Source organism: Pyxicephalus adspersus, chromosome 9, assembly GCF_032062135.1.
Source record: "Pyxicephalus adspersus chromosome 9, UCB_Pads_2.0, whole genome shotgun sequence".
NCBI lineage: Eukaryota > Metazoa > Chordata > Amphibia > Anura > Pyxicephalidae > Pyxicephalus > Pyxicephalus adspersus.
Genome location: NC_092866.1, coordinates 56,385,312 through 56,529,490, shown reverse-complemented (window position 1 = coordinate 56,529,490; position 144,179 = coordinate 56,385,312). Strand labels below are relative to the sequence as shown.

Genomic DNA, 144,179 nt, shown 5'->3' with positions numbered 1-144,179 from the left:
AAGCAAAGAAATTGGGAGGCTTCTGCATTGTTCCTGTTGTGTCTTTAGGAAAAGAAGTGAGGGGAAACTCTCTAGCAGGACATAGACCTAAAAAAGCCCTAATAGCCTGATGTGGGGTTTATTTTTTTCTGCCCTATTCAAATTAAAATAAAAGACAATTGACTTGATGTTGCTAGAATAAGCAGTATAGCCAGGAAATATAATAGAGGTGATATTGTCTATAGGTGCCAATGTTATTTTGCTATTAGAAAAAATAAACCCTTGCACTGATTAATGGGCCTTGAGGGCTGCAGCTGGAAAAAAGCAACAATACCCTCTTCGATTTCGCCAGTTGCTTACATTGGGCTAATTGTCACATCTGTTCATCCTTCATTACTCACACACTAATACCATAATGGCTGCAAAACACAAATATAGAAGATCCAGGATGATCTCAGCGCTGGCTGGGGAAGACTTGGGAGACAGTCCCTGGGCCACTCATTATGTGCTTTGTGATTCATACATTTTATGGGGAAGTGGCTCCTGATAATAAAACTCCTGGCTGTGAAACATAAATATTGAACATAAGATCATGCCAGAAAAGTGTTTGAACTTGTGACATTGGTGAGTTACTTTACTACTTTACCAATAAACAACGCTACTGCTACTACACCCGTCATTGTGATAAGATCTGTGAAAAAGAACAGCAGGTTTCATCTTGTAAAACCACATTAGAGTGTAAAGGGTTCAGATTTGGGAATGGGGTTTATGACTTTGTTCCATATGTCTGGACAGGCTCCTATGGGGTAATATTTCCTTTTAACTACAAGCCAGGTGAAAACAATACATACATGAAATACGGTGAATGTTGTACATATTTTTGAGAATGAATTTTTAATTCTTTCCCATCATTCCTCTGTTTTAACAACTTTATAGGAGCAGTCATTTTCCCTTTTCTTAGAATTTCAGAGTTTCAGCTCAGAATTTGTGCTAAATTTGGAACTTGGAAATACCAGATGTTCATACTTTACTTTGGTTCCATCTTGGACTTTGTGTATTTCAGCTTTTCTCTTTTAAGGAACCCTTAACATATTTTTTAGGTGTTGGGGAGCTTAAGTTATAAGAAATGGGTGTGAAGAATTCTATTTGCATTGGTTGCTAGAAGGAAGAATTCCTCCTTACATTTGTGGTCAGTATGCCACCTGCCAACAGATAAATGGGTCTTGGTTTTTATGCAGATGGGGCAAAAATGAAAGTTGTCCCCTTGCTGGATTGGCTGAAAGTCCAACTAATTAAAAAAACAGTCCCCCTCCTTTTTTTAAACTAGAAATTTAAATAGGCTTTGGACCTTCTTGGATAAGAAATGGGTTAGCCAGTGTGTGTGCCCCTTTCATACCCCTCCACAGGTCCCCAGCAGTTATGGGAACATTTTAACCCCAAAAACGACCAAATTCTGACTTTTTCTTTGATATTGCCATCCATTGTCATTTCAGGTGCAACTTTTACACAATTGCCTCCGGACAGCACAGAGGAGTATCAGTTCAGGTTGCACCCTCTGTGCAGACAATATATAAAATATAAAAGACCTTCCTATCACCGCTCCAACTAAGGCAGGGCCCAGAGGCCAAAATGACCCTCTGGAAGGATGTCCCAAGAAATGATCAACTTACCATAGCTCAGACCACCACGATTGTACATTAGAGACATAATACATAATGCACAGGGGTAATGGTCAGGGGTCAGTACTATGTAACACCCACAGAGTGCAGGGGTCAGTAATATAAAATGCACAGTGTTTAGGGGTCAGAAGTATGTAACACGAAGAGTGCAGGAGTCAGTAGTATGTAACAGTAGTATGTAATGCCTCTGGCATTCTCACAAAAGTTTCCTCGAACCATCGGAAGATCGAGGAAATTATAACAAAAGGATTCACATGGGATTCACAGGATTCCCTGGGAATCCTCCTGTTTGTGATCCCCGGGGCACTAGAGGTTAATTAACCTCTAGTGCCGGGGATCCCACACTGTTAAAAAAATCAAAGAGATTTTTTTTTGTAATTTAAAATTCGACCTCGATCGGTGAGTTTACACTGGCCATTCTCGCTTAAAATTTTGGTAAGCGAGAATGGCCGAATTCGCCGCAAGATCGAGTTTTAAAAACTCGCTCATCCCTAGTCAGTAATATATAATGCACCAAGTGCAGGATTCAGTAGTATATAGCATGCAGAGTGCAAGGGTCAGTGATACATAAAGCACAGTGTGCAGGGGTCAGTATTATGTAAAACCCAAAGTGCAGGGGTCAGTACCGATAATTCACAATGTGCAGGGGCCAGAAGTATGTAACACACAGAATGCAGGAGTCAGTAATACATAATGCACAGTGGGCAGGAGTCAGGGTGGTTAGAATTAGCATAAAATGCAGGGGTTACAGATGTGTAATGCAAAGTGCAGAGGTCAGTAGAGTACATGGGTCAGCAGAGTGCAGGGGTCAGTAATGCATAATGCACAGTGTGCAGTGGTCAGTAGTATTTAACACATGCAGAGTGCAGGGGTCAGTAAAATATAATGCACAGTGGGCAGGAGTCAGGGTAGGTAGTATGTAGCATAAAGCGCAGAAGAGGAATGAAAAGTGCAGAGGTCAGTAGAATGCAGGGGTCAGTAGAGTGCAGGGGTCAGAAGAGTGCAGGGGTCAGTAGAGTGCAGGGGTCAGTAGAGTGCAGGGGTCAGAAGAGTGAAATACAAAATGCAGAGGTCAGACATAAAAACACAGAGTACAGGGGTCAGTGGTGTGTAATATAGATTGTGTGTGTGTGTGTGTGTGTGTGTGTGGGGGGGGCAGTATTATGTAATATCTCCATTTACAAGAAAAATACCCCCTACTGCAAACATCTGCCCACTCAAGCATAAGGGAAGATCAGGTCCTACATATCATGTGACTCATCAGACTCTCAGCTCTAATGCCCATTTCTGTCATATTTGATCTCTGAAGCCAGTAGATGAGGACAGGAGATGGGTAGACGGCTTAGTAGTAAAGGGGGTAAAATATTAAAAAATTTTGGGTGGTCCTAGATACCCAGCACCAGCAACTCCCATACTTCTAATAGAGAGGCAACATGGGCCCCATCAGATTGGGATTGACCCATTGCCGACACTTTTACATGCAAAGCAAAAACACCAGAGGAGGTGGTCGGAGGTATTTGGGTCCAAAAGAAGGACAGTTGGGAGCTATGGAGTTACCGGGTAATATTTCACAGAAATCTGCTGATTTTGAAATCCAGGTTGGATAATAATTTGCTGGAGACTGTATCGGAGATTTTGTGGATTGGGTTGTACTTTAGTTTGGTTGCTATTGACCCAGCCCCACCAATGAAGTCTGTACTTTGATGTATGATGCCGTAGAAGCCGTGGCCGGCACACCTTCAGCCAAAATGGTTCCATATTCCGAAAACCTCCTAACGTCACAGCCCCCATTATCTCATCAGACATCCTAAGACCCTCAGGGCATTTGTGCTGGAAATTAAGGGGCCCCAAAGTGCCTTTGTGCTCCATCTGAGCGAGGTGAACCGCAGCAAACAATTTCTGTGTGGTTAACAAATTCTGGAAGCTATCAACCCCCCCACCTCTCCCGAAAACCACCCATCCAACCACACCTTCCCCAGGGGCCAGGGGCCAGTTAATAGTAGAGCTTCTGGTCTCGGAATTGGAGAATTGAACGTTATTGTTCCATACAGCAGAGCAGGAAAGTTCCTAAAATATGACAACATAATGACCGGAGAGGAACGGGGAATCCGGTTACATGCTGGAGGTTTTTAAAAAAGCCAAAAGGTTATTTTTGTGTCTGGCAGAGCTGCATGTTGGGTTTACTTTCCAGGGCATTAAAAAGGCCGATTGGCCCCTGCAATAGAAATATTCAATGGAAGAATGAAAAACATTGGTGCCAAGTAATGACATGAGAGTTAGGAGAGGGAAGCTTGGTGTACAGCGGTGGCTCTTCACCGGCCCATGCGTCTTCCCTTCCCTTTGTTGTGCTGTTTTTGTAGTTTTTTAACTCTTTTGCTATATTAAGAAGACCGACAGCCCCCCCGCGTGATTTCATAGACAGGTGCTCTTTATGGAGACACCAGGGATTACTAAAACCCCTGAATTCCAAGGCAATCCTTAACAGATCTGCTCGGCCACATGAAATAAGATCCGACAATCATGAAGTGGGAAATGCTCCGAGCAGAGTGGTTCCAGGTTGGAATTGTAATGCCCTCAAGAATTTTTGGATGGTTTTCAGATGAGTCTGAGGCACCTGAGGAGCGATGATGTCTTCTCTGCCGCACAGAAGTGATCGAGAGGTTTTACAGCTGAATCACTTATATTAAACAGCAGCTGCAGATGTTTGCTGCTTATTACTACCTGGCCCATGGCATAAAGGGGGTAAATAAGCCTAATCATCCCCCGATCATTGTCTGAATTAAATCTTTTCCATTCTCATTATATATCTCATGTGATCTTTACATCATCATTGGTTCTCTGCACTTCTATATGCAATGCAAGCAGATCATGGCTACAGGGAGGGTCCTGAGTACAGCAGACTGCTCCAGGTAATGGCTACATGTGCTGAGCCTTCGTGATTGACAGAACTGAAAGCCAATGAATTAAAGGGGCGTGGCTAGGTACAGCCAGGCCAGGGAGGGATGGGCCAGATGGTGCTGGATGTCAACCAACCAGGAGATGAGGTTGGCGTCTGTTTGACTTGCTGCAGCATAGGAGAGGAGTTGGTACAACTGTGCAAGACTGTAGGGGAGGCTGGAGGGCAAATTTAATGAAGAAAAGGCTAGAGGGCAGATTTAATGCAGGGAAAGTTGAAGGGGAGATTTAGAAAAAGTAAAACTTTAATAAAGGATAAGACTAGGGGCAGATTTTATGAAGAGATAGATGGAGGGCAGAATTTTTGGAGTGGAAGCTGGAGGTCAGATATAATGAAGAGAATGCTGGAGGGCAGATATAAAGCTTACACTAGGGTAGTAAGTGGGTAATAACTCTCACTTTTTTTTAACACTCTGCTTGTCAATCATCAGTTATCTGGTTAAAAAATAAAACTGTTACATTTTGCAACCAAACATCAGCCAATCCCAATGATTTCTACAATCCTTCCAGTTCATGTACGCCGGCCCGGTTGTGTTTGGCACAGTGCGGTGAATAGTTTTGCAGTTATTCCCTCGCTCTGTATTCATCATTACAGATGTGTGTTGGAGCTGTGAATCCCTCAAGTAGCGGCTGCCCTGTACAACTTCCAGCTCTCTGGAATCATCCTCCCAGCTGTGATCTCAGGAAACCGCACCGACCGGCTGCTTTCAAGTTCATTTTCCATTTAGAAGGATTTGGGCTGCTTGTAGGAAAATAAGGAAAAATTCCAGACTGGCGGTGAAATACACGGGGCACATTCACATAGGTGAATGTTATAGAGGTCTGTCTGGGGCAGCTGATGTGGCCCCCAATTCATTGACTGATGGGTGGAATCATTGCAGTGCTCGGGGATCTCCATTAATATTAATAATAAAATATTAAACAGTCTTTATATAGCGCTAACATATTACACAGCGCTGTACATTAAATAGGGGTTGAAAAGGACACACAGATACAGACAGTGTCACAGGAGGAGAGGACCCTGACCCGAAGAGCTTACAGTCTAAGAGGTGGGGGAAGCAGCAAATAACAGGAGGGGGAGGAACTATGTGCTCCTTTGTGGAGTTTAGATCTCCCCTGTCATTCTTGCAGGCTGGATGGTGTTCTGCATAGCGCCACCTTCAGGAGATTGTGTACATAACTTTCCTCCTGACCACAAAACCTATTGTGCCTATAAGAGAACCTGTCATTGGACAATATATTTCCATGTGAATCTTCCTATAGGTTTATATGTGTATTTATTGTATGCTATCCATCCAGAAGCCCTGAGACTGTCAGTGGGTGCCCCCTTCTTCATTATTATGGCTGTCTCTCCATTGTCATTCAAGTGACATATAGTTTATAGTATAATATATAGTATTACCCTTTGCTCCTCCCCCATTAGTTACATCACAGGCCATGTAAAGAGGGGAGGGACAAAGGAGCTGGGCCAGCTTAGACAGTAGTAGGCATTGTGGTCTATGACATAAAATAAAGAGGGGGGGGGGGGTCCATGCTAGTTAACCGACTAATACTGGTGTTGTCTCATTTTTATAAGTATATTGTCACATTGGAAGCAACTTTAAAAAATGCAGAAAGAAAAATGCGGATATGGGCATTTAAATGTCTGCAACTTGTCCTAGCCCGCTCCCTTCAAGCTATCAAATGGGGATCATCGGATGAAAGGACCACCCATTGGTGCACTTTAAGCACCTCCCACTCTGAAAACACAACTGCACGACCATGACAGCACGGAAAGTTCTGATTGGTTCACATGCCAGGTGAAATCTCCCATAAAGGGAACACTTGATCCAATGACAACCTTTAACAACATTTCTTTGTTCCATTCCCCCACCCTATAGCCTTCCTACAAACTACAACATCTAAACCTGATCACTGAATTACAAGAGACTGCGGAAATGCTCCACCTGCCTGCAGCAGACTAATGACATCATCCCACCCTGCGCAGGAGCTTCAGGTGGCTTTTTAATGGCGTCAATTTGAAAATGGTGGTGCGTATGGCGATGCGTCCATATAGATTTCGGCGACTGATGGCTGGCTTTTGGCATTTCTCTTTTTTTGTCACTGCCATAAATTAGTAATCTTTAATTAGTTTTTGGTGCGATGGCGTCACTGATGAAGAATGTTATTGCAAACACATGTATTGGTCGCAGAGCGTTTTTCCAGACTTCTTGCCAGGTCAGGATGGGGGCTGAGTGCTATTATTACCGAGACGTCCTCCTTGCACTCACATGTGAGTCCTGTGCCGTGTCAGTACCTGGGCTGCACGCCCGCCCCCTCCACCGTCTGTGCTTTCCCCGGGTCGTTTCTCCCTCCCAACCCGCTTCTCCTAAAACTCGCCAGCCTTTGCTTGGGATTCCCCACAGCCACCGAGGAGTTAAGTCGGCGGAGTTTTTTGGGGGTGACGTAGCCTGGAAGACCCCCGGTGGAAGCGTTACTTGACGATGTCATCGCCTGGACGGTGGGAAACGTGAAACTCTGGAGGAATGGCAAAGCTGGGATTCTGATCGGATAGACGGAACGCCGGGATGGATACAACAGGGACTTTGTTGCTGTGGACCAGTCTGCTGCTGTCCTACCTGTACGCCTTCCATATCACCACCTACAGCAGGGGATCGAGTGAGTACGGCTGTGCCGCAGGAACACCCTCCGACGCCAAACTTACATTTCTTTATTTATTCTTATTTCAGGGGCAAACCCTCAAAGTTATATTTCCCAAAAATGATTCTCTTCTAAAAAAACACAATTTCTGCATGCAGAGAGCTGATACTACGGGCTCTGATGTGTGATTGGTCAAGAAGCAGCCAGAAACTTTTTGCACAGGCGTTTATTAGGCACCTGGGGACCAATGCCTGTACAAAAAGAGATTCCAACCGCCCCTAATCATTCCAGGATCAGGGGCGGGGATGCTGTACCCTCGCTTTTTTCGGAACCCTTGTATATGGTGCACGCTGGCCATTGATAGCCTTCCCTATTACCGTGCCCTTCTTGTTTAACGACTACACCCCTGTCCAGGATCCCAAAACAAGCTGAATGGCTTAAAAATTGTAGTATATTGCAGGTGCCATATTTGTTTTCAAGTTTTGTCAACATTTTCTGCATTGTACATTTACATGTACATTTTGCATGCAGTACTTTTTTCTGCCACTAGATGTCCCCAGTTTTTTGCTCAGATACTTACTCTGAGCCCAGGCTATTTTTGCTCTGCCTCCTCTGTGTAGAGCAAGGAATGTTCAGCAAATCAATGGGCTCACAGCTGAGCTTTCAATGGCAATCAGTGTTGTTAAGGTACACAGCAGGCAGCTTTTCTATGGTGGTTGTTAAAGTCAGAATTGTGTTACAAAGTGTGTAAACCCTAACAATGAACTTTTATTATTGGCTCACTTTTAGTCTTTTAAATATACGATAGAAATGTTTTGGTGTATGGGTTTGATAACTGTTGATCCTGCCAGAAAAGCTTGTAAACTGATCACTACCACTGTTTCTGATTACTTATATCAGTCACATTATTTCTAGTTATCTGTGAACTACAGAACACCTCCCCAGCCTGGAATATTGTAACTTTGTAGCTGCTCACAAGTCCGCAGCAGGGGCTGACCTGTGTCACACATGCCAATACTGCCAATACCCATGCAGATGCCAGGATTTAGGTGACTGTGCCATCTTTGAGTCCAGGAAAGTGATGGTGACCTCGCATGATTCTGGTATTCCGGAGAGAGAAGCTGATGGATGTGAGGACAGGGGATTGAGAGAAAAGTCACAAATTGATGCTCTGCCTTTATGAAACCTTAATGGGTATCAGCTATACTTGCTGTCCTTGTACAGCAGAGCCGTAGTGAAATAGGAAGAAGCAACTCAAACAGCCAATCATAGGTGCTACAGTGCTAGAAGTATGCTGATAGTAGAAGGGTGCGGAGAGGCAAGCTCATCAATCTGCTGCTTCTCCTTTCACTGTACAGTCACAGAATTTGTGAGAGAGCTCAGTATGGTTGCAATTTCTCCCAGATAGTTAGAATCTCATTGGTTAATTTTGCCTGTCATTCCCAGCCTGATGAATGAGGAGGAAACCCACTAATGTATTTCAGTTATGTTTGCCCCCTCCACACAGACAAAACATTGCTGAGGTTTATAAGGGTGGGGGTGGGGGGTCAGTGTTGGGGGGTGGGGGGGTCTAACACAGCCAAATCCTGGGAATGTCATCACCCAGCAGAAAGTTTCCGCTGCTCAGAGCCTGCGAGGGCTGTGTCTGCTTAATGCTGCTATGTGGAAGGGGAGTGGGTGAATTATATTCACCCTTTTAAAAACCAGTTTACATTTTACTGTCCCGCTTTGGAAGTGGAGGACGGGTTGGGTGACAACGGGGGTCACCAGTGTTTATTTTAAGCGTCCTGATCGACATTTTTTATACCAGCGCTCAGCGACCACAATGAAAGTCAATGAGGAGTTCACCATCACTTTGGTGGTGATCATGGCTGGAAGTGGTGATTGGTTACTCCAAGTGAACGGAGCTTCTGACGGCCAATCAGGGTCATGAGAGTTCCGATTGGTTCGTATAAATCTATCGAAAAGGTTTTTTATAGCGATATTGCACCAATATAATGGGGGGGAGGGGAGGTTCACCACTGCTTATTTTCATTGTCATTTATTTAGTTTATTGTCATTGTCGTTTAGTTTATTGTCATTTCAAAATTAATTTTCAGCCCTGCCAGAAATGTCCTTGTCAAGACAACTTCCTGTTATACAGTGACAACCCCCTGTCCTAGTCTCTCAATTATGCTACAGCGTTGTCACCCTTGCATAGAGCTTCTGATGTGTGATTTCAATACTCATTACACATGATTGGTCTGCTGTTGTCACCAATGGGACATGTCATGCAGTCATGTGGACAGGAAGTGGCTGCAAAGGACTGCAGGAGATTAGCAGCACACTTTGAATGCTAAGCCAGAGTGTTGTCACCCTACAACAGGAAGTGCCTGAACCAAGCTGTTATGGCAGGATTACTAGTTATCAAAACGGGATTTAAAACTTGTAAAAATGACAAAGCTTTTATGTGATTTTAGTGATTGATATATCTGATTTTTCCTATTTATTAGAAGCTGATAGTAAAAAGGAGTAAATCTTACAAAGACAGGGAGCCAATCAAGTGTTCTGCATGATAGGAGCATGTAGATTGAAGGAGAAAGCAGAGTGGTCAGCAGGATGACTGCATCAGTCCCCTGCTGCTCATTTACAGTCCAATCAGCAGGCTGGGATTAGAGAGAAAACACCAGCTTATTCTTTACCTGTAACTGGTGCCCAGCTCTGCTGTGTAAATACCAGGAGTGGATGGATTCCAATCATTAGATCTTAAAAAAATAAACACTAGAAGCATAAAATAATTTGATATATGCAGAGCCTCTTATAATGTCTCGGTCTTTGTATTTCCAGAGTACACGGTGATCAATGAGAATTGCCCCGGGGCTGAGTGGAATATTATGTGTCGGGATTGCTGTGAATACGACCAGGTGGAATGTACATGCCCCGGGGGCAATCAGAAGGTGGGGTACAGCATCCCCTGCTGCCGCAACGAGGAAAATGAGTGTGACTCCTGCCTTATACATCCAGGTAATGCCACTAGGGGGTGGGACAAGCATCAGACTGCTATGATGTCAGAGGAACATCATAACCCCTGGCCACCAATCAGAGCTTTAGCTTTGCCCTTGGAACCCCTAGGCCGGCAATGGTCCCATCTATGGAGTGTTGGGTTGGCACCATGACATATAGAGTAGATGGGGATGGAGAGAATGGGGGTTCAGAATGGACCTTTGCTCCTTTTTGAAGCTGCTTCAAGAAACATTCTAGATTTGGACCCAAAGGTTCTGGATCAGCTCTGGAGCTGAGCTTTGTAGAGCTGAAGGTTGGTTTGGACTGTAAGACCTAAACTGACCTGAGAAGCGAAAATTGATCAAGGAACCCCTAACAACCTCTAGGGGAACCTTCTGCTTTCACAGATGGTTGAGAAATTCTGATTTAGACCTTGGAAGACCCCAACTGGGTCTCACCTGCTAAAAGGGGCTCCATGGATTCGAGAGACAATATTGGCCATCATGAAGACCGGCCAACTGAACTCATTTCCTGCCTTGTGAGCTCATTGTGTAATATACAAACCATATTGGCCACCACCGATTGAAGGCTATGGGTAGTGGAATGGCATTTGGTTTGTTGAACCTGGTAATGGGGAAGCCTAACAAGGAGCCAACTCTACTTCTCATCACCTTAGAAGAAGCTCAGAAGATTATGTAGGGTTCAAAATGGTACCACTAAATGATCAGCGCTTAGAGTGGGACAGTTCATTTGCATGCCAATATGGTGCCAATGGTGATGTTGGTTAACGTCACCCTAGCACCATACTAGCACACAAATGAAGAACTATAAAGAAATATAGTTCTAAGAATAGAACTAAAAAGAAAAAGTTCAGACCAGGAAAAACATGGAGGTCAACTAGCAGCAAAACTAGCTTACACGGAGGCCCGCCAACTGGGTGTATTTATAGCCCCATGGAACAAGCCCAGTTGGTTTATGTAGATTCATGGAATCCATTGGGACTCTGCAGATGTTCATTCTCAGGAAGTTCCTGGGCTCCTCCCAAGGCTTGTTCTTCCTTTGGAATTGGTAAACTCAGGTCTAACCCTTTACAGCCTAATTGTTTCCTCCTCGATGCATGCTCCTGTAATCCAAAACACAAAATTGTGCACTAGGGTCCTCTGAAGAGTAAGGACCTCACGTCTCCGATTCCCCAAGGTTTGCAAGGTTCCTGATAGGAGACAAGCTTACTAGGACCCACCTAGGCAGGTGCCCATCAACATGGACCAGCCAAAGTCCTACAAGTACTGGGGTGGGAGCTTTCCAAAACAGAGACTCCACCAACTACGGGAGAGCAACCAACCACAAAGCAGAGAAGCTCTTTAAACTTCAGGGCAGCCTCAAAGGTTCTAACACCCCAGGTGCCGCCATGTAGTCCCCTTCTATAGGAGATGAACAAAGTGGCTTCAGCATTCCCACCCTAATAGCCAGACTTTAGCCTTCTCCATCCTATCAGGGGGTATTGGGACTGCCAGATACCCCAGGGGAGTCTCTGGTCTCCTTCTTCCTTTGGGAGAGCTAAACCCAGCTCTAACCCCTTACAGAATGATCCCTCATCATATCAAGTAGAATACCATACAACAACCATTCCCCCATTTCAGGACAGAGTGGTAAGAACTGATAAGAACAGATCCTACATGAGATCCTAGCCAAAAGGCCGAGACCCAATGCCGATGAATGCCAGACCGCCATTTCCGGTGCTGGACCAATATGAAGTCAAGAAAAGTTTGATATATTTTCTCCAAGTAAAGTATAATATTTTCTCTTTATTATGGCCAATAAAGAGTAGACAACATATAGACCAATGGAGACATCACCTGAAGTTCCTAATCTCTGTCTCATTTCTATCCCAGGTTGCTCTATATTCGAGAACTGCAAGTCGTGTCACAATGGATCATGGGGAGGAACATTGGACGACTTCTATGTGAAGGGCAAGTACTGCGCCGAGTGCCGCATTGGATGGTATGGAGGAGATTGTATGAGTAAGTAACCTTCAGTCTAAGTCATCAACTAAGTGAAGCAGGAATAAGATCATAGCCCTGGAACCTGCATAATAAAATCAAAAGCACCGTGCTACCGACCCAAATTCTATCCTCATCAGAGTTCTATGAAACTAAGTGTAGATTGGTTTTACAATTTCCTATATTTTGTCATTAGGTGTGACTATTCCCAAAATGCCTTGCAGCCTCCTTTTTTCCATAAACCAGAAGAAGAGCACACGGTGCCTATGATGGGTCCAGTTGGGAAGCCCCAACCTACATAACTGTACATAACTGTTCACACTGAATGGCACCTTCAGCCATGGCATCTCCCCTCCCAAAAATGGCTCACCCAGTGCATTCTGGGAACACGGGAGCCTCCTCCATGCATTGGCAAAACCCTGCCATTAGTCAGTGGACCCCAGGCAATGCACCATTGTAGTCAGTTAAGGGTCCCATGGGCTATGCTGCCACTCTGTTCATAAAAACCAAGAGTACCAGTCACCATCTGATGGCTCCTGGTGTCTAATACTAAGGTAGGCATAATGAGTACCACGCACAGGTCCACAATGGGGTAGCCTGGTCTACTATATGTGAATAATAAATTAACAATTCAGGAGGATCAGCTGTGCACCAACATCAAGGCTTAAATCTTTCACACAGTTTTACCTACTTAAGGATTTGACCTGACTTTTCCAAGCACAGAACAGCATGAAGGAGAAGCAGAAGAATGGCTGGCTCATCTGTCTGCTCTCTCTTCCTGATAGGATTTTTGCATATAGCACACCGGCCAGTGCTGCTACTATCCAGAGATCAATTTTAGTTTTCCATTTAGGACCTGCAGTAATTATTCTGCAAGGACCTGAACCACTTATAGGATCTGTGATGTACCCATGGAAGCAGCAGCTATTGAAGTATTCCTCGGGGTCCTCTCTATATGGGGCTCTATGCTCTGGCATACATTATGGTTGGCAGTTAATTAGACTCCCCACCACCTCGGTGGCACAGAAGGATTTTTTAATTGCTGTGCTTTCCATCTCCTAATTAAGCCTGATAGGATTGCTGAGTAGTCTGTGCCGGAGAAGGGCTGGCGTAGGATGAGACGTGTCTCCGGGAGGTTTGTGTGCCCGTCTGTTCCTGCTGGCATGTTCTGAACTTGCTGCTAAATAGGATGTCAGCGTTCCATCCGACACACAAAAGCACAAGCTATCAAAGTTCAAAAAAAAAGAAAAATTTATAAAACAGTGAATGTGATATTCACTAAACATTCACTGGTGGCTTATTATTCCCACATGCAAAATTTGGTTCTTGTCACAATACTGCACAAAAAATTATTTATAGATTAGTTTTGTTTGTTTTGTTTGCAGGACACCAGATTTTATTTTTATCTGTTTTTATTTTTCATAAAGAAGTAAATAGTTATGGAGCAGTGTGGAAGTGGCAGTCTCTTTGCAAAGATCCAACACGCCCCTGAGGAGTCAGGCTGAAGCTGTCCAATGAGCAGGCAGCATGAGCTTTGTTAATTGGGCATCTATAGGTCTGATTCAGAAAGGGGTGTGTCTGACCTCTGCAGAGAGACAACTGATAGGGTGTCTCTCTGCACAGGGTGGAGTTTTGCAGCATGCTGGCAGGGGACAGGCTTTTCTGCTCAGGCTGTGGCTGCTTTCTACAGAAAATAAATTATTTTCAACCCTTAGGGCCATTTCAGACAGCGGCAAGCTGCAGAATTCTGTCCCAAACAGTCCCAACCTCTCCTATTCAGGTGAATAGGGGAAGTTGGGAATCATTTTCTGCCTGTGGCTGTGGCAGATTGAGGTGCGGTTACCAAAAGCAACATGTTGCAGTAAGCTGAGATCGAATGTAGTTGTGTTGTGATTGTTACTAGAGGACCAAGGATTGTCCATAATCCCGTGTAGTGCAATGGACCCCCCACACACACACCAAACCACACACAGCTGCTCCTATTCAACCCTACGGGAGTAGTTGGGAACCATTTGAGTGCACATTTGCACTCACATGCATCCATGTTTCACTGGTTTGCAATGCAGTTCTTGGACACATTTAGCTTCTGAACAACCCCTGAGGAGCCGGTTGCTTCCATTAATTTATATGGAGAGGTGTTCCAACCAAAATATGCTGAAGTTCAATGGTATTGTTGTGAGGTTGCAGTTAAACACACACATAACCGCATCCAACTGGTTCTTTTAAACCGTATGGGAGCAGTTGGGAACCAATTAGTGCACATTTTTGCACACAATTGCATTCATGTAGTGCCTCCTGGACATAACATGTAACTTCTGCCCGCCCCTAAAGAGCCAGTTGCTTTCAGTAACTTATATGGGGGCAGTTGGGAATAATTTTTACACACATTTTCACACAAATGCATTTATGTTGTGGTGCTTTGCAGTGCAGTTCCTGAACACATCATTTGGCTTCTGACCGCCCCTGAGGAGCCAGTTTCCTCCACTGGTTTATATGGGGAGCTGCTCTATCCAAAGTGAGCTGCAGTTGAATAAGGTTGCTTTGAGGTTGCAGACACACACATTTAACTACACCTAAATGCTTCTTGCAACCTTATGGGAGTTGTTGGATCCACCAGAAATGCATTCATGTAGCACAGCTCCTGGACGCGACATGTAACTTAAGCCCGCCCCTGAGCAACTAGATGCTTTCATTGATGGGGACATGGGACACTATGGGGACATGTTCCAATCACAGTGAGCTGAGGTTGAACAGGGTTGTGTTGCACTTGTTACTAGAGGATTGGAGATGGTTTAGAATCCCTTGCAGCGCAGTGAACCCCCAACACACAACTGCATGGTAACCGATATCAAACACTATGACTATGACATAAACTGCTCCGGGGCACACATAGGAGCAACTAACCACGTGGCACTGGCCGCAGATCTGAAGAGGTCAGGGAGCGCTTAATGGCGTTTTTAAAAAGCGATTGCAGAATAGGTAAGAAGTCTGGAAGCGGTGCGGGCTGCTGATCGCATTGAGATGCTGCATAAAGCTGCACGCTGTACACAGAATTCCCTCCAATTCATTTCGATGATAAGCAGGACCCTGGGGGACAGGTGGACATCGACAAACCAGAGCGGTCAAAAAACGCCCAAATAGACGTAGGCTTTAATGTCCTCAATCTTTATGACGCATGAGAATGCCATTGGGCTTTTCTTGTTTATTATGCTGTTGTTTTTATTTTATGTTTTTTATTATTATTTCTTTTTTATTCATTTATTATATACATAAAAAAACAAATAGTTTTTTATTCGTCAAATATAACCGCACAGCCTTTTTTTCCCGGTTATTTCCCTAGAAATGCGAGCCGTGTCACTGGGAATGATCCAGGAATTTGCCACTTAAGCTTATTTTGGGTTTTTTCTGATATTTATAGCAAACCTTCCCTGAACCGGCGCATTAACCTCTCGTTCCTCATCCCTGAGGGATTAAGAAAGACGAAGCCAATCGAGACGTCTTGTCTGAATCCCTCTTGGTAGTGGTACCCGTTGCCATGGCAGCTGCCAAAAAGAAAAAAAATCTCAGCAACAGCAGCTTTTCCATTTAATGAGTTGTAGGTGATGAGAATAGCCGAGGACGGGGAGACCCTTCAACCCTCACTAGGCTGGAAAACCGACCTGTAACGTTCATGCTCAGATAATGAGTCCGACTTCAAGGAAACCCTATTGGTAAAATCTCAAAAAAGCTTCAAGGTTTAAATCCTGCCATGATGGTCCTTGATTAGGTACTTCCTGTTTGAGGGTGGCAACAGTTTCATAATTTTGTTCTTGTGTTGCCACCCTGTGACAAGTGCTAATGAAGAATACATGTTGGCCTGCATACATCTCAGTTTTAGTTCCATGATCATGCTGTTGGTCCGACCACTTCCAGTCCCTACTTTTTGGTGACCCTACAAAAATAATTAGGAAAGTGCTTCTGAGTACCCCTACCTAGACCCTGGCCCCTGAAATGCTCAGCTGATTTGCATTGTTGTCATCTGTAGGGAAAGGAGAGAAGTGATGACATAATGATGGTTCAATGAAGCTGTAATCCTGCAAACTATGAAGAGTGGTGTCACCCTGCTGCTGTATATTATAATATGTGAACCATGAGAGAGCCAGGCATTGTGCTCCAAGGAGGGGGGAGGTTATGGAAAAACCATAAATGAGCCAGGAATGTTTAATGTTAGCTAGGAGGAGACTGAATCCAATTGTCTTCTGTATTCCATAGGATGCGGGGAGGTCATCCAAGCGGCCCGTGGGGAGATTATGATGGAGAGTTACCCATTCAATGCCCACTGTGAATGGAGCATCCAAGTGACTCCTGGATATACAATAGAACTCAGGTAAAGCTAACCTGTCCACCCCAGTCTGCAAAATATATTCATAGTCAACTGGATTGCTTCATTTCATTTTCTTTCTTTTGATTTCCTTTCCTGTTTCCTTTCCCATTTCCTCATTCCTGATTCCTTTCTCATTTCCTTTTCTTTTTCCACTTTCATTTTTACTCCCTTTCCTTTTTCTTTTTTTTCCCTTTCATTTTCTTTTCTTTTTTCTTTCCTTTCCTATTATTTCTCTTTCCTTTTCTGAATTTTCCTTTTCCTTTCCTATCTTTTTGCTTCCTTTCATTCTCCTTTCCTTTCTTTCTTTTTCTTTTCTTTTCCATTCATTTCTTTTCATTTCCTTTTCCTTTATTTTACCTTTCCTTTTCTTTTTTTCTCTTCCCTTCCCTTCTCTTTCATTTTTTTTTAAATTCCTTTCCTGATTCCTTTCCCATTTCCTCTATCCTGATTGCTTTCTCATTTCTTTTTCTTTTTCCAGTTTCTTTTTTTGTCCCTTTCCCTTAACGTTCCTTTTCCTTTCTTTTCCCTTTCATTTTCTTTTCCTGTTTCATTCCTTTCCTATTTTTCCCTTTCCTTCTCAATTTCCTTTTCCCTTACCTTCCCTCTTCCTTTCTCTTCTCTTCTCTTTCCTATCCTTTCCTTTTCTAAACCTTTCCTTTCTTTTTCTTTTATTTTTCTTTCCTTTTCCCTTCTCTTCCCTTCCCTTTTCATTTCTTATCTTTTACCTTACATTCTATTCCTTTAATTTCCTTTCTTTTCTTTTCCGTTTCTTTTTTTCTCTTCCCTTCCCTTCTCTTTCCTTTTCCTATCTTTTCTTTTCTTTCCTTTTCCCTTCCATTTCCTCTTTCCCTTTTCCTTTCCCTACATTTCATTCTCTTCCCTTTTCTTACCCCGGCTCTTAGGCCACAGATGGCTTCTTTGTCTATCTGCCCGATCCAAAAACATTCTTGAGTTGACAGTGTTGCCTCTGCTGTACTGAAATCCCCAGCAATGTTGTCAGCCCTGAAGTGGAAATAATGAAAGCAGAGGCACAAAGTGCAATCCCTGTACAACATAGGAGCAGCCATGTGTTCCCATCTACATAGTTCAAGTCTATCTATGAAATTGTTTTTATAGCAGTAAAACACTTTGACAACATGATTTACTGTCATTTCAATATTTTACTGATAGGTGCACTAAAAAGGAAAATAAACTTGGTGGATAATCCAACAGCAACTCCTAAATGATCAGGAAGTACAGATGTATAGACAGCTGACATTATATGCAAATTATGACTTTTTCTGTAAAAGTCATTCTTATCCTTGCCTCTCCTTTCTCCTACGTCTGTCTATTTTTTAGTGAAACCTATATTACCTATATAGGATTGTATTACTTTTTTGTATTTGTATAGTGCCAACATAATACAGAGCGTTGTACAGAGTCATAGTCAATGCTTAGTATTTCACCCGGCATTTTGCTTTATATATTCCTTTTTTACATTAACATATTTTTGGTATTTTTATTCGGTAAGAATGGCCTGAGTTTATGGTTTATCTTAGGTTTAAGTTCTGTAAGCATTGGGTGCCATATGAAACCAAAAACTAGCTGCAGATTCTCAGGGTGACCACTAGAGGGCACACCTAACTAATAGAAATTCCCTTGTCTGGACAATTATACAAAATGTAACATTGTATCTCTGCACTGCTAATAGAGGTCAGGTATAGGCTGGGATATATGTCAGGTTATATGACAGATCTGTATTCATGTCTAAATATCATTTATGCAATGTCAAAATATATCTAAAATAGATATTTACAATTCCATGTACTATAAAATAGATCAGTAGTCACCAACTGGTGGTCTGCAAGAACATTTTGGTGGTTCACAGAAAAATGTGGACATTATTTGCAATTTGTATGTTTTATTATAATAAAGCAAAAATAATATTCTAATAAATTCTTATATTCTAAATGACAATTTTGGCCTTTATATTGCACTAAATTCACGAACTACTATAGACAGAAAAACAAGGGAGGCGCAGCTTGGCGTCAGTGTAGTATTAAGTTGTATGAGGCAACCATTGCCGAGCCGTACGCTTCAGTATAGTTTCCACCATTACAACAGTCACCCCGCTCCGCGATTACCGATTCTCATCTGATTGTTTTATTTTAGTTATTTCTCAGATGCTCTTTTGGGTAAGTATGACCTTTACTGTGTATTTTCTTTACCTGTTATATTTATTGGCATCAAATAGTTTGACTTTGATAACTTTCATTTCTTGTTTGATCTTAGATTTGAATGGAATAAGTCATAATGAGTGAGAAAATAATATTTTGCATTTCTTTAGTAATACCAAAGATAATGCAACTAATAGATTGTAAACTCTTCGGGGCAGGGTCTTCTTCTCCTGTATCACTGTCTGTATTAGTCTGTAATTTGCAACCCCTATTTAATGTACAGCACTGCGTAATATGTTGGCGCTATATAAATCCTGTTTAATAAAAATAATAATGATATTAGTAACAATAGTAATACTTCACTTATCCGTGAGCTGGTCAATGAGTCCTTGTCAGCACCATTAGGAAGATCACCATTTTACAAATATATTTATCTTTAAAAAAAAATCATATTAATGGTCTGCGGGATTTAAAATTATGAATAAAGTGGTCCATGAGGTCCGAAAGGTTGGCAAATGCTAAACTAGATGACTTACTTATATGCAAAAGTGAGCTTCTAAACTGAAACCGTGAAGTCATTATTGACTTTCATGACTGTATGCGCTATGGCAGTCTTTGTAGACCTTTTTACCACGGGGGAACCCTGGAATAATTTTCATGTTTCTTAGGGACCCCCTGCTAGAATTTCTATATCCACAGCTCACAGTACATTAGCATGGCGGTCATTGGGAAGAATTCCTCCTACATTGCTGACCATTGGGAATAATGTCACCCGTGGCATCACTTAAACTGATCTTAGTTGCTCATTGCTTAAGGAACCCCTACCAAACTCGGGAGAAACCCTAAGGCTCCATTGAACCCAGGTTGGGAAACGCTGCTTTACATTCTATACGTACCTTTATTTTTAAACTAAGCAGCAACCAGCAAGAAAAGACAGAGTAGGTTCGGACCTGTGGAGGAAACAGGAGTTCAGAACAACTAATTGCACTTACAGAACAACCAATCGCAGATTTGATATTGGGCGACTGAACCATTCACTACCACCCCCATCCATCCTCTATTGGGCTGCCGCGCTATATGAAGCATCCCCATTAAGGCACGAGTTCACCGGCATGAGGAAGAGGTAACAGCACCGCAACCTCACTGCCAGTCTGAACATAGCCATAATAAACTGCTGAATATAATCCCAATGGTGCCAAATCCAGAATGGGAGTAAACCCAGGCCGATATAAAAGGCACCAAGTAATGCAGGTATGTTATAATCCATTCAATATTTAATGTATTTTTAATTAGCGTTGGCCTCTATGAAAGTGGAAAATGCTGCAGGTCACACTGAAGATCATTGGTGATTGGTACTTTTGCAAAGGGTAATAGCAACTAAAAAATAAGTTCATCATTTACTGTATTTAAGCAAATGGAGCATTTAATCACCAAGTGATGTGTTATAAAGGCTGATCAGTCATTGATCCCCTGAAAAGAAAAAAAAATGCCTTTTGGATTTAGGTAGTGGGTGAAAGATGCACCCAGGCAAGCAAATTATAAGCAAAATGAACTTCATATTTAACAAACCAAAAGAAAGCAAGTAAGAGAACTTCATTAGTAGAGTTTATATACTCTGTAAAAATGATTCTCCGAACTGAAATTGAAGAGGGAGTGGTGGGGGGATCAAAGCACCTCCGGGTCTCATTATCTAACAAATCTCCTTCACAAAGATTACTGTGATTACAAATCCCATTTGGTACAATTCATTATGCTCATTGGGAGTTTATTTAAAAAGGAGAAGCATAGAACCAATCCTCCAACCCTCTAATTACTTATTAATAGAGCCAGGTAGGAGTAGTCATTAGCACAGACACATAGAGGAACTTTAATGTAAATAAAACCCTCCTTATAGTTTATTGAGTGAATGGACTAGATTAGTCTATCTCAACCTTTTTTTATCATAGGGGAACCCATAGCTTTCAGGTCATGGGGAACCCTGGATATAATTACTATATCCACCGCTCACAGTATATAAGTGTGGTGGTCATTGCTGGCTATTTGGAAGAATATTCTGCAGCACTACAGACTCACAAATGCAATGCCTAATCCACAGAGCCACAGTGGCCCCTCCACAATGCAGCCTCAATTTACAATAAAATGAATAGGCTGCTATGCACAAAAACCATAATATACTGTCCTTTTTATTAAAACACTTTTGTGAGAACAGATCCATAAACTGAACATGTGCCTAAAGCAAAGCCACTGCATACATGCCTTGCTCTGCCCCATGGCTCACTGACTTACATAGGGCTCTTCTTCCATACCTGGAGTGATTTACATGATCCACATGTCTAAACATATTTCCTAATTACTATTTTTCTATATGATAGCTGAAGGAAGTGGTAGGGAAGTCGATGATGCTGGTTGAGCTTCCATTAAAATGTACCTTATGTTTTACACAACATGGAGAAGCTATAACAATGCAAAAACCTTTAGCTTATAAGGAGGGGTTCTTCAGGTTTTTACCCTGCTACCCTGGACACTGCCAATGTAGCATAGGTATGAAGGTTGATTATAGCCAGACCTTCCATATACATTCTATAAAGATTCTTCTTGTTGGAACTTTAGAACTTTGGAAATGGTTTACAGACAACTCATACCATGTGACCATACAGGGGAAACAGTCTGGGGAAAATGGGTCCAGCCACCATTCTCTATGGAGAGAGATAGGAGTATCATTGATAAGCCATCAATTTTAATAATTGTTTGCATAGTCTCCTGACAGCACTTGGAAGCCCAGAAGAACTTTATCATCATAGAATTACACTCTGAAGATCTGTGTCTCCAGACTTGGCATCAACACATATGCTCTTCCATGCCATGGCTCTAATAAGTCCATTGGTAGAGCCCAGCACTCTATACAAGGAAGAGCCAAAACTACAACTCTATAAAGCATCTGCTTGTCCTCACATTAAAGAACCTGCAGGAAAACATTTATGAGAAGCCAACATCTTTCCTAACCTGCTAGGAAAATATGGTCAACTGGGTTATGTGACCACATGGTCATGTAACTGTAGTGGAAATCACCCAATACTCATCCATGGTTTATGACATTTTGCAGAGCACATGGATAAGGTCAGTCATTAAAAGTAAGAGGAACCTGTACCACCTGTTACACCAAAGCTCAGTAAAGGAGGCAGCTCCAGAACCAACAATGGGTTCAAGGAAATATTGGGCCTGACTTAAAATTTAGCTTTCCAAGACTAGAGAAGATAAACTATATTGGAAGAACCTAGGTGATTCAGCAAACTTGGAGTGGAGTTCCTAAAATCAATTGTTAATCAATTGCTATTAGTTGGCAAATATTTTCAGTCCTGGGCCAGATCTATTCCAGGCTGGATCGCCCAGGTTCTCCCATGATAGTATCTTCAGACTCATTGTATTGTGGTATTGATGTATGGTAATACATGTAATGATAGTACACAAATACCTCTTTGTATTTCAAGCTTTTGGATTTTAGATTTTTTTTGTCCAGTGATTGATCCAGGGTTGGCCAAACCATACAAAATTATTTTCAAGTCCATAGAAGGACAAGGGTGGACCAGGGACAATCAGGTTGGGATGGAAGGGGCTGGATGATGCTGAATGTCCTCCTGCCATGGAATGATGGGGGATCTGACTTGCTGTAGCTTCTAAAGCACAATCAAAAAAATCAAAGCAAGTCTAACCTCTAGCAAGTTGTAAACCTGTGCAAGACTGAAGGGAAGGTTTGAGTTTTGTTCCATAAAAACACCATGTGCCTCCAATTTTACCCTGTAAATTTTACCAAAATTTTCCCATAAATTACATGGCAGTCTTCCTCTCTGTCTGGAGGGTTCTTAATCGGGGGTATCTATACCCCTTGGGGTATAGGAACCAAATGCTGGGGGTATGGGACTCGATCTCTGGGCACTGGTATTTGTTTTATTTAATGTATTCATTTATACTTGGATAGTACGTGAATGAAACGCGATAGAATCTTCGAGAACATGAACTTGTATTTAATTAAACACGTATGTATTTACTACGACTTTAATTTTAAATTTAAACTTTCGACAGTCAAGTAAAGGTGGTATGGGACCATATTGGACAAACCATTGAGGGTCTGGAGTCATCAAAAGGTTAAGAACCCCTGGTTTACAAAGAGTTAACCAGATCCCAGTCGGGGAGTACGCTTCATTAAAACTACATGGTCTCATTAGTGCACGCACCGTCACGCCGCTATTAATTAGACGTCTCCCAAAGAGCTCCACTAATGATGACCACAATGAATTATTGAACATCCCCTTCGGCTGCAGAATCATCCTTTAATATGTGGCATATTGGGACAAGATTAATAACGCGTTGGGACCAGGCAGGGAGATACGAAATGAAAGATGGAGGAAGGAGACATGTCCTCGGGTCGCTGACACACACAGGCTCTCTTTTATTAAAATAACAATATTATCTTCATTAAGATTCACTGAGCTCTTCTTATTCACTCAGAGGGGAGCCAAATCCATTGGAACTATGAGATTGCATTATTGGTCATTTATTTCTTTATATTTGAGTATTGGGGATGAATTAGGGATATATTAGATGGATGGGGAGGTTGTGGTGCAGATATGCCATCATCACACCCATGCCTATGGTTGAAACCAATGCCCAAGCATGCCTATGGTTGAAACCCTACATGTAGCACTTCCAATCAAGATATTTTCCTGCTTGCTTTAAATATGCTCGCAGAAGTGGACAGCAGAGTAATCCTTTTATCAGTGTGCTGTTCTATCATTATCCAATCACAGATTGGGGTGGAACCTGACCTGGCCATATTGAGCTATTTCAGTCACAGCTGTAAAGGTCAAAATGTATCCATTAGGGTGAACCAATTTGCTCTTTTTGGTCTGTTTAATATTGTAAATGTGTTGTTATATCTGTTTGATAGATAATGACTTCCTGCGCTCTTTAGGAGGGACTATGGAGGTAAACAGAGGGCTGTACTCCTTGTAATCAATTAGAAATAAAAATATACATGGCTGACACCACGTGCTTAGGAATTCACAGCTGTGTTGTCATGCCAAAAAAGAAGATTGGATCACAATGTATTTCTGGCACTTTTTCTTGATTAAATGATCAGAATGATTAAATAGATAAAACATGACAAATCTGCATGCATTGTTATACATATTGCTTTATACATATACTCTAAATATCTATTATCTATCACTGATCTCTCCCTCGGTCAGGATTGCAATGCTAAGTCTGGAGTTTGATTACATGTGCCAGTACGATTACTTAGAAATCCGGGACGGCGACAATGTGGATGCCCAGATCATTAAGCGTTTCTGCGGTAATGAGCGACCGCTACCCATCCGCAGCTCAGGGAATGCACTTCATCTTCTCTTCAGATCAGACGGCTCCAAAAACTTTGATGGCTTCTATGCTACATTCCAAGAGGTTACAGGTAATTTTATAAAGTTTTTAATGAGCATTCTGGACACACGAAAAAAAAAAATTCTGTTCTTATTTATACCATGTACATCCATGTATAAAACTTCTGCCCTTTGTAATTTATGCAGATTTATTTATGAAAAACAAGCAGATTTCAAAGCAATCAACAAGTAAAAAACTAACTCTAAGCTAGGGGCCATTTATTAAGGTGCACAGATTGCAGGGAGGTTCAAGACATGAACTACCCCTGACCACCATCCAATGGTAATGCTGTCTGCTGTATACTACAGGTTCCCATCTAATGTCTACTTTGCAAACAATGCAATAAACTATGGTCAGGTTCAATTGGTTTGACTTGAGTAGGTTTTGTAAACTTCCAAGAATGAATTGAACAGTAAAAAGCTGCATCTGACTTCCTCTGACTGCATTTCAGATTCATGCTCATTCCTAATGAAGGTATTCAGTATCATTGTGCGTATTTGCAAGAGTGCTAAGTGCCATATTTTGATGTGACCATATTTTCAGTCCTGAAAATAAAGGTCTTTATCAATATAACACCTTTAAGGTCTGAGATTTATTAATAACATGATATGTAATGTGTAAATTACTTACAAATAAATGAATAAGTGGGAGGAATGATGCAAAGCTTCCCTCCTTTATACTCCCACAGAGTGCATTAATTAATAAATATAAACTGAAGAAGAAATAAAAAGATCAGATCATTTGGTGCAAGTGCCACCAGCAGTATCTACTCAACACAATTCTGGGTAAGTTAGTTTCCGGGTCCCTGGCATGCTCCGAGGTTCCATATGCTTGCCCCTATATCCCTATAAGACACAATAGTGACTGGGGCTGTAACCACATCCCATAGCAAGATCGCACCCTGACATTAACCTCATAATGGGTGTGAGGATTTTGATCTTGAACAAAACAAAGATTTGGGGAATAAGCAATGATCAGATGGAAATAAAAAGTTATCTTTTGTAGATTTTTGTTAACTATTAAAATGGTGACATGGTAATTTAATGCTTAAAAAAAACATCATCAAAACAAAATGAATAAATTAACATTTTTGTATCTTTTAGTCTGTTCCCCTTCTCCATGTTTTCATGATGGAACGTGTATTGTGGAGAAAACTGGATCTTATAAATGTGCTTGTTTAGCTGGGTATACTGGAAGACATTGTGAAAATGGTAAGTACCTTCTAGATTCTTAAGAACATAAAGTCAGATATACTTCTGGTCCTTAGTTTTTATACAGCGAGATATAGAAGATAGATCACCTTGGATCATTAGAGAAAGGTTTGGATGCAATGATTGATTATATGAATGGTGAGGTGGATTTAATAAAGCTTTCCAAGAATGGAGAAGATAGAATATCATGGGAGAAGATGGATAATCAAGCAAACCAGAAAGGATCTGGTCCAGTATTGAAAACATTTGCCAACTAATAGCAAATGATTTTTAAGAAATCCATCCCAGGTTTGCTGGATCACCCAGCTTCTCCCATGATAGTCTATCTTCTCCAGTCTCGGAGGAATTTAATAAATCATGCCCACTGTGTTAATGACTGTGAGCGTTGTATCCCTCGGTATAATAAAAGATTGTCATCCATCATCATGATTTACAGCACAGTTTATGAGAATTAGAAGAACAGGAGTGACACACAAACAACTGAGAATCCAATATTTATCTATGGTATATTTAAAAAAAAAAAAAAAAAAACATATATTGAATTTTTGGGGAGGATAAAGATCTCCTTCAAAAGGGGGCCAAAATTAGACTACGATACTAGACTAAAAAAGGATATAAGGCTCTGAGGGAAAGCAGGCTTTACCAGATGGTGAAGGAAAGTGAACTCTGGAAATGTGTTGGTTGGTTTCTTTGGGATATACTCCAATGAAGTACAATGGACCTGCCAATGGAGTCATCACATGCTATCCTATGGATTAGACTCCATACTAAGAAAGAAATCCTACTATAACTTTAGCACCAACTTCCCATTTCTTCTCAACGATGCATTTGTTCATTCCTTCATCATTCTAGAGCACGCCTGTCAAACTCATACACAGTGGGCCAAAATTAAAAACTTAAGACAACGTCGCGGGCCAACCTCGAAATCTATTGAAAAATTTGAAGATGCTTATAAAATCCCCTTGCTCTAAACTTGAAGCCCCTGTAACTCCAAAAGCCTCCTGGCACTTCCCACGTGTAGCTGAGGGGGAGTGCTGGAAATGCCAGATGTGGTCAATGCAGGGCTAAACGTATGAGTGGCCCACTGCTGGAATTCCCTCTTCATTGAAATAGCACTGCTACTACAATTCCCTGCATTACTTGCATCTATAAAACAGTCCAATGTGGGGCCACGCATAAGCAGAGCACGCTGGTCTATAGACGCGAGTGATGCCGGTAATTGTAGTATCGGGGCTAGTTCAATACTATGATGGGCCAGCTGCAATTCATATTTAGGATTCCTTTGGGGGCCAAGAAAAGGGATGTTGCGGGCCAGAGCTTGACACCCCTTTTCTAGAGGATACAGTGATACATTTTTGGCATAGTGTACTGTGTACTTTTTGGCACTTTTCAAGTCTTTAGATCTAGGTCTACATTTTTATGATTATGATATCCAACATTTTGTACAAAACCATTGCAGGTCCTGTGCTAAAGGAATGGTGCATTGACTTGTGCTAGTTCAATAGCATCTGGTTCTATTTATATCCTTCTTGGTCCTCCTTCTGTTCCCATTTCCATGAAGAAGGAAGAAGAGAGAAGAAATACCACTCTGACACTCTAATTCCTTCTACATGCACAGAATTACCTAAGTAACCCACACTGGATATGTTTTCCAACAGCCACATCCTCATGCCATGGTGAATATTAATTGCTTTGCCCCTCTGGGTTTTTTTAAAGGTGCAAGTTTGCCAAAAGCACCTAATACCCCTTAGATTCAGAAACCAAATGCCATTCAGAGAATTTGTCATCTCTCACCTTCTGGAAAAGCTGTGTAGGATTAAATGTGACAACTTTTGCAAACTTACCAGATAAATACAAATCATCTTTGCATTGTGTTGAGACATTAGGAGTTAAGAAACATTTTCTTATCTTCTCCATTACTGTGGTTTGTCATAAGTAAGCCCTATGAGCGCAGTAAAACCTTGTTGACTAGTAGCAAAGCTCAGACACCGCTAACCCCCAAGAGAGTCAATGAGGTTCTTCTCCCCCTTCAGCTCTGAATTCCATTATGTATTCTGTAGGACAGCAAAATCCGGTGACTTGTTTACACAATGCTAGTGATGGATGGCTGTGTCACAATAAATATACCGACAATCTGATGGCGTTGGGAGGGTAGGATGAAGGTTTCGTGTGATTTGTCTTTCTGGCAAGATGCTGAAAAACATATGGGAATAGCAGGGATCCAAGGAAATAAGATTGATAGTGTTACAGATATACTCTGAAGTATGCTCAGCTACAAAATGTCATTCCCTACAGCAGACCTGAGACTCCCCAACTGCGGAATGGCCGCAAGTCTATACCTGCACTGGGGCCATTATTTTATATCTGCACTGGAAGTTACAAGCTTAAAGGGTCAGTCCAACCAAACAGATGTGTCTGTGTTCAGTAGATGGTGGAAAGGTAGCCTATGATTTGGAATAACTTAATATTTATATATGATCCATTGGGATCACCCATCTATTGGGATAACCTATGATAACCCACTATTCTGTCAAATGGGACCCTGAAGAACGAGGGGTCTTTGAGATCTCTAAAGCTGAGTTCCTGGCTCTGCAAACACTTTGTACCCACAATGAGAGGCTCCTACTTTCCCAAAGGGTTTCATATGTATTTTATGTGATGGACAATGTACCAAGATGAGCTAGAACATAAAAAGATGGGCAGAAACACCCAAAACTCCCAGGTTGACAGGAACAGAGTAAGGAAAATGTCTTTGTTGGATTATCTAAGATGTAAAATGGATGTTTTGTGACAAATAAGGGCCATGGGCTCTCTGAACCTTTTCCATTCTGCCAATTGGGACCTTGGAGAAGGTAGAGGGCTTGAGCAATTGAAACAAAAGCAAGGTTCATTTTGTCTCCTCATCTGATGAGGCTGGAAATTAAGGAGATCCTCATGGTTGGATACCACTTGGATATTACAAACCAGCACATGAGCATACAGAAACAGCAAGGGAGGGTCCACAAAGACTGTAGCTCAAGTAAGACAAAAACCATTCAATCTAGCAGTTTGTGAAGAATGCTTTTCCTGGATCCCAACTGCACAGTTTTTTGGTTATGTCTGGCACTTTGGGTGTCTACGTGGCAGAGAATTTGATTGCCAATGCTGACTTTGGGTGTCTAAGTGATAAGAAATTACACGGAAGATTAGAGGGCTAAATAGATTCAAATCAATTGCATTACTTTGTTCGACTTGGTCTTGGGACACCTTTGTGATAGCCCATGGGTCTGATGGACCAATTAGGGCACATGTGTAAAGATGTCTGTATATAGTCCACCAATTTGGTTGAAGGCTTGAAAAATACTGTAGAAGACATTAAGAAACTGGTGATTATTGCTATTACCCAATATAAAAAAAAAATAAATAAATCCTACTCCAGCCACAGGCTTCCTGGATTCAATGGCCACATAACAAGTATTGGCGGGCCACTGGTGAACCTCAGCAAACCTGGTTGAGGAGCAAGTCATAGTTTTCAATGAAGCTCTGAGAAACTCCATTATTGATGTCGCAGATCCCCGCAAAATCAGGGGATAAGTATTCCCTTCAGTGTCACCCACCTTGCAGACCCTGCTGCCAGCACCATCCCTGTTTCTGGATCCAGCTCTCTGCACACTTCCTGGTCCAGGTCATGTGATTTTTGGGTCAGCTGATCCCTTGTCTCAGAGGACTAGGGCGTTCCACAGATGGACTCCCTCTGCTGGCACACATGTGAACAACACCTGAGGCTATCTCATCACCAGCACTCCCCCTGCTGGTGGGGTTGGTATCTGGGGCTCCAGTTCCTGCGTTTCTACTGCTCCAGTTCCTGCGTTATCCGTGTACCGACCTTGGCTTTTTTCCTCACTACCCTTGTTTGCTGCCTGACCTTTGGCTCGTTTGGATACTCTTTTGGATTTCCCTCTGGCACTACGTTTTGGTTCCTGCTTGTTAGCAGTCACTTGACTTGGCGGGCACGGGGGCCACAACCTGGCAGTAGCTTGCCGCACAACATCCTCACCTCTAGAGGCTCTGGAGACCAAGACCAAGCTACTGCTTAGACCCTGCGCCCCGTGCACGTCTCCACCCACTGGGTAGATGACACAGTGGTTCCACCACTTGACCCTGTGGAGCTGTGACAATTGATGGTGGAGGTTTTCAGTGATCTCAACCCAAAGCCTCTATAAAAACCTCCTTCAATGTTCTACTTCATTGATTCCAACAAGATGAAAACCTCTCCGTTGTATATCAAATCCTTCCTTCTGATGGTGCTAGTTGTCTTTTTCTACTACATCAGAAATGCCTTCATTATTGTATTTCACTACTGGAACTACACAATATATATATATTATATATCCAAAAGACCTTTTTAAACCAACTTAGGTATCAGACCTCAGTGGCCCATTGCTGAAATGCTTTTTACAGCTCAATCGTTGGGCCTAATTTACCGCCGTGGAATGACAAAGGGGACAGACGGGATGGTGATTGACTTCCTGCACAATTTACCAGGACAGGGAGGAAAGTGTGTCACATTGTTAATGATCAGAGTACATGAAAATTTCATGGTCGTTCTGTTCATTAATTCCACCATCCAGATGGGTTCTGTCACTCCTTTCCTGGCTCATTATAATTGAATTTTTGATATGAGCGTTTTTCATGATTTGGAGATTTTTCTGATGGTGCAGATCGGTTACCGGTGACACGGATGTCACTTGCGGATTAACCTGAAGTCTCTGCTCGCTGTACATTATATTGGAGTATTTTCAGAGCTCTGGAAGGATATCATCCACAAGAGTGAGTATGGATGTTCTGAATATAGATACATTCTGCTTATAGGCAGCTGCAGGTTGAGATTTTAGTGTTTCGGCCATTTGGGATTCTAAGAGAACCAAAAATGAGTGGATTGTGATTCCTGTTTGATGCATTTATCTTCTTTGAAGATTCTTTTATAAGTAGTTTATAACAGTTTATATTTATTGTGATTGGAAATCAGAGCATTTTTTAGGTGTACTGTTGCATATACTATAGTTAATCCTGTAGATTCAACTCTTTTACATGTTCCTCTCCTTTACAAATCTCAATAGCTATTGCTCAAATAAAGGATGTAGAAAACCCAGAAGAACAATGTAATATATTGCAGCTTACCAATTCTTAGATGTTGTGGCCGCATTCATTTTCTTTATTTGAGGATGAACACATTTTGTGGAAGAAGAAAAAACGATCTTGTTAATCTTGCTAGAATGGTGCCAGTGTCTGCTGTTGTAACTTCTTCAGCTAAACCAATAACACCAAAAATGTAATTCCTCTTCTGTAAACTACTAACCCCCCACCCACCAGATGAAGATATATTTAAAGTTCAGAAATTATAACAACCCTTGTTTCTTTTACACAGTGAATAAAAAAGTAATAAAGTAAAAAAAAAGAAAAAATGAACACCAGTGCAGACTTGTGATTTAGAAATTTTACATTTTAGATATGCTTTAACAAACAAGTGAGAAAATCATAGCAGAGACCCCTCACCTAATAGAAGCCTTCTTCTAAAGTTTATGTCAAACAAAGTGATTATCAAGGCATACAGCTTCATGTTGTGTCATAAGAAAACTCATGGTGCTCAGGGGATCCTTTGCCATTTTATTTCATTGTAATTTCATTGACTTGTGTGTATATATATATATATATATATATATATATTATTAATATTATTAAACAGGAGAGAGATAGGATGAATATTTGGATATAATTTAGATATTTATATATATAACACAGGCAACACCAGTTTATGCTGTAGTATAAGACACTTTAAAAATAACAATCCTGACCCCATCCCACATTTAAATAGTTCCAGGGTTAATACACATGGGAAAAGCACATTACATGTGTGCATCATTGTACTTTTTTTAGTCTGACCTATTTCTGCGAAGCATCTGATGCTATATAACAGAACCATGCAGAAATGTACTGTAAATACATTAAAATCCACATACATTGTGTGCTTGTGGGGTGATAGAAAATGTGGGCATTGTGGGAATTTTAATTCAGTTGCATGCTGAGAGCCAAACTGTTCTCATATGTCATATGTATGAGAATATGAAAAACACAAAGAACATTCTTGAAGATGGAAAGGGTTTATATTCTAAAATATTAAAAAAAAATGTTAAATCTACTAAAAGGGTAAATACATTTAAAAACATTTCAGCTTTAGTTGAATTAAAAGTGAATTCCAGACAGATATAAAAGATACAAGTTTTTGCAACTCTTGACGGTTGTCATCTAAAAGACAAGTATGGGATATATTAATATACTAAAAGTTTTTGTGAATAGAATTATTTGACTTCATCTGGTATTGTAGTTTTATATTTCCTTTGTTCTGATTTAGTCATAGAAGATAAAAGCTGTGTGGATCCAGGACCTCCAGTGAACGGTTATAGGACGGTATCAGAACAGGAGTTTCATAGGACTGGGAATAAAGTGGCAATAGGTTCCACCATCCATTACTTCTGTAACAATTCCCATGTCCTTAGTGGAAACCAGGAGAGAAAATGTCTGGAAACAGGGCAGTGGTCTGGGAAACAACCCATCTGCATCAAAGGTAAGAGAAAATATCACATTAATAAAATAAAATACCCTTTGGGGAGTTTTTTATTAAGGTCAGTAATTCACAGCAACCAATAAGATTTCAGCTTATTCAAGTCAACTGAATTTATAAATATCAACTATCTCCCAGCATAATGGTCCATATTGGGGATGCTTTTATAAATGTCTGTCCTTTGAGAGCCATCAGTCAGTACGTTCTATGAGTCCCAGCTGTCACTTTGGGCTCTGGTATCTACTGGTCATTGGAAGTGGTTCCCATTCATACGATCACTTTGTCAGCTTTGACCAAGTCACGGCTACAACAACAGCTGATCAATATTTGTGAACACAGCTAAGACCTTCACAGACATTGAGATATTTATTATCAAGTCATCTCTGAACCACAATCCCAGTTTAGAATGTAGAGGGTGACCCTGGATGATGTCTGATCAAGGATGTCTCCATCCTTTCCAAGTGAAAAACAGATGAATGATTTGTCAGTAGCAATTTAAAGATCTGTGAGGGATAATAATTCTCTTTAAGGTTTACAGGTGAATACACTAAATATAAAAATATATATCTAATCCAAGATTCCAGAATATTTTTAGAAGTTTTTATAGGCATTCTGTTGGGTGATACCAAATGATGAAAAAGGCTTGGAGATTATCTTCTCCTGATTGGTGAGGAGTTTGAAAACAGGGGGAATAAGATAATGGGGACTGTTGGGTAGTTAGTTTTCTTTTTGTATATTGTGATGTTGCTTGTAAGGTAATCATAGAATATTAAGGAGGTAAAAGCTAATGTAGACATTTTAATCACCAGGAGCTTAACTAGGCATTAGTGGGTCACCAGTAACAGTCCTACCAAACTCCTTGGATGGGGAGAAAAAATATAGAGTAACATATAGAGTAACATACACTCCTACTGAAAGCTCTCATGTTGTTCCCAGTTACAGCTTTGGTAGTCCTACAACCCTGCTGGAGTGTGAGAATAAGTGGATGGGACCAAATGTCCCCCTACCACCACATCAATGCCCAAAGCCTTCTTGGCTGCTTCTCCTCCATCTCTAATTGTCCATGGTAGGCTGAAAGAACCACGTTCTATGTCTCCAATCTCCAGGAGGACCTTCTCTTGTAGAAAGGAGACATTGACCAAGTGAGGGCAATAGCAGATGATTGCCAATGCTGACTGGCCCCATCTTGAATCATTTGAGGTATCTTGATGCACCCTGTTCCCTTGATAAATGATAGGCAGTGCATGATGAGACTATATTATGTTACTTTTCCAGCAGTTCCATTGTGTAAACTGGGAGTTTAGGCTTAGCTAACAAAAGAGAAATACTTGAAATATGGAGACTGACCACCTGCAGCACCAGGAATTATAAGCCAGGTAAAAATACTACAAGTAGACAGGCTGCATTGGTCTTTTGAGGAGACGAGTGTTCCTCTACAAAAGTGTGAGCTCAGGTCATCAGAGATCAGAAAGGATGATCCCACTAGAGAGCAGAGAAGGTGAAGCCCTGTCACCCAAGTGCAAAATTCAAAATACACAGGGATCACAAGTCCTGGCAAAAGGTCAAGGTGCTAAGAGAACCTGTCACCTGCTAGGTCACCAATGACATGGACACCATTGGGATGCACTGGGCTCGGTATTCAACCAGTGGATGGCATTTCCCTGTGTGGAGTAAACTTTAAGAACCAGAACGTACTTACATGTTCATAGCTTGATATTCAGACACGCTGCCCTCTAAACTGGCACAGAACAGGTTAAGGACCACTCTTGTCTATCCCATGCTCTGGCTCTTTTATCCGGATTAAACATACACAGACAAATTGGAAGTGGATATTTTCAGTGTAATTCCATCTTCTTTTCAGGGTAATTGCTGAATATAATCAGAAAAATATGTTAAAGGCTTTCTGCTCTGCCCTCTTCCCTCCCATCATGAGATTAGAGCTGCATTAAATGCATTGGTGGGCAGACATTGTAGAATAGAAGCTAAAGAAAAACAACTGATAATATGAAAATATATATACTTACCTAGCAATAAAGTCACACATTCTAATTTTTCCTTGGACCACATTTAGCTTTGATTATATTGCACATTTTTTCAATAATCCTATACAACGTCATAACATTTATTTCTGTCCAGAATTGCCTTATATTTTTTTGGAAAGATTTTGTATAGATGGTGGGGGAATCATATCTCTACATAGTCTTCTCTAGCAGATCCCAAAGCTCCGGTCAAAGCAGATCCAATTTATGTGGGGAAATGTTCCCTTAACTTCTTTAACAATATGAGCCCGATGAATTTGGAAATTGTCATCTTTGAATATGCCTGTGCCATAAGGGAGGAAAATATTCATTGATGGAAAAACCTGGCCATTCAGGGAGTCCACTGAGTCAGCTTTTTGGCATATAGTGTACCTAGACCTGAACAATTAAGACAACTCCAGATCATATCACTGCTCCCACAGACACCAAAAATCATAAACCTGCCCCCCAGGCACCCCAGGTAATAGGACTGCCTGTACATGCACCCCAAATCACAACACTGCCCCCACTAACACCCTGCATTTTAACGGGTACCCAAGATCATAATATTATCCCCACAGGCTTGGGGACTTTTTTAGCCAAGCAGTGTATTATTCTTCAGAATTTTACACGTTTCTGTTCTGTATATATTGGTGCTATAGTGAACTATTTCAGATCAGGAGGTTAGTAGAAGGTCCGTCTTGTAGTACAAATAGGAAGCAATGCATTTGAGATGGTGAGGATGTGAAACACTGAGAAGGAACTACAGGCTTAAATATGGCAAAATATATTAAAACTGTCCAATAAAAGATGCTGGTAAATCTAAGAACTGTTTTGCCAGACTAAAAAAAACATTCACAGTTTTTTTTTCTTTTGTGCACGTTGCACCTTATTCACCTCTTATACCCCACCTCCTTTAACCCCCTTTGTTTTTGCTAATCAAAAGCCAAAGATATAGCATTCTTTGACATGTTTCATGTGGGTGTTGTAGGTGCTTTGTTACTTTTATTTGTGACAAGTTTAAAAAATGTGAATCTCAGTCTATAGAGTATTTCAGCCATAAAGCAAAGGGTGTGGGATTGAAACTGATCCAAGGACATACTGCAAATGGAAAATATTGTATATGCTGGAAGATTACAGTTGTCTGAAAACGTATTTTTTTACCCTTTTCCTTCTTTAGCTTGCCGTGAGCCGAAGATCCCAGATTTGGTGCGCCAGAAAGTGCTTCCCTCCCAGGTCCAGTCACGGTAAGCTCTCCCTGTCTCAAGGCCATCTTGTAAGCCATTTAGAGCTCTTCACCGAACATAAAATACATTAGTTGTATCTTAAAAGAGGATTGTGCATGTTCTCGGTAATCCGGGAGTATGTCATCCATTGTGTGTCTTGGTTTATATATCATGCCATATGTAATCCATCTTTACCGTATGATACAGTGTAAAGCTGCCAGGGATCGCTATAAATCACTAGCGGATTATTCTAGCACATAATGAAAAAATAAGAACATATGACTTAACGACTTCATTGTTACTTTACATAAATTATTAAACATAATTAATAAGTCAACTTCAGCCAAGAACTTCCTATTTGCAAAAACATCACTTTTTGCCTGAAAATAAGCGAGTTGATAATATTGTGCTAATAATGTTGAGAATAGAGTGCTATAGAGAAATTATAATAATCATCCAGCACTATTAACATCAAATCTCCATTTTCTGCCCTTGGATCCACAGAACCAGATTTATGGTAAGGCACAACAGATAATTACCAAGACCCCCACTTTCTCCAGGTCCTCGGAGCCCAAAAGTACCTGGTAGCACGTGATTAAGGGATAGGTGAGAAGGTGAAGCTTTGGGAGGTGTAGGGGACAATAAAGTTAACCTGGAAAGAAAACACAGGGTCACAACACTGCCCCAATATACAGCATTGGTGCCTTCTGGATATGGGTAGGTTCTGGAGCACATCTGGGCTCTGAGAAAGACCCGCCAGACTCACACCATTCATGTACCTTGTAATTACAAGAATATATATGAAGTCACTGCTATGCTTCTATGACACTGATGTGTTTCACTCTCTGGCAGGATTATCATATACAGTGGTACCTTGTTATAAATCCTTAATCCAGGTCAGTTCCTTGGATTTATACTAAACAAAATTTTCCCATAGGAAATAAAGTGAAAATGATTATTCCATTCCCATGAAAAAAATCCTATTGTTATTGGCATATTAAACATTGATGGGGCTTTATAAAATAATTTAAACACTGCATATTACTGAAATACATATATACAAAAGCAATTAGATGAAATAAATGAAAATATAACCTCACTTTACCTTACTCAGAAGAGTTGAGTGCCTACCAGGATGGTGCTGAGAGGAGATGTTATGTAGTTCACAGAGAGTTATAGCGCGGGTTGTTCACTGAATGGTAGCAACTGCCGTACTGACACTCGTGGGCAGTTGTGGCTTTGTCTCCAGAGAGGTAAATAAGGGTAGCACACGGTGTTATGACTCATTTTGACCCATACAAGTTCTAGCACAAAGGTTGTATACCAAGCAAAATTTTTCGTGTTAAAACAGAATTTATACCAAGTTGGGCTTATTCCAAAGCGGACATATACCGAGGTACCACTGTAATTCTATGGCTAAGAACACCTGAGGGTGAAATGCATAAGAGTGGGAGGACTGCAGCAAGGATTTTGCATGTCATTGTCAGGAACCCTAAAGTTTTATTACAACTGACATCATCAGTGTGCATCTGGTGGGTTTTTCTTAGGGTGATTCCTTTGCCCTGCCCTGCATAACATGTAAATTAATCCTGTCTGTCTGTTGGGATCATTATGGAAAAAACATTATTTCCATAAGCTCTGAGATATGTTGGAGGTCTCTGGTGCCATGTATGATCATAGAAGGTCGGCAAAGTTACAGTTATGATAATTGGAGTTTTGATCTACTTGTTGTTCTGGTTGATGGTTCTAATGTTGGTTCTCTCATTGCAATCAGGGAGACTCCATTACATCAGTTATACTCCGGTTCATTCACCAAGGAAAAGGGTGATATCTACCCAACCAAGAAACCGGCTCTTCCACCCGGAGAACTTCCTAAGGGTTACCACCATCTTCACACACAGCTGCAATACGAGTGTGCATCTCAATTTTACAAGCGAACAGGGAGCAGTAGGAGGACCTGTCTGAAGACTGGAAAGTGGAGTGGACGAGCACCAACTTGTATCCCTAGTATGTGCCTTCTAATATCATGGAATTTTGCCTTGTTAAAATTGAGGAAGGCTCTCGCATATCTGATCAAACATTTGGATGGTGGGTGGAGGTGGAGAGGTCCCTATAATGACTTTGGATCCAATTTGCTCTCAAACTCATTCACACTCCAAATCCTCCATATATGTATACATTGTATGGGAAATCCAACAAGAGCTGGATGACATAAAAGCTTGACATTGAGTCGAATGAGGTATTCTCCAGCAGCTACTAAGAAATAAAAAGCTTTGGTGGAGTAATGTGTTAATTCAGATCTGCTAGTTGTATGGGATTGGGAATTAGCCTAAATCAAGACTGGAAGCCCAAGTTGCTTTAACTGAGCTTGCAATAGTCAGGTTGTCTTTCAAACAACTGTTGGGTGATTCAGCTTAGTCTTATCAAGCCAATGTATGTCACGGAGGTGGGTGGTTGACCTCTGAAGTCCTCGTTGATGACTTTTTACATTGACGACTAAATAGAACCATTCAATCACAGCAACCCCCTAAGGAACATTAGGGGAGCTTCAGACTAAACTTGTTATAATTACCACACCGATATACAAACAGAATTGCCAGTTGTTGAAAGGTGATTGGATGGCGCAAGTTACCTTTTTGTAGCTATAAACATGTGCTGACTAAGGTTGGAAATTTTCTCCAAAATTATAGATGGCGGACTGAATCGGTGTTCCCAGCTGTCAATCAAACACTCTTACTTAATCAAGTATTGCTGATGGTGACTTGCAGTTCAGGGTAGGACAAACCGGTCCCAGCCACTGCCGCGTTTGGTTCCCCCTGCCCACTATTCTGCCATCTTCTCCTGTAAAACCATTCTTATCAGGACCGAGGAATAAGGCACATGACACATGAGTGGGGGTAACACTAAAAAGGATAAATGAGGCTGCAAAGTGTTGCCATTCCTAATAAAAAAAAAGGAAGTCAACAGTTATTTTAATTTCTCTTCCTGTATCCAAGAAAATTCAAAGAAACAAATGAATACAAATTTAATTTAGAAATTTAGAGCCTATGAAGCGCTCGGGCCTTTAATGGGAAAACGCCAAAAATGGTGTCTCTTCCACTCAAATCTTCTATCTAATTCTTTTTTTTATCTTTCTCTACAGTTTGTGGAAAAACAGGGAATTTTACTGTCTCGCGGATATCTGAAATGCGTTGGCCATGGCAAGCTGCCCTTTACCGTCGCTCTAACGGGGTGAAAGGGGCAAACCTGAGAAAGGGCACCTGGGTCCTAGTGTGCAGCGGGGCTCTGCTAAATGAGCGCACGGTGGTGATCGCAGCTCACTGTGTGACTGACCTGGGCAAGAGCACCATTATCAAGGTGTCAGATCTGAAAGTGGTGCTGGGAAAATTCTACAGAGATGACGAGCGTGACGAGAAGAGCCAGCAGCATCTGCATGTCAGTATCCATAGCAACTAGGAGCAGGAATGTATATGGAATGGGTAACGTAATTCCCATAGGATGCAGGCTGTGTTCACAGATCTCTGTATGGAACAATAGATCTGGTGGACTGTTAATGGTTTGACGCACTGTGTTTAAATGGTGTCCCTTCCCAAAAGATGCTCTACAGTGGAGCAAAATGTAAGCTTTACTTACATAAAGATACTTTTCATTGTTTATACAATGCCACCTTGTCTCAAGCCAATCCTGCCCCTAGCCCCAATACATGTGATTTGGTAATAAATGCCTAGCACAGTTGGAGTTCAACTCAAACTGGTAAAAGTAGCTACAACCTAAAAAATGGCCCTAAAACCCAGGGCTAGATTTCCCACTAGGGCACCCAAGCCATGGCCTAAAGCGGCATGACCAACCCCTGCATTACAACACCTGCTACTGCTTGCAGATAAGCTCAGTAACAGGATACACAAAGTGTATTATACTGTGAAAGTGATTATACTGAGGGCCCAAACAGTGCAGAGATCTGTGCAAGGTGATGTTTGTATTGAGGGTATCAGTCTTCACTCTCCAATCCATTCTCCCTCTCCCACTCTCTCTTCCCTTCACCTCCTCCCTTCCCTCTTTCCTCTTTGCACCTCCTCTGTCCCTCTACGCTCTTTTTCTCTTCCCTCTTCATCTCCCTCTCTCTTCTCTTTCAACTCTCCATTCTCTCTTTGCCCTCTGTATTTCTCTCTATCTCTAATTCTCTACTCTCACTTTCTCTTCTCTCTCTATCTGTTTATCTCTCTTCTCCCCTCTCCCTCCTTTTCTCCCATGTCCTTCCCTCTCTCTCCTCTCCCTCTCTATCCCTCCCACTCAGTCTGTCATCGCACTTCCTTTATATGTCTCTTTCTCTCCCCCTCTTCCCCCTCTCCTTCTCTCCCTCTCTCTCTCTTTCTTCCATCTCCTTCTCTACTTTCACTCTCTTTTGTTTCTGTGGACCATCTTTCATGGTATATTATGTGTGTGTCGGTGTCAAATGCTAATATTGTTAGGGGGAGGGAGGCAGCACAAGCTAACTGGCTTAGGGGAGCAAAAAGTATAAATCTGGTCCATACCTAAACTTTTTATCTAATCAGAGTACAAAAGCCAGTTCCCTGTCAGCATGCTCAAGAGAAGGACCCTTTCTTCTATCAAAGCAGTGGTCTGATTGCAGGGGTTTGACATGCCTCCTGCTGAGTAAGAGCCACAGCTTTCCAATCAATGGGGACCATGAGCCTATAATGATTGAAAGGGTATAGGTCTGACTTAGTAAGGGACATGATGGACCTCCATGGGTCCTCTGCTTCCCCACTGTGAGCAGCGGTCCCACTCTGTTTTGATGTATCTGGTATGCATTTGGCTTTTTTATGTTGGTTCGATTGGACTTTATCCTTGCTGAAGCAATGGAGGTAAGGTGGAAGGGAGGAAGCTTTTTCAACTTTTTATAAAAATTCAAAATTCTCACATTGTACACAATGTTTGTTCCCTTTTATCTAAGTGTTAACCTCATTTTTTTTTTTGTTTTCCTAATTTCAATTTATGTTGTTTCAGATCTCAGCCATCATTGTGCATCCGAATTATGACCCCATTCTATTAGATTCCGACATAGCGGTCATCAAACTCCTGGATAAGGCCCGTGTCAGTGATCATGTTCAACCAGTTTGCCTGACCTCATCTTCAGAACTTGAGTCCTCCACCCTGGACACCAGGATCGTCACAAGTGGCTGGAGGATTATTTCTGACCCCAAGGCTCCAGGTTACAAGAACGAGACACTTCGTGCTGGTCTTGTCTTGCCAGTGGACTCTCTCCTGTGTGAGCAGCAGTATGAAGAGAATGGCATAGCCGTCAGTGTGACAGAAAGCATGTTTTGTGCCAAGCAGGTGTCAGGAGCCTCTACTCATATCTGTCCCTCAGAAACTGGTGGTATTGCCACCGTGTTGTTGACGGAAACTGCTTCCTATGAGAACAGATGGCACCTTATGGGACTGGTCAGCTGGGGCTATGATAAAACTTGTCACCAAGACCTATATACAGGCTACACCAAAGTCAGCATCTTCAAGGAATGGCTTGAAAAGAATATGAAGTAGACAATGAGGAAGATGCAACAGCCTTGGTAATGGGACAAGAACCAAGGACTAAGAACTATGCTCTGTCCCATATTTATGTATTTATATCCACAGTACAGTAATCTACATCTCATCTCATTTAGGACCTGGTCTTCAGGACATTCTAAAAATTTGCACAATATCTACAAACACACATTTTATCAGGAATGTACATTCTGTTTCAAGACTTTTGATGCAGTGTTGTCATCATGATGCAACTGGAAAAGCGGGCACTTAAAGGGGTCACTTAGTTCATGGCCAATGTTTCTGATTTGTAGTGAAGCTTATAAAGCAGAAGAAATCAACTAGCCACCAAGGGATCACATGAATGTTTCTTCTCCTTGGTGGACCTCATGACTATGGGCAAGTAAACAGTGATTGTGTGGAAATAATCTTTAGCATTTACCCATCTGCATATTTCTGCGCAGGTAGAACTAATATTCACAAATTGCCATAGAGCTGCAAGGAATGCCATGCTTGGTATCAATGGTGCCTTACATATATGTCAATACCAACACATTACAATTTATTTGACATGGTAAGATAATTGAAAAAGTAGTTTCAAAAGTATAAAGTATGCAATGTTTAAATAATAACGGGCGAGCCTGGCATCTAGGTTTCCCTTGAAATAACTCTTCCTATAGGGTGACCATGTTCCGTTCCTGTGATCCTGCATTGTCTCCTACTTACACAGGCTTCCAATGGAAACTACAAGTTCCAATTTTAATGCACAACATTCAGGCATGGTCCACTCTTTCACCATTTGGAAGCCCTCCATTGAGAAATTCCGTGCAGCTATTGCTAGAGTATATGAGAGGAAGTGGCTGAAAGTAGGCTGCTGAAGATGAGATGTAAAAGAGGATGAAAAACAGGTGAAAACACATTTTTGTTAAAAAAGTGGCACTTGTTTAACCAAGTTCATGTCATTCAGTTAGGGTTCCCGTTCTTTTCACTAGCGGAGGTCCCCGGTGTTAGTGGTTTTACTGCATTGGAATCTATGTGCACCTTATGGAAAGTTGCAAATCAAATGAATGTCAATTAGAAATAAAGATGTATCAACACTTTGGTGCATTATTTATTCTGACAATCAGAATGAGAAATAACATTATCCGCAGCCCTTAAGGAACTAATAAATTATTATTACACAGTATTTATATAGCGCTGACATATTACCCAGTGCTTTACAAAGTCTATAGTCATGTCACTAACTGTCCCTCAAAGGAGCTCACAATCTAATGTCTCTACCATGGTCTTATGTCTTTAATACAGTCTAAGGACAATTTTTTGGGAGGAAGCCAATTAACCAGGCTGCATAGAATGTGTGAGGAACCTGGATAATCCAGAGAAAAACCATGCAAACACAGGGAGAACCTGCAAACTCCATGCAGATATGTGCTGGCCAAGATTTGAACCTGAGACCTTAAAGCAGCAAAGGAAAGAATCCTAACCTCTAAGCCACCGTGCTGCCCCATACATGTCATGAGGGTTAATATACAAAACCCAAAATCTAACTGGTCACCCATTAGAAGGGATGAGGTTCATATTCGATTTCTCAGTAAATTCTACTCTTGTTCACTATAACGTCAAAGTTGTGCATTGTAATGATTTTCTCTTCTGAGTAAATGTTCTATTTTCCCTTGGAATTGAATGTTCTGATGGTATTATTTCTTCTGGATGAAAGTTCTTAGGCTTTATTCCCTTCTGAGTATGTTTTTAAGCTATTTTCTCTTAGTATTGAATGTTCTTTAGTTTTTTTCCCCTCTGAGTGAATGGTGAATAGTATCAAAGAGATGGAACATATTCTAAGAACATCTATAAGGTTCAGAGATCCTTTTACAAATCAAACCAGGTCACATCCACTGATCTCTATTATCTAATCTTATCTAAGGGGTAAATTCTTAAAAACAATCTTAAAATTCTCAGCGGCAACAGAGAACATTTGGGAAAAACTGAATGTGTTTGGCACTGAAAGGTTGTTTCAATAATGATTGTTTTGGATGCTGATTGACAGATTTCAACTGTGAAGATATCAGCTTGGTTTCGGTTTTTCATCCTGTAGTGACAAAGGAATGATTGAGCACAGTAAGGCACATATAGAATGAGCACTTAGCAAAAGGTTGGTTTCTGCACAAACTTAAAGCCGAACTTCAGGAACTGCCAAAACATTCCTTTTGCACGGGGCTACACTGCTTTGCAAAGGTTAAATGCTGTTCATATCTGGGGAGAAGCTACCTGATCCCTCACTCTCCCAGAGACCAATGTTACTCCTATATCATCTATCCACCTTCATATTTCATTCCCTTGACTTCCATGTAATTTTCCAAAATTTTGGCAAAATTTCATATTTACACCAAAAGTTTAGGTTATTTCCTAAACTTTCAATTTTGCACATGGCTAATTGTAAATGTTAATTTTTTAAAAACACAGTCCTAAATGTGTAGAACTAAATGACTTTTCTACAAACTTTTTTACATAATTGTAATTCCAATCAAATAAATCATTTTACATTTATTATCCTGCTTAAGGGAGGTTTCTCCATCACTCCAAAATGTTGACTTCTTCTGGCTCTTAGTTTCATCCATATGTTCTTTGGATTTTAAGGGACACAGAAAACTGGGTCAATAATATTCATCTGCCCCCCAGGAAGACAGCTGCTAGCATCCTTCTGGCTACAGCAAATCTTTTTCCTGGCAGTGAAGAGTGAGCTCAGATTACTTACAAAACTACAAAATATCTAATATCTCTATTACATATCTAAAATAAAATGCCTGTAACTAGGTATTGAGATTGTGTCATTTATCCATGGGAAATGGATTTATACATTTTTGGGGGCTTGGAGCTTACCAATCATGATTCAGTTTCTATGACCTTACACTTCCTTCCTCCATACAGCATCATATATGGCAAGGCTACTGACCTGGAACAAGCATGCTCAACTTGAAGCCAGAACTTCATTGTGCATTGTGCATATTTTTTGGGGGAGGCCCCTCTCCCCATATCATTACTTATATTTGGGTAGTTGAAACATGTATCGTATTAAAAAGGTAAAATGATTCCCTCCTTAATGCCAATGTCCTTCCAATTAGAGTTCATTGGATGAAACCTCTCAATTAGCATCTTCCCATGAGATTTTGCCTGTTCTGTATTCCATGGGACTCTATCCAGAAGGATATTGACCTCATCCTTGTCTAGGCATCACAGGCAGAAGATAGGGGTAAGGTAAGTATATTTACATAACATCCCTATATCGCAGGGGTGTCAAAATCTGGCCCAGGAGCCAAATCTGGCCCCCAATGTCCTTTTTTTTTGGCCCCCAAAGGAATCCTAAATATGAACTGCAGCTGGCCCCCCGCTGCATTGAAATTAGGCCGCTACTACAATTCCCAGCATCACTCGCGTCTATAGACCAGCGGGCTCTCTGTCTATGCGTGGCCCCGCATTGGACTGTTTTATAGACGCAAGTAATGCCGGGAATTGAAGTAGCGGCGAGCCACTTAAAAGATTTAGCTCCGCTTTGGCCACGTCTGGCATTTCCAGCACTCCCCCTCAGCTGTACTTTTCCTTGCTACTCCAAGGCATGGACTTGAATGGTTGGATTTTTATAGAAGAATATTAATATTATTGTTAGCCTGTGCAAAAGGGTTACCATTTAAATTTAACTCAAAATGCTACAAACAGAAAAAGAGGCATTAGATTTTTTCTTAAATTAAAACATTTTTTATGCCTCTTTCTCTATTATAAGCTTGTTCCAGATTGAATGTGAAGCAAAGCCTCTTTGTTTCCATATAAAAAGTGTTTACATCTAAAGAGAAGGAAAAATTTTCTCAATTTTTTCAATAAATTTCAAGGTTGGCCTGAGACTTTGTCTATGTTTTTAACTTTGGCCCCCTGTGTATTTGAGTTTGACACCCCTGCTATATCGGTACCTTTTACCAGTTACTAATTATTCCTTCTGCAGCATATTAGATTGATCCCCAAAGTCTTCTTAAACTATACTCTATGGTAGATCTTCAGCAACCGACACAGTGTCAGATACCCCTTCTGCATGCTGCAGTTCCATCCATCATCTCTTACATTGTTTCTGCACGCATTAATAACCAACGGATAGGAGAACTGAACTGCACCATGCAGAAGGGGGCCAGTCATTCAGAACTGGGATGACTTTAGCAATAATTAATTAATTTTAAATAATTAGGACATACCATCAGTCATCAATAACAACATCAGCCACTAGGTGATGCTCTGAGCACAGTAATAAGTCCCCTAACCCTCCAATACCCACACTTGGCTGTCTGCTCATTTTTAATATAAGCCAATTGCTTCAGCAATCTATACATCAGCCACACTTTATTAAATTGCTGAACAAGATCAGAAGAAACTCCTAAAATCCCATCACGCCGTTCGATTCTCTCTCCCTCTTTCTTCTCTTATTACTTCTTCCAACAATGTCCTAATCCCTCAGATCAGGCCATTTGGTGAATGGGACCATTTTCTCGCTTTCAAACAAATGTCTTTAGATTATTGTGAAATGAAAACACACAGAGATGTAAATGTCAGAAGAACAAAATCCTTTCCTGTTGAGCATTAGGGCGTCTTTATTCTCTGATAAAGATCTCTGTCATTTAATTACTCGTCCTGTAGTCACACAAGCTGGGAATTCTAATTGGTTGGGTGAAGTTTTTTGCTTTTCAGATCATTTTTCTCGGGTTAATATTTAGAAATGTTGGTTCGGAGTACAAGATGGCGGTAGTGTGTAGGTGACAATTTGGCGTCCTGATTGATCCAGGGGTCTTCATTATCTAGGCAGTGTGGGCCAATTTTGGAAAAGCCCCAGGAGCCAAATGGTAAGTATTTGCAATAAATAGGCTTTATGTGTAACCCATACCAACCAATGTATTCCTATATTTTTCCAAAATACCAGAAAAAAAGATCATCAAGACTAGTGGTGAATTGATAATGGATGACACAAGAAGGCAGAGCTCCATATCAGGGGGTCTTCTAAAATTTTGGATGAGTCTCATCCTGAGTCCTTCCTGAGCTAAAAAATAAGGTCCTACGCCTAACAGGCATCATCTTGCATGACCATACTGTAATTCCAAATGCCACGGCCACCATACCAGGCTCCATGCCACTGCTCTTGACCCACAATTTGGTTTTCCTGGCTCCTCCTCTTAAAATGTTTGTCCAATCAGGAGATAGGACCAGGGATGGTACACGCTTATAGGGAGCTTGCAGTTTTGTAGAGACTTGGCAATGCTGGAACATGGGGTGGGGTAAGCCACATTTGAATCACATTTTACTTTCACAGCCAAGTATATTTATTAATTGCCCGCCATCTCTAAAAAAATGTAAATGGTGCTCCCCATCTGGGAAGTGTTACTAGGTAGATATATTTGTTTTAGCCCACTGCATCCATGGCTCCGATCCTTACATATAAACACCCAACTGCCACACCATTGTGCATCTGAAATGTAAACCCAACTCCTTTGGGGGTCAGGGATCCTGCAGGCCATGGCAATTCTCTACACCAAATGGCACATCCATTTGCATTCCTTAAGTACAAACCAGGGGCAAATGAAAACTGCACTTTACTTTTTAAATGAAGTTATCCAATAGGCTCATGTAATTGCCCCAGAACTATATGACCAGCGTTAATGATAGCTCATGACAAAGATCAGCTACCAATAGGGCCCATTGCCTAAACATTATAAGGGCATTAAGGGTCCCATCCAAATATCATGAATGGCTCTTGCAGTTTGATTTTATAAAGCTAGAAATTGTTCATCTCAAATCTCAACACCAACCCATATTGTTATATGGTTTTTGAAGTCATCCTTTTGCAAAATTAGAAAGCAGAAAAGAAGGTTCACCTGTAAAGAAGAGAAGAAGACGAAGAGATATTATATTTACTTGTTCCATTCCAATGTGACCAATCTCCTCTGGAAACATGAGGCCACCATTGCTGAACCTTATATATTTAAACGCTGGTTGTTTGCTTACCCTTATATAAGGGCTTAAGGCCATCAAGCCACTGATCAAGAACTGATGAGGATTCCATCCGACCAAGCTTTGATCTTTGTAATGCTAACTGCTGGTCAGTGACTAGGGAAGTCAACATAATAGCCAGCAGATATTTAAGAAAGTCTGCCGGAAGAAAGAAGATCTGCCCATGGGGTAAAACAGGCCCAGGCTGCTTGATAATGCACCCTGATGGGGTGTCTATGTCACGCTGTACCTACAGGAAGGAGGTTTATTGGCAATGGACCTTGGAGTGGGGAATCTTGGGGGTCAATCCAAAATAGTCCTTTTATTTCTGAATATGCATGGCAAATCAGGTTTTCAGGGTTCAGCTTCATACTGCCCATGGAAAGAATGGCATTTGGTGATGAACATGTAGGTTAAAAATACCAACCTTTCTTTTGTTTGCCCGCTTCCTCCAAGTCATACCAAGTCATATAATCCTCCCCCTTCCTATTCCATCAAAACCAGACAACAATACAGCCAAGGAAAAATGTTCATGTTTTTGACACCATTGTATGTCAGAAGGGGCAAAGAACGCACCAAGGGGGCAAAGGCAACGCACCAAGGGGGGCACACCTCACAACCTCTATCACCCCCTTCATTATCAATGGTTGCAATCTGATTGTTATTCTTAGTCTTGGTGATATGCCAATTACTTAATTTCTTTTTACCATTTGTTTTCTTTTTACCTATACAGAATACACTGAATTAATATTGAGCAGAATTAATCAGAAAGCTGTTAAAAATGCAATCACAACGTCACCAACCGATATATGGCCAGCACAATCAATAAAAAGAACAGCGATTATTGTTCGGTACAAATTAAAGAAAGACCCTGATTATAATACATTTTTATTTAATTCAGTGTTTTTATTAAATTGATCTACCAAGCTATTAAAAACGTTGCATTGTATATGCCTAGCATCAGCTAAATTACACATCGGGGCCCAGATCATGATGTAATTTATGATAAAATATGCAGATCACTACTTTGTATATTCCATACCCCAATCATATGGCCATTACTAAAATTTGAGAGCAAATGATGAATTCTACTTTATTCTAGTGTATATATATATATATATATATATATATATATATATATATGCTGTATTTATCCAAATATCAATCACACCTTGTCACCTTTTTCCATTTAAATGGTTTATATATTACCATATTTTTTATTGATCTATATAAAGCTGAGATCATTTGGCTTCTGATTAATTTTGATTGAACAAATGACATATTTCAACCCTCATCCTGGTTTATGTATACCCTTCTTTCTGGCATATTTGTTCATTCATGTCACTTTGGAAAATGTAGGATTTTATGGTTTTTTAATTATTTCTGTATATAAGACCTTTTCATTTGGTAGAAGATACATTTTAAATTTAAAAAAGGCAAATTTAAAAAAGGCAAAAACAGTGGCAAATGTGGAATCTTTTTTGTGTACTCCCTCTTAATCCTATTCATTAAAATCTCAATCATGCGCTTGACACTTCCAATGGTCTATCATTTTGTACGTTTATCAATTCTTTATTGTATATCCATTATATTCATATTCATTCTTTTACCTATCTATAAATTTAATGTATTTTCTATCTGATCCTATTTTTTTATTCTTATCTTTTTTTGTGTTTTCTGTAACATCAATGGCTATGTATGATTTCAACTCTTTACCGTATGATTCTATATAATGGGGATTGCTTTTTTTTTGATCATGTAAAAGAGATATCACATTATTGGTTTACCTTGGCTATGACTGGCATTCTTCCGTAACATCAATGGCTATGTATGATTTCCATTCTTTACCATATGATTCAATATAATGAAGATTGCTTTCTTTATCATGTAAAAGAGATTATTGGTTAAACTTGGCTACGATTGGCATTCATTGCATTGTGCTTGCAAGTCTATTGTAAGGAGGAACAGCTTTATTCGCATCCAGAGCTCACAGCGAGCCCTCTACAGCTATGTGTAAAGGAAGGCTGAGGATTTAAAAGAGTAACAACAGCGAGTGATGTCAGCTCTGCCTAAAATAGAGAGGGATAGACTGCAAATCCACAGCTAGGGGACTTAAAGCTCTCAATCCCTCTGTAGCCAGCAGCAGGTCAACACACACAGCTCCTAGAAGAGGAGAAAGCAAAAGATCAAAGCTAGCCAACGAGTCCACCTCCCCCTACCACTACACCACCTCTTCCTTTTGCCCCCCCTGGCATCAGCTCACTACTTCACCAGGGGTGGCAGTGCAAGCCCTTGAGTCATTTCAGGTCTGGATGTTGGAGAGGCATTGAACCACAGACAGGTGCTCAGCTCTACCGGTTCCTCTTCCTTTTGCTTGTGTGGTTATTTTTTTGGGGTTGGAACTCTAAGGATTATTCCAAGCATCTTATGTCACCACTGTCGGACTTCCCGAAGATTTTTTAAAGTGACCCAGTCCCACGGGCTTGCTGGAGAAAACTGAAGAACCCGCGGAGCCATGACGACCAATGAAAGGTGAGTTTTCATTGACTGCGGGTCCGTATTGTCGTACCCTTCTTTTTTCTTCTCCATTCAATCAGTGTGTGTTTTTTATTCTTTTTGTCCTGATTTGCAATGGTTGACCATGGTGTAAAGGATGGGGATTCAAACGTCAGAGATGGCAGGGGGCACTCGTAGCAAATTAAGGGCTTTTGTTGTCAACAGCTGTTCACATTCATTATGTATCAAGCAAACAAAAGACCCTACGCTTGCAATGGAAGGGGGGGGGGGGGGTATGACCGGTTGCCTCCAGTTGGAGCTCCATCGACTCTTCAGGGTCTGATGATCAAGCTGACTTATTGTTGTTGATACTCTTGTTCTTAGACTGCTTGCAAGGATTCGCTCATTGTTCCCCATCGGGAGATAAAAAATCACATTCGCTTCAGTCAGCAATTCGCACTCAGCTGCCCATTTAAATAAAAACTTACATTGAAGAAGCAATCATTCAATAGTAAAGTTGTATCTTTCATTTTTTTAGAAATACACCCAATCACAATCAATTTTTATATCAACGAGCCTTTGTTTTATTTCAACATTTCCATACAACCAATGAATCAATGCAAATATTACCATGGATCGCCCAAGTCACCAAAAAATATTAACTGGAAGGATGAGTTGTAAAATAATTGCATTGTGATCTCCTCTTAAGGGGTCAGACCGTCATCTAGAACAGTTATTGTACGGGGAAAAACAATGAGCGATTGTAAATTGGGGTTTGGATTGTTTTGGTAAAGATTGTTGTGTAGCAATGATGTCATTGTATTTCTTCTTGATTGATTTATTGTGATTTTAGTTTGTGTTGGGAAAGTGCCCCTTCGTTTTCAACTGGCTGGGGGCACAGAATTTCCAGGGTGCTGAGGATGAAATATTGTTGATATTATGGTTGGGATCAGTCATTCTGTTTGTGCTCCGACCGGTCACAGCTACCAAAAATCATGTTGGGATCAGTCACTCCATGCATACTTTGACTGGTCACATGACTACCAAAATCATGTTGCGATCTGTCACTCTATGCAAGCTTTGACCGGTCACATGACTACAAAAAAATCATGTTTGGATCCATTGCTCCATGCATGCTCTGATCTGTCACATGACTACCAAAATCATGTTAGGATCAGTCGCTGCATGAATACTCTGACTGGTCACACGACTACCGAAAATCCTGTTGCGATAATACAATGCACTAAGCTGTCAGGTTTATTCTGTATGGCTGGGTAAAGGGCACCAATGATACTCCATGCCATAGCCAGCGATACCCAATTGGAATTTATGTTTTCAGTGCAATTAAATTTATTTGTCTTTGATTAGATTCTTGGCACACCGTTGATGCTCTTTGCCGTTGGCAAAACCCAAATAATCACCCACGTAGCTTTAATTCGAATGAAAATTGCCCGAAGCAAAGGCTGCACACATTTTTCAGCATGGGGAAAGTAAAAAATGACATCCAAGTATCCAAAACAAAAACCATAAATTAAAAGCGAAGCTGGAACTGGCAATCGATACAATCACGGGCAGATTTCACAGTCTCCATAGCAATGTGCGGTCTCTGAACAGCTTATGAATAAAATCAAAGATCTTATTAATAACTGAAATTTTCACCGCATCAATAATTGACGTTTAACACAATTTCATCTTCGGGGTCAGGCGTGTCTGCGGTTTCCCTAATTGTAAAATAATGTCTTCATTTGATGTTGGCAGCTGTTGGCTCATTGAGTATTCTCCGCTAGTGGCAGCTCAGCGAAGTCTCCAGAGAACGTCTCGAAGATCGTTCTTAGATTAATACTTTCTACCATCACAATCTCCGTGATTGAATTACTTTTTACCAACAGATAGAACGCGGCCCTTGGGATTTGGAGATGGCAAAGGGCCACGGCTGATGAGCCTTTCAAACACCGCTTGGCTGATGGGGGGCGGCATACACATGGGGTCCAGTTCTGTATTATTATTTGTCAGCTCATTTTCATCATGTTGGAGTCAGGGGATGAGAGGTAGCAGGGGACCCTCCATTATACAAATTAGTTGCTATTGCTGACTTGTTTCCTTTCTGTTCTTGGGTTCTTACCCAGGAAATAATCTGGAACAGTCAAGTAGTCAGTAGAAGCTGGCCTCCCATGCTCCATACCAATTTTAAGCCAATCGCAATCAAAGGATGCCATATTTTGCTCAATAGGTGTATGATAAGTGTGACCGATATCTCTCAATGTACCTAATGTGCCAAATCCATGCCACCCTGTGCCCTGATCACCAACAGCAAGAAAAGCTCCCCCTGCTGAGTTAGAATATTGGTGGTCAAGGTAGGGGGAGCAGAATAAAATAATTAGAACCTGATCAATTAATCTAACCTGATCATGGTTTGATCAATTTGACATTTGGAAATTAGGAATGTCCTATTTTCTAATATGTTTATAATAAATTTAATGTCTTATTTATTGGAGAATTTTGACTAGTGTATGGCCAACTTAGGACTGGGTTCACACTTTTTCTGCCATGGTAGCACAGTGGGGCATCAAGTGGAAAGACTATTCTACTATGTGATATGGTGTGAATGGATGACATTGTGTTGGACCATGCATACCATGCATTGCGGTAACATGCAGGGTGAACCACAGTAGCAACAGAGTTTTAAGGGGCCCGATCACACCTGCCCACAAAGGAATGCGTTGACCTGTGTGGTACCGCAATGCATGTTTATGCACATTACTGCCTTCACATGTTGTGGTGCCATTTATTCTTCATTGGACCAGTAAAGGCCCCTTTTATAAAATAGGAAAAATAGGGCCACAGTGCATATATGCACCAAGTTAAGGCCCCAGCAATGGTGTTTTTGGAGAAAAGATTGTTTAGTGCCGGATAGGCCCTCATAGTGAAGATCAAAGAGCAAGGTAGGCATATTACCAGGTGGGTTGCAATATCATGTTCATAGGTCCCATTCTTTGCTATCTCGCAGAGGTTTCCGCACCACCATTAATGTACCCCCGCTGCTGCTAAATGAACTTCCAGATGTGTTGGATACGGGGTTCCCCTGTTGGGCACTGTGGTTTCTCCCACAATTCATCATGTCCCTATAATATAAGGTTGTCTGACAGCCTTCCACCAATCAATAGAGCTTTTACTGGCTCAGGGGTTGTTAGCTTTGCTAAGTGAAGTGATTTACTATTGGCTTAGCAGGAGGCCTGGCAGACTTCTGCAGAGAGATGCCTGCTTCCACACATAAAGCAGGGGGGCTTGTCTACAGCATGCTGGCAAAGGCGTTTCGACTGTGGCGATTTTCTAATTTAGCCATATTAAGGACATTGCAAATCTTTTGCTTTGAAGCACCTTGAACATATTTTACTTTTTAAAACAGAAAATTCATTTGTGCTTGTATTGTATAGCCAACCAGTTTAAATATTCACCTAGGGTTCAGCTTTGAATATCAAATCTGATGATTCTAATATAATTTACATGCTTTGTTAATGTTAGGATGCAGCAAAGAGGGCAAGACATAGAATATGCACACCCTGTTCGGAACAAGAACACTTGCACCAATACTCTATGATCATTAGAAATGTTAGTTTTTCAATTTTTTTATGTATGCAAAGAGTCTATGTGAAATCATATTTAGAGCACTGGTGCACATAACCCTCATTGTAATATTCTATATGCAGGAATGTGAGTTCAGGACCTTATAAAAGTATATTTTTTAAGGTTATTTTGGCTGCAGTAGCAATATCTTGGTAATAATGAGGGACTATAGAGAAATAATGAATCTGATCCTTGTGTAAAGCTTTGTGAATTGAGCTGCAGCCTGGAAAACGATGCTCCATTTTTTTTTCTTTTGGTCCAATGCTGGCTATTAAGACACAGTGCAGTCTTTAGGCTTTACCTAGCAATGACTATTAAATATTTTGGATATAATTAGCTTACTCAACTGAAATGTGCAAAAGTGCAACATCCCACACAGCTAATCAGTAATCATATTTCACATGTAATATATCAACAATCTGCATTCAACAACTCACAACATTCATCACTCCTCCCACAGCTCACAAATGCTTTAAAGAAGAAGCAGCACAAAAGCCAATCAGTTCATAATGGATAAGAGACATGCTGATTGGAAGGGAGATAGACAGAGAGCTCATCACTCTGTGGCTTCACTTTCATTGTCCAATCAGAAGAGGGGGGTTTAGGATGACCTGTGCTTGGGGGAAGTAGGTTACATATTGCTAGCCAATGGAGTGGCATAAAATGTAGCAAGGAAAACTCTAAATTAAAGGTGAATATTGTAGCAAAAGCTAATTTTTTTTTTATTGGGTTGTTTATTTTTTTGCTTCAGTTTTGATTTAAATCGTTCCCTTACTGTTGTGCAGCCTTTATTTGCTGTAGATTAGCAGTTGATGGAGACCCACAAGGCCTTCAGTATGATCTATGCAGTAAATGTGTTGCCACCCAGGATGGTAGAATACCTCCCCCTCTTCTCCATACCAAAGAGATTTGGTTCAGCTGTGTTGCCAGTTTACCATGGAAAGTAAAAATCTTGCCAGGTTTGCTACACTATGTAGGAGGCAACTCTAATATGGCCCTTTCCCGTGTTCCCCCACTACCTGGTATAGGTGAACACTTAACAATGCCAATTAATTGAGCTTTCTATTTAGAAACAGCTAATTCGGTGTGTTTCATGCCACTTTAGGTAAAGTTTCCAGGCATGTTCTCAAAGCTGGATCCTTGTCATGTGTTGGCATAGCACAGATGGACAACAGTCTTTATAAATGCAATTTATAGTCTTATTGCCTACATGTGGGAGAAAAAAATGAGTGAACAAAGTACACAAAAAAATGGTAATTATTTAGTACGACAACTCCCCAGGCCATATTTCAGATATCACACTCTTACAGGTAGATCACATATATACACATAGTGTGGATATGGAACCTAGATTGGATATGGGATTTGGAGTACATCGGACACTCCAAATCCATTGGTTAGCTGGAAGCTTCTAGTGTATGGTTCCTCCATATGGCCAATTCAGCTCCACTTGTGGCAATCAATGTGCTTTTCATTCCAGGAGGTCACACCAACCTAGCTGTGTTTAGAAGATACAAAATCGTTATGAACACTCGACAAACATGGAGTAGGTCAAGTCAGTACTTATTTGTATATTGTGTATGTATATTAGGAAGGACTAAACCTGATTTTCCCGAGCTTCATTCCAGGCTCCAGATAAGGAATTGTCTGGTACAACCATACTGGATTTAGTCCCATTCATCCCAAAATCCACAGTCCATGCTCGCCATTTTCACTTCCTAAAATGGACCAAATGGGTCGCAAAAGGATCAACCGACCAACCTCTGGCTACTGTAAGACCTCAGAATTCCCTACTGAACTCTATTTCCGCACATTTCTTTAGTGCCCCTTGTAAGATGCAAAGAACAAAAGTTTATTTACTTTCTTTTTAGTTTACCGGTAGTTTGTTTTACATTCTAAATATTGTATGATTATAAAATCCACCCTCTTGCCTGAACAGTTACAAATACTCCTAAAAGATCTAACTTGGTAGGGGTACTCAAACTACAAACAGATCAACAATTCTGTTGGTTCCCATATCTAGCCTTACTTTGTCACCCACATTCCTCCTGCCTGAGGTGCTCCAATCTCCTTACCTACATAAGGATTTTCTCCAGAGTGAGAATCAAGTAAATTAGCAGCTGACTTTCCTTTCACTACAACTCTATAACTCTTGCTCTGGAGAATCTAATCTTAAAATCTAATTTCTACAAGGAGAAAACATCCATCCTAATAAACCGTAAAATTCAGAATAGGATTAAAGTTAATTCATCCAAAGAAAAACTACTTTTCTCCCTGTCACGTGGGGGCAGACGTTGCATGGAGCATGGAGTTGCATTATGTTGGAGTCCTTGGGCCCTGGAGATGCACTTTTAGAATTTGGCCCTTGCAGCAGTATTGTCACCCTTTCAATAGGTCCAACAATGAGATTCATCATTAGGCAGCTTCTCTCTCATCAACCTCAGTGTTACCAGGTTGTGCATGAGCACAATGTTGTGTATGGTCCTGTGGCAATGTTCATGGTGGAGAAAAAACATGTTTATGGTGTGTGGACCATAATAACATTGATATGCTGAAGGTATAGTACTAACCCCTACAAACAAATAAACCCCATTCAACCCCATAATTAGCATGTAAATGACTTAAGAATTGGCACAGTTGGGTGCCAATATCTACAAGAAGGCTGCTGCAATGTGCCAAGATCAATGTATGTTGAGATCCACATGCACAAAAAATCAGCACCGAGAGTTGATGCCTCTTTTTTCCTTTGAAGTGTAGAGGAGCATTACTCATGTACCATATTCAATCCAATTGAAAACAATTTCTTCATTGACCCAACCCCAGTGAACATGAAACGTATTGGCTACCACAATGCCGCCATTATGGCCATTGTCCAATAGGCCCTCATCAGTAGGAAGAACTAGTTATTGGAAGATCAGACATATAAAGATACACAGAAGCAAATGTTTTGGCCCCTTTATGTACAGAGCTCTTCTGAAAAAAATTACTTTTTTTAGTCGAGCACCTGGAGCTGAGAAGATCAATGGAGCACTGTTGAGGCCCAAATCCCCAACTTCAAAGCTCATCAAGGAACAGTTCCTCCTTCACACACAATGTGTCACTGCAGAGAGGCGACATTTCAAAGCCGCTACCTCCATATACCTTGGGAAGGTCTTGAACACACTAATTTATACATCAAAGGTGTGACTGAAGCTAGCAATATTAACAACTCGCGTATTTCACCAATCAAGGTGTCAGATATGACTGGGGAAATAATGTAAAAATGTACAAAGTAAAAGAAAATAATTACACACTGGAAGAAAATACAATATTAGTTTATCTATTTTGGAATTCTATGTGTGTTTTGCATAGGGCTGGAGTGAGTTGCACAGTGAATGTTTGGCATTTAGAGAACATACATTTTGGGTTACTTTTCACTGAAGCTAAATATTTTTGTATTTAAAATTTTGCTTAAATAATTATTTTTTCCTTTTATTTAAATATTTAATTTAAATTCATGGTGTCCTGCACATTTGCTAAAGTGTTGTTCACAAAAGGCAGTAAAATCATACCACGCATTGCCACATTGCCACAAGTGTGAATTAGCTCTTTTTTGGAGAAGTGGGTTTGGGTGTCAATATATGAAAATGGCCTCAACCAAATGTGCTTCTGGGGACAAGAGATAATGGGAATCTGTTTTAAGGCATAAAGATTGAGGGAAACAGGTGGTACCAGGTCAAGAAAGAAGAGGGAGGGTGATCAAAAATGGCTGGAGCAGGGGACCTCGGGGCAGAAAGTCCCCAAAGCAATAAGAAGAACTAATGTTACTAGAGGAAAGGAATAGGAGATGTAGGAAAATAAGAAAGCCCCATCAATGATTTTCAAGTCCAAAATAAGGTCTTTAATGCAAAAGGCCAACACATTTCCAGGGTAATTTGGTACCAGAATGCTACTTTGGTTGAAAAATGGGCTCAAATTGAATATAACCAATATATGTACCAATGGACTAGGATGACTCTTTACTAGGCTTCAGCAGCTAGCAGTTAATAAAGCCTGGCATAGCTTCCAACCAACAATCGGCACCTCACCGTCTTCAACCACAAAGAAGCCTTGATGGGTCCTTGGCCATTGGTGGCACCATGAAATAACCATCACAGCAAAGCTAGTACAGCATGTGCAATACAAGTACAAAAACATAGAAATTAAACATTTTACTGTAGTTCTATATAAATAATAATCAGCATTTTGGTGAGAAAGAGCCCCTAATATGAAGGAGTTTTTTTATCATCTCCTTGATAAAAGGGACCTCTGGATCTCTAAATATTGATCATGGGTATATAGGACATTCTAGTAAGAGTTACTAAGTTTTTAGTGTTCCGCTAATAAAAAATGTTTCTTTTGTAATCTCTGAATTGGAGAAAGTACTAGGAAAACGTGAGCTCAATTAAACCTGGCAGTGGTTCTAAACCATCCTTTGCTCTACCCAAACAAAAAAGAAAAAAAATCTTCCCTTGACTTTAATTCTTCTTTATTTCAACTTTCAAGCTCTGTGGTGTTTACTAGAGTTTTTAAAGCCAAATTTAGGAAGAATATTGGTCATTTGATTCAGTTCTTCTAGAAGTGTTCCCAATGGTACTTGTATTGGGGGCATTCAGAATGCAGAATTTTTTGACTAGGGCGTAGATTCAAACTGAGACAAATGCTAATATCTTTAGTGCTCTACATGTCTGTAGCGAGTGTACACATGCTTTTCTTCCAAGAATAGTTGTAGTATTCTTACGTGGATGAAAAGGAGGTGAGCGACCTGGCCTTTCACTATCAATGGGAATCTCGTATATCCTTAGGAATCAGCTTAGTACCACCACATGACACTAAGGCCTCTTAACAAAAGATTTAACTCATTGCTGACAATTTCTTCAATTGTTCTTCACTGATTTCAACTAAAACAATAGTGATCAAGGTCTTAAAGTGTAAAAAAGAAAATTGGAGATTTTTTCTAGAATGGTACAGGATACCATGGTACCATTCCCTATACTCCTTCAAAGTATTTTTTCTATCTTTCACTTAAAAGTTAGATAGCCCCAAAGAGACAAAACCCAAGGTCACACATCTGTAATGCCTGTGCACCATGCCCACCACACAAACCATTATAACTGCCTTTCCTTTAGGCCAGAAGAATACACAAAGCATGGTTTTGACAACTTGAGCTATAAAGGGGTTGGAAGCCACTTGGTGTTATTGTTCTTGGAAGTGGAACTATGGGTGGTATAAAACAGAGCAACAGATCAGCACAGTGGGGAGTAATAATGAGTCTGGAGGTGCAATTCCAAATCTCATTTGTTGCAAAAATTAGCAATCTAGGAAAGCAGGAGCTCGTGTTTTTATATTGGTCTCATGCAATACCCTTCATGTCGGATGGGAGCCAAAAAGAGCTCTGTTCTGTCACAATATACTGCCAGTCTAACAGGCAAAATGAGCTTACAGAATGGTGATGCACAGGGGTGACCGAAGAAGCATGCTTCTGCACCTTCTTTGTGCATTTAAAAAAATGTGATCTTTGAAAACAGAAAGTAAGAATGTATTTTCTACTACCTAAGGCAGGATATATAAATATATATATATATATATTATATGAATATATAAATATATAAATATGTGCTCCCACACTTGATGGATGGGATAAGTCATGGAAGCCGGGGAGTTTTTTCTCCGCTGGGATCCTAATGCTGGTAAGATTTATAGAGGGGCAGCACTGTCTGGCTACACAACTATGCCAGTTCCAGCATCATTTCATTGATAAATCTGGATACAATGAATGAAAATATAGATGTGTAATATATGTATTGCTACAGAAAACTATCAGAGAGTGAATATATAGGAAGAGATAGTTAAATACTGCAGACATTAATGGTTGTTGTTGGAGATTGGAGACTGTTAAAGACTGGAGACCTAGTACAGGTGTTATCAGAGACCAGAGACATATTGGACAGTGTAGACATATTACGAGTGTTGTTGGACATTGTTGGAACCTAGAGTTATATTATGGGTGTCTAGAGGTTGGAGACAAACTGGAGACAAACTTCAGGTGTTGTTAAGAAACTAAGGATATGTTACTTGAGACTGCTAGAGAGCCATTTCAGCCTTTTGTAATTTCAATGTTCCAACTATGACTGCTGGGATCTGTAAAGGGCTGCGCAGAAAGTACCAAAAGGGACCAATGCAGCCCTTGGGCCATATGTTGGTGAATGGAGCTCTGGATGAATCATATGAAATCAATACGCTGTATCACTAGTGGAATCACCTTTAAGACACATATTAGAGAAACATGGGGATCCTTAGAAAGTTTGAAATGGAGCCCAATCTTAAATATTTTATGTGCTTATTTTCAGGAATACTGAAATCATATCAGGGACTGCATCACAGGAATTCCATGGACATTTTTTTGGGGCTTCAATTTCGAAAAGCAATAAATTGCTAAAAAGATGATGATGTCCTGGTTCTGTTAGAACTTTTGAGTCCAAGGCTCATTGCCACACAATATTATAACCAATGTATTCATGGCCTTCATCAGATACGTTTACTACAGCAGCTGCCCACCCAGTCCTTGCTAAAAAAAACATTGATTCTGGTACAGGGTAATCCTTGACAATGAAGAGCAGTGGTTTGTTACTGAGATATAGTCTTTGCTTGTGACTTTGTGTTGCCTTCTTTCTCTCTCTTACCCAGGCTACACTTTTGGGGAGTACTGGCTTGCACTCTTCCAATCTCCATCAAGGCTCCTCTGCCTGGTGCCGACACTGCTGCTGGATTAGATCATGGAGGAATGCCGGACCACACTAGTCTATCAAAAGATCACACATTCCCAGCAATGTCTCTGCACCTTAATGTTCTAAATATGGGTAGCAGATACCAAGAGATGGGGGTACAAAGGTCACCATAATTGGATGAGACATATATCAGTAAACACCTGGTAGATGAAGGAAAATAAAACCGCCACACCAATGGTTTTGATATTCCAAAATACTTATGTAGTCATATCCGAGAAACCAAACTGATGTGTATAAAAGCCATAAGTCTCCCCCTTCATCAGGGATCATAGTACTATTTGGGATTGATAAAATTAATTTGAATAGATTATAAACCATGACACATATTATTTGTCCAGGTTTCGGTATCTAGTAATCAGTAAACCTTTTCTGTTGTTCTCTGGGTCCACAATGGATGGATGTTCCAATCCCTTAGCGATTTGCAACCAGGTCGGTAAATGGGTGAATGTCTCCAGTGGTCACACCAGCAGTGGTCAAATCTGACTATTATCTGTTTCCCTATCTTATCCAAACCACAGAAAAGTGTAGCATTATGATTGCACAAGACCTGCTCTATTTTCCTCAGTCTTGCACCTTTTTGTATTCTACCAGCATCCAGAGGGGTTCTCTTGTACAGACTTGATACTGCTGCCGCGTCAGGTTAGTTGGTAACATTGGACCATATGAAATGAATTGGCCATTGGGAAGAATGTCACCCTACAGACAGCCAAAAACAGAATTGGTGCCACCTAAAGTGACCTGAGAGGTCAAATTGTTCATTGCTCAAGGAACCCCTACCAACCTTCGGAGGAACCCTGGTTGGGAAACACTGATATAGAAGATCCTGGGGCTGACTTAGCCGACCAAGGCTTCACATAGAGTTAAAATATCACATGGTTGGTTTGACCCTTTAAATATTTTCATATCCTTTGTGTGTCCATTACTATTATTACATACTTTAGTTACAGGAGTCTCTCTCTGTAAAGTGCAAAAACAGAGCTAAAAAGAACCCTTTAATCCCAACAGGGGGCACTATGCGCCAACCTATAGCGGACAGATGGTGACTGATCTCAGTTTGTTCAGAATCTCTCTTCTGGGTTCCCAGCTGTTAATTAAGAAACACAGGCTGTTCTCTGAGACAGTGGGGGGAAATTCACCAAGGCTCACGTGCATAAATCCCTGCAAAATGTGCGCCGCTTGCAAATTTCTGTTTGTAGGGAAAGATGTAAAGTTGAACAATTCTTCATATATATTTTTTATCTATTAGTCATACACTGTATGGTTCTCGGTTTGCACATGCAGTTTATTTTTGGATACCTTGCAAGTCCTCTAATGTAGATTTAAGTAACTTTGTAAGGGTTTTTTGATATATCTGTGTTTTTGTCACTGTAGTTTCCATCAGCCTAAATGTGAACTCTTTATGGTCCCGTCAAGCATTTTTTTTTAAAGAAATTGAAGAGCATTTTGGAAAAAAGATTACTTGTTCTTGATTCCTATACTCCTTTTTTTCCTGTGCAAGGCAAACACATCACTCAAAATTGTTCGATTGAAATAACATTTGATAGTTCAAAAATGTCAGTAAAAACTACCCATAGCTGCCCCCCTGGGTGGGTGCCCTGGAGTGGTGGGAGGGGTGGAAAAGTGATTGGCACCCCGCTGTTCTCTCCTCCTTAAGAGTGAACAGCAGTCATTTCCAATTGGTCATTCGAACGACTTCGGGGGACCGCTGTACACATGTTAGATTTCTACTGGAGACAAACACGACCTGTATTCAGTCAGGAATTACTGCTGTTCACTCCTATAAATAATGAGGTGCCGCTCGCTTGTTCTACCTACTCCCCTATTCATCCAATAGAACAGGGTTGTGTGTACAGCACTCATTCATTCTTCTGTCAATTATCATTTTCAACAACAATCCTCAGATGTCCATTGGATACCTTTATGGGGGCCATAGAGACATGACAATGGGGTGATTTGCTAAATGAGTTAAAGGTGTTTACATAGCACAGCAAATTATCCCTTTACCAGGTATAAGGCTGTGTACACACGCTCAATTATTTTAGTTGGAAGCAATTTTCCCTGATTGTTTCCTGCGACGAAAGAGTGACAGATCAACAATCAACGATCAACGACAGCCGTTCTGTTCTATGGAGTGGGAAAGGGGGAGAACAAGGGAGCTGACCCTGCTGAGCTGTTCTCCCTTCACTACTATTGTGGCCAATCATCGTCTGCCGTTCATGGCTTTGTCTAGACCGATCCATGAATGACATTGGGCAACGTACACATGTCAAATTCTGATCCCAGGCGTTCTTATTGGGCGGGAATCATCTGACGTGTGTACATAGCCTAAATGGTCAGCTTAGTGAATTATATGAAGCTCCGCCGACTTCAACCATCCAATCATCCAAGGAAAATCCTGATTTCCTTGCATGTGATTAGGTATTCATTACAAAGTCACCACATTTACTAAGCAATGCAACTCATCCCATGGGATAATTCATCTTGGTAAGTGAACAGACAAAATTCCATTATTCAATCAACCACATTTTTAGGGGTTCCCAGTGGGAAATTTGCACTTTTTTCTTGGTGGTAATGTTTTCAGCAGTATAGGAAGTGAGAAAAAAATCTTCTATTAGGGCCACTAACAATGAGACAACCCTAACTTCCTCTATCCTTCTAAAGTTTCTGCTCTAGACATGACTGCCATTGGGTGAGGGGGAGACGAGGGGTACTTCTGTCCTAGGCACCAATTTAATGCTTGACTTTTGCAATTCTGCAACTTTTACCCATGGGGAGGGGACCCAGGATGTTTAGGGCCTCGGAAATTGCTGCTGGAGGGCCCTGGCTGGAAATTCAATTTCAGATAACTTTCTATTGTTGGAAAATGATCATTTATTGTGAAAGTTTCTATGCGATGCCAAAGTATCTTGCAAAACTGATAAATCCCTTCCAATTGTTACTTCCCTTCAGAGACACTCATTTCCAGCTAATCCGATTTGAAGCAAGAAGCATAATTAGGAAGTAATTTCCATTTTCTGTATAAAACGATATAAATCCACTAAACTGGCAAAGCTTTTCACTATTCATGATTTAGCTAATGATCCAAAAAAAGGAAAATGATCAGGACAAGCCTATTGTTCTGCTATCATTCATTCTCATCCTTTGCAGGTTGTAGAGTTTGCAAAGGAGGAAAGCAAAACAGATTCTGCACAAGAAGGAATGGTGACTGTCCATAGGTAATCATTAAAGAGACCCTGTCACCACCGTTTTATATGAGTATTTAATGCATGTGAGGTGTGTATGGCAAATTGAGTGGCTATGACTAATAATATTTTAAAAATTTGTGCTGCTGATCTGCTGCAAACAGTCCCAACATTTCTCCTTTCTTTGAAATTTTTTATTCCAGTACATACCTGTGCACCCCCATTCAGACACTGATATCACTCCTGGTAGCATTATAGGAAAGTCTTGCGGGATTTCCAAATATTGATTGTTGAATATGAATATTTATTCATAATCAAATGCAGCTTGAATAAATAATTAAATGTCTTTTTATCAGCCTCCTATAATTCTCAGCCATCATGGCTATATTGGGTTATTTAGTACTCAGTCATTGTACAATCACAGACAAGGGTGGTTCCAAGACTAGGTTGCATTGCTTAAAATAGTATTATAAATATTTGCCCATTAAAAGATATCTTTTGCAGAACTTAAAAATAAATGCATGGACACATTTTTTCTTATTCTGTCTGCCAAGTCCCATGAATATCTATAGATCCGGGCAGTTTCTATTAATGGGGTAGCAACAATTCTGCACTGGTCCATAATTCAGAGCAGTGGTTCTACTCTCACGTAGGTTGTGCCTCTTACATTTCCGTGGGATGAAAACATTTTCAGAGGGGTGGCTATCAATATTGTTAAGTCTGATTTGCCTGTGGCTTGTCAATCAACAACTGACCACACCTTGTCCTGCTTTCTGGATTGACAGCGATGCTGAACCCTCCCACTGTAAGCTACAGCGTCTGGGGGGGAGAACACGTGAGACATAATTGTAAGAGGTTTTGGCATAATCTTGGGAAGTAAAGGATGTTTTTTGGGTGTTTTATGAGATTTGTATATCACATACTAGGTGGATTATTTAGATTGCCATACAGGGAAATTTGGTTGTACTTGCTATGTAGACTCTTTGGACCAAATTAAGAGCGCGTGTTGATCAGTTTTGGGTTGTGTCCATGACATCCATTAGACATCAGTTTGAGATCATTCAAAATGCTTCAATAAGTGTATTTGACCTTTAGTTGAACGGCTTCCAACAAATTGTGTATTTAGCTGGAAATATTTATATTGATATTTTGTATATTGTAACAAGTACAGAAGATGGGAACCTATCATAAAATGTAACACTTGCCACATCGATTCCTGGAAATTCCAACCCGACACCTATCACATTAGATGTAGGTATGTTATAATAGATTATCACCCAGTGTGGTGCATTTACAATATATTTACCACTGATAGCACAGCCTGGGGAATGTGTGAAGGGTGACAATTGGAGGGCAGATGGCTTTTAGTGCTTACAATAAAAGATTTCTCCTTACTAGGTAAAGGAGATGGAGGCTTCCAGCTTTAAAATAGCATGTAAAGGGAATGTATTATTTCTGATACATTTGTTTTATTAAAAACATTTTCAGATATATAACTGTTATTATCTAGAAGGTAAATATTGACAGAAAAAGGAGTAATATCAAGTATTCCCATATGAATTCATTAGAATAAGAATAAGCAAAAGCAATATGTAGCTTGACAGATTATTCAAGATCAATTATTCAGTAAATAAGGACTTTTTATACTGGAATTTTCATATGGCTATAGGGTATGGAAATTAAATGATGGAGGTATGGGAAGTAATTCCTAAATTATTGTAAAACAATGTTAAAACAGGATTCTTTACATTATTGATTCTGATTTCAAAGTAGAGAAATGGGCGTGATGTATCAGAAGACACGAGCAGAACATTGTCAGTAACTGGACATTAGTGCCAGACATCTTGAAGTCATACTGGTACCTAATAGGACTGACGGTAATGACTTGGACAGTCCTATGAAGGAGATATGGGGACATATTGAAAATCCCCTGAGGTCTGCAATTATTAAAATATTAGGAAACCCTTAAATTATAGAAGAACTGTCCAACAGTAGACATTGAAGGTCTAGAGTCTTAAAAACCGAGTCATCTTTTCTTTGTAAACCATACCTTGCTACATTTAGTACCCAAAAATGTGCAAGAGGCTTTACCCAACCTTGAGGTCTTTATCCAGTGGCAAACTTCTCGCCCATTAAACGGACTTATCCAAGGTCAACTTTTAAGGAGAGATGTTCAACTACAGCTACACTTGCGTACATTCTACTGCCTTTCTCTACCTTTTTACTCCTAAGGAACCCTTAAAATCATTTTTAGGTTTTGAGGGACTCCTCCAAAAATTAAAGGAGGTTAATAGAAAAAATACACCCTACATTAGTGGTCAGTTGAACATGAGCTTGCCACAAAACTTTGAGGTCAATATCACATAGAATGTCAATCAGCCAAAGCCCAAGGAACCCTTAGCTACATCTGGAACAGTGTTTCTTAAGCAGGGTTCCTCCAGAGGTTGCTAGGGGTTCCTTGAGCAATAAGCAATTTGTGCCTATAGATACCATTGATTTGTTTGGCTATCTGTAAGGCTGACGTTCTTCCCAATGGCCAGCAATGTAAGAAGAATTTTTCTTATCGACCACCAAGCTAATATACGGTGAGCTGTGGATATAGGAATAATAGCAGGGGGTCCCTAAGACCTGAAAGTTATTTCAAGGGTTCCCCCATTTAAGAAAGTAAAGAAATACTGTTATGGAGGAACCCTATGGTTCCATAAAACCCTGGCTGGGAATGACTGGGCTTTTCAGAGAATAGGTCTAATAGATTCTGTGATGTTTTAACGATCCAATTTCTAAGCTCAAATTAGGCCTAAATCAGATATGAAAAATTTCAAATCTATTTAATTAAAAGAAAAATTAATACAATTAAACTGTTTTGTCTTGGGCATAATATATATATAAAAGAAATGATATAAATGTTATGTAATTGTAGGATTATTATGTGAACAATGTAGGTTTCTTCTGGCCTATAAAAGACCCTAGTTGTGTAAGCAAAGATTTAAAAAAGGTTTTGTCTTACTGATCTATAATCCTCCTACATCCCCTGCCTCCCACTAACTGCAAGCAGAGCTTAGTATGTTCTATAACAGTGCTATATATCTCTATTAGACAGCCCAACACACGGCACACATACATGAAACCATTGGGTCTAAGTGGCAGCCATGATGAATGACTTATGATTTGTGCTGATACCTAGAGAATTTCTTATTGGGGGGTAGGGATTGTTATTTTAAGATAAATGGCAATTCTTTCTGAAGGCAGGGTACACCTACAACATGCAAACTTGACAGGGAATGATGCAAGGTTTTGCTGGCGTAGCATATTTCAGCTTCAGCAGAAATGATCCATTTATGCCAAAAATACCAAACATATTTTTAGAGGACAATGTAATTATGTCTGATATTTAAATCCATAGCACGACATAGATACCTCCTAGAATGTAAGCTCTTAGGGGCAGTGTCCTCTCCTCCTGTGTAACTGTCTGTATCTCTCCATCATCACCCTATTTAATGTAAAGCGCTGCATTATGTTGGCAATATATAAATCCTGTTTATAAATAATCATAATAATAATAACATTTTTACAGGTATTTATTCATTGTTTCTACAAGGAAATACAGTATGGTATTCCTAAACTGGAAGGTATTTGAATGTTGTTGCTTAACAATATCTGTGCTGTATACTGGTGGTTCTAGATAGCCATTTGGACAAAGAGCATAGCAAAATTACATGCATGACACTACCCACAATCCTAAAACTAGGTATGCACACCCCTTTGTTTCTAGATTTTTATGTAGGGGTTGAAATAATAATAAATTCTCTTTTAAGGCAGCTGCACTGTGCCATGATCTTGATTTATTGAAAACTTTTTGGCTTTATTAAGGTCCGCCACACACTGAGAAATTCACTTATTTTTAGTGCATCCAGCACTGGATGTAATTTATTGTTTGTCTATGACCACACATGACATTTTAATCTCTTGCTATTGGGATAGTTACTACCCATTGACAAAAGAGGGGATCAGCTGACATTATGGTCACACTTTTATACATGATATAGATAAGATTTATAACTTAATTTGCAATCTTATGAACTGGTGATCACATTTAAGGCACTTTTACTAATACAAACATATTTATAAATTAGAGTTGGACCTTATGAAGTGGCAATCAGATATAAGGGTCTATGGAAATCATCACTTAGTGATCACTTTTGCTGAGATTAATGCTTCATAAATGTAGTGATATAGTGATTTATAACAAAAATGACATATTGAAAAAAGAACACAAGAACAGCTCTTTAAAGAAACAGCAGTGTTTGTTTTTTTTTAAAAGTCCGTTTTATTGAATATATTAAAGCTATACAGAGCTCAAGTACAACTACGACTATTAATTGGTCATACCTTTACTTTGAGATAAGATTGTATGTATTTAATTTGCACGTCTATTATTTGTAGTTTAATATAACTTTAATATATTCAATGTAACTGACTTTTTTTAAAAACACTGCTGTTGCCTTAAAGAACTGTTCTTCTGTTCTTTTTTCAATATGTCTTTGAAAATGTAACAAATGTGGCTGCTTGTGTAACTTCCAAATACAGAAATCAGTTTCTCCATTTAAAGTTAGTTTCTGATCACCACTTTATCATCAGTAAATATCGTATGGCAATCAAAGTACCAAAGGCCACCATAGTAAAGCTACGTACACACTTCCAATTATTATCGTCGGAAAACGAACGACGAACGTTCCTGCACGATATATATGAACGATCGTATAGCACCGATCCTGCACATAGAGGACACACGTTCGTAGATATTGTACACACAATAGATACGATCGTTTAAGCGATAGAGGAACTATGTGCACGACAGGAAAGTGAACGGACGTTCGTTCATCACGCATGCTCTGAACGTGGACGATCAACGAACGACCGTACACACGAACGATGTTCAACGATCGTCGTCCAATCCGATCCGCCGGTCCGGTCGTTCGTTTCCAACAATTTTCCTCGTTCGTCGGCGTCGTTGGTTACTTTTTTACGAACAATTTTTTGCCCAATCGATCGTTCGTCGTTCGATTGGAACGATAAAAATTGGAAGTGTGTACGCACCTTAACTCAACATGTGTAGCATGAAACAAAGAAATAACAAGGTGCTATCATTGTTCCATTTTATATAATAAATGTTCACGTTTAAGTATTTATTATTATTATTATTATTATTTCTATTAATAATATTAATGATAATAATAATAATAATAAACATATGTTGTAGAGATCTGATGGTGGGATTGGATAGGTGGTTTAGTAATATATAAAGAAGGTGTCTGACACTACAAAATCACCTTGTATTGGCAGCCTATATCAGAACATTTCTGGCAGGTCAATGGGTATTTTTCTGGGTGAATAAAACACAAGGAACACGTACAGGTTCTGCAGGGATGTATTGCATATTTTTTGTTTCTTCTTGACCTGAGATTAATTCTTACTTTAATCAGAAATCATGTTGGCATGTGTAGCTCTAGCAAAATTTGCACCCCATTGGGCTTTATTTATAAAACAGGCCATCTGACATTCCCCCAAATATTCCTTGGTGGAGAATCAATTACTGCCATTGAAATACATGGACCTGGAAGATTCTCCAACAGGAAATGTCCGATTTCCTGCTTTATAAATAGAACCCAATGTGTGTCGCATGGGAAGTTTCATGCATCATCCAGGCTGCACTGAACACTGTGGGCCCTTTCACTTTTTCTTTCACAATGGGCGCACAGCTAGATGGGCTTCAAAGTAAGAGACAGCAAAAACCCACACATGGGACTCCACTTTTTAACAGTATCTGTTCGGATGGAAGAAATTGGATGGAAGTTGTATTTATAAACATCTAACTGTACCGCCAGTTCTCCGATAACCTGTGCATGGTGCAGCTGTATTACTGCTGCAATGGTGAGCCTGATGTAATCAAGTGAAAGAAATTAGAACATGCTTGTTTTCATATACTGGAACCTTTTCCACAAGGCAGAGAAAAGTGCAACAAACAACTGTCAGCAGACAGCATGTGCAAAATGGAACATTCATCTGTATCTAGTTATTAAAGGGGCTCTCTGAGAAAATACGGCTTCCAATCAGCTATACCAGCCAGAGTATTTTATGGACAAGACCAGAGAATTGCCACATGGTTGAGTTCATCACTGTAGTGGGGCGGGCACGGGTGGAAACACCATGCCCTAATTTTTTTCGTGAATAGGTACGCGTGCCCACTTTTATTTTGCAAAGATTTCTTTTGTGGTATGCGACTCTGGCCAGTCTGCTCCCCTGCGGGGTCAGGAGAAGGACCATGATGGGGGAGCGCGCCGACCAGAGCCGCGAACCATGTCTCCCATATGGAATTGCAGGCTCGGGACGGACTCTCCAATCACAGACCTGGGATGGAAGAGTGGGCAGGTTTTGGTATTATGACATCACTCTGGGGGAAGTTTCTTCCCCTTTGAGTGACACAAAGGCGGGGTATAGTGGGGCGGGCATGTTTACATTTACAATACGGTGCCCCCTTTTCTTTTCTTACTACACCCCTGGTGTCTTCTGTCAGCTAACTCCTAATGTTAAAGGGACATCATTATACAATTTAGTAGGACCTTGACTGGCTCTCTGCAGACAATCACAGGCAGACAAAATATAAACATTAGGGAATGATTAGGGTACTCTTTCTAGCTATAATAAGCATCCATTTTCTTTTAATGTATATTTGACTTTTAGCAGGGTCAAGCTCCACTGCATTAGCACTTTAAAAGCCTTTAACACATGTCCACTTATCCTCCCACTGCTTACCTGTCCCTAACTCATCCACTGGCCTTCTTCCCTATTGATCGGTCCATGAGATACAATTTTATAGGCTCAGCATAAATCACCCTCTGCCCAATGACCCGTGAATTATGACCACATTTTTACTGGATTTAGGCCCCAAGGCTCCACAGAGGTCAGAAGGTTAAATAAGCAATCGTCAGCTTATGTGGCAATCCATCAGAACACATCTGCCCAGAGAATCCTTTATTGATATCCAATTCATTATTTATAAGAGAGGAAGTCCAGGGGCAGTTCATGAATGGCAAAGGAGAATCTCAAGTAGCAGGAAGACTGCCTATGAATATATAGCACGGACATATCAAGTGGTTTGTTCTTCAGTAGATTTCATACCAATATCAGAATTTTTGATAGCGATCATTAACCTAGATTATTGCTATACAGCCATTGACCAACAAATCTGACCTTTACCTATGCGTGTCCAGCAAACCAGCAAATGTGATCGTCCACCATGGCAAAGCCATGTTGTAGTAATGGGGCTGGTGGTTTTTAGGGAGCTGAATTTTGATGCACTAGGAATAGACATTGCTGATCATCGTATCAACACAAACTCAATCAAGAATGCCCTAATTTTTAATAAGTTTTTATTCAGTTTGATGTCCTTATGGAACATAACATCTAATCTATTATAAATATCATGGAATGCATGGATTCCTTACATGCAACAATTCCAGATATTAAAGGAATAATTCAGGGTAATTCAGAGCTTACTTAACCAAATTTCCAGCAGCCAAAAGAGCCAAAAGTTGATTATATACAGTTGATGAAACACTCTTCTTTAAAAAAAAAATGTTGGGTGTACTGGGTGTATTTAACGGTAACAGAGCAATATTTTAAAATGTTTTTATTAAAAAAAACACAGAAATAATAAACGCAAAAATGCTCTGAGCTTTGCTGGCATTGGGAAATTAAAGCTGGAAGAACACAAAACCAATTATAGGGGTTGTGGACGAAACATATTGGAGGAGATCCCTCTTTTGCGACCTGTCATATAAATGGCTCTGCTCCAGTTATGGAACCCCCTGGTGTATTAAGTAGAAGGAACTCTGTGAATGACTACAGGCTACATTTAATGAATGGTTCACAAAAATGCAAGCATTGGTCTAATAGCCTTTAGGAAGAATAATGGGCAGTGGATTGGGATTTTCACACTCTATTATAAAATATCCCTTAAAGAAAAGATCAGTAATACATAAATACATAAAAATCACCATCTTTATTTTTATGTTTCTATGTATTTATGTATTACTGATCCTTCTGATAACTGATGTTTAATAGATGTATATACACCATTATTGTGATTGTGATGTGAATTTTAATTGTTTTGGAATGTATTTAGACAGCAACCGTCACGATTGCACCCCCGAGAAAGCTTGAATGGGGAAATGTGTCGGGCCAAATATTTAAATGAAATGATTAATTTGCTATATGCTAGCAGTGAATTGTTTAGCACGAATATCTAAACTCTGTGAATATATAACAAAGTTTAACATATATAAATGTATTTTGATGTAACTATGTTTGATGTATAAGAATATAAATACATAATTACCCTTATTGCCCACCGAATCTCCATCTCTTTTCTTCATATCTCTATATCTAAATCTATCACGGGGTGGCAACAAATCAGTAACCTTTCAAAACACTATTTGGAGAGACAGAAATAAAATCTGTGTATCTTTTTATTATCCAAATCAGTTACAGGATGGGCACCATACCCCACTATGGGCAATCTACCATTGAATTCCTACCATGCAATAAATCCCTGCAAGCCCTGATAAAAATGGTTACATTACTCCTTAATATTGTTGTCTGTTAGCGTTTGCTAGAGCCATATTAGTGATAAATATTATATATATCAGACCAAACTTTGTGGCTTGCCAAGCTCATCTTTCCATTTCACTGGAGTAAGTATGTTATACTATCAAAAAACTTCAGCTAGAATATTCTAAATTATTCCTTAAATAGGCTTTACCGAGGTCCCTGTGTATACCTCAATTTTATCTGTACTCTGTGTACTGTATCTGTTCACCAATAAAAAAAAAAACCCATAGAAAAATTTCAACTTGCTAAATACACTAATGGATGGACCGAACCTGGGAGTGTCACTGACCCTTCTGTATATAACTATTGGGTGATGGGTTATAGTCATAGATGTGGCCTAGACAATTATTTTCTATAAATGTGGGTAAATACTGAGAAGAGCAGAGAAAAAGTCTTATTTCTAGAGAAATCATATACAGCAGGACAATAAAAGTTAATATATTTTCACGCACCTAACACACTTCATACAATATATTTATTGTTTGAATGCAATTGCATACTAGTGAATCATTATAATTATATTGTTTATAGTTGATAGTTTTGCAATGCTTAAGGGATGGATCCAGTATGGGGGGAACAAACTGACCAGGGCCCCTGACTTTCTCCAAGACCCTGATTGACAAATTGACAAGAGGTACAGGGAGCTGGAATGCCATGTAATTAGGGTATGCACTGTGGCTCAGGGGTTAGCACTCCAGCCTTTGCAGCACTAGGTCTCAGGGTCAAATCCTGGCCAGGACTGCATGCAGTTTGCGGGTTCTCCCTGTGCCTGTGTGGGTTTCCTCTGGGAACTCCGGTCTCCTCCTACATTCCAAAGACATGCAGATAGGTTAATTGGCTTCCTCCCAAAAAAATTGACCTAAGACTTTATTGAAACAGTAGGGACATTAGATTGTGAGCTCCTTTGAGGGAAAGTTAGTGTCACGTCTATGAACTTTGTACAGCACTGTGTAATATGATGGCGCTATATAAATACTGTGTAATAATAATAATACACACTAAATATTTACCTTTAGCTTCTTTGTTTTCCGTAAATTTCCCTGGTATGCATATAGCATATAGGGAAGTCTCAACCAGGGTTCCTCCAGAGGTTGCTAGATGTTCAACGAGTAATCTAGACCAGTGGTCGCCAACCTTTTCGGTGCCACGGACCACTAAAATCACCGGCTCTAGACCGCGCATTTGCGGGGAGCCACATGTCACTCAAAGGAGGAGAAACCTCCCCCAGAGTGACATCATCATTACATAACCCTGCAGATCTGAGCCTGCAATGGGCCTGGGTACTGTCCTAGGGACGTGGTCTGGGGCTCTGGCTGGTGTGCCCCCCCAGCGAGGTCCTTCTCCTGACCCCACTCAGGGGTGCACTGGCCAGAGCCGCGGACCACCAGTTGGCGACCTTTGATCTAGACCTCTCAAGTCTATTATCACTGACACCAATACTCTTTTTGGCTATCTGTAACGGCAGTACGTCCCACTGGCCAGCAATGTAAGAGACATTCTTCCTATTGGCCACCACACTGTACTGTGGGCTGTGAATATAATAATTTTAGCAGGGGTACCCTAAGATCTAAAAGCTATTTCAAGGGTTCATCCATGGTACAATGGTCAAAAAAGTCTCATGTGGAGTTTATTCTTGATATGCTGAGTACTAAATCTTGCTGTCTATTTGATTCACGGTATTCCAGTTCTTCTATTTTTTTTTTAGTTAGTCCACTTAAATATTGTATTTATACCAAATGGAGAACATTCACCATCTGGGATTATTTTGGAAACTTTCAGCACTGACAATGTGAATGCTGAGGAATATTTAGTAAAGAAGTATTTCCTTTAATGATTTTTTAATAAGCCTGAAGTGTAAGGCAAGAAGTGTGATGGAGTGTTGATGTCCTATAGCGGGTAGAACCTGTTCTGAATTATTCCCACTTTTATTATTCTTTTATCATTCGCCAAGACAGTTTTGGCAGAATATTCACTGCCGCCATCCCAGTTGCTGCTCTCTTGTGATCGTTGTCAGTGTATGGACTCCTGACACTGCCCATACAAGAATCTGCTTGCATCTAATTACCCGTATTGCTCATTGATGCGTTACTATAATTACCAGTTTTACCAGCTTCGGTACATGAACCATCAAGTTGTGATTTATAAAATGTTCCTACAACAAGTCTTTAAGACAAAGCTTATATATCTGCCTGAACATACAATGTCATATGTGACTGTGTTTAGAACTGGTGCTGCATTTTTTAGGTTTTTTAGGATCCAGTTTTACGAAATATAGATGCAAATGTAAAAGGAAATAACATAATATAGGCATGGTTCCAACAAATAGAAAGCTTTTATGTTTTAGACTCAGCATTGTGATCCCCACCACCCCCCTCTGGAGTATAATGGGCAGATTGCTCCCCTAACTCTTTAACGGACAGGCAGGGCTCCGCGATCTACTCGCTTTGCCTTTGCGATTTACCGGTAGGTCGCGATCCACCTGTTGGGCACCCCTGGTCTATACCAATGTTTCTTAACCAGGGTTCCTCGGGAGGTTGCCAGGGATTTCTTAAACAATTAACAATTTGTATGTCTTAGGGCAGATTGAGTGACACCATTTATCTTTTTGGCTTTCTGTAGGGGCAGCACTCCCTCCACTGACCAGCAATGTAAGAGGAATTCTTCCCACTGACCACCAGACTAATGTACTGTGAGCTGTTGATATAGTAATTATAGCCAATACACCAATCTATACCATTGTGTACCCATAAGACACCAATTGCCATCAAGTTTAGGCTTTCTTGTGCAGTGAGGGGGGTACGCAATTCTAATCCACTGTACTATTTCTTAGATTTATTGCAGGAGTGTAAAAGTTGTAAAAGTTGTAGATCCTGGGGTTGCTTTGTGGATGATCTGGTTCTGTCCTCCATTGTCCAACACACACACCAAAAAAACACGAGTACTCACCTTTTTCCTTATAGAGACTTAGCTGCTCTCCTACCACCAACCATATCTTCTTTTTTGAAACTGTCTATTAGATAATGTTAACAATAGGAAGGTACAGGGTGGTAAATGGTGGGTCAAAGCATCTCAAGTCTTTTTTTTGGAAGCCAACATTGGGGTTCTCTTTATACAGCAGAGAATCTGACATTGACACTTTCTGATGGAGAATTCATTACTGCCATTGAAACACAAGGATCTGGAACATTCTCCACCAAGAAATTATTCAAATTCACTGCTATATAAAAAGACCCCAGAGATTTTTCCAGGTCTTGGAAAACCTGGGCCACTCTAGGAGGACATCTGTAGGTTTGTACCAGAGCTTACATTTTAGATGTACAACAACTTTACAATACCAGCTCAAAACAGGTTGAATTTAATAATAGCTCTAGCTATTTTATGGCACAGAAAAATCAAGGACTTCCAATAAATTGGCAAAGTCCGCAAATCAGCTGGATGGTCACTGTTTTCAGGCCACAGGTTCTCCTATATATAATAAGCGCAGGATAAGCTCCCATGGGATGTAATTAGAAAAGTGAAGTAGATAATTTTCCCGAATGAACTGAAATGGTCCCAAGGTGGCAGAAAAAATAGACACTAGAAAACAAGTGCAGCTGTTGTACGGTGATGTTAATTCGGATGACGCTGAGTATGAGAGGTGGAGAGACTCTGAGAGGTAGACAGCAAGGACTGATATGTGGAATTGTAAAGAATTTCATGGGTCCTAATACATGGATTGCACACTAGAATAGCCTTTAGAGATCTGAAGCCTTCTTGGATCATGAGGGAGACCCAAATACGCTGCCAAAGGTCAGTAGATTCAAAAATCATATAGATATTATTTGTGTGGGAGGATCCTTCCATTCATTCTACCTAAATGGCATTCATTTAAATAGTCATTCCACCCTTGGGTTATATTTTAAACATGGATGTAGTCTACTGGCCAATTTTAACAGATTTAGGTGATGGCTTCTTGCTCCAAAAGCGAGATCTCTCATACCATAGTTCCTTATTCTGTTGCAGTGCAGCTGGAAGGTTTGGGTGTTCCTATGCCAATTTCTGTCTTCCAGTCTCTCAAATTACATTCCCTATATTATATGGCAATTAATATGCTGCTGATGTGCAAATCCGGGAACTTTGTGCAGAGATCTCACCAATCATGTGCTCCTGCCCCGGTGAATACAAAGGAAGCAATGCAACAACTTCTATTTAACATCTCACACAATCATTAAAAATGTTGTAGGTACCCAATAGGTAAAGGCAAAGAAGAGGAATGGTGGAGTCCATTCATCAAATGAAGAGTTATAAATTTGTTGATAATTGTCTATATACTGGATATTGGCGTCACTGTATATTTATAAAAGCATCCTGTTATAACCTCACGTTATATCATTTACTTCTACTCTGAATTAAAGACTTCAGCATTCTTGTTACTCTTTAGCATCATTTTAGTTGAACCTGCAAATGTTTCCTGTATTGGCAATAATGGATAAAATTGTCCTTATTGACCATCAAAGCCACTCACCATCATCTACAATTTTGCTGTTGAGTGTTGCATATGCTGTACATGATAGATATGGTTAAAGCCTTTCTCTTATGAACGTTGAAACATACTACTTGCCAATTCCTTTTCTAAAGGTTTAAAGCAACTTAATACTCCAAAAAGATATCCATGTTTTGGGTCAGTCGATTTCTAGGCTGCAGAGACCTTTTGTAATACAAAGTAATCCAGAATGGCTGGCACCCTCTGTTACCATAGGTTTCTTTTATGTACCCAGTTGCCAAAAATCACGTGCAAATACCAACTTTTCTGCAATTTAATGTATTTATATTGCTAGGCATATCCCAATCCCATACTTAGACCAAATGATAGGTTGCTTGCACACAGAGCAATACACTGAGGCATGGAGAAGGAACATATATATATACTATAAGCCCTATATTTGAGCATTTAAGAGGGGCTTCTATGGCAGAGCTGAAGAGTGTTTATGCTTAAGCAGGATTTCTGTTGCGCTGGAATATTGCAAATTATGCAGCTGCAGGGTCGCTTTGCTCTAACCTCTGGATTTTATGATGGTCTTTAAAGGGATCTCTGAAGACATCATTAAACTATAGCAGAGCTATTTGTAGACACCTTGCTGACCTAGGCATACATGAATACAACAAAATAGGCAATAGCTGAAGCTTTCAAGAATCAATTTATTTTTTGTCAGGCACAATGCCATAAAAATAGCATACAATCAGTTGAACCTTAAATAGCTTGAGATACAGAGATACAAAGACATAGATATATAATAGATTGCTTTGACATCCGGTTATTCATCATTGTGTCCAGGAAACCAAGCAGCTGCTGTATTATTCCCTAAACTCACTTGAAGATCTCTCTGATCTATATCTATTCCTGCGTTTTTTTTATTAACTCCGGTGTTTTGATAATTGCTTTATTTAGATGTATATAAATTTCCAATTTTCTCAATTGTTTGCCTGATACCGTGTGTACAATGCAATGCAAAGTAACTGGCATTTGGTTTTACTAGACAAAAAAAAAAAATCCAATATAATCTCATTTAAAACAGAGGTGTCAGATTCATATATGTGCAAGCTGAATGCTTCCCCAAGGTACTGTTCAGTCCTAATTCATAACAGCACAAAGCACATGTATTAAATAGAGATAGAACGGGCCGACCTTCACAGGTTACTTCTGCCCCCTCCTATGTTACATATATAAAAATCCAGATAGGCAAAAAGCAGTGGAAGAAGCTTTATGACCGTACAACAAAGCAACTAACAAAAACATGACCACTACCTAATGAAATGGTTCTTGTTCAAAGAATCTGTATTTGATAGCCAACACATTTCATGGTTTGTATTCATCAGGGCTCTAGATTCAGAGGTGAATAACTAGTGCAAAGTTTTATACGACATCGTTATCAGCAGCATGTTGGTCTCCAAAGTGGTGACCAACTCTGACTATAACCCTGATTATATATTGAAACCTAAACATACATATTGTATGGATATAATATTCAATTAAAGAATCTTTGAATAAGAACCATTAGTCTATTTTTGCCTGTATAAGGCTTTGCCCCTTCAGATTTGTGCACAGTCCCTTATAACTGCACCAAATTTTCTGCTTTATTTTTTACATTGGGACCTTTAAGGGGTGTAATGAGAGCATAACTGTTGTGGAGGGCCCAAAGGCGTGGGCTTGGGACTGGGGACAGGAGCTTGCAGGCTTCTGAAGGGGCAGGGATAATGCACTTGCACCACACCCCCGCTAATCCTTGTGTTTGCCATATTAGGTTTGTAGAAGGCTGCCATGCAGTTAAGTAGAACCTTATATTAAAGGGCTACCATGCAATGATGGTAGAATGATCTATTCCTAGGTTTCTATGTTTGGCACACAATATTATCCTTGCTTGATGTTTTGCTGGGTGGGCTCCCAGACCCTTAGTATCCCTCTTGCCCCTTTGGACCTAGGTCTTGCAGCATACAACAATCTCTAGTTTGTACCCATGATTTTTTGTACAGTCCCCTGTCCCTGTATTTGTCCCTGAGTTGCGTTTTTTTTAATGGGACAGGAAGACATTGACAGTCATAACAATAAAAGTCACAAGGTCCAACCTTTCGATACTCTTTCAAGAATTACTTTTTTTTTGTCTCTGTGCCTGTTGCAGAGAGATGGGAGTACACGATGAATAACCATAATGTCATAATGCTTGACAAATTAATCAAGGTTTTTTAAAGATAGCACAAAAATAGATTTAGTTATTGTACATTATTGCAACACATTTTTACACTTTTATTGTGTTATTTTTATTGTATTTATTTACTTACATGGAATATTATGTGTCTATATAATGCATTAGCAAGCTAAGTTATGCCAAATTAGGGTAAATCTGCCAAGAGTAAAAAGAAATGCATGCTGAATGGTATATATAAATATATATATATATATATATATATATATATATATATATATATAAATATATATATATATATATATATTAATATATATAATATGGTATATATATATATATATATATAAGTATTTGTTTGCAATTGGATGGGACAGCCATACTTGCCCATTACTCTGTATTTTGCATCACTACTTGTAGCTGTAGTTGTACTTTGCTGCTACTTCTCACGGTGTAAGTCTATGGCCCTGATTTATGAAAGCTCTCCAAGGCTGGAGACAATACACTTTCAGAAGTGAACTGGGTGATCCAGAAAACATGGAATGGATTTTTAGAAATCATTTGCTATTTGTTAGCAAATGTTTTGAATCCTGGACCAGATCCATTCCAGGTTTGCTGGATCACCCAGCTTCACCGATGAAAGTGTATTCTCTCCAGCCTTGGAGAGCTTTCATAAATCAGGGTCTATGAGTCAGCCAACTGAAAACAATTATTGCACACTTGTGTCCCAACAGTTGCTAAGCAGGAATAAAAAAAGTGATGGTAATAGTAGAAGTAGAGTTAAAAGTAGAAAAGCAAAAGTAGGTAAAAATTAGAGCTGACATTTAATTTGCATTGTCCTTCCTAATTCCTCACTTTACCTTCAACAACATGCTAATACCATTTTTGAATATAAATATTAAATTTGCATTTCATACCCTATTTTAGACCCAGTGGATAGTAATGTAACTATCTGTGTAAGATGCATGCATTGGAAGAGCATACAAAGTGTTGCACATACCTACCTGAAGATATAGCACCTGGTCCCAGTATTCCTTTCCTTATCCCTTAGCAAGCAATGAATTTGATCTTGGTAGTTATGCCTTTGTGGGTAGATGTCATTCTAGAGAAGTGGCCCATATGTAATTATGAGCCTTCATAGTTAAAAGAATTGAAATCCATGAATGAATTGGATGAGCCAGGGGCAGTTAGGTTTGAGAGGAAATGTCTTGATGATGCTGGAGGACTCTTTTTGAGTGGTTGTATCTTCTAATACACATCATGAGATGCCAACAGTGTGCAGTGAAATCTAAAGCAATATATGTATAATTGTAGATTTTATTTATCCTGTTCACAAATATGCAAATATGCAGTAGGACAGATTTATGAGCAATGTATTTACCTTGAATGCTACATTTGCAGGCAAACCTTGGCCTTCCAATCCAAGAGCTGCTGGCAGATTTATGTTGCTTTTTTGTGATATACTGTGTCCTCGGTGGTGGTGTGTGTGTGTGTGTGTGGGGGGGGGGTTCTCCATTTTGGAAGAAGAAATATAGTTCATCCATATATTATACTTTTATTTTCATTACAATAGTTTTCTCAGAGCTAGCAATATGTTCATTCACATCCTTAGCTGCACCCAGCCATCGATAAGTACATTGTTCATATTCCATCTGCATGGCAGATGAATTCATTTTCGAAAAGCAATTTATTTTCTTCTAAACACCAGCCAGCAAACACCCTCTGCTATTTCTAACAAGCTCACAGCGGAAAATTGATCTGGATGTTTTGTAGAAATATATAATGCACATGCCAACTCTGATCTGGAACATATGGAGGTCGGAAGAGCTTTGCATTGTTAGTACAGGTGACATATCTATCACATGATAACATTCAGTATTGCGGAAAATGTTCAATAGCAATGTCTGTTTTGGAAAGCAGTAAGGTCTTCTCATAAAATATAAAAATAATATTTAGAAATTGGCTAGTGGTTGCATTGTCAGTAACTGCTCACTCCTTCCACCATTGGATACTCATTGGAATGGTAATCCCATTTGAAAAACTCAATGGCAGGCTTGATTCCCTTCACTGCCATCTCCCAGGATTCTTTAAATGAAATTGGAATCTACCCCCCCCCCCCCCCCAAGAGGGCTTTTGGCAAATGTACCTGTCAGTGAATTCTGAATGATCTCAGAAGCTTTCCCAACTAATGCCCATTGGCAATGCCTAAACCCCACTGACAAAGCACCAGTCATCTTGCCAACACTAGGCTGCCACCACTTCCTCAGTTGCAGCCATCACATAAATTCCAAGTGTTAGCTGGCCCTCAATCAGACAAGTGACAGTGCTTAGGCCAAGTAATTACATAATAAATCCAGGTGGTGCCACCTTGGATGGGGCCACAAATTGTCCAAAGTTTTGAAGGAACATCAGAAAAAAGCTGATTTATAAGTATTGTTGAGACAGGGAGGTCCTTTGCAGAGACTATGGTCCCGATTTATTAAAGTTCTACAACACTGGGGAGGATAGACTATCATGGGTGAAACTGGGTGATTCAGAAAATCTGGAATACATCTGGTTCAGGATTAAAAACATTTGCCAACTAATAAATTGTTTTGAAGAAACCCATTTTGGGTTTGCTTACGTATCCAGAATTATGTGTTCCAGTATGTGATGATACAGCTACAGAACAAGGAAGGACTGAAATGTTACAGCCTTGAATTCCAGACCACACAGAGCTGAGTGCCTTCTCATCACAGACCAATGGGAACTGAAAAATAAAAAGCAAAGGACAAGTCACCCAGACTGGAGACTCAGTTCCTCTGCTGGTGATATATTGTGTACAGGGGTCCCGGTGCTCTGTGAATTCCCAGCTTGGCTCAGACTGAACATCTTTATTTATCCTGCTGCAGCTGCCCTGGATGTAGGAGATTGATGGTGGCCCAGGCTGGCCTTTACCAGCTCATATATCTCTTTAATGCATTCCTGGCTGGTGACATCTGTATATTTGTTATTCAGAAAGAGGGCACAGAAAGGTTTATGGCCTGTCTACTTAAAGCAGTGAAGGAGAGAGAGGAAGTTAAAATGGAACTTTAAGCTGCATTAAAGGTAAATGTGGGGAACCGGCCAGGTTTTTATTGCAGATGAGTTATTCTGGGCCTCGTCTGCTATTAGGATTTCAACCTGCCTGTTCAAATCTTCTGTCCAATGTACAATTTTGGAATATATCGAGAGAAATTAATACCTTTGGGGCTAATCAAGATGGTCACAATCTTGAACGTAAAAAAAAAAAAGATATTGGTGTCGGCAAGGGAGCTCTTGGATGTCCCAGGTTAGGTGAATATTTATAAAATGATATCAGGACAACCAACTCAGTCAGTCTCCAATATAATTAGAATTCTTAGGGCCAATACAGATCTGCAGAAAGCCACAGCATTTTTACGTGGCCCTAAATGTGGTCCCAACCATTCCCATTGCTCATGGCTGTGGCAGAGAGTGGTGCAGTTCCCAAAAGCAATAAATGGTTTTCAGAAATGTGGTTAAGGGTCCTTTCACACGTGCAGTGGAAAGCAGCTGTGGCCCTGGCCATGTTGGAATCTGGTTACCTGCACTGTGATTCACCACACTGACTATGGCACAGCAAACTTTGACTAACTTTATGGTTTTCCGTTGGGGATGTGAAGAAGGATTTTAGAGTTCTCCTTTTTTGTTTTGTATCCAATTTGGTTCTTTACTTGTATCCTCCTGCCAGAAAAATACAAATATTTATGATTAGGTTTCATAGAAGACTGAAACATTTTTTTTTTACCTTTGGTGTTGAGGTTAGTGAGAACCTCTTCTAGGTTTATATTGTTTTATGTTCCCACTGGGGAGAATAACTCTCTCTTATCATCCTGTTGTCATTGTTACTGGGATAGAAAGTAAGAAAAAAACAAATCTTTGGGTGATTGATGATTGGAAAAGGATGTGATGAGAAATCTTTCAATGGAAGCAGCTGTTTTGGTGAAATCTATAAAAGACTTAGTGGTGTGCACCCTAAATCTCAGTTCTCTTACTTTCTGTTGTGTGCACCTTAACGAAATATTTCCCCAAAGGGATCCAAAAAATAGTTTTTCACTCTTCCTTACTCTATCAAAAAAGTTTTGGCTCTAAAAAAAAGTTTAGAAACAACTTTGAAGTTTAAAAAATACGACATATCACTGTAAAAAAGTGAACTTGGATAAAGGTCAGCCATGATGACCCTTCTCATGATCTTGAGTTAGAACTTCCAGCATGCAGTGAGCTTTCATTTCCCAAAACAGGAAAGTTGTTGTAAAATTGGGTTAAGAGAGGAAAAGATTAATCCTCCTAAACATACACCGCATCCCGTATGACAGAACGGTCTGCAAATGTCGCTGCATATTGCCGGTTATTGGGATTTCTCCACTGAAACGTCTCAAGCAGATGGCGTGAATCCTGTGCCATACTGCACACACAGCAGAGGGAAGCATCTGCCAGGGAGGATAAAAGGCGTACGTTAAGCCTTGAGACCCAAATAAAGCGCCTCATGAGATTCCTTAACGCCGCGCTTCGCTCTCATAATCCTTTCAATGCAGTCCGAGCCCCGGCCTGGGACGCAAAGACGTCTGAAGGTGTAAGAGGCAGAGATTACCAGTAACCACTTCTCGCGCAGGGCCTTGTGCATTCTCGTGCCTCCTAAGCATTCTGAGGGAAGAACTGATTTTGTGAGCCATAGCCATAGTCAGTTTTAGGGCCCAGTGCCCCAGCTGAAAAGTTAAAATGATCTAGGACAGGGGTGCCTACAATTTTTTGGCTTGCAAGCTACTTTTAAAATGACCAAGTCAAAATGATCTACCAACAATAAAAACTTGGACTGAACTCTTGTGAGCGGTAGAGTTTATTTTGTATAGCAGGGCTCCGCAATCTACTCGCATTGCCTTTGCGATCTACCGGTAGATCGCGATCCACCTGCTGGGCACCCCTGATCCAGGATACGGGGCATCAGGACACCAGGGCTTGTATGTCACTATGGACAGGGCTGGTCTTTGAGCCCTTTCAGACCCACAGTGGTAAAACATGCACTTTTCAGCTCCCAGGTGCATAGCAAACTGCTGCTTTGTTGCCAAGTGAGGCAAAATGTGCCAAGGGCAACCAGATTTGCATGTGGCCAAGATGTGGCAACAACCACATGGCCAAAAGTAACACATTGCTTTCAGAAATAGTGCTGAAAGCACATGCAAATAAATAGTTCCCAAACTCTTCAATTCAGTTGAAGGCTGGGAGAATGGTTATGCCCCTAGCAAAATGCTGTAGGTCAACACAGGTCTAAAAAGCCACTTAGGGTATGGAAAACTGGGCAATTGCCCAGAGCCCCTCCCTTTCCAGAACCCAAGTAACAGAATGGCAGGAGGTGCATTTTGGAGCCCTGACTTCCAATTCGGCCCCGGCTTCATTTTGTCTAAAACTGTCCCTCATTCCAGAGAAGCTTCTTCTTCTTCTGTTTTAGTTTTGTATGCCACCTCTATATTTCATGATACCTCCTGTATCCCTGTGTCTCATTCATACCCCAGAGAGATGCCAATGAATCCAATTCATTCTTGCAAAGCGAGACTTGGCAAGCTGTTTGATTTTGATATACTGACACAACCAGGCAACAAAATTGGCTAAATGTTAATCAGTCGGTGAAATGACAACACAACTATCACTTGTTACACTTGTACAATTATAGCAGACAGGCCCTGTAATATCTACCTTGTCTGTAAAGTCGGATGTTTGTCAAAAGATACTGGACAGAGGTTCTGTGTGTAGACAAACAGTATTGCCTTCCTGGTGCATAAAGCTGTATCTGCTAGTATATTACCTTCCCTGGTCTCCCCCACCCATCATGAGCTTATGCATGATATTATTAAATAAAACCTTCCTGCCGTGGTGCATAAAGCTGTATCTGCTAGTAGATTGTCTTTAAATCTTATATCTTTTTATTTCGCAGCAAAGGCTTCCTTTGAATTGCCCTCCAGCCTACCATTTAGTCTTGTATCGGCTCCTCTCCTGGACTAATTTTGTCTCTTACAATGTGCAATAGAATCTGCAGCAATTCAAATGGGGTGAGCTTCATTACCATGAATGTCCCTGGCCCACCCTGATACTTATTGTATTTCAGTTGCTTCAACCAAAGAGGCCCACGATTACATTATTCATTGTGCATACAAATACAGACTGCCTTGGAACAAACATTCCTTTAGACTGACATGAACCCATCAATGAATTTAGAAATTTGCATGAATCCTTCCAAGGGCCAGCACACTACTTGCATTAGGGCTGAGGTCCCTGGAGAGATGTACTGAAGCTGCGTGCTATGATGATTTCAACAAGCAACTTGGGTTTGTGGCGGTAGGGTCCACAAATGTCTGTGTGCCTGTAGGAAAAAAAAAGAAATACTGGCCAAGCCAGATCTGTCCAATGTAAATATTGTAATATCTCATTATATTCAATTCTTACTGAAAGCTGAGCTCCAGGATATTAAATAAAAATACCGCTTAGCCTTGGGATAGAGGAATATGATGGAAGATCTATAAGGTCTCATTTTTCTTTTCCCCGGTAGTCAGCTCTCTGCTCTCCTCTCCATGGTAGTCCTTCGATATTTATTGTGATATCAGAAGGTCTTTGACCTCCAAAGCTGCAAAGAGAAATAATTTCACAGCAATGCGATAACCTGGCGGAGCAAGAAGGGGTGTAAGTATTTAAATCTTATTCCTCTACACCTAGGTTTAAAAGCATGCGACCCTTGCAGTTGATGGAGACTCCATTACAAGGATAATGTTTTCTACTGCTTGAGCCACTGGCAGCACCCTTGATGACCACTAACCAATGGGACTACTGACCGCCATTTACATTGACGATAGGCGTACATCTACTGTTCACATTATTGATAGCCTGCTGTCAATGTAAATACAGATCAACGTAGCAATACCATTAGCTGGTAGTCATTAGGAGCGGCACAGGCTCCCTATCAACCACCAACTAATGATAACTATGATCAATATTTGCCATCATAATGGGTATACTGTCATCATTATTAAGATTAAAGCCTGTAGTAAATATATATTGTTGGCAAGATCTTCTGTAGGTCCACCAGTAGTGTAGACTAGCCCCTTTCCACATCAATGGAGTCATTGCCCACTGCATAACCCGAGCTCAATTGGCATATATCATTTGGCATCCTCCATCAAATGAACTGGCACACATTCACTGGTCTATATAAAGACGGCAATAAATCATAAAAACATTGTTCTGTAATCGTGACAAACTTTTTGTGTTGCCAATGTTGGCACCCATATTCCAACTCCCACATCAAGGTCTGCCAAGCTGGAGACTTTTCCTGAATTAGCCCATCTACCACCACTTACAGGTCGACATAAGAGCTAACCGCCCCGCCGCGTCGCACCATATCACCTCCACTTATAATTAACGCTACTGACAGAAGCTATATTTGTCTTCTTGTCATTTTTTTTTTTTAGTTCCGTTTCTATGGTAATTGCTAAACTGCATGGCAGATGTTCGCCGCTTGCAAATTAAATTAAGCAAAATAACTCAAACTGTTGTTTACTGGCAAGCGTCCGCTCCTTTGAGCTTCCAGTTCATCTGCGTCCCCACGCTGATTAGTATAAATCAAGGCAGCTTCCGAATCATTGAGGATTTTTACAAATTTGTGAAATTTATGAAACGTCCTGGACTAGAAGTAGCTGTTTGTATGTTTATTTGCTGTCCAGCGGTCTCCAGGAGATAACATAACCTATGATTATAGGAAGAGGCAGGCAGATGTTACACAGATTACAATAAGTCACAACACATTATTGGAAATGTCACAGAAACCTACAATGTTTATAAAATGGATTTCCTTGAGTAATCCTCAATAATTCTCCCAGTATTAGAGGAAACTAACCCAGGCAGCTATGGTAGGTGCGGTAGAATTCCATCAGTGGTTACATTATATCTATAGCTATTTTATTTATTTGGAAGGGTTCATAAGAACCTCTCCATACTCCAGTGATACCATTCAGTGCATTCGTTTTAGGGTTAAATTTAGGATGTAAAGCACAAAGTAGAAGCAAAGGTAAAAATTCAAAAACCCCAAGCTGGCAGGTTCTGTTTTGCAGAAGGGACAGGTGATATCTCTTCGGCAATAAAACAAATATACCTGTCTGATTGCAACCTGCTGTTTATTAGGCAGCATGGTGGCTTAGAGGTTAGCAGGCTGGCCTTTTCCTGTACTAGGTTCCAGGTTTGAATCTTAGCTAAAACACTATTTGGCTTTTCTTCTACATTCCAAAAACAGTTAGGTTAATTGGCTTCCCCCTCAATAGACCTTAGTCTGTGTTATTGACATTACACAGTATGGTGGCTCAGTGGTTAGTACTCTGGTATTTGCAGCACTGGGTCCCAGGTTTGAATCTTGGCCAGGACGCTATCTGCATGGAGTTTGCAGGTTCTCCCTGTGTTTGCATGGGTTTCCTCCCACATTTCAAAAACATTCAGTTATGTTATTTGGCTTCCCCCCAAATTGACTTATGACTATGGTAGGGACATTAGATTGTGAGCTCCATTAAGAGACAATTACATAACTGTGGGCTTTGTACAGTGCTACATAATATGTTGGCCCTATATAAATACTGTGTAATAATAATTAGATTGTGAGCCCCTTTGAGGGACAGCTAGAAACATGGAAATGGACATTGTAATATACTAGTGCTATATAAATACTAGATAATAATGTATACTGAGCTGCCCATGCACAGCTCAATATATGACCCCGGTATAGCTGGCTGCACGGGCAACAGTTTTATCATTCCATCTTGGCTATTCAAGATGACCCAAGATCCTAAACCCCAACTGGGTGAAGATATAAGCACCAGTGAAGGTTTAAGGAGAAATATGTTTATTATATTGCAGAAGAGGCATCACCTGTCCCTTCTGCAATAAAAAGCTGCCTGCTTGCAGTTTTTTTTATCCTTAGGTATACTTAATGAACCCCTATAACCATCAATACATAACAATGTTTATTTTTAATGTTAGCAGTGTAAGTACTTGAATCTGACCTTCTGTAATCATTGTAAGACGCGGCACACAAAGCTCAAACTATTCTGACTTGCCCAGGTTTAATGTCATAATAATAAACAGTATCAAGTCCTTTTTTATAAATGCTTTCACATTTTCTAACTCAGGAAGTGATCAAATATAATGCCAGCTAGTTGTACAATTTATTATATTTAAAAAAATGATTCAATGTGAGATCCATTGCATTCGGAACATTTTGATAAGGTATTGGGAAACGTTGACTGGAATAAATAATTAAATTTGTAAGCTACCAACACATCTTATAAATTATTTTAATTTCATTCAGACACACATGAGAGTGTTAATGAGATTTTCTAAAATCAGAATTACTCATTATCACTCATGGATATTCTTGTCTATATATATTCATAAAAAAGGGGCTGATCTTTCCTTTTTCCTAATACACAAGGGGGAGAGAAAGAGATAAGTGCATGGGCAGATGTCTTTCCACCAACACTTGTAGAAGTGGAGAGACTTACCTGCCTAGAACATATGGGGACCCCAAAAACCAAAATCATTCTTCTACACAATCACTTGTGTTTTTGGGATATCAGTAAAAGAATGTCATTTGACCAGATTTGATACCATGTGCTTGATTTAATGAACCTCTCCATGGTTGGAGAGCATGCACTCTCATCTGTGAAGCTGGGTGATACAGCAAACCTGGAATGGATTTTTAAAAAGTCGTTTGCTATTTGTTTTCAAATTCTGAACCAGATTTTTTCCATGTTTAATTGATCGCCCAGGTTCACTGTTGAAAGTGTAGACTCTCCAGCCTTTGAGAGCTTTAATATATCAAGGCCAATGTGTTCTTAATGGTGTTCTCTGTTAACTGTTTTCTGCAATTTTGTATCTTTCAGTGCCAACAACACCCCGAAACAGGTTGAGGTGCGCATGCACGACAGTCAGCTGACCTCAGATGAAGTGCGCCCCAGATCACCATGTCTGAGGATATGCGACAAGCTTCGGAGCAACCTCCTGTTGACCCTTACAGTATTTGGTGAGTGATAGATATCAATATGCTGAATGATTCCTGGCCATCGATCTTTGGAGCTAGCTTCACATGATGTGTATTCATTTTAGCGCATACTAATGCTTTTCGAATTATGTAAATTATGGCACTGAACTTTTTTTTTTTTTGGCTATTAAATAAACCATTGAAAGTATATACAATATACAATATTTACAATATATATGTACAGTATATATGTAAAAGTGTCCCTTATTTTGTGCACCTTGCAATGTTATCTCAAGCAGTTTATCAACCCCCATGTTATGGAGAAGAAGTGTTCTTGCATTGTGTCCTTTGCTGACAATGCTGCTACTCCATAGACAACGTACAATGGCCTTAGTAACCCTAGAACAGAAAATGTGTTACTGGTAGGATAACCAAGTAAAAATAATGCTTCTAGTACAGCCTTCTTAGGACTGATAAACTGCAATATATTACATTTTGGTCCTTGGATTTATATACACTTTAATTGTTTTTTATGAATACCCAGCAGCATTCATTAGAGAAATAAATGCCATATTTAACAGACCAAAAACGATCAAACAAGAGAAGTCCATGATTGAGAATTACTTACACTTAAAATATCCAGAAGCTTCAGGGCTTGCGAATAACTTTGAAATGCAAATACTGACTTATGGAGTCAATGACTGGTCTATGATACCCACACATGATATCGGGTATCGATCCTATCCAAAATTGAACTTTATTACTGGTTTATTGTATTCTCCTGTATAGCTGGACTAGGAGAGGACTGTGAGCCAAAGAGACTCTATTACTTTGCACTAAATCCTTGCTGATCGTAGAAGGAAACACATTGATGACTTCATCAAGGTGAAGAACCTTACCAATGCATTTAGAAGGCAGGGAAAGGAGACAGGTCAATGACCAAACTGCCCGCTTTTTTTAGAAGTGAGGTCACTGACCTAGAGGTGCTCTCTGGTCCAAGTGAATGGATCAATAGACTGGGAAAATAAGGCAAGATCACATGCCTAGTTCTAATAGGTAGGTAGGTAGGTAACTGATAGGTAGGTTGTATGTCTGTTTTGTAATAAAACCACCATCAAAGTGGGTAGAATAACCTTTAGGTAATGGATAATATGTCGTCATCTCTAGTTTACAATGTAATAGAGGCAACAGGACCTCCTAACAAGTCTGTGTGACAGTTGGACCTGGAAAGGCTTTCTCTTTCCAGAGAATCCATCCTGATGTGGACTGGTGATAGAAAGGTAGAAGAGTAACTGTGTTTTGTTCAAGGATAAACAGGGTGGCTTATCAGAATGCGAAGGTGATACAAAAGAGCCGGAGTTAAGCCGGGTGCAGAGGAACCTAGTCAACAGTAATTTCCCAAGGAGGCCAAAAATGCTCCAGATGAGATCCATCCTATAGAAGCCATAGAATGTGAGCCCCCCAAAGTCAGTACAGGCCAAGTGACCTTGTCAAGCACAGCAAGTGAAGTAACTGTGACGATCCAGAAGACCCATCTGTTTTCCTGTTTTGACCTATCTACCTTAGAGACTGGGTCTCCAAGGAGCGCTTGCAGTTATTTTACTTTGGTAAAGTTTCCACTGTTGTAGACTGGCTTGTTGTTACCCAAGGTCTGCAGCTGTCAACACCGCTCTAACCTTTGTCCAAACCTGTTTGTTTTTGCCTAATATCTCCTCCTGAAGCCCGCTACAGATTTTGAAAAACGGAGATGTATATAAAGTACTAAATTATCAGCAGGAAGGTTACAAACAGATAACAAAATACAGTATATGAAGACAGTTTGTAGATAATAGATAAGAAATAGGAAATGAAGTACTGAGATATGATGATATGATGAAGCAACTTTTGCAGAAAGCCTCCAAAAAAAAGCATGGTGGCTCTGTGGCCAGCTCTGGCAGTATTAGGGTTCCAGGTTTGAATCTCAGCCAGGGTGCTTGTATATTCTTCTCATGTTTGCATGGGTTTCTTCTGGGCACTCCAATTTATTCTAAAAAACATTTGCCCAATTTGGGCAAAGACATGTAATATGACTATAGTAGGGGCTTTAGATTGTAAGCTCCTTTGAGAATAGTTAGTGACATGACTATGGACTATGCAAAGCACCTTGCAACACGTCAGCGGTATTTATATATATATATATATATATATATATATATATGTTCTAGGCTACAAAATATCCTTAATGTGATTGATTACCACAGATAGCAAATTAAACTTTCTTTAAGAATAAAAAAGCGTAGGGTGGTCTCCTAGGATCCCATTGTTGTGTCTTTAGAATTGCAAAGCTTTGCTAATGGGTTTCAAATATATTTTTCTTAGCTAATGAGTAATTTAGAAATGTGTTTTGGCTGGAAACCCTCATTAGCAGAAGTAATAGTGGATGGATAATTAAAGCAAGATGTTCTCATGTTAAATTCCGGGCTATTGACATTGCAACGCCTGCAGGAAAGATTAAAGGAGCTGTGGAATATACATAAATCATTGTGTAACAGGGATACTTTACAAGGTGGTTTATCAGCGATTATTAGAAAACTTATAAGAGTTCATCCTGTGTTGATCAGGGCATTGTAATGTCTGCTTTAGGTGCTCCTGTGCACAGTGTATTCATTTAAAGTGCACAGTCTTTATAGTCTTTTCACAGTAATTATAATTTCTTAACAAGCAGACCTTCAACACCTGCCAACATGACCTATGAAGGTGCAGGTAATGTGGAGGAATTCATCCTTAAAGATCACAGCAGAGACTCTGAAGTTGGGTTTTAGTCTTTAAAGCTCACAGCACCTACTGTTTATTTATAGACTATAGAGAATAAAGGGTGCTTTTGTGAAATTTAAAAATCAATTTCTCCCCAATTCTTGCAGTTGCAGAACTTTGTCAAGCATCAGGGTTTGGTCAAAGCTCAAGGCTTAGTCAAGGGTTGTTTTAAAACCCAGTGCCAGCAATAACCTTACAAAGGTTAAAACAGTAAAATATAAAGGTTCTATAAGAAAACATTTTTTTTAGGTTTGAATAGAATGACAAATTATTGTCAGGTTTGTCCCCTTCTTCTGTGCAGACACCCCAGGAAATCAAATAGAATCTTTCTAAAGTAAGAGAAAAACAATATTATATAGCAAAACAGGGATCCTCCATGAAAGGTATTTAGTGACTTTATTACCTTTTTGGGATTTGATGGCAAAAGCCAACTCCTTTCAGGTATGGTAAATGTCCCTCTTCTTCAGGGCTCTATGTAAAGGGTAATACAACACATGAAGGTATCTTGGACCATACTGCAATAGCATAGGACAATATTTGTATTAGAAGGTCAGTGTGGAATCTGAAGTCTCAAAACCAAATCAAGACTTTTCTTGGACCCTACACCCAAGTTGGTGCTTCTTTTGTCTACCCCTATCCTTGATATGTATTGTCAATGAGAGGCAGGGAGCATAATGTGTTACAGCATGCAATCTGTTAAAAGATAGAAATAAAAATTATGCTGTGAGTATTGTGGAGCAAACATACACTTAAGTTGAGCTTAAGATATAAAGTTGTCAAATGAAGGCAGCGCTACATTCATAAATATATTGTTATATTTTTTTTTATGCAAGCTGTGTTAGTTCCTGAATTCGGCTTGATATCAGACTGAGAGATGGAGAAGTAGCACAAGGAGCCAGGCATAGAGTATGTGCTGTAGAGGAAGGTTCATGCAGATAAGTGGAAAGAGCAAAGTGACAAAAAGATAAGTTAACCAGTCTTCTGCTTCTCCTTTCACCTTTCAATTAGAAGAAACTATAAGACCTGTAAGTGAAGACTTGTTACTGAACTGCAGAAGAGATAAGGTTGGTCTCTTGCCCAGCTTACCCAGAGCTGTCCTTCATGCCGGAAATGTAAAAAACACATTGGATTCCACCCAGCGTAACCAGTGATAGGATGCTAGTGCTACAGAATGAACATGGTGGATTTTTATATTGTTTGTAACAGGTTATTCTGTGTAAGGGGACTGTTGTATTTGCCCTGGCTCTTTCCTAATGCCCCTTCCTATTTTTATGGGTTTTTTTGCAGGTGTTATTCTGGGAGCTGTGCTTGGTGGTCTTCTTCGGCTGGCGTCTCCCATCCACCCTGATATAATCATGGTGATAGGCTTTCCAGGAGACATTCTCATGAGGATGCTGAAGATGTTAATCCTTCCTTTAATCATCTCAAGTTTAATCACAGGTTAGTCCATACATATCCCAAATCTGAAATGGTGTGGGAAACCATGGCTGTAATATTGGTCTAACACCAATGACGTAGCAGACTTTTGTGCATTGACACAAACTTTTTCATCCAGTGGTGTCTGAGAAACTATCTGACTGCAGCCCAGCATTCCTTGGGTCTGTAGGACTCTTTGAAACTATTTTACCAAAAATGACTACAGTAGTCCAACAATAGCGGTCATTAGCAGTGAGTTCTTTCAACTCAGGCAACCAAAATCAAGCATGGAAACAGAATTTCTTAGAATGTTATACAAAAACAAAAATACAAAAACTCCCATGACATGTCTGCAAAAGAGAGACATTGTCTGGCCATTTTATTACCTGCTGTGATCAATATGGGGGGTTACCATTCTCCTTGATAGATCTTTTATTTATTGTATTTTGAACATGATGGGTGGAAACACCCAAAACTCAAACAGTTGTAGAAGAGAGATCCTAGCTTTACAGTTTCTATGACATCCAGGAAGACGGGAGACTGACTGCCCGCATGCTCCACGTATGGCTAAAACAGCTTTTCAATGGACCAAAACACAATAGTATATATAACATAAATGTTTATTTTTCACTCCATACACAGCATCCATCATTCTTACACTTAAAACCCGGCCGTAAACATTGTAGCAGCATAGCAATGTCATGAAATCTATGGAGGATATCAGCTGATTTATTGCTGAAATCAAATCTGGGACAATAAAGTCATCCTGTGGAAATGATAAATGTATTTTATATTGAAGATGGGGAGGGGAGGGAACAGTTAATTCATACAGCAGACCTAATAGGATATCAGACTTGATGTACTATGCTTTGTTTTAATGTCACAGACATGTTCTATTGTTCTTGTACCCACGTCTAGTCACTGGTGGATTTTAGGTTCAAAATGACCCTGCATGATAGACACAGCTTCTCTTTTTATGTTTGTGCTTGCTGCTCTAAATTTGTTCAGAAAATCCTCCATAAACCTGCAGGGCATTTTTAGTGTTGTACCAAGTGCTGTGTCTTTTCACTTTTCGCTACCCCGTTACTCTCCATCTGCTCTGTTTTGTTTTGTTTTTGCACCATCAGCACCAATGGCTTTGCTTTCTGCACCATTAACACAACTTTTGCTAAATACACCTACCCACCAGCCGTCTGTCACAGCACTTGGGCCATTGACTACTCAGGTACTAAGCAAGTTACGGGAGGATGATGGGAATGTAATATGCTAGCTCGGCCACTTACATACCAGGTTTTGCAAACCAAGTGCAGTGGGCGTTTGGGCGTCAAACAGCAGAGATGCAATTTAATATTACAAAAATGGATGTGGGATACCTACAGGTTTGTGCACATACCTACAGTAACTTTTTACTTTTTTTCTGAATCTTGACTCCAGTTTTAATATGACAACATTAAGTCACTGCCTTGTAGTAAGCAACAGTGTTGTCAATCTGCTGTACGCTAGAAGGCCTAACAAGCAAACACATAGAACACGGCAGGCTGCAAACACTGCTGGTAGTTGCAAGGCTGAGGTTGCAAGGTTAGTACTGTCAGCCTGCAACGGAAAGTGTTGTTACAGGAAGAAAATTCAGGCAATACATTTTGCAACAGATTATGAAAAATCTGTGTGTTATTTTTTTGCTCATCTTTTTTCCTGATACCTATGCACAGGCTGGATCCAGGGAATGAGCCTCATATATCTAAGATTAGCGTGTTCGATGGCAGAAGTCTAATTAGTGCTTTTTGTGAGCACTTTGCAGCGGAGTAACCGTAATAGGCTGGGAACTCTGCAAATGATCGTAGAGCTCTCTTTACAGCAATTAAAACCAGAACATGTCAAGTGGATGGGAACATCTGCAGCCCCAGTTCTGCAACACACACTTAAATCCCCTGTGACAGCTGGAATTAAACCATATATTAATCTGGTGAATCAAACAATGTGGTCCTGAGACAGATCCATCCCACGCTGAATAACCCTTTCCGTGACTACCGAGCTGGAATAAAAAAATTCAGCAGAAAATAAACAAAGCTAAACTAGGCGGAATAATTGCAAGACTTAATTTGTCGGTGCCCTTTACTTCCTCTCTGCTGAGAAACATCACCCGGACCTTAATTTATTATTATTATTATTATTATTATTATTAAAGGAATTATCCTTTATATATTATAATGTAAACCCCTGTTTAAAAGGACCTGGCATGATATCTGTTTAATCTTGGTAATAACATGCTAGATAGGTAATGTGTACGTGTGCCTATAGGTGGTAAGGCAAAGAGACACCTTGTACTATAAAATTATTGGCCATATGTATATATTTTTTATTTTTCCCATCAGCAGTAAAGATATAGCCACCTAATACAACCTAATTGAGAGATTGACACAATAGTCAAGTTAGGTAAAGTGGAAAAGTGTTAATTTGAAGACAAAATTCCTTTGCCTACAAGTTACAGTGATGGAACTTAAAGTAGTTACAAGATTTAACGCATATACCCCATTATCTGTGGTCTTCTGAACAGTTATTTAACATTACCACTTATCCTCTGGTGGCAGTGATGGGCAGTACTTAATATGATCCCAGGTAGGCATACTGACATGCCCATTAGGGGGCTCAGAGGATGTGGATTAAATGACTTGGTTGTCAATAAACCTGGAAGAATTTTGGGTGCAGCACGACAGGGTGAACTTTAAACAGGTGAAGGTGATGAATTATTTGTACAGGTTAGTAGATATTAAAACGTCACTGTAAAGTGGACCTGAGCTCAAAAATTTGCTGCGTTTTATGGAAAAAAATGTCCATTGCGTATAAGCATTACCAAGGAAATTTTACCTTCTGCCCTAAATTTCTACTTAATTTAGCATTGCAGTTCTTGTTGTGTAAGGATGCCTAGCCATTCTTGTACACATAGTACACAGTTGTATATCTTTAGGGAGCAATCTATCTCATTTATAGTCTTAGGAGCCATTTAAGTGCCAGTACTGTGCTGCCTACTGTTCTTTTAGTCACAAAGCTAAGCCCTGCTTCTACCAACCTGACCGCCTCTATACAAAAACACAATACAGACAGAACAAGGCAAAATGGAGGAAAAATCATCTACAAGGAGGCTAGAAGCAATACTACTGATTAGGTATTTGCACCCATCTGCCTTTTTTTCGGGCACAGTTTCCAGAGATTGTTTTCTCTCTGGATACTAAAATTTGGGGGTCTTGCTTATATCCCACTCCAGAACAAAAGTGTTTCAAGCTATGACACTGTCCATAACAACTAAATGTCTCCTATTTTCATTTAAAGGGTACATGTGAAAAATAATCTTCTGTCTGTTTCTTACAGGCCTGTCTGGGTTGGATGCCAAGTCAAGTGGACGTCTTGGAACCAGGGCAATGGTGTATTATATGGCAACCACGATTATCGCTGCTGTGCTGGGAGTAATTTTGGTCTTGGCTATTCATCCTGGAGATCCCAAACTAAAGAAGCAACTTGGAAAGGGTCAAGAAAATGATGAGGTGTCTAGTTTGGATGCCTTCTTGGATCTTATAAGGAACCTCTTCCCTGAAAACTTGGTTCAAGCTTGTTTCCAACAGGTAACTAAAGTTCTTGTTTATACAGATTGATAAAGGTCCTGAAAACAAAACATATCAGCAGCTATGCCCAATTTTAGCAATGTATTTGTCACATTTAGGCTAGGTTAAGACCTGATTCAGGATCAAGAGATCCCCCATGACACAAAATGGCTGGTACTTCACTTGCTATCGTAAATATGACAGCAGGAGGCAGTGAGTGGGACTGTACAATTCACTGGTACCGCTAATAATTCTTCTTGGTGATTTGGGTAGAAGCTACATCTAAGAAAATGTTGGGATCCCTCTAGGTAAATACTTTCAGGGCCACATCCCCAATCAAGACAAGAGTAAGGGTAGAGATTCAAACATTTGGGACTTTAAAGGTCAATTCATTCAGGCTTATAAATTAAAATCAGTAAAATCTTTTATCAAATTCAATACTTTATAACACTGATAACTATGTAAGAGTATACCACATCATTAGATATCTCCTGTAACCACCAAATTTGATGTTTCAATTGTCGACACGTTTCGCAGAGTCTAAGTTCGCTTCCTCAGGACAAACAGGGAGATCTGTGGTTTTAACAGATAGTTATACAATCAATATTTCAACATTTAATTATGAAAATTCGTTTTTTCTCAAAAAATGCATAATTAAAAGATATAACTCACATGATTTTAGGATGCTCATGGTCGCCCATATATCTCTTTTATAAAGTATGGTGAAATGGCAAACAGAGGGAGGCAGCAGAAACAGTCAAACCAGTTCCAAAAAGAGTTCTCTATATATTCATATTTAGGTTGGGGAGAAGGGAAAGGGCAAAGGGGGAAACGGAAAAGGGAAAGGGGTGGGGGAATGTGAAAAACCATTAATTAAAAAAAAACTTAATAGGACATTTTGTGTCCTAAGAAAATGCATTTCTTTTATCAATAAATTGACTGTAATTAAATCAGAAATAATCAATTAGTATTACTTAGTATATAAAAATATTAATGAATTATCCTTATCAAATAAAAAGTGATTAAATGTAATTGCATTACTGTGATAAAATTATTATTATGTGCTTTCTAATTAGTGTGCTTCCCACATTGATTCAGTTAATAGCCCTGATAGGATGGTATGTCAAAGAAAGATTTCTTGGTAATGGACTTATATAGGTATTCTTTAAAAAGAAAAATCACATGGAAACCTTTTAATAAAAACTAAAACTAAAAATGTTTTTATAATATGGCTTTCCGAAGATTCCAGAATCTAATACCGTGTTTCCCCGATGATAAGGCAGGGCCATCAAATAAGACAGCCCCCCCTTTTTAGAGAAAAATGTAAAATAAGGCCCCCCCCCCCGCAAATAAGCCACCCACTGATACCTGCGCTTACCCGAATCGGGTGGTACGGTGGGTGACTCCGTGTGGTTCCTCCGTCTGCCTCCATGGCTGCGTGCTGCGCCTCGTCATGAAGAGGAAGTGACAGGACTGCAGTGCGCGCACGTGACTCCGCCCAAGCAAACACAGGCAGCTTCCCTCATCCCTCCCTAACGGAGACTGCAGGAGTTTGTTCACGGCCAGAACATCCAAGTGAGACACAGACAGGTTTCTTTTGCTGTGAGCAATACCACTTACTGTATATAAGCTTTAGAATGGGACATTAAATGGTACAGTATATGATGAATTACAATGGGACATTTAATGGTACGGTATATTATTGATTACAGTAGAAGGGGACAATGAATGGATCAGATTAATCAGAAGGGGACAATGATTGGCACAGATTGATCAGAAGTGGACATGAATGGCACATGATTGATCAGAAGTGGACATGAATGGCACATGATTGATCAGAAGGGGACAATGATTGGCACAGATTGATCAGAAGTGGACATGAATGGCACATGAACAATAACTGTGTACTGTAGTCTTCTTCATGGGTAAATAAGGCATCCCCCTGAAAATAAGCCCTAGAGCATATTTTGGCCTTCCAAAAAAAAATAAGACAGTGTCTTATCATCGGGGAAACAGTGTAACCCAGGATGGTGCACTTGAATTCTAACATTAAAAAATGTTCACCAATATTATTTTGAAAGATTACTGATAAAAGGATGATAAAGCCAAAAGGGTCCTTTTAAGTCCTGTTAAGACCTGTTACTGCTAACCGCCCAGGACTGGGGAAAAAAATGGGAGAAACAACTTCACAAGTCATGGGTTTGCACCATGAGAAGAGATGCTGCCTGTGTCTCCGTGCCTCACTGACTACATACGACGGCGCTCCACGTGGAGAACGCCTAGCTAAATCGGAAGTTTATCCCCACGTTGGGCAGGCACCACCTCAGAGGAGGTCATGCTGCCCTTAGAGCCCTTAGACTGGTAGATTGCAAAGGCAACGAGAGTAGATTGCAGATCCCTGCCTTTCAAAAGGAGTTATTAGGTCCAAGTTTTTATTGTTGGTAGATCATTTTGACATGGTCATTTTTAAAATAGCTTGCAAGCCAAAAATTGTGGGCACCCCTGCCTTAGAGCGTCAGAGCAGTGAGAGGCACCCGTCACTTGAAGCAATGGGCGGGACCCGAGGTACGCCTATCCCTCCGAGTTTGAAATCTCCGCAGGACAAGAGTCTGGCGGGGCTGGGCGCCCCCCACTGCTCGAGGGATATACAGGAGGAAAGCATCCAGAGAGTAAAGACATATATACCAATTTATATAGGAGGTTACTGCAGACAAGGACTAATTAAATCAAAATATCATATTAAATTGATTAATAAACACATACATTTTTAGAAGCTACATCTAGCATCTTCCCTGAAGCAGTGGTTTACTGACATAAGGAAGCTGTAACTGCATTACAACCTAATGGCCAGTCTGTTAGTGTTATACCCAACAGAGGGCAGGGGTATTCTAAAAATCTGGAAATCCCCCCAGTGTCTATTTAGAACCCCTATGCTTATTATTACCCATTCCCATCTCTTCCCTGTATAATCCATGTGATTTTAGCACAGAGAATATGTAAATGTACCTTACATCTTCTAGTAAAATTTAGTATTACAGTGCAATCTTGCAAGTTTTTTTTTTAATCTACATCATCAATTTTATGTACCAAGCAGTACATACAATATGATGGCATCCAGTTGGTGGGTGGAATGTATGAAAACTTGGTATTTTCTATCTTACTATTTAAACAGAGTTCCAACTAAATGGGGATTTCCCTTTTAAAAATGTCATGTAAAGGTAAATTCCAGGTACAAATAAAGTTAGCCCTTATAATACCTTCACAAAACCTACACCAGCCAGTTCAGTTCAGTTTTTTTATCCAGCCATTGCTGAGTTGTCCCAGTGCTTCTTCTAGTCTCTAATCTGGTAATCCTGGAATAAAGCTCCCGGTGATGCTGGAACACCGTCTTTGTTGCCACAAGTCACAATCAATCCTGCCAGACTGATAATGCCAGAAGTGAAGAGAAAGTTACAAAACACATGCTTCAGTAAAAAGTTTTTTACTCTCCTACAGGTCCTTTATAGAGAAACCTGGCAAGCCTTGCTTAGGAATACTGGGTACATTTTAAAGGCAATTCCAGTATTTTGGATAGAAAACTATAAATTACCATGAAAAGTATAACCTTAGAAATGTTTTCATAAATGAAAGTAGAAACAAATCACAAAAAGTTCAAAGTCCAATGTAAAACCATTTTAGTTTCTGTAACTTCTTCTTAATCTGGAGTCATCACAAGAGAGAAGTGCACAAGCCAGGTGAAATTACCAAAGGTGTAAACTTTTTTTTTTTTAACTTAGGGTAAGTATTGAACTGGATGTAGAAATTGAATGGATTTAGAAATTCTGGTCCAACTAACAAAACAAGACATGAGTTGATTTGAGTTTTTGATATACTATCCTGCTGTAATAAATTTGATATATATTAAAATAGGTAATTGGAAGTAGATAGCAATGTTTAATAGTATTGGTGTAAATGAAGATTCAGAGTGGGTAGCAAAGACCTTTTTCTCTACTTCACAGATTCAGACGGTGACAAAGAAGGTTGTGGTAGAAACTCCTGTAGAGGAACCTGTTAATGTCACAGATTCATTTTTGGCCATGATGAACGACACTGTGACCACAACCACAGAGGAAATCAAAAAGAAACTGGAGTTTAAAGATGGGATGAACGTCCTTGGTATGTAGTTCTCTCATTCACAATTTCAGTGTATTATTGGCTACTGTGATTGTTTTGTTGTGACTATTTATGGAAGGCACATTCACACATGTAACGGACAACAAACTGCTCTAGGCACACAATGCTGTTTTTGTACAAGCTCCGTTCCTTGCAAAATTGAATTATGCTGCTCAACTCCAATGGTAGTAGCAACATTTAGAGGAAAGGTGCTGTTGGAAAAGTGAAGAATTACTACATGACTGTGCATAACCAGTACCCTAAAAATGTACTTTTTCATCAATTCCATCTGAGAAATAGCAGTGCTCACTCCTATATGTTATGTAATAGCCAATATAGTGTTATACTGCAGCAATGTAAGATCTAAGACCTTGTACCCCTAAATCCAGACTTCAGGTGATTTTGAGCGATATCATTACATGCTATTTACTGTCATCCCTGCTGGATGTTTTGGCATGAGGAAGCAAAACCATGCCTCCACCAGGATGGCAGCCTCCATAAGGAGACACAATGCAGAGCAAAGCATGTTAAGCCAATAATATGGGAAATATTATTTGCAAAGAGACCACAGACTATACAGATGACTAGTCAATTTGCCTGTTTTTGTTTGGCACAGCTTCCGGAGTTCTGTTCCTTATTAGGGGCTGTGTCAATGGACTTTTGTTTGCACGAGAACTCTTCCTATACAAGTCAATGAAGACAGCCTGGATGAAGGTTCAGATATAAGTGAAAGGCACCTGTTAATTAGCTTAGATTGAATTAATGCATTTCACCTATGCCATTTTCACCTAGGCAATGGACAGCACAGTGGCTCAGTGGTTAGCACTCCTGCCTTTGCAGCGCCAGGTTTGAATCCCAGCCAGGACACCCTCTGCATGGAGTTTGCAGGTTCTCCCTGTGTCTGCATGGGTTTCCTCCCCCATACCAAAACAAGCAGTTAAGTTAATTGGCTCCCCCCCCCCAAAAAAAAATGACCTTAGACTACATTAAGGACATATGACTATGGTAGGGACATTAGATTGTGAGCCCTTTGAGATAGAGTTAGTGTCATGACTGTGGACTTTGTATAGCCCTGCATAATATTATGGCTTTATATAAATACTATAAATTAATAATAAAATGCCTCATATACAAGCTGAATGCACCGGAATGAGGGTTGCATGTGTCCATCATCATTACAACCTCTCTCCTCTCAACATTCCCTAAATAAGTTTAGCTTTATACTTCACTTTACTGGTGGACATATTCATTTTAGGAGGGAACAATAAAGGCATCATGAAGAGTTCATCTGTTCTTTCTCTTAGATGTTGCGATCATAGAAGATAGTTTATAATGTACATTATATATCAGTGGGTGTGAGTTTTGCTTTGATCATGGCCCGAATGTTGAAGAATCTCCACTTGGGTCTGCTAGTCAAACATACGTTAATCAAACTGCCCAACACACAAACGTTCCTCAGACCAGTCATCCCCTGTTCACCAAGTTTTTGGCCGTAAGAATGTTTCTGTTATTAAAACTGATGTTCTTGGAGGTTACCATTTTCTACCATGAAAAGCCAGAAAAATGGGAATGTTACATTTGATCATGAACCTGTTAGCTTACCCATTTTCTTTTTTGCCTGCAGGTCTGATTGGTTTCTTCATAGCCTTTGGTATTGCAATGGGAAAGATGGGGGAACAAGCACGGCTGATGGTTGAATTCTTCAGCATCCTGAACGAGATTGTTATGAAACTTGTGACTATGATAATGTGGTAAGTTAATGATTGAGTGTGCACCATTGCAATTAAAGCAAATATGTTATGGCTGACTTACTAAAGCATACAGCATTGGTGTAGGGACAGCAGTTGAGACCAATTCAGTGCTCCTATTTCCATTGTAAATAAATTAAACATGTTTCTTTACCCTGTATGGACATTGCTTAGGGATACTTAAAACAGGCCTAGTGAAATACCCCATACCAATAGATGGCCCCCAAATTCCCTTAATTTGCACATCTAACTTAAGGACTTCCTACCAGCAAAGCTCCCGTGACATATTGCTCCTCCTTGCCTTCCTTCTAAACTCAGCAAATTACCTTTAAAGCTCCACCTGCTACTGCAGCCAACAATGACTTCCCATTTTTACTCCTAGCGTCGTTTCTTTAGTCCCCTCAGGTCTAGTCCTTCACAACTCTGCCCTGACTCTTTTTCATTCTGAAAGCCCTTTTTCTGCTTTCCATAAATAAACCCCATTGTATACTGAGCTCTATTCTTCTGCAGCTTTAGATTCACATCTTGCCAAATGTGATTGGCAACACTCTCCACTGTTGGACTTGCAGGTTGAACAATGACCATCCTGTCTGAGGTTAGAAGCTACCTCAAGAAACAGAATTTCCTCACCGTTCATCACAGGTCCTTTGTCAATTCTTGTGAAAGCAGCAGACTCAGTATTTTAAAGACAATAAAGTCTCTGGGGAGATCCTGGACTGGATACAGGTGGACAAGTTCCATGTTCTCAGAGGAAATGAGCTTAGGAACTGTCACAGCCATTGACCTCCCTTTAAGAAAAGAGCCATTTGGAGAAAAGTTTAAGGAGAACAATGCATTCTTAGTTTAAAAAAAAATGCTGCAGTCTTCCTTCCCATTGGAACCTCATCTGGTTCCTTAATATAAATTGTTTTACTGTTTAGGCTTTGTGGCTTTTATGAGTTTTGGTGAATATTTAGGGTTGGCTTGCTTTGTTGACATTAAAAACAAAGATCACCTGCTAAATCATCCTAACAGTTCATTTTACCCAAACCTGATATCTCTACCTTTGATAGATGCTGAAACTACAGGTAGTTCCCGGGTTACATACGAGATAGGGACTGTAGGTTTGTTCTTAAGTCGAATTTGTATGTAAGTCGGAACAGGTACATTATTTTAATAAATGCAATTAGGACAGACGTTCGTCTCAAAATATTATTAGGCAGCGTAGTGCCAGTTACAATATAAAATCCCCACTGTTAATCATAAATAAAGCAAAAAAAGAAATACTTTATGGAGCCTAGACACTCATTATCTCCTGGAGCAAGCAGTGCTTTGATATGCAAAAAGAAACAACTGCAGAATTTGTCTTGGTCATTAAAGAGTTACAAGAGGCTGCAGAAGAGCTCAGTCCTTAAGATCACCCACAACCTCAGCTGTGTTTAGCAAAAGACTTCTTCTGCAAGTCATGCAAACTGCCCCTACCCCCATCAAGCCTCCATCCTGCACACGAGGGAGCAGGAAGCTCCTTTCCTATCTAGGAGTTTGCATGTCGGATGTCCTTAACTCAGGGAATACCTGTACATGCAGTTTCTGGTCTCCTTGAGGATATTCTCATCTCCACTCATTTACTCATTGGCTTAATTTTTTAGGGGGAGAGGTGTAAAATTGGTTTGTATTGTTTTAGGCTGTCTGCGACTGCTGTGGTCATATATTATGCTATAGCATTGGAGGAAGTCTATCTTAGAATTTATATTGGTTGTCTTTGCTGTTTTCCGCCTGAAAATACTAGGTGCCTGATGCTTATGCTGCTCATCTGGCTCTAGAACAGATATCACTATCCTAACTTGGATTGTTTCTTTGGGTCAATGACTCTTACTCTTCCAGAAATTATAATATGCTACTTGTATCTAATTTTAAAGTCATGTATATGGCTCATCCAAGGGATGCTGTTACTGTCGACTTTTCAAGCAATTTATATTACTCACTATATTTAGCAAATAGATTGACAATGAAAGCAATTATCTAATAACAGGGAAATGTTTGCTACATAGGCTTAAAGGCTTGCTACATTATGTGCAGTATAAATCTACTTGTAAGGGTTTGTTTTTTCAGCAAAACTATATTTAAATGTTAAAATGCTGTGCTGCACCAGGCTCCTTCCAGTGCTGCCTAGATGGCTACCTACTGAAGAAGGGGAATCAGGTAGGCTGTTCTTCTGCCTAGACCTTTATAACATGCAACCGACATTATAGGTAACAGCATCTACCCCCAGAAATGTAACAATTTATCACAATAGGAATATATTTATTATTGTGTTGGTCCCCATTTATTCAAATTATTATTATTATTATTATTATTATTATTATCCAAATGCAATAAAGCATCTTAGTATCATTTGGCTTTAAGTTCTTAATGGGTGCTCAATGTTCCTATACATTTCAGTCTGATTATTTCAAATTCTGTTTGCCTTGATATAAAGATATACGGATATTATGATTCAATCTAAGAAATGAAAAAAATATGCCTAGGCAATCAACATGTTCAGCTTGATTCAAATAATGTAAATTCGATTTTGGATGTATTTGCAGCAGATATCACTGGCCACATTTTGCTTCAATCTTTTTGAAACATGAAAAGCAAAAAGACTAGGGACCTTTTTAATAGAGTTATGTGTGACTTTGACTGATGACTTGGCTCCCTTTATGATAGTTAGCTGGGTAACCATAATTTGATAAGGGTTCATAGTTTACAGAAATAATAATCTTCTATATCTGCTCATGGGAGTCACATGGGAGAAGTTATTAGTGCTATAATAACATTAGTATATTCTGATACGTGGTAATATTCTCAATGTATTTTACCTCCAGGTACTCCCCTTTTGGTATCGCCTGTCTAATCTGTGGGAAAATCATTGCCATTAAAGACCTGGAACTGGTCGCCAGGCAGCTGGGAATGTACATGATTACCGTCATCATTGGTCTTATCATCCATGGGGCCATCTTCTTGCCGCTACTGTACTTCATCATCACCAGGAAAAGCCCTTTTTCCTTCTTGGCGGGTATTTTCCAAGCTTGGATTACTGCCCTCGGTACAGCTTCCAGGTGAGTTCTCCTAAGTCATCTTTGCCAGGCAAAAATTTCCTGAATATTTTTATATCTCAATGTAAAATATATTTTGTACTGTGTGATGATGAATTTTATTACCTCTTGAAGGATTATATAGTTCACAGAACACGTATTTCTCTTTAACTTACCAAGACTCACTTTTAATTGAAGATCAATTTGGCTCCATGTTCTTTGTCTCCTGCCATGGCAACTTGTAAAAGAATTAGGTTGACCAGATAAATGTCCTTCAACCACTCAGCATGACTATGGAACCCAACTGTTCCAGAGACCAATAACCTTGCACTGGTCCTTTATGAAATGGTATCTTGAAGATGGGCAAAACTGACACAGGATATTTTTACTTGGAATTAAGCTTTAGGTGTATTGATGTGGGTGTCTAGGTGGTTTAAAAATAGGTTTGTATGAAAATAGTTCTGGGCCTTGTACAATGGTCTTTGGACTTTTGACAATGGTGTGAGTTTGAGATGCTTAGGAAGATAAAGATATGACTATAAACATGTATGGGAATGCAATACCCGCTAGGGGTAAATAATAGACTATCAACACGGACCTTGTAGTTGCAAAGGGCTTGCTGATGCTGGACATCCACCAGTTAGAAAATGGGGTCTGTCCAACTAACTGCAGGTTCTAATACACATTAAACTGGATTTATTAAAGCTCTCTGGACAAGATAGACTATCATGGGAGAACCTGTGCAAACCTGGAATGGATCAGGACTTGGAATGAAAACCTTTGCCAACTAGCAAATTATTTTTTGGAAATCCATTGTATGTTTGACGGATCACCCAGGTTCTCCCTTGATAGTCTAACTTTTATAGTCTTGGAGAGCTTTATAAATCAGGACCACTGTGAGAAACTTATTCTGTGCAGTAAATTCAGTGCAAGCAATCTTAGTTCTGGAGATCGACTTGTCCAACTGTGTAAGATGCAAGATAGTGCTGGAATCTGGTTATGTTAATATTTTACCTTTTAATGGGATATCTGTTGTTATTTCTAATTTACTTGGTTTACATTAATATATTTTTTGCATTGCTTAGCTTCTGATCCAGCACTGAGTGTATAAGACAAATGAAACAATGGGAACAAGGTCTCTGCTTCCCCTACAGAAAAAGCAGCACACAGTTAATGGTATTACAAGGTCACATCTCCCTCCTTACTCCTTCTTGAGAAGTTTGGAAGTTGTTAGTTTAGTAATAGGAGACAACCTTTGACTGATACTTTACAGCTGGAGGGTATGGAGGCCCCAGTCTACCAGTAGCTGCACATTAACTGGTGTTTATTTTATTTGGCAATAACAGAACAAAAACGTTCCTTCTGCTGCAGCGAATATCTCTCGATTGCGCTGCCATTCCTTGCTTCAGCAAATTTAATTTCATGGTTGGTGCTCGCAGGTAATCTTTACAATCTCCAAAAAAAGAAAAAATGTAGATTTTTTGCTCTGGCTGATTTCAATTCCGAGAGGTCTGAACATTCATCCTGTGCAGTTTAGAATTGTATCCTGTTCAGATATATCCATGTGTGTGGTTGTAGCCCACACCGGCTTCTTTTTGTCTACATTACATGTTTTACATGAAGGTGGAGATTAAAAAGGTGATAACGCATCTGCTTTCTATCCACTGAATTGGGGTTTCGTCTGTTCCATATATCATTATAACGGATCTGATGAGTGCTAGGGTTTCCAAGAACAGCCAACGGTACTCTCAGTTGCTTGATGTGAAATGGTAGAGAGGCAAAGAGGGCTCTTTGGAGTTGATTACCACCATTGAATTGCATTAATGTGCACAACAAATGCATTAACACAAAATGGTGTACTTGGTTCAGTTTTTTTATTTGGCACTAAACTTACCCTACCAGTGCACTTTGGCACAATTTAGCCAAAAAGTGCTACATTTCTGGGCAATGTGATGCATTGGGGCTGCTCATTTGTGCCCAACACATGACAACTGCCACACTCGTAAATATTAAAAGAAGGCAGCACACAATCATAGGTGTTTGAGAAAAAGAAGGATAAGAGAAGAACAGCTTTTTGTCAACTGAAATAATTTACTAAAAGTATATAGGGGTAACATACTAAGCTAAACAAAGCTTGGCGGGGCTACTGGTAAGGTGTGGTAAGGCTACTGGTAAAATGTGTATAAAAGAAAACCAAATGTAGTGAATATGCAAAAATTATCCAAAAGATTGCTGAAAGTTCGGAGAAAATATAGTTGTCTCTTTTAACCGATGCGTTTCGCCGTATGGTTTCCTCAGGGGAGGGTAGAGACGTAACTAGCTATTTAACATAATGAATGCATCAATGCAATACTTGGAAGGCATAGACTATACATAAATAATTATATATACAAACATAGGCAAATGTAATTGTAAATTGAATTGGAATATATTGTCAACATCACAATAAAGAGTAATGATGCATAACACCAAATACCTTTTGAGTGAATGGATATGAAGTCTATGTAAAATAAGTGAGAATGTAAAGCTATATAACTATATGTAAAATAAGTGAAGGTGTAATGTAGGCTTACTTGAAGTTCCAGGATGACAACAAGAGTGGAAATATTGGGGATTAAAAGGTATGGAGTGAATCCTCAAGATTTCCACTCCTCATGCATTCTCTGAAATGTTGGTTTGAAATGCTCCATGATCATGATCGGATATCAATAAATTCAGGGCAAGCTAAGACATCATGATGCCAAGGCACAGCTGATTATGCAAGGAGATGCTGATAGGAAGTAAGAGTTGTATGTATGTATGTATTTTGCCATTTGCTATCACCCTGAAGTGGAAACTACCAGTATGTGCTATTGGAGGAAGCATGGGGACAGTTGAATGGGGAAGAAGGTTGACTAAACATACTTGTATACCTAGAGTACATATATACATGAAATCTTTTTATATTGTAACAAAGTACAAAAACAATTTTTTACAATGTTTTTGCCATTGCACAGGATTTATATACCATTTATTGTTGTCTGCCTTGCAGTGCCGGAACCCTGCCAGTCACTTTCCGCTGTCTTGAGGAGAACCTGGGCATTGACAAAAGAGTGACAAGATTTGTGCTTCCTGTTGGGGCCACAATCAACATGGATGGTACAGCTCTGTATGAGGCTGTGGCAGCCATCTTTATTGCCCAGATGAACGGAGTGATCCTGGATGGTGGGCAAATAGTTACAGTAAGGTAAGTCACAAATTACATGAAAAAGACCCATAATGAAGATTGGAAATTGTTATAGATGGTAAGATTTCACTCTAGCTCTCACAAATCTTACAATCAGGTCCATAAATTAGTCAGCGGGTAAGTGCAAACAGATTCTCTGTTCTAGGTTTACAAAAATAGAATTTGATTGGTCCTTTGGGATTTGTAATTTTTTGTAAAAATAGTGATAAATTCTTCCTGGTGTCCAGCCTTGGCTGCAATGATAAGTGCAAGTATTGCCATTAGTAAATACCAAGTTTAAAAGATTCAACACTTAAAATATTGAGGAACCTTATTTGCTCTATTTTTATGTGTTTTTTTTTTTTTTTTGTTTCCAAGTTTGACGGCGACATTGGCCAGTGTTGGGGCAGCCAGTATCCCAAGTGCAGGTTTGGTTACCATGCTTCTCATCCTTACGGCTGTTGGATTGCCCACCCAGGACATTAGTCTTCTTGTTGCTGTGGATTGGCTATTGTAAGTATAAAAGCTCTGAAATGAATTACTATTGAATAAATAGTATTATTGGCCATTCAAGCAGTCATTTGCTTCTGTTTGGTATGAATTTTGATACTTGAAGATCTGCCAATATCTTTTATCCAATGGGCCAAGAAGTATCCAAGATCTTCTCGTTGCAAGGGCAGGTTCATGGCACCCACAAGCTCTAGTTTGGGGTTCACTCCTTGGTAGTGATTGGATCAAAAATATTGTTCTATTATAATACAAACACATGTGAGTACATATTTTTAAGGCAAAAAATGAGTGAAAATAATCTGCACAAAAAATTCATGATCCACACCTAACAATTAGAAGGATTTTTTATTCTTAAACAACAAAATTCTATTACAAGTCACAAACCACTCCATAAATAACAGACACAGCATAAAACCCCAAACCAACTATCTTTTCATGTAAACCATGTGTATTGTGGGTTGTCCCAACCCTGTCACTTTTTCTTCATACATGCGTGTGAAGATGTTTTTGATTTTCAACAAATTTATAGGATGGCCAAGAGTAAGTACCGTGGTGTATATGTTACCAAACCTATAATGCGCACTGGAAGGTCATCTTCTCTGTTAGCCTTCCCACCCTAGGATTCTGGGAAAAAATGATCAAATTACTAAAATCTTCTCTTGGTGAACATCACTAATGCCTTCAGGGAGATTACACACACAATCAGGACCTGATGAGAATTAATTGATTTTCTCTTGTGCAAAATTGTGGTGGCAGGGGTTCTAGCAGGTTGTTTGTAAGAACGGAGGCCATAGGACATAAGGAAGAAAGCTATGTTCTTGCATTAGGAATACATTGGGCAATGCTGCACAATGAAGCCCAATGCTGCTGATGACCTATCCTAAATCAAATCCATTAGATCAGTGTTTCCCAACCAGAATTCCATGAAACACTAGGGTTTCCTCAGAGGTTGCCAGGGAATCCTTGAGCAATTGGCAGATTGTGACCATGGGGTCAGTTTAGCTGATACCAATCTTTTTTTTGGCTATCAGTAAGGGCGTCATGACCAGAAACTTCCACACCCCTAACCCCCAAAGTTCTTGATATTGGGTGCAATGTAAGAGACATTCTTCCTTCTGACCGCTACACTAATGTTCTGTAAGTTGTGAATATCGTGATTATAACATGGATTTCCTGAAGACCTGAAAGTTCTTTCAAGGGGTTCGCCCTTGTTAAAAAGGTTAATAAACACTGCATTAGACCATCTCCTAAACTTTCTCCTTCTGATATCTCTTTTTGGCATATTCTCCCCCAGGGACCGAATGAGGACTTCAGTCAATGTCGTTGGTGACTCCTTCGGAGCTGGCATAGTTTACCATCTATCCAAGGAAGAGCTAGAAAATCTGGACAAGCAGCATGCACAACAGGAACTTGAAATGACCAAGACTCAGTCCATTTACGATGACATGAAAAACCACAGGGAGAACAATTCCAACCAATGCATTTACGCAGCGCACAACTCTGTGGTAGTCGACGACTGCAAGGTACCCTTCACCTTTATGGATATCGAGACCTGTATATAGACTGCATGCTCCTCCCTTTGCATCTGCATGTACTGTATATTTTGCTGTATGGTTGTGGTGTTTACTGTTACAACCGGCCAGGTCACCCCCAATATACTGGTTAGGACTAGGAGGGTAACATTGCAACAGGAAGAGAGTGTTATCTCATATTGCTACAATGTATCATGGAAGGAAAAAAAAACAGTGAGCAATGCATTCTGGGAGTGCTGCTATCCTGCTTGATTAGAGGGATCAGGATTTGTAATTTCAATAAAAAGTAACAATCGTGCAGCTAAGTGCACAAACTCAGTGTTAATATTCTATAACTTATATTGAATTAAATTGTGTTAAATAAGGACTTAGCTTAGCACTGTCCACACTGGTAACATGAAATGACCTAATGAAATAGAGAAAAGTGTGACCTTGGGGATTGGTAAAATAACCTTGGAAAAAAATGGTCTTTGGGATCAGGAAAATTTTTACATTGTTGCTGTTTAGGATTTTCTTTTTTTGGCATTCTTGTAGACAAACTGCAGGTTCGGGGCGAAGTTGTGCATATTTTAAAACAAATAAAACAATAAGGACTGTGGAATGAAATAAATAAAGCATATTCATATTAATATTAGTAAAAAAAGGACCATCAAAAGGGTAGTGCTTCTATACATTGGTCAGTAGTGGAAAAGTATTTGCTTAGGTTGGTAATCAGGGCAAAAATGCTCCCCTTAAGTGGGTGGTAAGTGAAGGACCTCCTTGATTAGTAAACAGTGTAGAAGGACCTCCTTGCATGGGTGGTGAGCGAAGAACAGCTAATTAAACTGGTGGTTTGTGGATAAAATGCTCCTTGAATTGGTGGTTAGTGAGAAAATGTCCCTTACAGTAATGCAGTTTTGGTAAGTGGAAAAAGTCTCTCCTACCTAAGGGTCTAGTACACAAGTGCTTCCTTACATTGGTGGTTAATTAAGTATTTTGGTATTGGTGATCAGTGAAGAAGGACTCTTTACATAGGTGGTAGGGAGTGAAGACTTTATTTACACTGGTGGTTAGTGAGAAAATGTCCCTTACTGTAGTGTTTAGTACACAAGTGGTTCTTTACATTGCTGGTCATGTTCGTTACTGGTAACCAGTGAAGAAGGACCCGTTACATGAGTGGTAGGCAGAGAAAAGTCCAATTAAGCAGAGAAGGAGTCCAAAAATTGCTTCTTTAATTAGTCAGTGAGACATTGGTAGTAAGGGGAAAAGTACTCCCTGACATTGGTGGTCAGTGGAGAAATGCTTTCTTACTTTAATGGTCAGTGAAGGGTTCCATTATTGGTGAAGAGTGGAGGATGACCTTCTTACATATTGATAAAATAACATTTACATTGGTGGTTTGGAGAAAAGTACCTCCTTACATTGGTGGTCATGGGAAAATGCTTTCTAACATGGTAGTGAAATCTCTAATATTGGTAAAGGGAGGAACCCCATTATACTGGTGGCCTGTGGAAAAAAATGCTCCATAATTGGTGGTCAGTGAGAAGAATGCTTCCCTTACAGATAGGAGAAAAGATAACTGGTGTGAATGGTATTTTTTTAAAGTGGGAATTTGTATATTGTTCAAAGAACCTCAAGCAGCTTTTGGAGGAACCCTAGAGCTCCAATGAACTCTGGTGGAGATAGGCTGGTTAATCACATGTAGAATATTGGCTTTGCTATGGACGCTGTTGAGCCATCAGATGCTTGTTTAATGCTTGCTTAAGTTGAACGGAAATGTTAAGGGAAAGTATACAAACACTATATAAGCTTTTAAGCACACAGTTTAGGCAGGTAGTTATATATAAAGTGGTACCACTGTGGTTTGTGGAACCAATACTGAACCCCAAAGCTCTGAAGATCATTAAAGTGCACAATGTTCAAAACCCTTTATAGGCACATGAAGCAGTGCAGTTCCATTGCAATTTTTTTGAAGCTCAATGCAACATGTTGGGTTCCACCATGAACCACTGCCAAAGATTTGAATAGGAGGGTATACCAACCATATTAGCAAAGTTGAGAGCCTTGGAGCAGGTATTCTACGTTTATCAACCTCCTATCAAAATGCAGGCTGATGGAGTTTTTATGTATATTTGAATATATTAGCCAATACTGGTTAATATGGTATGAATGCAATTTGTTAAGGTTTACCTATTTATTTCAGGTATATAGTGTTATGAGATAATAAGGAGTATAATGCAATAAATATTTTTATTACATTTTGATACTTGAAGATTTTTTGCTGTATATAAATTGATATTTCCTACAGTTAGTATTAGGTGAGTTTGATGTTACCCAACACCACATCCTTTCCGAAATACATTTGACTTCAAAACAAGGTATGATATAGAATACATCCTGTATATAAAATACACTATAGCTCAAAAAGTGAGTTTTTGTTGCTAACCACTAACCACAATGTAATATTTAGAGACGTGACCCTCTCCTGAGAGTCTGGGGAAGAACCTGTGTTGAGCAATTGTACTTTTCTCTATCTCAGCTCACTAACAATGACTCAGAACAAGTTTCATATGGGCCACTTTATAATGTTTGGCTGTATCAGTCGCTCGTTAAAACCAATTATAGAGAACAATTTGAAGGAAAATAAGGTGTGGTTTTTGCTTTTAACATGTATATTTTGCTAATGGAGCTTGTATCGCAAGCAAATTAAAAAGTAGGGATTGCTTTACTAACCTGCAGACATAAGATTCATCACCCAGTCTAAATAAACATGATGAATATCTCTATGGGTGGATTACTAGTATTTCAGTTTTTGCTTGGGAAGAACAGATATTTCTGCACCAGCGTAGAGTCATTGATAGTAGGCTGGGTGGGGTGGAGAAGATCAGTTTGCCACTTTTCCCAACAGAATGGAGTCAAGTTCCAAAATGGTAAAGTGTGTTTGGAGCACTTACTCTTGTATGACATTGTTGTATATTAAAATGGTCTAATCTGATTAATTAAGTATTATTCACTATTCTCTATGAAGGGTAAAAGCAATGTCAATGTTGGCATACCTTCCTTTTATTGAAGTTTATCCCTGCTGAATCGTACATCCCCCTGTACTCCCAGTGCCACCCATTGTAGTTCCGGCTCAGTCCTGAATAGTGTCTTGTTTCACTTTGCGTGGCCAGTCAAGGAATACTTTGCATTCTGCAAAAATGATGCAATATATTGTATGGGGAAATGCTAGCTTCAGTTTTGTCAAATATTGGAATGGGATGGGACCTTACATACGTTTTACACAGGAATGGAGATAGGGAAGTGCAAAATGTACAGCTGCAAGAAGGCCCTCATCAGCCAACAGAGGCCACACAGGGACCCCAAGTTAATTGAGCAGGTGAACCCTAAAGAGGAACTAAACCCAAAAGTGCAAAAAAATACACTCACCTTCAATCCCGCAGGGCAGTCCGATGCCTCCGGGGGTGTTCTGTATCAGGTCCCGCATCGTCCCGGCATCCGGGAGGCGTGATGTAGGTATCCCGGGGGGCTTTGCGCTCCCATTCATTCTCGACCGCCTAGGCCAGGGGTGTCAAACTCAAATACACAGTGGGCCAAAATAGAAAACTTAGACAAAGCCGCTGGTCATATTTGAAGTTTATTGAAAAAACTGAGTACGTTTTTCCTTCTCATTAGATATAAAACCTTTTCATATGGAAACAAAGAGGTTTTGGTTAACATTCAATCTGGAACAAGCTTATAATAGAGAAATAGCACCACTAATTCTCTGCGTCAATGAAACAGTCCAATGCAGGGCCACGTATAAGCAAAGAGGCCCCAGGTCTGATGCTGGGAATTGTAGTAGCGGTGCTATTTCAATGCAGCACTGGGCCAGCTGCAATTCATATTTAGAATTCCTTTGGGGGCCAAAAAAATTCCTTTTGGGGGCTAGATTTGGCCCTCGGGCCAGAGTTTGACACCCCTGGCCTAGGCAATCGAGAATTAGGGGGTGGTGCTGCACCCTTTTTTTGTTTAAGAAAAAAAAAAACAACAACAGGATTTTTACCTTACATAAAAGGGTTGTTTACCCTTTTGTGTAAAGTGAAAATTCTGATTATAGGTACACTTTAAGTCACTTCAGCACAGGGTCCTACTGTTAACTACCTCCATTTGCTAAACCACTGTTTCTGCAAAGATGCAAGGACAACTACAAACAGCATGAGCTTCAAAACCACATTTGGAAATATTTTTTAGGGAAATGAATTTCTACGTCTTACAAAAATTTAAATAATGGCCCCAAACTTGTTCAATCAGCAAGGAGCAAGAGCTTTAATGTTTGCTGGGCGACAGCTGTTACTCAATGGAAGGCTTGCATACTGAAAGCATTGCGTTTTGCGAACATCAAGCCTAATACCGCATTTCCCTTGAAACTTTGATTGAGCTCTAAAGCCTAAATCCAAAATGAAAACAAAAATGTCCCATGACATGGCAATAACCCCACATTACAAGGCTTAAAATGCTTGTTTAGGTCTAGAAAGACAGAGTTCCTCACTCCTGCAAGCTCCTCCTCTGTGTGATTGATCCCCTGCAATCTCTTCCATACGAGGCTCCAAGCGGTGGTCATAGCCACTTGTGTCACCCTCTACAAAGCAGGACCAATAGTCGTACATTGTATGCTGATGGCCCACCTATATTTTGGAGATTAGATGGAACAGAAACTGTCATGGTAAAAGACCAGTTTTAGGGCAAATTGGGCAATAACACAGTTCTCCCACCTTCTCCAGGGTCAAACTTATAGAATGGTTGGGTTGCAGGGATCGTGAATACTACCCGCACCTATATTTGTGCAGGACCCTATTTTGTCTAAAATCATCCCTGCTTATAGTGCAGAGGTAGTCCCATTAGAAGAAAGTATTCTAGTCTGGAGTTCAGCTTCAAAACAGTCCTTGCAATGTATGATTCAATATTTTAAGTCAGCCTTCCACCCTATGTCCCAATACAGGTTATGTGACTTTAGTGGCATGCAGACAGATATTTCATTAACTCATGTCTTTTGCATGCCAACAAAATTGAAGCAACATTGGCACTGTAAGTCTTCCACCCCTTGGCAAGCTTCTTCCCCAAAACAATTTAATAAACATGAAACTGTTAATTGCTCAACAGGGAACAGAAGGAAGCAAAAAATAAACACAACTAATTACCATTCTAATGCTTTCTTCTTACTAATTATGCTCAGGTTATTCTCTAGCAATATCATGCACATCAATAGAATGAATATTGATTTATGTCAGCCCATAGCAACTAATCAGAAATCAGCTTTGATGTGCCCATGGTTCACGTCTGCGCACAATGCAACAATGGCACACGCAGGGTGTTTACAGAGTTTCATTGTCATTGCGGTTTGTGCACTACAATGCGGACAATCTTTGTGCCCCAATAGAATAAGTATGGCACGTTTCTCGGGTCTTTAGGTTCTTCTTGATGCATTACAACCTATTCAACATGTCAATAGCACATCATTAGTCATTTCATGTGGGTAGGTCTTCCATGATACAAAGTAGCAATAAAACAGTCCTAGAGGTGACAACACCTGGCGTATGTGCTCCCACAATACCTCTGTAATTGAAACACTGTGCCTTTTTTGCTGATTGAAGGGTTTGTAACCTATGGGATGGCACCTTTACACCAACTTCTCCAACATCAAAGAGGTTATTGAGATGCCATATGTACATATATATAAAATGTATCAAATATTCATAACAATAGTGTTGTTTTGCACATAGAGTTGGCCATTTTGTTCAAAAACAATACCACCTTCCTATATATTAGTTAAATAAAAGAGGCCATATACTGGTTAACGCAACAAAATAGCCTCCATCGATGTGCCCAAGCTTCAATTTATTACTAGCAGCTGCCAGTGTCTATGTGGCAGTCATGTATTTTAATATATTTGGGGTAGATTGGCTTAAATTGCATGGTTTATCTTGTAAATAATGCTTTTTTTCTATGTTCATCTTTTCATTGTAACTTTATATCTTTCTTTATGTTTTTTTTTTTCTCTTTTTTTTGTAATGCATGGACATCCCTGCCCATCCCTTAAGGATTGGAGGGATGTTTGTTTTGAAATGTTGGTGCAATTTGTCATTTTTCCATGTCCCAATGCTCTCACACATGCAGTTTTTCCATCGTGTCGAGTACCAGTCGTGTCTCTAAATGTTGTGTACACTACGAGGACCTTAGCATGTAAGGTAAGGAGCAGAACTCCTGGTAGGAGTAGATGTAGAATACTAGTGTCTTCTTCTAAGAATATAGCATCATGTTTGGTTAAGGTTGGGAACCCAATTATTGTCCCTATTCCCTGTGACCACACATCTCGAAAGCGCAACAAAACCTGTAGCTAAATATTAAAAAATCATGATTGCTTTCCACTTGAAGTTAAGGCCTTGAATTCTTCTATCTCAAGGAACAAAAGTATTATGTATGATACCACCTCAGTTTGACACAAAAGACTCTAGCTGTGTAAAGACAGTTCTCCCCTGAGAGAGAAGAATACTGGGTACAGGGTCCCGAAAATGTCTGATAACCATGATAATAATAAACTCCTAAAATGATTTGTTAAATCCATAGCTACAGTGGATACAAAAAAAATTCAACCGCTTATTCTTGACTACACTATGGCTGGGTTCAGACTAGCAGTTCTTGTTACCTAAAACCACTTGCAAAAAATTGTTAAGGTGGAACAAAACCCATGTTATTCACCTGTCCTTGTTCCCTGGCAGGGCACTGCCATCTTCTTTTTTATTCTCTTCTGGTAGACAATCTTTGTCATAATTCCTGCGTAGACGAGTAAGAATTCATTATTTCCTGCATTTGCAGAGGAAGTGAAACTTTAGTTCCAATTCAACTTTGGACCAAATGAATCCATTCATTATCCTTTAATTTACAAGGTAGTATGAGGTAGGAGTATATGTAGAATACTAGTGTCTTATTGGCCCATTATTGTGGGCCAATAATGTCATTTTTACAATGTTGCCCCTAGTCCCTGTGACCACACATCTCGAAAACCCAACAAAACTTGTAGCTGTAAATTAAATGTTCATGATTGCTTTCTACTTGCAATTAAGACCTTGAATCTCAAGGAACAAAATTATTATGTATGATACCACCTCAGTTCGTCATATTAGACTTGCTTAGCTGTTTGAAGACAGTTCTCCCCTGTGGGATCTATTCATTATCCTTTAGTTGACAGGTAGTATGAGGTACCAGCATTGTGGCATGTCTTATGGACATAACATGCTGTGTTGGGCAGTTTGCCCCCTCCATAGACTTGATTTGGTGGCACTTGCAAAAACACATAATAACCCTTGTGCTTGTGCAGGTGGTTACTGCCTCCAGGTTCATATTGTTTAACAGTAGGCACCTGGGGGAGGTAAGTGTTAAGTATAGGGGAGTTATGTTGCATTAAATACTGCTAGTCTTAACCCAGTCTTTTAATTATTTGCCATTTAATGCGAGAAGATGAGATACCTGGATAAGATACCTGGGGGCACTGCCATACCTCCTCTTGCTCTTCATTTGTGTTAGTGATTAACACATAAGTGCAGTTACTCCTATCAACCAATCAAAATCATATTTAATTATTATAAATATCAATAATTGGTTGATATGTATAACGATACACAATGTTTTGCAGCAGCCTATTAAAAAAAGCTGGATGATTTAAACATATTGGTTATAGAGTATTTGGAAAGGGAATGTTTTAGCATGACATGTCCTTCCATCATATAAAATATTTAAAATGTAGTCATTACATTTTGGTGGAAAGCAATATATATATATATATATATATATATATATATATATTTTTTTTTTTTTTTTTTTTTTTTTTTTTTTTTTTTACTCTTGAACTGGGGATTTTAGGCAAGCAGATACAATCACCTTTAGTTTTGCAGTCCACACTCTCAGATGTACCAGTGTTAATGTGATTTAGTTTTCTAAGATGATTCTTGGTAAGTTAACCCATGAGGTTGTGTTAGTAATGCTAGCTGCATAATTTTTTTGTACATTTGTATATAATCAATCTGACATTGTTATTGTTCATATCAACATTTTAAGAGTAATAGAATACCATGAACACTGGACAATTCACAAAGCTCAAACTATTGTGGTGCTCTGCACATTGACTGTGCCTAGTTTAGAGAACATGATGTGTGAGAAGGTACATTTGTTCTGTAATGTTCATGAATTCTTCATATCCATCCGTTGCGGAAAAGCATCTGTATTTTTAATACATTAAACCTATTTACTAGATATTTCTGCTTGTCTTGCTGTGTCTCCTGGAGCATGCTTTTGCCTTGTGTGAATTTGCTGTACTTTATTGCATGCTGCTAATATCTATAAATCCTGCTTGCCTGTCTGCATGGAATATCCTAACCTTGCTCTATGATGCCTCTTACTAATAAAAAAGAATTCTGCGTTTTGAGAGGTTAGTGAGTGGAAACCAGCAAATGCAGAATTTACACATACATATTGTACATTACCACATACACTTCAGTTGCTTAATAAGTAAGCACGACAACCAAAATCTAGCATTTTCAGAAAAAGAAGAAGCAAATAAAGCCTCCATGCCTCCTCCAAAATAGGTTTATTTAAAAAAAATACAAACAAAAACCAACCCTTAGATATGGTGGATGTGTTATATTTTTTGTTGCCTAAATACAAAAAACTATCTTGTCAGAAATCCAACATGTCTGTGCACTGACCTGAAATCTCAAACAATGGTATTAGCCTTTGCACTTTTTTTTAAACTAAAAGAAAACATTGCGTCCTATGTACTAAAGATGAGAAGAAAGGAGGGGTTGTTGTGTAGTCCAAATTAGTACAGCCTATTGTGACAATATTACTTCTCCATATGTATGGTGAGAATGCTTTGTCACCCAAGGTCAAGTAGTGTGTTAGTGGTCAGACCGCCAGAAGAAAATAAAGGTAACAAAATCCTGAACAAAGAAAGCTAATGCAGCTGCCTCATCTAAAGAATTATTAGCTGGGTCTAGGTCCAATTCATGTCTGTGGTAGAAAACCATTTGGTTGGCTGCTCCTGGGTTCATAGCTGTTTTGCTCTCAGAAGTGGCAAAATGCAAGAAAGGTTACACAGTTGCAACTGTGGTGCAGTTTTTTTCAAAAGCAACCATGGGGCCAAAAGAGACCTGTCGCTTTCTGGAACTGCACCATTATCTGCCGAAGCCATAAACAACCAGATGGTTCATAACCACTCCTATTCACTTAAATGCAAGTGTTTGGGACCATGGTTGAGCCTACGGTAGAACACTGTGGTTTTTGGGGTTCTGAAATGACGCCTAAAGTGGTCCAACAGTGAATGTCAGATCTTGCCAAATAGATTTTTTTGCAACACTTCCATGTCACAGCTACACTATACTTCAACATTATTCTTTACTCTGAAAGAAACCCAAATGTAAATGGAATTAGGTCCCTTAGACAGCAATGTTGGCTTGAGTTACACATCTTTACATGCTAGGCTCCCTCAGAAAATGGATGCTAGGCAAGTGGAAAATTTTGTCCATGGGTTTTGTGGGCCTCCTGGACTAATGGACCCATGGAAGCTGCCCCTAAGATTAAAGCTTAACTCCAACGTTCATTGCTTAGAAAATTAAGCTTCTTATACCAGAAGCTTCAGCAAGTCAGATAGAGGCTCATCCTATTTCTTAGATGAAGGATAGCCAGCATCATCTAGCCCTTTATGCCCTACCCTGACATAACTAATGGCAATGTGTACGCAGCCTGCCCAGGAATGCCCACTTCTCCAGACTGATATTGACCCATCAGGGTAATTTAAAGTTTGAATACCTTCTACCAAGTCTCAGTCTACTGCTTGTATCATGGCCAAGAGATCTTGAGAGTAGTAATGAGGCAGGGTGCTGTAATTTTTAAGGGATTCCTCTAGCCCTTTCATTAGCAACATTGGGAAAAGCATGAAGACCCAGAGCCAGGTGTTGTCCTTAGTATAAAAATAACAATCAACTATGAAAACACATCCCCAGTGGCCTACAGTACCCTTCAACTAGATTGCTCTGCATGATGTCAGATCTGTGCAAGAAACCATTACCAGGAATATTATATAACTTATGTCTCAGCTGTGTTTTGCTGTGCACAAGCAAATTTGCAGAATTTTGCAAATCCTAGCAGAAAACAAAATAATAATATCTAACTACTTCATGTGACTAAAGCATGGAATATAAAAAAATTGCTCAAGCTCGAAACTTGCTCAAACTTGAACAAGCTCTTGGTTTTTTTATTTATTTTATTTTTTTCTTGCTAAATCTTCTTCTATTTGATGCTTTGCTTTCATTTCAGCCTTAAAGGACTACTAAAGCTAAAAAGGAATTAATCTCTCATTAAAAAAATCATTAGAAGGGGGGCAAAGAAAAATCAGCACAGGAAAATTGATGAGTTGCCAGCAGGGACCAATCAAATCTGAGTTCCTGATAACAAGACCAAAAAAGAGCCCTGTGCTTTTATTTTCTTTGAAGGCTCCAACTATGAAATAAAAGCAAACATACTTTACATGTAAAAAAAATCTCCACACCTCAAAAATATAAAATATTTAAACCCGAGGGAAAAAAAAAAAAACATAGGGTTTGTAATTCTTTTCAGAGTTTATGATTTAGAGCAGTGGTCGCCAAGTGGTCCACGAGAAAATTTTGCAGGTCCACAAGAAAAATTACCTGGCCGTTACGCCCCCATTTCCCATCACAGGCTCACACCCGCTTGCTAAACAACCTGGGGGGACAGTAATGCAGGGCTGTGGAACAACATTGTGTCCATAAGGCGGACATGATCAGTGGGGTCAGGAGAAGGATCAAGCTGATTATGTCCTCTGTTTGGACACAACTTTTGTTGTGTCCACAGCCCTGTGACACTGTCCCCCAGGATGTTTAGCAAGCAGGTCTGGGCCTGCACTGGGAGAGTGGGTGGGTTCAGGCATCATCACATCACTTTGGGGGAAGTTTCTTCCCCTTTGAGTGTTACTCGACTCCCCGCATGCGCAGGATTCACATTTATGAATGTAGTGGTCCGTGAGGTCCAAAAGGTTGGAAACCACTGATCGAGACCTGCAGGGGTGTGACCTCATGCAGCTTGGTCACTAGCCCACCCAGCCTACTTCTTGGACAATGACATGATAAACTCCTCTTTCTACTTCTCCTTTTTGTAAACATATTCAGAAAGGTAGACTGACAGCACTGTGTAATGAAGAAGACTGATTACTTGTCCCAGAGCATCTCCTCTACCTATACCCAGCCTGAATGTTGCTGAGTTTAGGATCGCATGAGGCTGCTATTAACCAAGATTCAGAAACATAGTATTTATATAATATTATACCCCCAATTAATTTCAGTAACTGCCTGTAGTTCATCAAGCATACCCAGGCATAAAATTCTAGAAATAAAAAATATTGTATTGAAATTGAATTTTGATTGATATTGTAAAATGCCAATGAACCACCCGATCACCACATCTTGTTTCCCTGCGGAACCTCCAAAAGTGTACCAAAGTACTTTTAGCAAAGGAATCTCCATAAGTGTACCAATGCAAAGTTGCACCATAGACACAGACTATGAGTGACCATGTAGCCTCACGTAGGGTGTAGTCTGGGACATACAACCATATGTTATTAGGTTGATGGAGCTTTAATGTCTACCTCCACCTTTGTTCCAATTGCCACCTTTGTTCCAATTTAGTATACTGCTAAGTTGTTTTAGGATGCCACCCAAACTGCCATAATGTTTAGTGCCCTGGTTAAGTTTTTTTATAAGGTTTCTCTCTATGCTCTATAAATAGACTCTACAATTTTGTGATTCTAAAATTGGACCTCTAATTCCGACATTACGGTCCTTTAATGCTAGAAAAAAACCTGACACCTCCATATTATGACAGTATCCATTTGGTTGAGAAGAAACTCAACGAAGCATTGACTTCATTAAGGCAAACCATTACTATTGAACTCATTACCATGTTGATAGTCACCAGACAAAGGGGAACCACTGTTACACAATTTGGTAGGCCCCTTCAAAATGGCTGCCTTCACAATGTGCTGTGCACAGGTCCTGTTTAACACTAAACTATTATTTTTTCTCTCAGTGTGCTTTCAGCATTCCATATTGAACATAATACATTTCTTACATATATATCATAAACATACCGCACACATGAACTGTAGGGACCAATAAAAAATCACAACACAGATAGCAAAGGGCCTATGATGTTGTTTTTTTCAAATCAGACCATAACCTTGATCATTTTTAGGTAACACTGGCAAACAACGGCAAAACGGCAGACTTCAACGCTGTTGTGGAGGAGACTCAAGAAGCGTAAAGAGTTCGGGAAAGGCCACCGCTGCAGCCTGTCTTGGTGAAGAGAGTCAACGTACAGTATAACATGACTATCTCATAACTACCATTACCCCACAATAATCTCTACTGCCACAAAACCTTTTTTTGGGCCTCCGAGTTTCGCAATATGCAAGAGGGGAATACCAGATCAACAATCAATTTGGGGTGTCGAGAATGTATGAGTGAGCTCGCGCCTCATTGTATGGACTCAGGTAACAAATAAACAAAAGGTACAAAACCCTGCAGCGCTGGGGAGGATATAATTGCAGAACAGTGTTCACTACATTCCGTTTAATAGTTGATCTCCTATCAATGTCAGGATCTGCATTCTTTCTTCATAGTATTACATAGCTCTTGTTACTCAGTGACCAGTATGTTTACACAGTGCACACTACTGAGCCGGTAAATCTGCCTATCATGTCTTATGTTATACTTCTCAACATTTTAAAAATATTCCGTTCAGTTTTTAAACAAACCCAGTCGATATTTAACCAATAACAACAACATTTTATTCAGACCACACCCATTTATCGCAAGTACAGCCCCCTAGGAGCTAAAATTACCTAACTGTCTTGAAAAAATAGAGATTACTTGTCTTAATAGAGAGCTCTGTTGGGTTAATTTATAAATCAGTGAATTTGAGAATTAATGAAACGTTTTCTAGTGGAGATCTTTAAGGCCAATGTGTTTCAATGACAGTAATGGTTTCTCCATCAGAGAATGTTTCAATGACGGTCAGAATTACTGCTTTATTAATAGACCCCTATATATATATACATATACCTGCTGGTCTATATATCCTATAGACCAGCAGGTAATCACTAATATGACAGTCTTCCTGGTACACTATTAACATAATCAATAGAAAACATACTCTTTTTGATTATTTATAAATATATATATTATTATTATTTGACACCCTTTAAAGAGTTACCAATTTTTATATACATATGGTCCTTAAGTATAATTACCTTTATTTAAAATTAATATATTTTATTCCTATTTAAAATAATATTTCATTCTTTAAGGTGTTAGCATCAGTTACTCAAAGCACAATATTTATATCTGCTTGTATTTTATATTACTTCAAACTTCCTAGAAAAGGTTTACAGTTCTCATGGTTACTGAAGCACATATAAAAGACCTTGTAAATAAGGCCTTCAATAAAAAAAAATTATTTATAGGCACTAATTCCTGGAAAAAGTAACCCATGTAAACCAGTTACCGTCCCTGTTGTATTGAATTGACTGCAGCAGAGACAAATTGGTTGTGATGGGTTAATATACTGGGGTGTAGTGTTTATTTCTTGATTAAATAAGTGAAAATGCATTAGGTATTTAGGTAAGAAGAAAAAAAGAGGAAGTGGAGAAGAAAGTAGCAGGGTTTCGGGCCTAAGAGCTCTCTGTTCCCATGACAACCAATTAGAACAAATAGCAGTGGCTTCTTGTTTATCGTAGACCACAAAATGTATGGTTTTTTTAGATACTTTAGTGCAGCCATTCTAAACCAGGGTTCCGTGGAACCCCAGGGTTTCTCTAAAGCAGTGTTTCTCAACCAGGGTTCCTCCAGTGGTTGCCAGGGCTTTCGGCAACAATGAGCAATTTTGACAGAATGACAGGGGGTATAGGGAGCTGGAATATTATGCATTTGGGGCACCCACTTTATATTTGCCAGAAGCAACGTATATATGTATATGTCATGTAGAGAAGATGTTTCTCAAGTAGGGTTCCTCCAGAGGTTGCTATTGGTTCCTTGAGCAATGAGCAATTTGGACCAATTTGGACCAAAAAGGTCAATTACAATTGACACCAATTATTTATTCGGCTGTCTGTAAGGGTACAATTCTTTCCACTGGCCAGCCATATAAGAAGCGTGGATATAGTAATCATAGAAGGGGCTCCTTGATATCTGGTTTCACCTACGGAGTTTCACCTATGTTAAAAAGGTTGAGAAAGGCTGCTCTAGAGATTGCTAGAACTGTGGTTGACATTTTCTGCATGTCTGCATCGTTCTGGAGCCATCACCACTTGGCAGTGCCAGCTGCTTGACTTTAATAATGTTTTTGGTTGTCTATAAAGGTGGCATTATTGCCACCACTGTAAGAGATACGTTCTGCCCCTTGCCACCAATTTAAGAGGCTTTTTTCCAAACTAGCCCACAAAAATTTAGTTTTAGCCGGGGTTCCCTGAGACCTGAAAATTATTTTAAGTGGTCCTCAAGGGTAAAACAAAGTTAAGGAAGGCTGCTTTGGCATATGGGGCCTAGTATTTCTGCTGGCCATAGCATCTAGATTGAGGATAAATGGAGATAAATGATTGGTTGCTATGGCAACATCGGCCCGTTCCCCCAGTTCTCCACATTCTGTGATGCCACAAATATATACTGAGTAGGCATCAAGGCAAAAGCAGTACAACGATAACCATCAAACACGTTTGAGAGCAGGAGCTGCTTTTACCACCATGTTACGTAGAAGATAACAGTCTATGTAACATGATTTAGAAGCACAGTTAGAAGTATTGTAGAGATCTGCAGCAATCACATCCCCACAGGAATCCCCAAGCCTACAGCTCCAACACGTCCCTCATTAAAGCCTGCAGGGTGATGAGATTAGGTTAGTGGTACCCTGGAGACGGTTGCCATGAAAACCATGTATTAGCGCCTGCCTCGGCACAGCAGTACAAGCGTTAGCGATGCTGTATTTAGATAGCACAGGTGATGCTACAGTTTACAGAGTGCAAAAATAGATTCCTTCCTCACAAATAGGGTGATGGGTTCACAGTATCTAAGGGAGTTTATTTTAGCAGTCAATAAAACTAACAGGTAGTCAATAACATCACCGCTGGTAGACTCAAAGCATCAAAGGTCATCAAAGCATTCTGTATTGTCTTGTCTCTACAAACACAGTTTATCTTAAAAAACAATAATTATTTTTAAGATTTTTATCATATGAAAAATTAGCTCTTGTAGTTTACCCAAATGCGCTAATTGCTACAAGGTTACTTTGTGTTCACACTACTTCCTTATTAATTGCACCGTACACATAGTAAACCTTGGTATCCAATCAGAAACCTTAAATTTTTTCCAAATAATCATTTGACATATTTAGACAATGCTGTGCTTCTTCCAGGTTACCTAAAGAGGGGTGTAGTTAAAAGTAATTTGGGATTGATTTACTATAAGCTTACAATAGGTTATTGGCTGTTCATCTAGCAAAGTAAAACATTATTTTGCAGGGGAATTTTCCATTAGCTTAGTAAATGTGGTGACAAATCGCTTTGCAAATAATATTCAATCGTGCAAGGAATTGTAAAAATATTGCACTTGATTTATTAGTTGAGGTCATCAAAACTTCATCTCATTCACTAAGATATTGGAAATCCCTTTCAAAGGTGATACATTGCTTTGCCAAATGAACAGCCTGTATTGTTTTAGTAAATCAACACGATTGAGTTATGCCACAAGATACCGGGGCTGATTTAGTTGGTTCACTTACCAAGATGAATATCACCGTGCAAGGGAATAATTTACACATGCAAGAAAATAAAAAAGATGACCTTCACCTCTATTAATAAACCTATAAAATATACCCTTTACGGGGATTATTCACTTTGCTATGTAAAAAAATTCAAATCTTTCAGCAAATCAGCCTGCTGTGTCAAATTCCTACACAAAGTTTGAGCCTCATCTATAAAAGTGTCGATACTGTCCCCAGCTTACCAAGACTGTATTTTAGGTTCAGGTTAGGTTCTAGACACCGGGTGAGACTCATGTTGTTGTATATGTTTGCTTGATATTATTTTTAATCATGGTTGAAGCACAAATAGATAAAGCACAAGAAAAATAACCAAAAGCACAGAATAATGGTAATAGTGCTGCTTTTTCCAACCAATACATCCTTACCAAAGGTCAGCAATATGACCCAAGGTAAAAAGGATGCATTGTCCTATAGGATACAGAGTACAACAAAGAGAATGATGTATTGTGCCGTGTTGTACCCAGACATCTTTCTACACATGCCGTATGGTAAAAGTGTTTTGTAACTCCCAGTTTTTTCTCTATCATGTCAGTACAAAAAATACAGATTTAATGAACTGCTGCAGTTCTCTTAGGAATTTATTTTTCCAGGCAGGACAATATTCCAATTTTTGCACGTACTTGACAAATACCAGCTTGCCTGGGTATTTGTAGCACAGATACGACTCAAGCCAACACTGGATGAGTTTAGGAGCTGATTGTGTGGACAATTGCAATAAGCAGTCATGCATCAAAATATATCAAAACATTTAAAGGGGAGGTCCAACTCATACAAACTTTCCTGCAAACTCAAAGCATAAATATAGATATATATAGATTTACATTCTTCCTTAGTTGTCTTGGGGTATAATGGAAACAACAGCCCAGCAGCATAGCAAAATCATATCCTATGGAAAATGTATATAGGCAGCTTTCCTCCAGAGCCTTTTACAATTAAGAATTGGAGAACAGAAAAAGTTGAGCACAGTATTTAATAAACAGTTAACAAACAAGAAGATGTTGAGTAGACAAAATTGTCTCAAAATGGAAAACCCCTTAAAGAATAAAGAACTCAAAACAAGCTGAAACGTCGAAGAATGCAAATTGTTTTGGTTGGTTTACTTATTTACATATTACTGTAATGGTGTCAGACATTATTCAGAAATCACTTGCTTCCAAAATGGCCTCCCAGCCAGCTGCAGGCCCCAGACTGACTTAGGCCCTAGGGCTGGCTTGTGAGTAGTTTAGGCCTGTAGTCACAAATTTCATGCTAATTAATGCTAAGGTGATTAGTCTAAACTCATTTAGTAAATTAGCCCAATAGTGTTGTTGAAAAGGCCTCATTTCCCAAAGTGTTTGGAAGAGGGACTTTTCCTAATGCTTCTTGCCACTAGTCAACTGCTATGGGCAACACACTGGATTCTTCTTTCACCTACCGTAGGAGTGTTTGGAGGAAGAATACTCCATATTGCTTCTTTCAACTAGTCAACTGCTAGGGGCAATGCAACCATTTCTTCTTTTATCCAGGCTAATAAATTCAGCCTTCTATGTTAGACTTCCAGAATATATATAGACAAGGCCTAAACTCTAATTTTTTGTGAATGGATTACAAGTTTAAACATTCCATTGGTATGTGTACCCTAGTTGTACGTCGATGGCAATAAACCTATTGTCTAGGCCTTCTTAGATACCAAGTCATATAGTTTACACAATGAAACATTTGCCTTTACAATTAAGGACCAAATATTATGGGAACAATAATTTTTCTTCTTCTGAAAAATGCCCCATGCCGTACCAGCTAATTAATACATTCCTTTTTTATATCAACACCTTCTTGGTGAGTAATTAACAGCATATTTTTAGAAGTTACCAACTCAATCTTTCTTCCATTCCATTTTATATAAAGGAAAAGGATGACCAAGGTATATTTTGTTACTACTTTGCTAAACTATTTGTTACAATTGTTATAATATTTTTTATTTTGGTCTTTTATATTATTTTTACCTTTTAATTTTATTATTTTTTTGCAATTATAATGCTGGCCTTACACATACATCTCATGGGATTGCAAATTGAACTCTAGGAAAACATTGTGGCTATTTATTCTTCCTTCTGGATCATCGACTGATGTTTGCTAACATGAAGTCATTTGTATGAGTCTTTTAAGACCTGGAGGTTAAGTAGCTGGCCATGGGATGTTAAATGCATCCAACTGAGCACTGTCAAGTCATTTAATGTTCTCTTGATAACCCATTGTATAAATAATTGTCACTGTCAACCGGTGTCAAATCCCAAGAAAACATGTGACCCTTACTTCTCTACCATTATTGGATATAATGATTGCTTTAACAAAAGGATTGAGCTTTCCAGAAGAGTGCTCCAGAATGTTTGCTCTGGAATGATTTTCATTGCAAAGGGACAATCTGGAGTGAAAACCAACCAAATGAAACTCCTTTCTTTATTAAATAACTGAATCCATGATTTATTGTTTCTGTGTATATATGTGTATGGTCAGCATTGGGGCCGATTTATAGGATTTGATTGGCTTTGAAATTGCTAAAAAGTAGGACAAATGCCAGGGAAAAAAGATCTTGACAATTGTAAAACTGAAAGGAGTATACCAGTGAAAAAGTAAAAACAAGATTTTAATGCATTTCACCTTTTTGAAGTTACTCCTCCAACATAAAAGCGAATTATTATACTGATTTGTACTCCTCTTCCTACTTTTAAATAATACAAAACAAAAAGTTTAGGGTGTATTTTTTCAAATAAAGTATAATAATTAATTTTCAATTATTTTTGTTAAGTTCAACGTTTTCTTAAACCATACATCCGTCACACCTAACATAAATTGCTACACCTTTGATTTCTGCCCTTCAATTTCTTTCTTCTGCTAATCTTAAAAATGAAGTACAGTTTATATTTTATCATGGGATCAATGCACATTTAGACCAGGACCTTCCACCATTTTCTCAAATATATGGTTTTCCCTATTACAGGTTCACTTTAAAGTAACTTTTCCAATCCAAATTAACTATTATGTGATCTACATACCCAATAAAATGTAAATTTTGTGCACAGATGGAAGGTTGATTTCCTACAAATGGATGAATAGAGATTGAGTTGGTTACTAATACCGATAAATAGTTTTTAATGCTACAAAAGATAAATATTTTAGAATAAGAAGCATGAAATTCTAATAGACTCATTTATAAACAGTTTGTGCCAGCATGCATTAGGTGCACTTTGCCTGGATTTAGTGTGTATTTTATCATGGGAAAGGTTCACAATGCAGTAAAAATATTACAAATATATAAAAGAGGAAACATTGCTGGGCTTTTTTAACAGGACAGGGTAATATGCGTATGGGCAGTAACCCAATCTACCAATCAGAATTCATCTTTTCTGTCCAGAAAGGTAGATTTGGTTGGTTGGTTGGTTGGAGTCCTTGCCATTGGCACACCTGTACCCTGTCTGGTTATAGAAGTCCAAGACATAACAGCTTCCAGTTTTAATTTGGGAAATAACCCAATCTTCTCCCTCTACCCCTATACATCCTAACGTGTATATACATATACATATATACAGCTGGTGTTTTGTAAATATATTTCGAATGTGTCTCACGGTTTCTGTAAGCGACAATGCTTGTGATGTTAAATTGATGATAAATCATGAAGTGACAACTCCAGATTGTGATGTACAATGGCCGTAACAATGGGATATTTTTTACTTATTTATTTTTAATGATTTTTTTTTTGCTAATCAGTGGCTTAGTGATCTAGATGTGTTATAGAAAAGAGATTATAAAACTAGCTAGAACATTATTATGTAAATTGGCATGTTACAGCAGTAGACAGATATGGTTAGTTTAAGTAGCACAAATGTTGGTAATTTTATAGAATAGATACAAATATTGTTGTTAATGCCTTCTAGGGCATCTTTACATCCCAAAGGGCACAACAGATTCCATGTAATTGTGGGACTTTTTGTTTTTTTAGCAGCCTGCAATATGGGCCACGTCACACCTTTCAGCAGGTAATACCCCAAAATAAAACATGTTAAGCTCTGCCCACTTGCCTGACCCAATACTATCATTACAGTGCCACAGAGACTTATTTCAGCTAGGAACTAGACTGCCTTGCCACCTAGATGGTAAAAATGGGTTCTTGCTGTCAACCTTAATAATAGAAAATTAATAGGGGTCTATTTTTTATCCAAGCTAAGGTGGCATTGTGAAAGAACAACTTTACTTTTATACCAAAACCCACCAGTTCACCCTTCCTAGTTCCCTTGCCCAACCTACACAATAGTACAACAGTCATCCTGCTGATTTGGACCCTATGATTCCTTCTCATGTATATTTTTATGTTAGTCAATTAAGTGTAGAATTCCACATTGGTCGTCTTTGCTTTTGGCCAGGGATCAGGAGATATTTGCAGGTATTCAGATACTTGTAAACCTGACAGTCAGGCTTATAGTTAATTTTGGAAACCTATCTCTTATCTCTGCTAATTCGTTTATTCCGTTTGGGTTACCTTATTGTCTGCTATATCACTTTATGTAATTATACTTGACAAGCTAGTAAAAATGTTAACTTAAAGATGTGAATTAATATTCCAATTCAATAAGTAAAAGGGAATTAATATACTGATTTGTACTTGTGTAAAATTATCGAAGTAAATCAAGCTGTTTTTCTAAGCAGGAAATGCTTAAAAAATGTGTGTAAAATGTTAATTAGATGACTTTTCAATGGGAAACTCCGCCCTTGCCTTGTGTTTCTCTGTTGACCTATAGATTTTCTCCCTTGTGATGTGTCTGTTGTTTAGTGTGATTTACCTTCCGAATTTCAGGTGTAGAGAACGTTGCTCTCAAACCGTGTCACATCATTTTTCTGTAACTTATGTATAAAACTGGAAATTCTTTATACAAAAACAATATGAATATAATATACTTTGCTAAGTGTCGTACCTCTGATGTACATATCAATAAATGTTGGTATATAAAAATTTTTGTTCTTGTGTCTTTTGTTTCAAACGATTGATGAAAAGTATTTAATCAGAGCCAATTATTTCCAGGCAGCTCCAATCAAAAACTTTCCTTCCATTTCACAACAATGACAGTCGATGGAATGCATGTAGACGGGGATCAGTGACAAAGAGACCACAAGAAGGTCAAAAATTAGGAGATATAGCTAAAGGTGAAAACAAAGATTTTGTGTGATGTCTTCCAGTGAGGGTTATAAAAATTTTAAGACCCTGTTGATCCCGTGACCAAAACTTCAAAGTCACTCATATCTTTACTAAAACCCCTCCCATTCTCTGTTTACTGCCCCCTAGGATTCACAGACCCAAAAAGTTCTACAAAGATGTTTTTAGCATGTGTTTATTTTTGGTCTTTACCCATACTTTGGTAAACAGATGAGCCTATTGACACAACAATGTGACTGGTTCCTAATTATTGAATAGGCTGAATCTTGACCCACTAAATGCCTTCAGTCTTCACTGGTGATTCTTGGGTCCACTTTAAGACTATGGTGCAGCACAGTGCCAGTAGTTCTTGTACAATTTCCATGGTATTTAGAATTCCTTCTGTGTTCTTCCAGACCTCATTCTTCAAATGGAATCTTTACTGTCCAGCTGGCTCGGCTCCTGGGAAGCTGAGCTGTACTAATGTGTTTGCAATACAAGGAGAGGCCTTTGTTGGTGGCTGCTTAAACTCTATAAACAAAAAAATCTTGCCATGCAGATGATTTAAAAACCCAATCTGTCCTGTAAGCAGGACTTGAAGATGGCCTCTGATCGGTATGTATGGTAAGTAAAGCGTTACTTTGCTAGAGTAAATTAAAATCTTTGCACATGTGAAGACATACTCAATATATGACCTAGAAAACAGATGAAAAAAATGGTAGCAATGTAGAGAAAGCCCAAATGAAAAGGGCATTGGATTACATTATATATCTAGTAGTCAAACTTATCAGGACTTGTTGATAATGTTGAAAAAATTTTGCAGCTTCTCAAATTGCTTCATCAGTTCTGAACTGATGAAGTGCATTGGAGAACTGCAAGACTTCTAAAAGAACAAATCCAGTTGAATGTGATAAAATACCATTAGATATATACCTAATCAAGGGGTTACACCTGTAATAATTCACCTGTATGGCTTTCTTACACCTATACAGTGTCTTGTGGTTTCCATTGGAGCCAGTTGCAAAGTGCTTGTTGCCAAATGGAAAGTGGAACACAATGTATTACCATGAGAGCTGTTGGAGCCTGACACTATGCAAAATTTGAATATCATGGACTGGGCATATGAAATGCTTAATTATCTTTTATAAGCGTGATTAAACAATATCATATACAGATAATTATAAAGTTTTATATTTTGATATCCTGGTTCAAAATACTACACCAGCCGATAAAAGTGTTTTAAAGTGGGTTTACCTTTTAATTATAACCATAAATTAGGAAATTATTACAGATTAAGAATTTTCTTAGCTGTTTTTCGGATCTGGGTGGTTTTCACATTCCATTGCTATGGAATGTTATAAGAGAAAGATTGGTTTATCATTGGTCTCCAACTATCAATTGGCTGTGCTATTTTACAATCTTGCTGGGGATTAGCTGCATTTTGATGTAATATTCAGAATTTACACAGAACCAAACCTTTGATCTTTCTGCTCATAGGTCTCTATATGATAATTTATTACATAAGCAGCAGATGGGCTTTCATGTTAGCCTAGTTTGCCTCATATATAACATGATAGATAATAGAAGTACCTTTGGAAAATAAATATTTTATGTTTTGAACGCGAAAATAATATAAATTAATAAAAATAAATATATATTAAAAAAAACTATAAATGGTTTGCCCTTAGAAAGACCTGGTGCCTTGCTAGTTTGCTGTTTACTTTTTGCGCAGATCTTCATGCATGTACTGACCCTCCTTCTGCTCCATTCAGTCTGTGGGAGTGAGCACAAAGTTGTATGAACACAACACATTTCTGGAGTCGTAGCTGGGTATGGGTATGACCCATTTCCCTCCATTTCCACGTTCCAAGCAAAACAAAGGTTTGCTTTAATGTAGCATATTTGTAGAATGACAAAAACGTAGCTCACAATGGCCAACAGTTTCCAGCTTCCAGACCCAGTTTCATGTGCAGAGGCGGGAATATAATATTCTTTCTATCAAAAAGTGGCTCATGTAGAATGTTTGAATCACCTGGTTTTAGGGTAGATCTTGGAGGCCAGTTCCTTTCCACCCAATGCCTCTCACGAGCTCTACTGTCCCACATGCACAGATAACAGGGATACTTGGTGGATCCGCGTTGCTGACCAAGAAGGAAGCATACCATTTTAAGATCAACACAGATGACCCAATTGTGTTGGTGATATTGCAACAACTCAATGAGTCTCTTTATTTCTGCATATTCTTCACAAAGAGAAACTGAATGGCCAATTGGGACTGACCCCAATATATTGCCATTGTGAAGGAGGACACACTTTAAGCTCCGCTTTGGGCTATCGATGAATAGTCGCCATTCAGTTGGGTTATAGATTGGAATTCCAATTCTTCCAATAAACCAGGTATGTTATGGCAATACACAAAGCCACTGTCAGTTCTAAAGTACTGCAGAAATGCAATTTCTCCTTTGAAAGTTTGATTTTTCTACGAAAGTACATTTTCAAGTAAGTTTTTTTTTCACACAGTCTGGATGCTAGGAGTTCTGAAGCCTTCTTCGATAGTCCCAAATCACATGCCAAATGACTCAACTCATGCTTATCAAATCCCGTACGAACAGACTCCTCTTCGGTTTGAAACTTCATCATTGTCACCTAGTTCATCACCATAATCATGTTCTTCAAGAAAGGGTAGTGTAACGAAAACACTGCACTGGGATTTCATGTGAATGAGCACTGGGATTTCATGTGAATGAGCCACTAGGCATAAAGCCCATGGTAGACTAGGATACTCTATGTTACATTTATTTTTCTTGTTATATCCTGAAGTTTTCACTATACAAAAGTAACTGAAATGATCTCCTGGTTCTCGCCAAACCATAGGTATACCAAATGGCATCTTATCACGTGTTCCCTTTGAAATATGCCAAATAGGCTTGCGCTACAAATGTGCTGATGTTTGCCCTTTGACTGGGAATGGTGAAACTGCCACAGATGTACCAAAATGAATCAGGGTTGTTTAGGCACTTAAGACGAGAAACAGCAGAGCCAGACATGATCTGAAAGAAAGGAAATACGTGTGTAAGTAGAAAAATTAATTTTGACTATTCACTACGTAGAGCAGCGCACAACGTCTGACCACACTGTCTTACGTGTAAATGAATAGTCTATACAAATCCACGCTACAGTAATCGCATTAATAAAAGGGATAGAGAAAAAACCTGACTTGATAGAATAAAACTAAGTGCACTTTCAGAATCAGCATACCCATTTAGGTGTAAATAAGCTTAAAAATTAAAGTCAACAAAAAAATTGTTCAAAATTGTTCCCCAGTGTTATTGCAGATGTGTACGTAGCCTTTCTGGAAGTTACTTGGTGGTGAGCCATGGCAAATTGATTTCCGACCTACGTTGATCAGCAGTCGACACCAACCCCTAATGTTAATACACAAGTTTGACAGTCAGTATTTCTTTGTTGGTTATTATTAGTCATTTCCTTTTAGGTATATTCCTAAAAATCACTTTTAGCTGGGGTTTCCCAAAGCCCTGAAACTTATTTCAAAAGTTCTTTTGGGGTGAAAAGGCAATGAAAAGCTGGATTGGAGATTATTTCATCAGACTACATTAAGAACCATCAGACTTTTTACAACACAGTCACACCATAGTCAGTGAGATTGTATATATATATATATATATATATATATATATATATATAGAGAGAGAGAGAGAGAGGAAATTCACTATCTGTTCACTAGGCTTTGTCTACTGCAGTCATGTGGTTCTGCAAAGAAAACCACAAAGCCTTCTGTTCAGTTACAGGAATGACAACAGGGGAAAGCTGGGTTTCCCCACAATGACACCTCTGCTTGTTAGTGGTAGGGATGGAAATTCCGGTCAAAGAAGATTAACCTTTTCCCCTTTCAGAAGTAAACTAAACATGAAAGTTTATTTTTCTACACTTTAATTATGTTAGGCCTGCATTGTTCTGCTATTTGTCTTACTCATTGCCTATGACATGTCTCTTTGAACCTTATCCAATGAAGGGTTCCTATTGGTAAAGCTGAACTGTAGCCAAAAATAACAATATATAAACAAATAGCCCATTGAAAGATAAAATAACAAAACAAACTTTTGCTGTAATATTTACCATTAATCCTGAAATTCAACAGTATTTTTGTCCACTACCACTATATGTCTCTCAGTCTGATGGACATCATCATTTTCCCCATTTTCTCTAAGCCCAGGTTTGCCTGGATGCAACACCAAACTGGGAATGGCCTATTTCAGGTACTTACACTGCTTGGATTTATTCCATAAATGTTTTATACTATTCACAATTACAATTTCTATGAATGAACCAGGGACTAGTATGAAGTTTAGTACCATATCCATCATTTTTTCTTATAACATAAAAAGCACCAAACTTTATGGACTTTAGGGCACTAATTTTAAAACATATCACACATTTGAATTCAAAGTTAGGAGCATCATTTATTCTGTTATTCTGTTATCTGTTATTCTGTTGTTAAAGACATTGTTGTATATCTAATCTCACAAAGTATTCAACGCATTTCGAAACATAGGCTTCCTTAGTGACAATTAGAAAATCCTAAATGAGGTTAGGTGTCTAACGGAAAGATCTATATTACTAAGTACAACAAGACCTTATGACATGGCTCTGTAAGGTCCTGGTCCACCTACAGTGCTCGCCAGATGCCCGTCCCCCAATCTAACACTACCCTCTTTGCCTATAGCAAGACCACTCCCTACACTCACTACACTCCCGCTCTCGGGAGTGTAGTTCTGCCTTCCCAGCAACCAGTTGCCCTCAGGACTTCTGCACTACAAGGATTGGTGTCTGGGCTAGGGCTAGCAGAAGACCAGGAGCCCACAGATAATGAAGTACCAAGATTCCAGCAGAGGCAAGTTTAAAATACAGACCCAGGGTTCATACACAGGTAATCAGTCTACCAGACATCAAAGAGAATAAACAGGGTGGGCTGACCTGCGGTGGCTCACTACATGGGTTCTTGGGCTAGATAATTGTCTCCTAACATCAAAAAATCTGCAAAAATCTATGCATAAGTGTGCATAAATAAGTCTATGCATAAACTGAGATGCCGGGTTGACTGCAAACATCAGCCCCACAGTTTTGTTCCCCCCTTGGATATGTCACTCCAATCTAGTAGAAGATAAAGTAGTTAATATTTTAAATATGATACTACTCTAATCAGTCCTGAGCCTTTATTGCGATGTACAACCCATATCTTTGTTACGATTAGGAATGAGTGAACAAATTTAATAAATTCGGTCTCGCATCAAATTGGGCCATTCTCGCTTACCAAACATGTAGGCAAGAACGGCCTTTGTAAATTCGGGAGACGGAAATGAGTTTTTGGTACCTGCAAGACCAATCAGGGGAGCGGAGCTCCCCTGACTGCTCTTGCAGCCCTTTACTAGTTGTATGTGTTCTTGGATGGAGTTTTTCAATCCAAGAACACAGGAGTCCTGTGTTCCTGGATTGAGAAACTCTATCCAGGAACACATACTACAGGGCGGCAACAACAATCAGAGGAGTGCAGCTCCGCTCCTCTGATTGCTGTTGTAGTCCTGTACTATGTGAAATGGAGTTTCCCTATCCAGGAACACAGTGTTAGTCTCATGGCTTGCTGCTTAAGAATGACTGCAGCATGGGAAAAATTCTCTGATTTTTCCCACGGCCATGTTAATTCATAAACGCAAGCCACATGACTCACTCTGACAGGAGGAGTACCGCGGCTGGATTTATGAATGAAGCCGTGAGAATCCTCCTCTCAGTGAGAGATCCCTGGGCACTACAGATCAGAATGAGAGCTTCCCGGGGGATCACTCACTGACAGGAGGATTCCCACAGCTGTATTTATGAATGCAGCCGCGATAATCCTCCTATAGTGATTTCCGATGGTTTCACCAAATTTCGCAAACCCATCGGAACTTCGAGGCTCATCCCTCATCCCTAGTTACAATAAACATTTCCCTCTTTTTTAGTAACATAATAAATTATGCTCTTAACTTTAAATACAAATGTGTGATATGTTTTTCAATAGGTGCCTTTGAAGTCCTTAAAGTTTACTTTTTCTTGTAGTGTTCATGATTAAAAAACTACAAATGTGTTTTTTTATGCCTCAAATAAAGCTTTAAAATTGAACTCTGACATGAGCAAACATTTGAAATCTTTTTTGATTTTGGCCGTGCTTTGTAAAGTTTTTCTAGGTATGTGCAGTAATTTGGAGTGAAATTTTATCTCTGAGGCTTTCTGTAATGAACATCTATGCTGCTCCCTCTCCTTGTGGTGATAGATAGATAGATAGATAGATAGATAGATAGATAGATAGATAGATAGATAGATAGATAGATATAGAGTCAAGCATCATGCAGCAGATCTCCAGGATTCAGAAGAAAGGAAAATGTTCTGCCCTGGGATGAAGGACACTCCAGAGACCTGGCTACCTTTGTTCATTGTAAAGCGAGGACTGGATCTTCTCAGAGGTCCTTACAGTCGCCACACATCTGGATGCCATATGGAAAATGTAAAACATGTGCTCTCTGCATACCACAGACCAGAGGCAGTCTCTCCTGTTAATCTGCTGAATCGGCTGAAGATGTGTTTGGTGATGGAGCTAACGTTGAAAGAAATCTATAGAAAATATAGGCCACGTTAAATACATATTTTAGCTTGCTGTCAGCCAAAATAATAACCATATTCACTCTGCAACATCAAATATTAAATGGCCTTTTTCAGAGGTTTTTTAGATAATAAATTCTATTTAGCCAGGGGAAAAGCAGTGATATTTGACACATGATGGTGGCATGTGGCTTCAATTACATTCTCCACATGTCATTAAATCTGGGGTGACTAGTTATTTAGGAGGAAGTGGTGGCTTTAAAGGTCCATCCAAGAAGGAGACCTGGTTGTCATAAAGTCGGGGGGATAGGGGGTACTTCTCCACCAGTCCCCAATCAAGCCTTGATTTTTGCAATACTGGACTTTTTAGACATTAGCCCAGGAAATTCCTATGGGTGGCACTGCCTAGTTGTAAAGGTGGCCTAGATCCTGAATATCGCCAATATATAAAATCCAACCCCCCCCCTCATTTTGAATTGGCTGTGGATTTGGGAAGGGTCCCAAAAACGCAAGGATTAAGGGATTTATTAGGTTACGCCCATCCAAAAAAGAAAATTTTCTAGGCATAAATCTAAAAAACCCTTAACAATCTCAGTGTTATAATCAGAAATTAAATACCTGTTGCAAAAGGATATCAGAAATTTGACTGTAAGAGGAAGGGTTGGACATGGAGGGTGGGGTTCCATGCACATACATGGACAATAAAATGATTAAAAGAGATAAGAATAGTATGAGCAGAAGATGAACTGCTGCTGTTCCTTTAGTGACCAATTACAGTTGGGATGGGGAGGTGACCTAGATTTGCTGCTTTACTGCTGCAAACAAAAAGCCATGTTAATGTGTAAATCTCATTATTGATTGAACAAAAATACAAATCTTCTTGTAGGTAAAATACCTCCCATATATGTATTTCATCTCTGTATTTAGCTGTGTGTCTGGAGTTCAGCTTTTAAGTTATTGCATGGTTTATGGGACCGTTCCTGGACAATACTGGCTTTTACAACAGACCAGTGTTTCTCGATCTTTGTATCATGGAAGAACCCCTTGAACTTACTTTTAGGTCTACATGGAACTCCTTGTATAATGACTATTGCCACAGCTCACAGTACAGTGGCTTAGTGGTCAATGAAAGAATGTCTCCTACGTTGCTGGCCAGTGGGAAGAATGACACCCTTACAGATAGCCAAATAATTGGTGTCGATGGTAACTTACCTAAGAGTCACAAACTGTTCATTACTCAAGGGACCCCTAGTTACCTCTGGTAGAAACCCCTGGGTTCAATGGAACCCTGGCTGAGAAACACTACAATAGACAGTTATCATGCTGACAGCACCCATACTGGTAAACCTATACTCTATCATGACACTAAATCCTGATATTAAAGATAATACTCATGATATGTCATGACCAGTGGGCAGTTTAATAAGTAGTTGGTCAGTAAAGACAGCAAATTGGAGCTAAGAATAGAAATTTGTGGTCTGGATTTATTATAGGTTTTAACAAAAGTCTAAAAATGGAAAAACTCATTCAGGAAAATATGACTGTTATGAAGCTTTAAAAAATATCTCACTGGTATAGCTCTGATAGAGATAGGTTGCTGTACTTTTTTATTATTTCTTGGTGTGTTATAATATCCTGAAATATTTTAAGCTAAAATAGAAATCCATGCAAAAAACAAACTTGATACATTGGGATTTCTTTCAACACCACCCATATTACTTTTGCTGAATTTACAGCAATGTCAGCCCTTTGATCCATTTCACTCAACTGAGCAATATAGTGGCACCATCGACCCAACCGGCCTGAGTTCGTGTAGGTCAGAAGAAGATAGACTATCATGGAAGAACATGGCTGATCCAGCAAACCTGAAATGGATTTCTTATTTGCTATTAAATTTCATTTGCTATTAGTTTTTTCAATTTATGTTTACAATTATGGACTAGATCTAATCCAGTATTGATGGATCACCCAGGTTCCTCAATGAAAGTCTATCTTCTCCAGTCTCAGAACTTTATTAAATCAGGCCCAATGGAGCCATCATTACAGACTGTTGTTGGCCAGTAAATGCCCCATCAATAATCCCAGCCTCTCTGCATGAGTGCATGAGTAGGTCCCCCTAATGCCTCAAAGCAGGAGGCAAGAAACTTGTGACCCTAATTATTGCATTTAATACCATTTAAAAAAATCAATATTTGCCCTTATTTTGTGGTCTGCAAAATTTTTGACATGCCTATTTACCTATTGAGCTAAAAAGTGACCCCCTTCCCTGTCTCTAAAAGTTGGGATTGGCTAGTGACGGCGCAGCAACACACAGACAAGGTCAGACAGACAAGGTCACCTCTCAGCCAGCTCTCTGTGCATGGAAGTAAAGCCTGACCGGATTACATCCCTGCTCCTTCCTGTCCTAGTTTAGCACCTAATTTGCAGGAAATTGCAGAAAGACTGGAGTACTAATTATGGTCACTGGTGAAAGAATCCTGAACTGTAAAAGAAGATCACTGTGCTTTGCTGCCCATCAGCTGCTATGTGTTTTCCAAATTCTGAGCGTGTCAAATATCTGCTTACCCCATGGCACCCCATACCACCTGCCAGCTTTTACATCCCCTAACTAAGACAGGGTCACTTTAAATCCATTTATAATTGGATTATTATTATACAATATCTGCCCACCCATTAGAATGTACATATAGATATTGATTTTTTACCATTCCTGCTAAGAAATCATCTAAATATAAGGTGCCTAAAACTGCTGACCCAAAACTGCTGCACACCCCAGGGTCCTCTCTATCTTTGAGATGCGCTCACCGGCATTAAAGCTTTGATCCTACTCATTGTTCTGCACAAATAAGACTCATGTTTTTCAATTATATGAAATGTATTTGAAGTTTATTTTACAAGAAGAAGCATGTAAGGAAGTAATTATAAATGCTGCGCCATTAAACAGTCACTTAATTATTTTCACTTTGATGTGAATTTGTCACCTGCTTGAAGTCATGTCTGTCTTCTCAAATGATGAACTGATATGGAATAAATAAGAACTAAGGATTGGTCTGCCATACAGTCTAACCAACTTTTTCCTATTTCTAAGTGCTAAAGGAAAATCCAGGAAAAGGGTAGGAATCTGCCACAAAGTTTGCTAAAATCATTTCAATGCATTACCCAGGCAGATTTTTTTTTTTCAGCAAAAGGGAGATTCATCTTTACAAGTAACCTCTACTAATCATCCAGAATCAATTCTGCAACGGTCTGATTAAGCAAATTTTAATTTCAAATTATTATGGGTAACTATACTCCAAGTCCAACAAGTATTAGCTCTCAATGCTATAAATATGCTGCTTTCTCCAACAGTAAATCTGATTACAGTTCTGGTAAAGGTGACCACTGACCATACATTGATTTTGATATTTTTTCAAAAGGTTACTGGAAATAGGTAATGAGATGCAAATAAAAACTGAGCCAATCAAATTCTATACTTTCAAAGTTCAGATGATTTTGTTTTAGGTCAGCAAAAGTTGCATGTAGTTTGCATAAAAGTAGAATTTTCTGTATTTCATTGACCATCTATATAGATTACTTATTGGATTTAATAAAAACCTTAAATCTAGCATAAATCTATTGAAAATTAGATCAGAAATGCATGTAGATCAGCAGAGAGCCCTGCCAAACAAGCAGCAGCTATCCCTGCCATTTATACAGCTCTGCTGGGTATGCAATAGAATAATTGGGAGCTATCCAATTTTGGTTATTAGGAGAGCCCCCATTTTTGTACTGCAACCTTGTGGAGCAGGCTGGGGCAATATCGATTATTCATCTGATTGAGCGCCCATCTCCCATCATACGGCTCAACTTGACTGGTATACAAGTAGTCACTGAGTTAAGGACATCCGACATATGGACAACTATTAGATATGAACGGGGCCTCCCTGCTTGCTTGTGTGCAGGACAGAGGCTTGATGGGGGGGGGGTTGCATGATTTGCGGAAGAAATCTTTTGCTAAACACAGCTGAGGTTGTGGGTGATCTTAGGGACTGAGCTCTTCTGCAAACTCTTGTAACTCGAAGACAAACTCTGCAGTTGTTTCTTTTTGCATATCAAAGCACAGCTTGCTCCAGAAGTTAATGAATGTCTAGGCTCCATAAAGTTTTTTTATTTCTAGCTTTGTTTGTGAATAACTCACAGTTTTATACAGTAACTGACAACATGCTGCCTAATAATATGTTTAGGAAAACATCTGAATTCAGAATTCACCCAGATGTTAATACCTCATTGTTTTCCACAAAAAAATGTCGTTTTAAAGTACACCATTACCACCTAATGATATTGACAGGAAGGTCTAAGAAGGAGCTATTATGTACAAAATAAACACTCAACTCCCCAACAATGTCACACGGAAGATGTCTTATTTTTAAGCTTTTATATACAACAAGCAGATAAACGATATGTACAAACATTCTTATACACTAGACAAATAGATCTCTTTATAACCCACTAGCTGACAAGAAAACCACTAAACTGCGAGCGAAGGCTCCTATAAGGGGAGACAATGGGTTAAATTTACATTCATGTTCTCAAACAATAATCGCTGTCCATAAAATAATCCTGGGGTTCTGAATCATTTATCCCTTCCTTTCAGAATCTATAATTTCTTGGAATTCCGGCTGAGCAAGTGACAAGAAGACACTGAAAGGCTATGCGGTTTTAATCTACTTGTTCCTTTTATGTTAATTCGCTCCAACTCGCAGAAGCTACACCAGCAATATGTAAATGTGGCCATTAAATATGGTCGATGCAAACCTATGTAAAATATTACTATGAAGGTAAAGTGTACCTGTCACCAATGTGACTACCCTGGTGCTGAAACGGTTTAATGTTGCACTGGGTCCTAACTATAATTTTGGAAGAGTGCAACTTACATTGCTCCAACTACTGTGGCTAATTCACTAAAAGAGCAGAGTGAGTTCACTTTGCAGGGAAATTGTATTTATATTAGTAAATGCGGTGAACATTCATTTTGCAATGGATACCCAATCTCAAGCAAGAATAAATAAACATCAGCCAAAATTTACCCAATTGCATAGCAACCTAGCCTTAGCATAGTTCCCTTGCAAAATGAAAACTCACTGTGCAAAACATGCTCTTAGTTGTTTCGAATATCAGCCCTATTTGTCTTCCTCTGCGCATGAATGACAGGTACACTTAAAGGAGGTCTAAAGCTTTTACCTGAATTTGCAGAAATTAAGCTACCCAGTGGCAGGACAAAAAAAATACAAAGAATGGGCAGGGAAGAGTTAACTCTTCTCTGTTTTAAATACCCCCATTATCCGACTACACCCCACCCCCCAAAAAGTGATATAGGTACATAGTGTCCCCTCCTCTACAGAGATGTGCAAACTTGAGGAATATTTGTGATATCTAAAATGGGAAAAGAAGCCATGTGTAACTGGATGGGATAAAATGCACATATGGAAGTTCATTAGGGGTGTTCCCCTCTCTTCACTAATAACTTTAAATGTTGAGCCACCTCATTAAGCAATCATATATATTGTATAAAAGAAGAAAACAAATGCGGTTCACGGCCCAGGGAATGTATGAAATTGAAGTGTTAACACCTGATAAAATACCTGATTGCGTTATGTAAATGTTGTTCTTTGATACTATGTAACAAATACACGTATATATTATTTCATAAAATCCTCTGAACCTCATAAAATGCACGTATTTATCTTTGGGGGCATTAAACCCCATCCTTCAACCCTCTCCTCCCCAACAACCCAAAATGGTTTGCGTTTTTTTTCACTTTTTTCTAGCAACATTTAAGCTGGTCTGGTGATGTCATGGCTGCTACTGCTTCTTGTTTTGTGGTGGTGGGGGGGCTGGAAAAGTTTCAGAAATGAACAGTCCTTGCCTACTTATGTATTATCGCCACTCAGTCCTGATGTACTGTGAGCCAAGCCCACATGATAATATGCCCCAAGGGTCATGTCAGTTATAGACAAGGTGCAAAGGAAAAGGGCAGAATGACATAATTGTAGTTCTCTGTCTAAAAGAAGGTTTCTCTTACTTATTTATCTTGAATAGGAAGGTGAAGAAGCATTTCCCCAATAGAACATGGAAAGCAAAAAAACAAAAAAATAAAACCCAACACAGGTTTTAGGCA

The 144,179-nt window shown here is 39.5% G+C and overlaps 2 protein-coding genes across 4 annotated transcripts; both read left to right on the top strand.

The window, feature by feature from the left end:
- Positions 1–6,887: 6,887 nt before the first annotated feature.
- PAMR1 (peptidase domain containing associated with muscle regeneration 1) lies at positions 6,888–42,448 on the top strand. 2 transcript variants are annotated; one of them, XM_072422118.1, is made up of 11 exons: positions 6,888–7,271; positions 10,080–10,256; positions 12,128–12,256; positions 16,487–16,601; positions 24,001–24,218; positions 25,291–25,398; positions 31,790–32,002; positions 35,198–35,264; positions 37,018–37,250; positions 38,386–38,678; positions 40,251–42,448. In XM_072422118.1, the coding sequence occupies exons 1-11, from the start codon at positions 7,181–7,183 to the stop codon at positions 40,785–40,787; spliced, it is 2,181 nt and encodes a 726-aa protein (XP_072278219.1). In that variant the 5' UTR covers positions 6,888–7,180; the 3' UTR covers positions 40,788–42,448. The 2 variants fall into 2 exon arrangements, with proteins under 2 accessions (XP_072278219.1, XP_072278220.1); XM_072422119.1 differs by lacking the exon at positions 6,888–7,271 and adding an exon at positions 8,984–9,198.
- A 6,394-nt stretch (positions 42,449–48,842) lies between these two features.
- On the top strand, positions 48,843–131,188 carry SLC1A2 (solute carrier family 1 member 2). Of its 2 annotated transcripts, XM_072422117.1 has the most exons (12): positions 48,843–49,322; positions 88,199–88,338; positions 92,377–92,529; positions 95,872–96,122; positions 100,100–100,256; positions 101,878–102,004; positions 104,848–105,081; positions 108,089–108,283; positions 108,641–108,775; positions 110,067–110,295; positions 116,440–116,510; positions 122,584–131,188. In XM_072422117.1, exons 1-11 carry the CDS (start codon positions 49,306–49,308, stop codon positions 116,473–116,475), a joined length of 1,674 nt encoding a protein of 557 aa, XP_072278218.1. In that variant the 5' UTR covers positions 48,843–49,305; the 3' UTR covers positions 116,476–116,510; positions 122,584–131,188. The 2 variants fall into 2 exon arrangements, with proteins under 2 accessions (XP_072278218.1, XP_072278217.1); XM_072422116.1 differs by lacking the exon at positions 116,440–116,510 and having other exon boundaries at positions 48,844–49,322.
- The last annotated feature ends 12,991 nt before the right edge of the window (positions 131,189–144,179 follow it).

Bases quoted from the DNA above. Each gene is read 5' to 3' on its own strand.
- PAMR1 (XM_072422118.1), top strand. From the start codon at position 7,181: ATGGATACAACAGGGACTTTGTTGCTGTGGACCAGTCTGCTGCTGTCC. The intron at 24,219-25,290 runs GTAATTTTATAA...TGTATCTTTTAG, and splicing joins TACATTCCAAGAGGTTACAG to TCTGTTCCCCTTCTCCATGT. The intron at 37,251-38,385 runs GTATGTGCCTTC...CTTTCTCTACAG, and splicing joins AGCACCAACTTGTATCCCTA to TTTGTGGAAAAACAGGGAAT.
- SLC1A2 (XM_072422116.1), top strand. The intron at 108,284-108,640 runs GTAAGTCACAAA...TTTGTTTCCAAG, and splicing joins GGGCAAATAGTTACAGTAAG to TTTGACGGCGACATTGGCCA. The intron at 110,296-122,583 runs GTACCCTTCACC...GATCATTTTTAG, and splicing joins TGGTAGTCGACGACTGCAAG to GTAACACTGGCAAACAACGG.